Here is a 141,027-nt window from a genome sequence, read left to right on the forward strand (position 1 = left end):
GCACAAGGGCGGGTCAGAAATTGTATTTATGGCCAGACTGGAGACAGAAAAGCAGGCGAAGGTTAGAGTGATATTTCTAGTTTTTATGGCTGGCTTTGGGGAAAAGGAGTTACAGTTTCCATGACTCATTTTGGGAAAGAGAAATTCTAGTTTCTCTATCATGCTTGGGATGGGGAGGGACAAGAAGACAGGAGGTGAGACTTCAGTTCTGAGGCTGCTTCTGAAGAGGCCTTCCAATGGTCATTTAGTTCCAAGCACTCAGCATGCCAAAGAGCCATACTTTGGGTTATCATTTTCTGAGCCCCAACCGACTAACAAAAACCTCCTTCCTTGAGTTAACAGGTAGGGTTAAGGTTGCCAGCTACAGCAAGTTACTGGATGCTCAGTTATAATAAATATTCCTTATGGTAAATTATTCATAGTTTACCTGAAGTTCAAGTTTAACTGTTCTGTAATTTATCTGGCAACACTAGCTAGGTAAAGCAAGGGATTCGAAGATCTGCCTCCAAAGGTTCTGTCCTCCATGGAACACCTGAAGGGAGCTTCTGGGTCTTTCCATCCTTGGAAGGGCAAGGTGGAAACTCTCCAGGCAGTGCTGCAAGTAGCCAGGTGTTGACTTGGGCAAGAAGAAAGGGGGGAGCACAGGCCTCTGCTAGAGCCTTGGTTCCCACCTGGAGATCAGCAGACCTCGAAAAGAGCTGCAACGTCTGAAGCTTGGCTTCTGAAAAGGCTTCACGTCCGGGTCTCTTGCTAGAGGGCAGAAAGGCCGTCTGCCCGATTCCAAGATGGCGCCGATAGCGGCTGCCAGACGACAAGATGGCGGCGCGCGCGCTCCCGACTCTCCTCCCCCACCCGCCTTCGTGCCGGGAGCGCGACTCGCGTCGCCGTGCGCCGGTTGCTTTCCACCTGGGGTGGTGGTCCCGGCCGCCGGCCGCCGGCCGCCCGGCGCCATGCGGTTCTTGTGCTGGTGGCAGGTACTGCTGTGGGTTCTGGGGCTTCCCGCCCGCGGCCTGGAGGGTGAGTGCGGGCCGGGCTGGGCCGGGGCCGGGGTCGGCGGCGTGGGAGCTGGCGGGGCGGGGAGGGGATCCGCCGGGCAGGCGACGCTCTGCACCGCGGGAAGGCCGGCGACACGCGCCTTGCCTCTTCTGCGTCTCCGGCGCCCAGCGGTCGGCGCAGGGGCGGCGGGGGCGGGGTGGGGTGTGAATGTGGGGGGGAGGGGGCGGAGTGGGGGAGGGGGCGCCGTTCGCGACCCCGCCGCGCTCGGGCCCGGGTCCGCCAGTCTTCTTGTGCTGAGCACTTTATTACTAATCGTCATCGTATTGTGGCCTTGTTAGAAGCCAGGAACTGTGACCAGTGCTTGACATCTTTATCTCATTTGCCCCCTGCCCACCAACCCTGTGAGACAGGTGCCATTGCCATCTCCATTTCACAGATGAAGATACCGAGGCTCAGAGAGGACAAGCAGTCTGCCCAAGGGTGCTCTTGTAGTAAATGGCAGAGCCTGGCTCTCTGGCTCCAAGGCCCCCGCTGGAGGTCACCCCACTGGTCCTCTGAAGGAGGAGAGTCTTGCTCAGGTACAGGGCAGACCAGAGAACACCAGGAGACTCCTGAGACCACGCTTGCAGGAACCCCTGTAAGAGAGGAAGGGAGCCGCAGTGGGGAGCAGAGGCCTCACCCCACTGCTCCTTCATTCTGCTCCTCACAGCCCTGTTAAGGTCCAGACCCTGTGGCTCTAGTCATTGAGACCTTAACAGAAATAGACAGGTCTTTCCTTTCCCTGGGATGTCTGGAAAGAATCAGTCTGTTGTTGAGTGTGGAGAAGGCTGAGGAATAGCAACACAATTACCATTAATGAAAGCACTCACTGTGAGCACCATCTTATTTATTTATTTTTGCGGTAGTGGGGTTTGAATAAAGGGCTTCACACTTGCTAGGCAGGCCCTGTGCCACTTGAGCCACACCACTCTGCCAGCCCCATTTTTGTGTGTGTGTTGGATATTTTTGAGATAAGGTTTCACTGTTCCCCTGGGCTGGCCTGGAACCTATATCCTCCTGATCTCTGCCTGTTGAGTAGCTAGGATTACAGGTGTGAGTGACTGGCAGCTGGGCGATTTTTTTTTTTTTTTTCCCTAAGGGACTGGAGTTTGGACTCAGCTTCATGCCTGCAAAGCAGGAGCTCTATCATTTGAGTCACACCTCTAGTTATTTTGGTTTGGCTATTTTGGAGATGGGGGTCTTGTGAACTATTTGCCTGGGCTCGTCTCTAACCAAGATCCTCAGGAGCTCAGCCTCCCAAGTAGCTAGGATTACAGGTGTGAGCCCGTGGCGCCCGGCTTCTTCTTGTTTAATTTTTAATTGCTATGCAGTAGATGTTGTTATTGTGTCTGTTTTATGAATGAGAACTAAGGTTATATAGCCAGAGGATGAGAAGCTGGGGTACTCACAACAAAACATTTGCATTCTCACTACTCATTTTTTTTTTTTTCCTTCTGCACTGGAGTTTGAACTCAGGGCCTACACCTTAAGCCACTCCCCCAGCCCTTTTTTTGTGATGGGTTTTTCAGGATAGGGTCTCAAGAACTGTTTGCCCAGGCTGGCTTCAAATTGTGATCCTCCTGATCTCTGTCTCCTGAGTAGCTAGGATTACAGGTGTGAGCCACTGCGCCCGACTCTCACTACTCTTAACCACCAGCCTCAGACGTGAGGAAGGCAAGTGTGGAACAGCACCTGGCTCTCCTGCCTTCTGCTCCTTTGGGTTGGAATGAAGGGAGAGCGAGGTCAGGGTACTGATGCTGTCAGCTTCCTCCCTCCTCAGGGGTTATCACTGGGCCGTGTCCCAAGACCACTTGTAGAAAGCTGCCCTGTGCTCAGCATTCCGACTCAAGCTTCTGTGACTGCTTCTGTCTCTGAGCAGAGCCCTAAAGTCTGTGAGTGGTAACTGGCTGTCCCTCTGCTGTTCTGGCCTGGGAGTTTCTTACCATTTCTCTATTAAGTGTGTTGTTTCCTAGCAGAACCCTGGCTGACTCAGGGGACTGACTTATTGTTGCAGTCAGTGTGAGCCCCCTTACAGTCAGGGTAGCACCACCCATGGGGTGGGACATTGGTCATCATGGCTAGGCAGTGAATAAGGGGAGGACAGAACCTTCACCAGCTGGTTGCTTTCCAGAGTGGCTGAAAATCCAAGGCCTTTTTTCTGCAGTGTGTGCTCCTGGCAGACTAGTAACTGCAGGTGGCAGTGCTGCCCAGGTGCCTGGAAAGGGCAGTGACTGGCCTCAAGGCCCCACACCAGTCTTCACTGGGCAGTCAGCTAGCAGGTTCTTACAGAGCATATGGGAGACACTGTTGGGCATCGGGGGTGTAGTGACGAGCCAGACAAGACAACAGGCCTGACTCCTCTCTGGTGGGGGACGGCAGGCATTCAGAGATTTCAAATAACTCAGTAAATCTCAAGAGTGAGAAGTATTTCAGGTGGGGCCCCAGGGCATTGTTGGGTGCATCTGGAGACTGCCTACCCTGCTCTGAGGCCTGGGGACAGCCATTGAAAGGGGATTTGCCCCTTAACTTTCTTGCTGTGAGGAGCGGGGTCTGGAGGAGGATAGGGTGCTGAACAGAGTGACCAGTTAGGTGGCTGCAGCAGGTACATAGGTGGCTGTCCTGGGCTGAGCAGTGTTAGTGGAGATGGGAGAAATGGATGAATTCTGAACGTGTTTAGCAGAGGAATTAACAGAACTCAGTTATGATGTCACTTCATTTCCCTGAATTATAAATGCCCACTGTCACCACTGCAGCCATTTTGTACTACTTAGCATATGGTAGGGACCATATGTAAGTTTCTTTACTTTTTTTTTTGATAGTACTGGGGTTTGAACTCAGGGCCTCATGCTTGCTAGATAGGCGCTGTACCACTTAAGCCACTCTGCCTCACTTAATCTTCATGGAAGCCCTGTGGTTTTTCTGCATTTCAGTGGTTTTTCTCCATTTGTTAGATAAGCACAGTGAGTATAGCCTTTGGACAGTATGGGTTGCTGCCCCTCCAACCCCTGGCTATTTTATTCCTTCCCCATTTGGCTTCATTGCCACAGAGGACTGCAGAAACCTGCAGCTGGGAGAGAGCCTTTTGAGAGAATCTGAGTGGGGAGAAGGCGCTGACCTTGGCTCATGTTCTTGGCAGAGTAGGCACAGTGCCCCATTCTTACTTCCCAGGCAACTTCCTTGCAGCCAGTGACTGGGTAATTTTCAATTTATGCATGGCTCACACTGTAATCAGCTTGTTAGCTTAAGAAGCAATCTCACTGGTTGGCTCACGTCTGTACTCCTAGCTATTGAGGAGGCAGAGATCAGGAGGATGGAGTTTCGAGGCCAGCCTAGGCAAATCGTTCACGAGACCCTATCTTGAAAAAGTCTATCACAAAAAAAAGGCTGGTGGAGTGGCTTAAGGTGTAGGCCCTAAGTACAAAGCCCGGTGTAAAAAAAAAAAAACAAAAGCAATCTCTTAGCCGAGTGTGCACGTGGCTCACTAGGTAATCCTAGCTATTTGGGAGGCAGAGATAGACAAGACCTTATCTCAACAATATCCAACACAAAAAGGGCTGGTGGAGTGGCTCAAATGGTGGAGCGCCTGGCTAGCAAATGTGAGATCCTGAGTTCAAACCCCAGTACCACCAAAAAAATAACAAAAAGCAGTCTCTTGGACTGGGGCATGGCTCAGGTGATAGATAGCATACTTTTCTAGGAAGCACAAGGCCCTGAGTTCAAAGTTCAATCCCCAGTACTGCCAAAAAAGAAAAAAGAGAAACAAAGAAGCAACCTCTTAGAAAGCACATTACCATGGGAGGAGAATGTTCAGTGGTTCTCACATAGTGTGCCATTTTTATTTCAGTGTGAAATAATTTCTTTTCTTCATAACACCTAAATGAAAATATTGGTACCTGAAGGGATAAGAGTGATTTTGTTCCTAGTGGGGCACCAGTGGCTCATACCTGTAATCCTAGCTACTTGGGAAGCTGAGGTCTGGAGGATCAGGGTTTGAGGCCAGGCTGGGCAAATAGTTTACAAGACCCCCATCTCAACCAATAGCTGGGTGCAATGGTGCTTACTTGTCATTCTAAGTTACGAGGAGGCTGAGATCAGGAGGAACTCAGTTCTAGGCCAGCCTGGGCAAAGAAGTTCCTAAGACCTCATTTTAACCAAAAAAAAAAGCCAGGTGTGGTTGTACACATCTGTCATCCCACCTGTGGGAGGAAGTATAAGATAGGAGGTTCTTGGTCCAGGCTTGCCTGGGCAAAATGGGAGACCCTATTTCCAAAATAACCAGAGCAAAAAGAGCTGGAGGAGTGGCTCAAGTGGTAGAGTGCCTGCTTAGCAAGTATGAGTTCAAACTCCAGTGCCACCAAAATAATTAAAAAAAAAAAAGTGATTGTTCCTAATCTGTACTGTGTACTTAAGTATCTTGAGGGAGGGCATTCCTGAATTTAAATACCAGTTCTGTGTCTCACTGAGACTACCTTTGCCTGTTCTGCAGGGAGCGTCTGAGGGTGATCAAAGAGAACCAGATTCTAAATTGTGCCCTGATTTTTTTCTCTTGACATTCTTCCAGTGCTTTTGTAAAGTTTTCTTTTTTGGTGGGGTACTGGGGATTGAACCTAGGGCTTCTACATGCTAGCAAGTGTATTACCACTGAGCCACACCTAAGCCCTACTATTCCTCATTTACTTGTGGGACCTAGAATGTTGGTTAGGCTACTAACCTAACCCTGGAACTGGGGTCTTTAGGTGTAGGGTTGGTCCCCAAGCCTGGAGCCTTTCTTTCTTCTCTGGACTCAGCCTTGCTGGCTTCTTTTCCTGCTCTGTCTTACAGATGTCACAATCAACATGTTTGTCTTTTCAATTTGATTATCCCTTTGATGTGATCGTCACCCCCAGGCTATCACAGAAAGACCACCAGTGTAATCCTGCCCACCTCAGAGTGCCTAAGCTGCTTGTTCAGGCACCCGTCCTCTTTTGTGTGCTGTAGTCATGGAAGAGCCTGACTCACCTTGCTCCACAAGCCTTCAACTGCTCTATCTAACCTACATTGTCACCTGTGCCTCCTTACCTGGCTTTCCAGCCACTTTCACACATCCCCAAATTGTCCCCATCTCTCAGAAGCCAAAATAGAAACCTCCCTTAGCCTTTTGTGTGCCTGTAGCAACCACCCTGTCTACCTTGTCTCCTTTGTAGCAGGACTTCTGGGAAGAAAGGTATGTGTTTATCTATGTTCCCATTCCTGTTCCTCTCTTATTTCTTTATGTGGATCTCCTCTTCTTCTTAAAGAGCTCCCTTAAGGTTTTAGTTGTGTGGGTCTAGTGTGATAGATTTTTTCAGCTTTTGTATGTTCCATCTTTGTTTTCATTTTCAGTCAGAGCATGACAGTCAATACAGAGTGTTTGTCCACCCATCAGTCCATCTTTGTTTTTGAAGGATAATTTTTTGCTGGGTATAGAATTCTAGCTTTATAGTTAAAATTTTTTTTGTTTTGTTCAAGACTTTAAACATGCTGGTCTTGCTTGCATTGTTTCCAACAAGGAATCTACTGTTGCCTTTGTCTTTGTTCCTCTCTACATAATGTCTTTTATCTCTGCCTGCTTTTAAGATTTTCTTTTTGTCACTGTTTTTGAGCACTTTGATTATGATATGTCTTGGTGTAGTCAATTCAGCTTGGAGTTTGTTGAGTTTCCTGGATCTATGGATTTATAGTTCTTACCAAGTTTGGAAAGCTTTTGGCTTTAAACATTTTTCACTCACACTCTGGTGACAATGCTGTTAGCATGCAGAGCTTGTCACAGAGCTGCTTCCCTAGCCACATGGTGAACTTTCCAGTGGGCAGCTAGCCTCATTTGTTCCCCTGGTCAGTGCCTGACTGAGATGGGCAGCTGGTGTTGGTTGATGAGTGTTGGGGGCAGGACTCGTGCTGTGGAAGACTGGTGATTGAGACTGTCTGGAACTGTTCCTTATCTGAGCATTTTGCCCAAGACTCACATTGTGGCTCTAGAGTGGGAAGAGTCCCTTCTTCCTCCTCCTGGTGCTCATTTCTTAGTACTCCTCAGGGCAGCAGCCCAGGGGTAGCAGGTAAGGGACAGAGTCCAGCTGTTAAAGGCCACTGCAGGAAGGAGCTGCTCTGCTCCTCCAGCAGGTTCTCGGGCATAGTGACCTAGCGTTCCCCAAGGAATTATTGGGGGGGGGGGAGCTTGAGGCCCATTCTGGAGTGGATTTTTTTTTTTTTTTTTTTTTTTTTTTTTAGTGGTATTGGGGTTTGAACTCAGAGCCTACACCTTGAGCCACTCCACCAGCCCTTTTTTTGGTGAAGGGCTTTTTTTTTTTTTTTTTTTATTATGTGCATACAAGGCTTGGGTCATTTCTCCCCCCTGCCCCACCCCCTCCCTTACCACCCACTCTGTCCCCTCCCTCTCCCCCCCACCCCTCAATACCCAGCAGAAACTATTTTGCCCTTATTTCTAATTTTCTTGTAGAGAGAGTATAAGCAATAATAGGAAGGAACAAGGGTTTTTGCTGGTTGAGATAAGGATAGCTATACAGGGAGTTGACTCACATTAATTTCCTGTGCGTGTGTGTTACCTTCTAGGTTAATTCTTTTTGATCTAACCTTTTCTCTAGTACCTGTTCCCCTTTTCCTATTGGCCTCAGTTGCTTTTAAGGTATCTGCTTTAGTTTCTCTGCGTTAAGGGCAACAAATGCTAGCTAGTTTTTTAGGTGTCTAACTTATCCTCACCCCTCCCTTGTGTGCTAAAGCTTTTATCATGTGCTCAAAGTCCAATCCCCTTGTTGTGTTTGCCCTTGATCTAATGTCCACATATGAGGGAGAACATATGATTTTTGGTCTTTTGGGCCAGGCTAACCTCACTCAGAATGATGTTCTCCAATTCCATCCATTTAGGGGGAAGGGTTTTTTTCAAGATAGAGTCTTACAAACTAATAGCCTGGGCTGGCTTTGAACTACTATCCTCCTGATCTCTGCCTTCTGAGTAGCTAGGATTACAGGCCTGAGCCACCAGCACCTGGCTCTGGAGTGGCTTTGTTCCTTAGACCTGGCTTTGTGGTTTGTGGCTGTGTGCCATGGCACTACACTGAGCTCTGTGCCTCAGCTTGGTCATCTGTGAAGAGGGTGTGGTGACCTAGTCTCTCAGCTGTCATGATGTGTGTGAATGCTTTGCCTGGTAGAGGCTTGCAGAAAACCACTAGGATTTTCTTGGTATTCTCGTAGAGAGATGCTGTGTTAAAGAGCTGATTTGTATTTTCTAACCAGATGTCTGCTCTGGAATGGCTTTGGTTATTATCCACATGGCCAGCAGCACATTCTGGGTGAAGCTGAGTATTTGTCCATTTATTAGGCGTCCATTAGTCCAGTCCCCTTGTGACAGTCTTCTGAACCTGAGAATGGTGGGTGGCTCTCTGGTAGATTTGCTCCAAAGGGGCAAATCGCATTTTTGAGGAGAACCATAAGTTTTTGGGTTCATTTATTTTCACAACATGTATGACAACATGCCGGCTGTTTCAGTTGCAGAGGAAGGTGGCCATGTGTGGGAACAGCAGCCTGCTGGACCGCTGCAGTCGGCGGCTGTGGAGAGGGCTGCAGATTCTGACACCCATAGTGACCCCATGCTGGTGTTGTCTGTGATTCCTGGGGATGGGGAGGCCGAGGACAAGCAGAGTGCAGAGACAGGCACCTGTGGAGCAGGGGACCAGGAAGACTCCAGGTGCAGTGTCCGAGAGCGCCTTTTCTCCTTGGGCCCTGACCGAGAGGAGGACTACTACACTGAGCCCGAGGTGGCTGAGCCCGCTGCTGAGGACTCCAACAGCACTGAGAGCCTCAAGTCCCCCAAGGTGAACTGTGAGGAGAGGAATGTGACTGGGCTGGAAAATTTCACTCTGAAAATCTTAAACATATCCCAGGTGAGAAAATAGTGGTTGGTACTGTTCTCCCTTGTAGTGTATTCATGTTAGGATTTAATACTCTATTTTATACTCTTATCAAATGGAGGGTCACCATCTGTATCATATTCTAAGCTGAGGATAGCATTGAAAGTTGACTTGCTCTCTGTGGTGTTTATAGGAAAAGAGGAAATGTAACTACTGTCCATTATGCTTTTTAGAAGCCAGATATAGTAGCATATGCCTATAATCCCAGCACTCAGGAAGCAGAGGCAGGAGGATCTTGAGTTCCAGCTGGGCCTGGACTATATAGTGAGTTCCAGACCAGCCAGGGATATGCAGCCAGCAGGTGTCTTAAAAAAAAAAATTATGCTTTTTAAGTGGCCCAAAGCTAGTCATCCTTGGGATGATCTGACTACCAAGTCTCATAAAATTCCTAGTGGGCAGACAGATGCTTAGTGTCAGAATCATAATGTTTTTCTTCTAGGCCTGGGGTGTGGCTCAGTGGTAGAACACTTGCCTAGCATGCACAAGGCCCTGGGTTCAATCCCCAGCACTGAAATAAATAAAGAGAACTTTTCTTCTTTCAAGTGAAGGATTTACTAAAGAGGTAACATGAAAATGTCTGCGATATAGCCGGGCACAGTGGTATGCCTGTGCTCCCAACTGTTAGGTGAGGATTCTACCAATTGAGCTACATCCCCAGCTACTTGGGAGGTTGAGGCATGAGGATAATTTGAGCTTATAAATTCCAGACCAGTCTAGGTAAGATGGCGAATCCCTCATCTCAAGGAAAAAAAAAACCAAAAAACCCCCAAAACATAGAATGACTACAATTTTTATTTATTTAACATTATTTATACTAGTAAGTGCCTCTGGAAAATATGTTGTATTGATGAAAAGTTTCTCTTTCCTCTAAAGAAAGTGAATCTGGTGTTTGTTCTGGAGTGAGAACTGAGACCATTGTCTCAACCCAGCCATGCTTTTCCAGATATCTAGATAAATGATGATCCCACAGGAAATTCTGGAATAGTGACTGACAATTTCCACAGAATGGTTAAGAAGCCAGAAGAGCAGAATGAAGTCCTACTTATGCAAGGAAAGTAAATCCTGGGTTTGAGAACTGGAATTGCCCATTGTCAAGGAGAGCAGAGGCCATACAGTGCATGAAGGCTGGATCAGCCCAGCCTCACTCCCTCCTGGGTGTCTGTAGACACTGTGCCTTAGCCCTGGAGGGTTTTTACTGTGTCACACACATGACCAGGACAGTCTGAGTTACAGTTTAAATGTCTAGTGGCAAGGATGGTACACCCTAGAATTGACCATGTACGTTGATCCAGCTGCTTGGTGAGATACAGTTTGAGAATCATAGTACTCAATCATTTGAGATAGTTTGATGTGTTAGCTTTGTTACTGTAATAAAATATCTGATGTAATCAACTTAAAAGGAAGGCTTGTTTGGGCTTAGTGTTTTGGAAGTTTCAGTCCATGATCATCAGTTGGCCTATTGTATTTGGGTCTGTGGTAAGGCAGCACAGGATGGTGAGAGAATGTGGTGGAGGAAGCCCTCACCTCATGAGGACTGGAAAGCCAAAAGGAGCGAAGAGGTCAAGGTTCCCCAGTCCCCTTCAAAGGCATTCCCCAGTGATCTAAGGTCTCCCATTAGACCTCAACTCCTAAAGGCTCCCCCACTTCCTAGTAACACCAACAGTCTAAACCATAGCATTTGAGATGCACAGTTCAGAAGTGTGGGCGGTAGCCTGTGAGTAATTAGTGTTTGCATCGATGAATTATGCAGACTATTAAAATAGCTCTTCAGTAATACTAAGAAAGCTGGGAGATAAGTTTATGCCTTCGTTTGGGAGTACTTTTCTGCTGATTCATGGGTTCATATGGTTCAAAATCCACAGTCTCTGCTCTGCTGCAGCTCCTCTCCCTGGAGGCAGCAGGGCTTCCTGTTTCTTGGGTTTCCTTCCAGAAACAAGGATGTGTATATTTACTGCTGACTTCAACACTTGTTTCATTCACCACAGGACCTTATGGATTTTCTAAACCCAAATGGCAGTGACTGCACCCTGGTCCTGTTCTATACCCCATGGTGCCGGTTTTCGGCCAGTTTGGCGCCTCATTTTAATTCTCTGCCCCGGGCATTTCCAGCTCTTCACTTCTTGGCACTGGATGCCTCTCAGCACAGCAGGTATCTCCCCTGGTGGGGTTGCCACTCGTTCTTCTGGCTGATGATTGTAGTCTTGTATAGTTCAGTTAGAAGCAGGGGAGTGGGGCATGGGTGAGAGAATATTGCAGATCTTCAGACTTCTGAGGGGCTTGGGTGTTACTTTCCTGAAGCCCCTAATAAAATAGGCCTGTTCTCTTTGTGATAGATTTAAAAGTGGCTGGTGATGGCATCTGATGGCAGGGGAGGGGACTTTGGAGGATCCTGGCCAGACTGAATCAGCACAACTAGTGTCACAGCACTATCCTTTTGTGGCTTTAATATGCATCTTGGGTCCCCATCTCTGGCAGCTTCTTAGCACCCCTGTTCTGTACATATATGGGAATTTGTTTTTTTCTTCCTTGTTTTTTCTTTCCTTTCCTTTTCCTTTTTTAAACTTTCCTTATATTTATTCTTGCATTTGTGTGCCATAGTAGATATTCAATAAATTGAGTTAATTTAGTCCCTGACATTTACCCTTGTTTTATATTTTTTATATTGTTTACTGGGCTTTTGCCTTTTCTCTTTTTTTGGGGGGTGGGGCTCTCATGTTGTCCAGGCTGGCTTTGAAATTCCAGGCTCAAGTGATCTTCCTGTTTCAGCATCCTGAGTAGCTAGGACTACTCGGTTTGTGCCACCATGCCTAGCTTATCTTTCTAAAATGTCCAATAAAATAAGTTACAGAGAACTGCTAGGTGCTAGTGGCTCACACCTATAATCCTAGTTACTCAAGGAGGCAGAGATCAGAAGGATCACGGTTCAAAGCCAGCCCCGGGCAAATAGTTCCCCAGACCCTATCTTGAAAAAAACCCATCACAAAAAGGGCTGGTGGAGTGACTCAAGGTGGAGGCCCTGAGTTCAAGCCCCAGTACTGTAAAACAAAAGTAAAGTAAGTTACAGAAAACTTTCTTTAGATGTCCTGTATGCTATGATTGTACCTGGGTAATAAACTAGTGTTCCCACTTCTTCTAAATCAGATGCTCCTTAGCAGGTTACCAGAGATTGTGTGGGAGTGGGAGTCAGTGTAGAATGTTGGCGGTCAGATAGAATGTAAGACGGGCGAGTTGGTGGTAAGATTAAGTTGAATAACTTTATTTGCACTCCACTGATTTTTCTCCAAGTGGGAATGTAACTTCCAGTGCTTACTTGAAACTGCTTATGTTAAGAAGACAGAATTTGCCCCACAAATTAATAATTCTTACATGGGCTTCAGGAAAATATCTAAGTGGCTTGGACTAAGGGAACAGACTGAATGGAGAGGACAGTTCGGGTTAATGTCCAGCTCTGACCGTTCCTCCCTTCAACCCCCTCCAGCCTCACTCAGTTCTCTGGGTTACAGACCTGGCACTGCCCCCTCCACTCCCTCCCATGGGCTTTCTGCATCTGGTTTGCCTTTTCTTTCCTTTACCCCACCATTAAGTGCCTGGCATGGTGCTTTAATTTTGGAGACCAGGGCACTTGTCCTTGTGATAGAGGCTGGGATTTTGTCGGCCTCATATGTTAATATCTAAGTCATGGCATGTTTACAAAAGAAAAAAATCCCGATTATCTCCACGGGAGAAACTGAGGCTCAGGGAGGTTCAATAATCTGTTCAACGGTCACAACTGGCTCAGTGGCCAAACTAAGGCTAGAAGTGGGACTGGGGTATACTACATCACGGTGACACAATCTCATAGATCAGATTACTCCCAAGACCTCCTGCCCTATTGCAAGCTTCCTGGTGTGGGTTTAGTCAGGTGCTGCCTCACCACAAGTTACCAGGCCAACTGCTCACTGTAAGTTCATCTGTTTTGAGGATGGGCATTCCAAAGTTTGACATTTCTCTGTCAAGAAAATAAGACACAGTGTCTTTCATCCATGACTTAGAATTTTCTGGTCATAGGACAGTTGGGAACATAAACAGTGGGGTAATTGGGTCATAGGTTGATCCATATGGCAATAGCATCAACTTAGATTGCCGAACAGGAATGCCCTCAGCCCTGACCCACAAGGAGGTCAGGAATAACTAAAAGCCAAAAGCTGAATATCAGAAACCTCCTTAGGTCACACGAAACCAGGCTTTTCTTATTTATTTCCATCCATTCTGATAGATTTGGGTTTTCTAACGGATTTTTCTCTTACAGCCTTTCTACCAGATTTGGCACTGTAGCTGTCCCTAATATTTTGTTATTTCAAGGAGCTAAACCAATGGCTAGATTTAATCATACAGACCGAACACTGGAAACGCTGAAAATATTCATTTTTAATCAGACGGGTATGTATAGAGAAATAATGTGCTGAGGAAGAAGATACTTCTTGCTGGGTTGTGCTTTTGTGGGTTCTGTTCTGCTGTATCCTTCAGGTTGGACTGTGAGCTGTAAGACTTCTCTAATGACCTGTGAGGATCCTGTTAAACTTCTCCCTATCTGAGCAAGTTTAACATGAGCAGGCAATTTTAATGATTATATTTAAAAAAATACAGATTTATTAAAAACAATTCACATACCATACACCTCACCCATAGATACCTTTTTACACACATGTTCACTTAAGTTTAATATTTGTGCATAAGTGTGCATAAATCATTAGTGATAAACTTTCAGAAAGTGAGTGCCCCAGTGAGTGGTGATCAGAACAAGCAAAACCATGATCCTGTCTCACTTCCGAAGAGGTGACCAGCCTTACCTTTTAAGACCATAGACCAGCATTACACTTGCTAGGCAGACACTCCCAGCACTTGAGCCACTCAGCCAGCCCTGCATTACTGCTTTGAACTTTGTGTTGACTGAGGCATGTGGCGTATATTCTTTTGTTGGGCTCATTTCACCCGTCTGTTGTGCTATAAGAAGCACTGCATTGTTGGATATGGTGGTTTTGCTCATTTTTCTTGGGTAGTGTTCCATTTATTAGTCCATTTGAAGATGCTATTTTAATTCCTCAATATTTGCCAAAATTTAGGGCCTTTTAAAAATTATATTTTGAATTAGTATACATTAATAAAATGTGGAGGTTTCATTGTGGAAATTCAATACATGTGTACAGTGTCCTTTGAACAAGTTCCCCCCTTCATCCCCCCTTTTTTATACAGTGTTTGGTGGGTTTCATTATGCTGTCTTCAAACATATACAAATAGTGTATTTCAGTTCCCCTCCCCCTTTCCAGTGATTCCCCCAGACTGTCCTTTCACATTCATGTCCCATTATCATCATCATCATCATCATCGCTTTAGTTCTAGGTTCCACAGATGAATGAGGACATGTGATATTTGGCTTTGAGCTTGGCTTATTTCATTCAGCATGATGATCTCCAGTTCCATCTATTTTTCAGCAAGTGACAATTCCATTTTTCTTTCTGGCAAACACACAGACACACACACACTTACCATATTTTCTTTGTTCATGAGTTTTTTTTCATCACTTCAGCTGGTTTCATAGTTTAGCTATAGTGAACAGAGCTGCAGTAAACATGGGTGTGCAGGTTTGAGCACGTAAATTTGAATTTTCTTCACTGAAATACTTCGCTCATCAGAAACCTTATTGCCTTAACTATGAGCAGCTCACTTCTTAAAGTGCACTTATGGGAAATAAGTGCAAATTAGAACACACCTCCAGAATGTAATCACTTTTCTCTTGATACAAAGAGAAAGCGCCAAGTTAGCTCTGAGGAGTAAAAGTGGCTACCATGTGGAGATCGGGCATCCTGAGGCTTGTCCTCGACTGGCATGGGAGGGGACATCCTTGTCTTTAGTGCTCTAGGAGAACCTAGAACATGGAAGAAATCTCAGAGTCCCAGCATCTTTGGTGACCACCTACTCCAGTGGTGACTAGTTGTTCTAACAATTGTTTCAGTAGCTTATTTCAGAGCACTTTGACTTTAGCATTACTGAACCTGTGAAAACATTCTGTAGCCTCCTGAGAGTAACATTACTACTTTCTTGTTGAACTTTGGTCTGAAGAAGAACAAAAGGCAGCTCTCACAAGGCTCTGCCTGAGAAAGCTGTGATGAGTCTGCAGAAATTCTGGAGTTTTAGCTTTGAACAGCTGAATGGATTCCTGATCCTTTGATGTGGTGGGGAGAAAGGCAAGTTACAAATTACACTGACAAGCAGGTGAAATCCATCCCAGATACACTACAGTGGTGCTTATTTCAGGATTGCATGCCATTTTGCATACCCTACATCAGACTTCAGAAAAATGTGAGGTGGACACATTTTCTCTCTAATTTGAAACAATTGATTTCTCTTTCAGGTATAGAAGCCAAGAAAAATGTGGTGGTAACGCAAGCTGACCAAATAGGCCCTCTTCCCAGCACTTTGATAAAGACTGTGGACTGGCTGCTTGTGTTTTCCTTGTTCTTTTTAGTTAGTTTTACTCTGTATGCTACCATTCGAACTGAGAGTATCCGGTGGCTAATTCCAGGACGAGAGCAGGAACACGCAGAATAGTGTGAAAGATGTGGGCCTTCAGCCTTCCTTTAAAACCAGTGCTGTTAGTTTCTAAATCTTCCCTACAGAAGTGTTGACTGCATCTGGAATCAGATTAAAAGATCCTGCATTTGTTCAATCACTGAATGAGTTAAAAAAAATTAAACTGGTGTTTCACTAGAATTGCAATAAGCAAATGCAAAGATATTAAAATTTACTGTTCATGTTTTTACCACTTGAACACAATCTGATACTCTAATCCAGTTGGAAATGTGAAGATACATTGTGGTAGAGTAGAGAGGAAAATGCCACTGTGGATACTCTAGAGAAGGCAGAAATGGAACTTCAGATTATCGTTTTATAAAATTCTTGGTTCCTTAAGAATGTCTAAGAAGATTGGTTTTCTACTTGCAACTTCTCTTCCAGGGTGGATAAGCAGGAGAGCATTATGAGAAGGGCTACAATGGCTAAGTGTGACCCTGTAATAAACAACGGATGGAAAATAAACATGTCTAATACCCTGGTGTTTGTGAGCTCTGCTTTCACAGAGGAACGTGAAGTGTTTTTCAGGGCTGGCTCAAGTGGTGGAGACCCTGCCTAGCAAGCACAGGACCCTGAGTTCAAACCCCAGTACCACCAAAAAGAAAAAAAAATGTGATTTCAGTTGTTTCTAGGTGAGGCAGATGTTAGGATAAAGTGAATGTTTATAATTAAAGTGCATTTATTATCAGTTCTATGCTAAAGCATAAACTTTAGTCATAGTTACTTAACCAGCATGCATTAATTCAACCTAAAACTACTCATCCCAGCCTAGGTTCAGTGAGGTTCAAAGGAAGCATATAAAACACTTCTTAGCTGTAAGTTGACTCTAGTTCAGGATACATTTAGTGAAGACAACATGGACCTTAAATTCAGATATAAGACAGTTGATGAGCTAATGATAAATTACTTTTATACCACTTGTTTCTAGTGTTTAATTAAATGTGTATTTCATAAGATACCCTAAATTCTACAGAAACAGAACCTGAGAGTCCCCTGAGTGTTACATTGAGTGAGAGTTTACAACTTAAAGTTTAGGGTCATGCTGTGTACAGCCATGGCTGGTCACCCACTGCAGGAGGGGACTGTGGCTCAGAATGGTACAGTTATGAGGTCCATTTTATAAATGAGCAAACTGAGGCGTAGGGAGTTTAAGTAACTTGCCTGGGTTGCACATAGTAAGTTGATGAGGTTGGGATTTGAACCTTCACACTTACGTATACCTTTAATTACAAATCTAAGAACAAACCCTTAGCAATTTGGCCTCTGATGCCAGATACTGTTGCATTTATCCATACCATAATCCAATGAGACTGATACTATGAAATGTCCTCATTTCGGAGTAAACTGAGGCCTCAAACAAGGTCATGGAGAGTTCAGTGGGTAGATCAAGCTTCAAACCTCAGCATTCTCACTTCAGGACCTCTGTGTGGAAGGGTCCCCTGCCTGCTTTGGGCCCCGGCTGAGGTGGCTGTCTAAAGCATTTCCCTTCCGTATGTTCCAGTCATAAAGTTGCAACTTAGTACCTTGATCCTTGATTTTACTTTTTTTGAGCCAGGGTTTCCCTATATAGTCTAGACTAGCCTTGATCTCGCCATCCTGTCCCAGGCTCCCCGTGCTACGGGATTGTAGGCATGTGCTATACACCTTGCTTTTCGTTTTCTTTTATTGGGGGGGGGAGTACTGGGGTTTGAACTCAGGGCCTACACCTTGAGCCACTCCACCGGCCTTTTTCTGTGATGGGGTTTTTCTAGGTAGGGTTTTGTGAACTATTTGCCAGGGCTGGTTTTGAACCGATTGTCCTAATATTTGCCTCCTGAGTAGGTAGGATTATAGGCATGAGCCACCAGTGCCTGGCATCTTTTTATTTTTTTTGATTAACATTTCACTGTTGCTAATAGTTTTCCTAACCTTAGCTACATAATAGGCCTCCTTTGGCTGTTTCTGTAAGGACTAGAGATGCCAGTTTCATACAGTGGTGTTAAGGAAGGAAAATGATGAAGGGTCACTGATTTGTGGACTCACACCAGTTCATTTTCCAGTTCCCAACTTTGTTTTTCTTTTTCTTGGAGGCAAAGTTTCCCTATGTAGCCCAAGCTTATCTCAAATCTTCCTTGCCTTTGCCTCCCAAGTGCTGGGATTACACATGTGCACCAACACACTTGGCCAGTTTTCACTTTAATGAGTAAATTTAAAGAGTATTTCTCATTATTATAAACACCTAATGTAAAAATTAGAAATACAGCCTTTAATTCCATCCCTTGTGTAGTCTATAGTCAGTCTGTGGCACTGGGCAAACAAAACCAGTGTCTTACATAAATGGCTGAGATCAGTGACAACTGATCAGTGCCCTCATCAGTAGTATTTGCCTGAGGTTAGCTTTTCACATGGCTGCATTTTGTTTTTCCTTATGGTACTGGAGTTTAAACTCTGGGCTTTGTGCTTGCTAGGCAGGGGTCTAACCACTTACTTGAGCCACTCCTCCAGTCCAGATAATTACATCTTTTGAAGTGTGTAAAAAGGAAGAAAGTAGGAAGCTATTTTATTTTTTCTAAATTCATAGAACTGATTGCTGGGCTGGACGGAGGCTGGGAGCGCCCTGAGGTCAGCCCCCCAGTATTGCAAAACAACCCCCCCTCCCCAAATGACTTCTAAGAATTGCTAAATGGGTCTCAGTCTATTACACGTAATAAACATACACACATATACATATATAAAATATCCTTTACAAAGCTTCCTATTAAAAAAAAGGAAAACGATACAAATTATACTGTTTCACAGTGACTTTTATGGTTTGTCAATTACATCTCAAAAAGTAGAAAGGTAGCAGGACTTGGTGGCGCAAGCCTGTGCTCCCAGCACTCTGGGAGGCTGAGGCAGTAGGATCCCGAGTTCCAGGCCAGCCAGGGCTACTTACACAGCTAGAAAGAAAAATTAAAAAAAAAAGCCCAAAGAGAAATTAACACACGTATTGGGCATGGAAAGGAAGGCATATCTCCCAGTACATCAGACAGCTGGTGCCCCCTGTCCTCACCTGTCCCGGGGCCTGCTGCAATCCTTGCTGGCTTTTGGGACCGCAGGGAGGACACAGGTACGCCTGGGCCGAGCCCAGGTTTCGCCCTAGGCTGCCGGGCCCCGCGGTGGGCGCCGAGTCAACGCCCCTTGCCCTGGAGGGAGCGGGGGCCGCGCGCTCCCGGGTTGCGCGCCCCCGGGTTGGCGGCCATTGCGGCCCGGGGCTTGCGGGGGCGCGCGCGCGCGCCGGGGCGGGGCCATGGCGGCGGCGCTCTGGGCGCGCGGCGCGGCGCTGTGGTGGCTGGCGGCGCTGCGGGGACGGAGCCGCATCTGGGCGGCCATGGTGAGTGCGCAGCGCTCGAGGGGGACGGTTCGGCCCGGGCGCGTCGGGCCTTTGGGCTGGACCCGGGCCGCCGCGTTCGCGGACCCGCACCTGCCCGGCGCATGGTCGGGGACCAGCGTGTCCTCAGCGATGCCATGCCCCGTCTCCTTGGGGGTCAAAATTTCGCCTTAGCTACCGGCTTGCTAACCGGAAGCAAAGTCTTTTTTTTAACATGAAAATGAGTGCGGAACTGGGCGGCTGGTCACCGGTGTGCCGAGTCGCAAGCTCGTGCACTGGGGGGGGCGCGCCGGGCCGTGTCCTCGGCCGCGCGCTCGGCGGCGTCGCGGGCGCTCGCTTACCTGCTTTCCTGCTGCGGAGTTCTTGGGGAGAATTAGTAGTAAATTGCCTACTTTTGGGCGACACATCGATTTTTCTCTCGGCTTCCAAAGGGCACTCGGTTTTCCTGCTTTAGTAATGATTGGAGTACACGGAGGGAAGAGTTTTTGGGACGCAGCGCCACCTAGTGGAAAAGTGTCGCATTCCACTGACCGGTCCATTTCTACAAAGGTGCTTGTAAGCGCCCGTTTGAAATGCTTTTCCTTTTTTTTTTTTTTTTTTTTTTTTTTTGTGAGACTGGGGTTTGAACTAAAGGCTTCGGGCTTGCAAAGCAGGTGCTCTACCACTTGAGCCACACCTCCAGTCTGTTTTGCTCTGGTTAGTGTAGAGAAGGGTCCTCTGAACTATTTCCCTAGACTAGCCTTGAACAGGGCTCATCCCTGTCTCAGCCTCCCAAGTAGCTAGGTTTATGGGCGTGAGCCACTGGCACCCTGCCGCCTGAGGCACACCTCCAGTCCTGAAGTTGTTTTCTTTCTTTCTTTCTTTTTTTAATGATACTTGGGTTTAACTCAGGCCTTCATGCTTGCTAGGCAGGCACTCTACCACTTGAGCCACTCTGCCAGCCCAGAAATTTCTTTAATGGGAGAAATTTACAATAGCTCTGTGATGGAAGACAGTAAGCACTCTGCTTGGTGGCCACAAAGGTGAGAACACTTGAGCGATTACTGCCACCTAGGCATGTCTCTAGGCCCATTTTTGTCCAACGTCACTGGCGACCAAATAAAATTAATGGTGAATAGAAGAAATGAATAAACAGACTTGGTTTGAGTGGCTGCGTTCACATTCAAGATCTTAAGTCTTCCAAAAAACCTGGGCACGTAGATACTGTAAAATCTCGTATAGACAGACACAGGGACAGGAATTCAGAGGCCAAGTTCAGCATCCCATAGCAAAAAGGAACAAAGCTAGTCCTTGAGTCAAGTTTATGAACTCCAAATCTGGTGCTCACTGCTCCCCCCCCCCCCCCCCCCCGTGAGAAACAGTACAGGCCACCACAAAGGCTTCTGCTGAGGGTGTGTCCTCAAGGGGCCATGGGTATGATGGAGATGGAGTGGCTCCATTTCAGTCCCGGACATGAGCCCTGTTTGTGGGCAGACACCGTGATGGGCCCTTCATGCTCTTTTTTTTTTTTTTTTAAACAGTACGGGGGTTTGAACTCAGGGCCTCATGCTTGCTAGGCAGGTGCTCTACCACTTGAGCCACTCCACCAGTCTTTTTTTTTTTTTTTTTTTGAATTAGGTTTTTTCCAGGTAGTGTCTGGAACTATTTGCCTGGGTTGGCTTGGAACCATGATCCTCCTGATCTCTGCCTCCTGAGTATCTGGAATTACAGGTGTGAGCAGGGTGCCCTGCAAGCTCTTGATCTCAGGGATGGGGATGGCTGAGCACCAGGGGAAGCGAGCTCAGAGTACCTTCCACAGCCTCCAGGTGACCAAGCACAACCCACATCATATTTAGTGCTTTTCTTTGTAGCTGCTCATAGTGGATAAAGACACTTCTGTTACTTTTCCAAAATTCTCTGGATTGACTTAAAGTACTTACAAGCATTTAAATATGTATAAATATATAGAAAGTGTTTAATAAACACTTTAGATTATTTGCTATAGTAATCCTTTGTGTGAAAAATTTCATAACTGCCATTGTAAGACTAACTAATAACCTCTTTTGGTTCTTTACAGTAAATAACACACCTGTAAATGTTTTTGTTTAGCCAGGCACAGTGGCTCAGTTCTGTAATCCCAGCTACTTGGATGTCTGAGGAGGGAGATCTTGGTTCAAGGCCAGCCCTGGCAAATAGTTTCCAAGACCCCCATCTCAAAAATAACCAGAGCAAAATGGCCGGGAGATGTGACTCAAGTGGTAGAGCCCCTGCCTTGCAAGCATGAAGCCCTGAGTTCAAATTCCAGTACCACAAAAATGTCTAATTTCCCCCTTTTGTTAGTTGTGGGAAAGGGCGGCTGAAGTAGCAAGGAAGAAAACTAGAAAATTAGTTCATTAGCATCCTTTTTTTCCTCTTTGTAGAATAAGTTGTCTACAACTTTTACTCTCTTAATTGTATTAATGCAGTGACAAAAGAGTATAGGATTCCAGAGTGGGAGGGACTTAAGAGTTTTATGCCACGGAATCTGGTTATCTAGCTTGCCCTGGACACTTGTTCAGTCTTTTTTTTTTTTGTAGTAATATTGGACCCAGGGCTTGTGGTTACTACACAAGTGCTGCACCGCCTGAGCCAGCCCTTTCTGCTTTATGTTATTTTCCATATACAGTCTCTTGCTTTTGCCCAGGATTGGCCCAATGTCCTCTTACCTATGCTTCCTCTGTAGCTGAGATTACAGGTTCATGCCACCAACTCTGGATCCTTTAGTTCAGTCTCCCTGGTGACAGCCTCTGACATAATCTCACCTGAGTCTACAGCAGCCCTGCACGAGGTAAGGCAGGAGGAACTGCTTGGTCCTTACATTCCTTGGTCCTAGGATTGAGAACCTAGGTTTTATGACTTTTAGTAGAGTGTCCATCTCTGGTTATGGTATTTAACTTTTTTAGTTAAAAAGCAAAAGACTTAGTTAACCAAAAGGACCTGAGTTTGTGACTGTCATCCTCGGGAGCAGGAACAAGATGGAGAGTGCACACAGGTGCTTTGACTGCATGGGACTCTGGCCACACTGGGTAGGGAGAAAAGGACTAGTTGTAATGGCAAGGGCTTTACCTGTGGCAAGGGTCTATGGGTGCCCAGAAGGGACAACCCAGATTCCCAACTTCTTCCCCTCCGGGGGTTGATTTTCATTAGATGTGAAAGGAAATAGTAATCCCAAATAGTTAAAACCCACAGGAGTAAGTAAGCAGCGAAGGCTACAGAGGTGATGGAAACCAGTCAAACAGCAGTAGACCAGGAGTTCTGAGCTTTGAGTTCAAATTCTGGTTCCACAACAGACTCAGAGCATTTCTACCTCAGTTGCCCACGTCCTGAAATTCTGCAAAGTGTCTAAGAAAGCCAGTGGTAACACTGGTCAATCTCAGTTGTATCTTAATAAACCAGAGTTGCTGAATCGTGAAGGATGGAGAGATAGCACTCTGCCAAGACAGCTTGCTTTGCACAGAGCTAGCCTTGCTTTTTTCTGTCTTTTGAGAACGAAGGAATGGAAGATGGTTGGTATGTGTTGCCCTTGAGACTTTCCTATCTCTCATCCTAAGGTAAAGAGCTACATGTTTGTTTAAAGAGTTTGAGTAAAGCTCTCCATTTTCAGATGTAAAATATGTTCTCTTCATAGTCCACAGGTGTCAAACCACAAGGGTTGACAGCAGAGGAGAGGAACCAGGTTCTTCTTGACCTGAAAGCAGCAGGATGGTTGGAATTAAGTGAGAGAGATGCCATCTACAAAGAGTTTTCCTTCGAAAATTTTAATCAGGTAATTATAAATTCTTGCTAGTCTCAAGGTCTGTTTTGGGGATTTGAACTCAGAACCTACACCTTGAGCCATTCCACCAGCCCTCTTTTTGTGATGGGTTTTTTCAAGATAGGATCTCATCAACTATTTGCCTGGGCTGACTTTGAACCGTAATCCTCCTGATCTCTGCCTCCTGTGTAGTTTAAGATTAAAGGTGTGAGCCACAAGCACCCAGTTGTAACTCTTTCTGATACTAGTGGATGTCTGGTCCCATGTGGACCCCGATTCCACACCCTCCCTTAAGAACCCAGTGGAAGGGCTGGTGGAATAGTTCAAGTGGTCAAGCACCTGCCTAGCAAGCATAAGGCCCTGAGTTCAAATCCCAGTACTGCAAAAAAAAAAAAACAAAAAAAAAACTGAAGTTATAGAATCCTAAATCCTGGTTGATCATTACCACTGTCCACCTGGAACCACTATGGCTTTGATTTGGTGTTAGTTAAGGTATTTAGTTGGAATATTAAATAACACTAAAAGAGGGTGTGAGCTTTCTTTTTTTTTTTTCCCGGTACTGGAGTTTGAACTCAGGACCTCATTCTTGCTAGGCAGGTGCTCTGAGCCACAAGGTGTGAGGTTTTTTTATACTTACTAGAAGGGGCATGAATGAAACCAGTTGAGAAACATACACCTGCTTGACTGATTTTCTTTACTTTACTGGGCAGTTAGTAAGTTCTTTGTCTTTCTATAGTTGTATTTCTGCCTCTAAATCAACTCTCGTCCCTGATTTCTTTCCTTTCTCCCAAGTCCAGTAGCCAGCCCTTAAAGCTTTTCTTAAACCCTGACCTCCACCTTGGAGACAGCCATACCCCATTACTGTTCCCTTTGGGCCCCACCCTGCATAGAGAGTCATCTCCCATGACCTGCTTTGAATGAATCCTCCATTGCATTTACGTAAGGTAAATGCCTTTGGCTTTTTCATGTTTGTTCAGTTTGTTTGGTAATCCTTTGGACAGATTTATTGTTTTTATTTATGTTAGGTGTCAGCATTTAGAAATCAGAGCCCGTGTTTGCTTAAATAGCTCTGTATTGTGCCTCACGCAGTTCTGGGTACAAACAGGCGTTTGATAAGTGCAGACATTGATTGCAGTGTTTGCTGATTTCTACCAGGGTGTGTGAGGACCAGGTTTCCACCAAAGAAACCCTCAGCATGTTTTCCTAGTAAATGCTGTTGGCTCCACTGAGCTGCCTGCCCTGTTCTCTTCCCCATCCATCTGGCTGCCAGCCATCTGCAGTGAGTCCCCGACTCCGGGGGAACCTGGACCAAGCAGACTCCCTGTCCCTGTTGCCCCCCGTGCTCCACAGCTCTTGTCAGGGGCTTAGCACTCTGCGGCTGGTGGCAGGGAATCCCCTTGGTACAGTAAGCTTGCACATAGCTCTAGGTAGCATTTTCCAAGCTTATTAAAATTCTTACATGTGTACGGCTTGACTTCTTTAAGCCTGGGCTAATTTATTGGGCTTGCACATGTGGCTTAAAGTACTTGAGTGGTGTTGCCTCAGGCCCTGCCCGTACATCAGTCCTCCAGCACCACGCTAACCCTGTGCTCAGGGCCACTTTCAGAAGTGGGAGGAAGGGGAGCTGTGCAGGGTGTCCTTGGTTACTGTACCACTCATTATTCACGGGCACAGTTCATTATCTAGGCTGCCCCTCTCCCCTCTTCACCCAGCTTTAGGAAAAAGAGGTGGCTGACAAGAAAATGAGCTGGTGACAGGGAATGGATTCAGAGAGCCAGTGCCAGGATGATATCCTGGAATTAGCTTTCCAGCAGGTTTCTACAGTGGTACTGCCCACTCCAGGTGAACAAGTTGGAGCAAGAGAGCCCACAAACTATAGAGAACTGCTGGGTGTCTCAGGACGACAGGGCTGAGAAGACTCGTGATTCAGATTCGGGCTTGTGCTAATGATTTTGGAATTTTTTTTTTGGCAGTACTGGGGTTTGAACTCAGGGCCTCACACTTGCTAGATAGGTGCTCTACCACTTGAGCCACTCTGCCAGCCCTGTATTTCTGTTGGGTATTGCATTTTGTGTTTGGGTATTTTTTGAGATAGGGTCTCTCGAACTGTCTCAAGGATCTGGCCTTGAACAGAGATCCTCCTGATCTCTGCCTCCTGAGTAGTTGAGATTACAGGTGTGAGCCACCAGTGCCCACTTGATTTTGGAAAGTTTTGAAAGAATCAGAGCTTCGCTTTGGTTTGGATGTTGTCAGGCGATGGGCATTTTCATAAATTTTGCCTGTAGGGAGAATAGACTAAAGCAGGGCCAAAGCTGAAATTGGTTGTTTTATCTTGTTTTTTGGCAGTACTGGGTTTGAACTTAGGGTCTCATGCTTGCTAGGCAGGTGCTGTACCACTTGAGCCACTCCACCAACCCTCTGAAATTGGAAACTAAGCAGTAGTTACTCATTAGCTGGGAAATGGGGATGTTTGCTGTTTTGTGGCTTGGACAATATTCATGTTTTGTTTGCATTCAGATATCATTGCAGAGTGGTCTGTTTTTGTTCTTACCTATCTTGGTCACATGGCTCTGTTGGTTGTCAATGTTATGTTCAAGAAGAGAACACCAGGCCAGGTGTGGTGGCTCACGCCTGTAATCCCATCTACTTGGGAGGCAGCAATCAGGAGGATCATGGTTTGAGGCCAGCCCAGGCAAATAGTTTGCAAGACCTTATCTTGAAAATACTCAACACAAAAAAGGGGCTGGCAGAATGGTTCAGGTGGTAGAGCACCTGCGTCACAAGTGTGAAGTCCTGAGTTCAAGCTCCAGTCCTGAAAAAAAAAAAAAGAAAGAGAACATCAGCCAGGAATAGTGATGCCTACTTATAATCCCAGCACTTGGGAGACTGAGATGGGAGAATTGAGAGTTTGAGGCCAGCCTGGGCTACATAGTGAGTTTGAGGCCAGCCTAGGCTAGATAGTAAGACCCTGTCTCAAAAGCCAAACCAAAACAGATAAAAACAAAAAGAAGAGAGCATCAAGCCTTAGTTACTAGTCCTAGGCGAGCCCCTGCATCAGGGGCTGCTTTTATCCTGCTCAGAACTCAAGTGTAGCATCAAGACAGAAAAGGCACTTTTTTTTTAAGTTGTTGCAGCAACACAACATTAAAGTAGGATGGTGTAAATTACCCCATCACAATTACTTGTAGTTTTTTCTGTGTCTTCTAGACTTTCCTCCCAAAGGTCAAATTTATTCATAGTGTCACAGTAGTATGCACAGTCAAATTTTTAAATAAATTAGTTTGAGTTTTATCATACAGATAATTATCATTAATTCTCCAGATAGTTATTAAGCATGTTTTTTTGTGCTAAGCACTATTCTGAGCTCATGGAGCTCCCATTCCAGTGGAGAAAACAGACAATATCTTCGTTTGCTATAAGCAAATGAGTAGATAATGTAATTTCAGTTAATGAGGAGTGCCGTGTGGATATTGGAGTGAGTGAAGATCGAACCGTCAGGGCTTGTGCATGGTAGGCCAGTGCTGTGCCTCTGAGCCACATTGCCACACCTCCAGCCCACAAGGAGCAGGCAGTATTTAAGATGGGAGGTCTCTCTGGGGAGGGGATGTCTGAGGCCTGAGTGATGTGAAGGAGCGCAGCGTGTAAGGATCCAAGGGAAGAGCTTCCAGATGGAGCGAACAATGAGTGCAGAGTTCTAAAGCATAGTGACCTTGGCGTCATGGAGCAAGAGCCTGAAAGCCAGGGTTCTGAGTGGATGGACGAAGAGGGGAGAAGAAAGGCCTGGAGCTTAGTTGGTGTGATGAGGAGTTTGGATTTTATTCTGGGAAGGAAAGCTGTTGGAGGATTTCAAGCAGAGAAATGTCATTGCTTGGCTTACGTTCAGAAAAAGCCAAGCTGGCTGTGCTACTGAGGCTAGGCAGTCCGAAGGCAAAAGTAGGAGTAGGCACACTGTGTAGGTCACTGCGGTAGTCTAGGCAAAGACGATGGGGACTATAGAGGTCGCAGTGGAGGTGGAGAGAAATGTGGGATTCCCCATGCAGTTAGAAGACAGAATGATCAAGACTTGCTGATGGAGCTTGAGGTGTAACTCAGTCCTAGATCACTTTTCTAGGCTCTTGGTTTGATCCCTAGCAACACACACTCATACACATGCATGCATGCAAATACTGGCTGGTAGATTGGATGTTGGGGAGGGGGACCCCAAGATTTTGGTTTAAGGCATAGAGTGAAGGATGGTGCCATCATTGCCACTTGCTGAGCTGTGAAGAAGGCATAGGAAAGAGGCGTAGGGAATTAATAATCCTGTATTGGAAATCCTGGTTTGAGATACTTAGTATTCATCCAAGAGGAGAAATTGGGCTAGCAGGCAGATGTGTGAAGTCAGAGCTCAGGCTGGAGATACTAGTTTGAGAATTGTCAGAGGGAGCTGGGTGTGAGGGCGTATATTGGTAATCCCAGCACTATGGAGGCCAAAGTTAGAGGATCATGATTTTGAGGCCACCCTGGGCTATCTAGTAAGACCCACTTCAAAAAAAGTTATCAGAGGGGATAACTGTAAGAGTAGAGTCCTGGATAGCAAGACAGGACTGAAATGGCAGCAGGGATGTGGGATGGTGTCCCCATTGGAAAAAGAGAGAAGGAAGAATGTATGCAAGCAGATGTAGGTAGCCTGGTACATCGTCCAGGGAAGAATTCTCTTCTGATTTCGTCTCTTTTTCTAGTGAAGCCATCAACAGAGCAATCGAAGGTAGGAGGGGTGCATTGGAGATCTGGGGAGACAGGAGGAATAGTCATTTTGCAGACTAAGGTGGTGAAGTAACTAGGGAGATGTGGCCAGTTGCCTGGATGTTGAGTGTCACTACAAATTATGGGCAAACTTTTTTGGTGGTACTGAGTATCAGCTTGGGGCCTTGTGCTGGTTAGGCAGGTGCTCTACCATTTGGGCCACGCCCCCAGGTCTAGATTAAAGTGAAGGTTTTGTATGTTTTCTCCAGCCATCTTCACTGCTGTGGTGAGGCTTGGAGTAGGTTCAGAATTGGGCTGAACAGGAGTTTAACTTTTGCCAGCTAAGTGCCATGGAGAAATGGAGGGCAGAGGCAATGAAGAGGTGTATAAGAGAGATTAGACATTGGCCTCTGGGGTCTATGCTGGTGAGGAAGGGCAGCGGGAGGGGAGATGGATAGTGACTAGTGGGGAGTGCTGGAGATTAAACTCATGGCCTCATACATGCTAGGCAAGTGTTCTACCACTGAGCTATGCACCCAGTCCTCAACTTTTAAAATCCACATGCCATAGTCCCAACCTAGAAATTGTTCTTCCAGATACAGTCTTACACAAATGCAAATTGGGTATGCGAGGCTGACCATCCAAGCTCCATGGGCCTGTGAGTTTTTACTGGGAGCCAGCGTTGCAGGTGCATGTCCTTACTGTGGTGAGGTCACATCTCCTTGCTACAGCCCCTGCCCTCAGCAGGAGTTAGTGGGATCCACCATGCACCATGTGCTCTCTACAGTTGTCCTGAGGGAGTCACCCTCACTAAGAAGCCACCCACACTGAGTGTTAGCATGTTTAAAAAAAAATGTTTACTGGGTAAAAAAATACACATACATTCTGTGTTTGCTTATTGGTCAACAGATTATTAATATCTTTCAGTGTTTTTTTTTTGTGGCACTGAGGTTTGAACTCAGGGCCTCACACTTGCTGGGCAGTTGCTCTACCAATTGAGCCACTCTGCCAGCCCTTTTTGTGTTGGATATTTTCAAGATAGGGCCTTACGAATTATTTGCCCAGGCTGGTTTTGAACTGCAGTCCTCCTGATCTCTGTCTCCTGAGTAGCTAGGATTACAGGCTTGAGCTACTGGCTCCCAGCTTCAGGTTTTTTTTTGTTTTTGTTTTTTTGTTTTTTGGGTGAGGGTCTGGAACTTGCTGTGTATCTCATGTTGGCTTTGAACTCACAATCCTCCAGTCTCAGCTTCCTGAGTGCTGGGATTGTAGGTGTGTGCCACCATGCGCAGCCAGTTCTTTACATAGACTTTTCATTTTGCTTACAATAAATTTTTTTTTTGCAGTACTGGAACTTGAACTCAGGGCCTCACACTTGCTAGGCAGTCACTGTACTGCTTAAGGCACACCTCCACCCCTACACTAAGATCTTTAGTAGGATTATACTTGGTTGGATGTTACAAATTTTAAGTGGTTTGTTTATTAGTGTATGTGAAAGACATCATTAGCTCACGTTAGACTTTATTTCTTTCACTGTGGAAAATAAGCTCTACATTTTAGGAACATTTTTAGGGACCGTGGATGAAAAACCTGTTTCTCAGAGTTTTGGGCTCTTAGGTTTTATTAAGTAGCCAGCAAAATGTGTTTGATTATCTTTTCTCTCAGAGGGTTTATTCCAAGGTGTGGTTAGTTCCACACAGCCTGTGTTCATTTTATAGCTCATGTAGGTTATGATTCTTGACAATTATAAACACAAAAATTCCCCAGGGGTTCTCCCAGCATAGACAGATGAAGTAGTGATAGGTGTCAGTTGCTGTTGACCTCTACCCTTGGCAGTGGTGCACAGGCTCTGCAGTGCACAGTGGGCTGGTAGGCAGTGCTGTGGTGTGACACGTGGTGACACTTTGAGCAGACAGCATGCCAATCCTGGGACTCGAGGGAGGGAGCTTCCAGTGCTCAGAGTGCTTGGACTCACACAGGGTGGGGTTGGCTTTGTAAAGAAGTTTTGCTTTTCTGTTCATGTAGACATGAGGAGGGAGAGGTCTGTGACATAAACTTACTCTTGAGTGTTTGGCAACTGCAGGGCGTCTGTCTTGAAAGAACAAAATGTCAGTTAGAAATGTAGGTGTGTGCTCCATAACAAAAAAAAATGTGTTATATATTGTCATGTACGGGGATGATAGGATGCTTATGAAATCAGGAAATTTCAAGCTTTAAATGTGGGTGCAGAAGGTGAGGCTTTGGGACCCAGGAAACAGCTACTCCAGATGCCAGCATGTGGGGCCCTTTAGGTCAGGGGCCCAGATTGGCAGGTGCCACACACCACCCTGGGCAGCCTGTCCCTCCATTCCCTCACTCTTGGATACTTGGGGCCACCCTTGTTTCTGCCTGTATGCAAGCTCAGTATTGAAATAGGTAAGCAGCAATGGCCCGGCACTAGGTACTTGGCTTGGTACCTTTGGGTGAATGAAGGATTCTGGGTGGAGGGCCCAAGCTTTGAGGAGCAGCTGCGTCCCCTGCGTTCCAGGAGGAGCTCCTGTGCCTGTCCCTGCTTTCTTAGGGGCCTGGTGGGTAGGGCACTCGGTTATCTGAGATTGAATCATATGAACTGGCTAGTACTCAACTTTCACCTTCCAAAGGTACACTTTTTCTTGGTTCAATCAAATAGCCTGTCAAAATGAAGTACCTTTTGTAAGGCAAGGTCCAAGCTTTTATTTGTTTTCTAGCTTGTTCATAGCATTCACATTTGTAACTGCTGCCATCCAAAGGTTGCTGGAGCTGGAGAGAGAGTGAGGAGTGGTGGGCGTGGTGGCTGTGGTGGCAGACTTCTGTGCAGTAGCACCATGTGTGACTATGGGATTTGTAAAATGTTTTTCTTCCTGTGCCCAGAGAGCTCCTATTGGAGAGGGTGATAGTTACTGTTGCTCACTTACTTTATAAAAATGTTTTATTACGGAATTGGGTGATAGACTTGTGAACATTTTGAAATACTTAGTGAAGTTAGAGGCTTGATGATACTAGAAGAAAGATCACTGTCAATGAAAGTCTCAACAATCCCTGCAAGGTTTTAGTGGAGGTCTCAGTTGCTGTCTTATGAATGAATTAGTTCGGGTTCTTTTGTTCTTTGTTGTACACAAAAGAACTGAGTCAGCAGTGCATCTGAGCGATCTTGAGAGACATTCCCCCTGTTGAGAGTAGGGAAGCCCTCGGAGGCCTCCAGGGCAGGGACAGGTTAGAAAGCAGCATTTTGTTTTAAAGAGTAGGTTCATGTTTGTGTGTTTTGAGACTTGGCAAAGTGGAAGCTACACACTGTAGCTTGTAGAACTGGAGGAAGGGTCCGTCGGTTTCCTTGGAATGGAGAGCAGAGCCAGTCATACTTTAGCAAGCCTTACCTAAACCTGGGAAGGTAATAAAGGTATCTCTGTGTTATTCATGTTGGTATCTGCTTTGGAGGGAATGCCTTGAGTTCCTGGGAGTCCTGGGCAGGACCATGTTGATATTGTCAGTTGGTGGCTAAAATACCTTTGTTGATGTCCTACAGGTTAGGGAAATTAGAGCCTAGATGTGATCATGTAGTCTTGCTTCTGCTGTTTGTGTCATACAGTAGGTTTAGACCTGATGTGTATTTGTAAAAGTACATACAATTGACGAGAACAAATGTAAAACAGGTGTCAACGATGCAAATGTGACTCCACGATGCAGTGTGAAAACGCTGTGGTCATGACACCATCCTTTAATAAAAATGGACTTTTAACTGCATCAGTTTTTCTTAGTCATGCAGTAAATCTTCTGTTTATTGTACTTACCCTGAGTATTTTGTAAAAGTCAAACAGCCAAGAAATATAATTTCCTCAACAATCTTTGTCTTGCCCTTTTACAGATGGCGTAAAATCAGGTGTGTTAAAAAAAAAAAAAAGCAGTTTGAACTGACGTGAAAGGTACTTCAGATTTATGCTCTGCAGATGATATTGGTATGATTAATGCATTCATTGCTTTCTTTATTGCTTTTCACAGATAATGTACATGATGCATGGAAAATGTTGTGTTTAAAATTTTTGCCAGGTTTAGCCTGTGACTATCAACAGATGTTATCGTATAAGTACCATAATTATTATAAAATAAAAAATTTGTTGTGAAATGCATTGACATAAATTTCATTTATGTAAATTGCTTTCATTAGTATAAAACCTTAGTGTAGCTGTTAGAGTTTGTGAAGCACTTTAGATGAGATTAACTTGGTATAAAGTGGTCACAAATGGGTTGCTTTAAATTTCACTGACAAGAAAATAGTGCTCCAGTGAGGAAACAACTGAGACATTTGTTTTTATCCAGCATTGCTCGTTCTGTTTAAATAGGTGAATATGAATCAGTAACTATGCACTGCTGGTTCAATAACTGCAGAAAATAATTGGAAGGAGACCTTAAGTAGTAACTTAAAAGCATTTTGGTCTTGCTCAGTTCCATTGTGTTTCTGTTTTTCTTCGGTGTGCTTGCCCATTGTTTCAGTATGGCCATGATCAAGGTCTGCATTGCAAGTTTTGACTCTAGAGTCTTGGTGCATTAGAACTGTGACATAGAAACTTGCATTCAGATGTCTCAGAATGTGGGATGCTGGTGGAGCAGCCGTATCAGCTGGTCACATCTCAGCACCGCTCAGCACCCTACTGCACCTGATCCTGGTGGCTGGGTAACAGTCAGTTGCTGACTGTCCTCTGGAGGTATTTGGTCTAACAGTGTGGACAGGTGGGGAGGTTCTTCTTCCCTGGCTGTGAGCTCTCTGTGTTCTTTTCCTTTTCCTATGTCTTTTGAAAGACAACAGAGCAGCAACAGCCTCTCCCCTGTGCTGCAGCGAATTTTCCATCATATTGCCCTTCTGATGCAGGCTAGAAGGAGGCGTGTTAATTCATTCCCAGAATCTTACAGGACAATGTTGAGCCAGACTAAGATTGTGGGATTGCTTGTGGTCACACTGGATTATGTCACAGTAGGTGTCACACTCATGTTGCTGGTTGCAATAGCAACATTTTTAGATCTTTCTGTGAAAAGGAAGGGTTTTGTCATTTTTATTTTTTAGGAGATATCTTGTTTTCCAAGGACGACCTGTTAGATGGCTTTCCTTCCTCAAATGGGTGTCACCATACTTCCCTGAGAAAGGGAGTACTCACCAGATGACACAAACAAAGCTGTACTTGTTTGGGAGTAACCTAGGTATCACTGTTGAGCAATCAGAAGTCATTTAATCATGTCATTAAAATCAATCCTATCAAAACAGCAAATGCTACTAATGAGTCAGTTTACTCACGTGCTCTGAGCCAGCAGGGCAGGATTGTGCTCCTCTGCTATGTCATTTATCAAACTGACTTAAGTGCCCTGCTCTTGCCATTGCAGATCTGGCTGCGGACATGCACCAGGTGTCTGCAGCAGTCCCAGGCAGGCAAGAGTGGCATGGTCTGGCTGTTGGCTCAGTGGGAATAGCAGGCAATCAGCGAGTGACTGGCACTGTCCAGCCCAAGGTGCAGAAGGAAGATGTAACGGGAGTGCGTGCCTCCATCTCTGCCCACAAGAACTCCCAGTTTTGATGGGGACATGGCACATCTGAACTTTACAAGGTGGTTAATTCTTTCAAAATGCCCCATTAATGAGAACTAAACTGTGAAGTACTAGTAAGCTGAAGGAGATGTGCTCCGGGATAGTTGCTTGGGATTTTAGTTGGTTCCTGAAGGTCTCATAGGTGTTTGTGAGGGAAGAAGCCGTGACAGGGTTAGTAGGTGGCACAGGTCTGGGATTGGAAGGGAAAGGACATATTTTTTTGTGTGTGTTGGTGGGTGGTATTGGGGTGGTAGTGGTGGTCATGGAGGAGCAGGAGGAGGGCACATCTTGTTATAGTGTGTTGCAGGGAAATGAAGGTCCTCCAGTTGAACAGGAGGACTGCTGTGGGCACTCGCCCCTGGGTTTAGCATTGCCTCAAGTTTAGGGTACCTGAACGCAAACTCTGTCTTTCTTCCCTCAGCAGCAGTACCAGCACCTTTATCTAAGCAGCCAGGTCTGAAACTGAAAAGTCATCATGTTGACCAGTCACTAAAACTGCCCAGTTGTCTTCCGGGGTCTTTTATGCGGCTGTGCTGATGGTCCGAGCACCTCTGCCTTCTCCCTACAGCTCTGGTAGGGGCTTCCTGAGCGTCTGTTGACTGCAGGGCCTCCCTGCACCCACTGGCCTGCCTGCCACCTTCTTGTGACCAACATTGGTCTCTGCTCAGAAGATCTCAGTGTCTTCCTGTTGTGTCTCCCAGGACACATTTCACCTTCTCACATCCACCCTAGCCCTGCCTCTTGTCAGTCCTCTGCAAGCAGCCGACGTTAGAACTGTAAGGTACCTGAGAGGTGCCCATTCATCCCCTCACCGTGGAGGTGAGGGGCACACAAAATTCGCGGCCATGCTGGAACTGAACTGTGACTCCTTGCGTCTCAGTTACATTCTTGTCTACCTTTATCCAACCTGTTCTTCTCCCTCCCTCCCCACTGTACCTATTCTCTCCCATCTGGTCACATCCCACCCACTTTTGGAGTGTTTTCACACACCCAACACTATAAAGCATTATGAAGCAGTTATTTTAGGTGGGGCACTGCACTACACTCTGGGTACACCGGTTCACACCCCAGACAGCGCTCCCATCTTCATAAGGGTTCAGTATAGTGGGGGAGGGAGAGCATAAACAAAGGAAAAAATGAGCATGTAATTATAAGTTATGGTGAGTGCCATGAAGGAAAACCCTAATAGCTCATGCCTAATGAACACATAAGCACTTTACATGCATGCATTCATTTAATCCTCATAAAACTTCATGCAATAAATGTACGTTCTTTATTTTACAAATGAGGAACCTGAGGCTCAGACTAAGTGACTTGGCCAAGGTCCCATAGCTAGTAAGTGTGGAGTTAGAATCTGACTCCAGGCCGCCCGTGTCATGAGCCAGCGTAGTGCTGTCTGCCTCTGCCACAGGAAGCAGCTGTGAGAGGGATTGATGGGAGACCAACTTCCACTTGAGCCCAGTCAAGGGAGCCTCAGTGAGGAGGCGGTAGCTGGTGTGCTTTTTGAAAGACCAGTCAGCAGATACAGAGGATGGAATGGAAGGTACAACAGCCATGCTGGAGACACAAGGAAGGAGGCTACTGCATTCATCCGGGTGAGATGTCATTGCTGGGGAAGACACAGCACGAGATCGTGAACGTGCAGTGACAGAGGAGAAGCAGAATAGTACAGAGGTTGGAACTGTATGTATGAGTTCACATGAAGAAACCAGTGGTAGTACACTTAACTAGCATAGAAAATGCAGACATAAAGAGAACAGCCAAGTTTTTCTGATGAGAAGGAATGGTGGGCAGTAAGGACAAAGAGCAGAGGGTGTTAGGAATGACTCCTGGATTCTGGCCTGGAGGAAGTAGGTACTTGGAAATGACTTTTTTTTTCCCCATCTGGTAAAGTACAGGGAGGAACAGAATTGGCATACAGGGATCAAGATTTCTGGTTTGGACACTGTTAAAGTGAGTTGCTGTGAGACATCGAAGTGTCAGCCTCATGAAGGTGGTTTTGTGTCTGAGTTAGGAACTTACTGATGAGATCTGGTATGAGATCAAGGTATGAGATGAGATCACTCTGGATGAAATTGTAGTCGTCGTGTTGACCAGTCACTAAAACTGCCCAGTTGTCATCCAGGGTGTGAAGATGGACTCAGTCCATTTACAGGTTGGATAGAAGAGAAGCTAGCAGATGACTCAGAGGAAGACTTGTTAAGAGAAATAGGAAGAAAATCAGGTCAGTGTCATATCACAGAATCCGAAAGAAGATGATAATTTCAAACTAGGGATCAGTTCTGCTGAGATGCCCATTGGCCCTAGCAGCATGGAGGTCATCAGTGACCACAGCAAGGATGGCTTGTGGCGGTGGGGGTGTGGGCCAGCCTCGGTAGGAAGTGGCACTCATGGCTTATACAGAACCTTGGAGCCTCAGACATAGTCCATTGTCTGTTCCTTCTGGAGTTCAGTGCTTGAATTAGCTTACTTGCCTTTGTGCTGTTCTTTTAGGCTTGTTTTGATACTAAACCTGTGAATTAGAGCCTTGATACTGAACTATGACTGCCAGAGCTGGAAAGGAGGAATTACCAAGACCCAGGGGTGAGCCAGTGGCAGAATGAGGATGAGAGCACATACAGTTTAGATTACGCAGCTCCAAGGGGAACTGTCACTGGAGTCTGTCCAGTTAAGGTAACACCTCGAGGACAGGGACTCGGGTTGTGCTCATGTGTGTCTCCCACAGAACCCAGCCCTGCGTTTCATTACATAGGTGCATTTGAATGTGTGAGGTCCCTTGATTTGGTTCACTGTAGGTCAGTGTCCTTAGCTTTAGGGAAATCTAGCCTTTTTCTGTCCTGTAGGTTATTACTGAAAAGTCCTTCTCCCCAGGGACTTCCTTTCCTGTCTCCTTTCTCCTAGTCATAGATGGTTCCTGTGGCTGACCAGCTTATCTGGCCACTAAGTGGCTGTGCCTGATGGTCTGTTGTACCACACAGCACTTCCCACAACAGCTTTGGTGGTTCATTCAGTTTTGAAGCAGCCGACAGGCCACTTAACAGCATCTGTAGTCAGTTGCCTCCAGTAATGACAGCCTCGTGGTCACTCAGTACATTGGCACCACAGTCTCAGCCTCCTCCAACCATGGTCTGTTGTGACTTATTGGCATCCCTTTTGGCGGGTTCTTCAAGACTCTACAAGCAGCACTCTGGGAGCCTGCCTCAGGCCTGTTAATTGCTATCCATCGGGCATTCATTTCTGTTTCCAGACTATTCTTTTAATCTCAGACCCTTTCTTTTTTCTGTCACCACTGGTTCAGCACTGTGGGCTGCACCTTTCCTTTTTTTCCTTTTTTTTTTTTTTTGGTATTCTGTAGAGAAAAATTGAAATATATTGTATATTATACATTTTATAAATATATTGGACTGTAATCCCAGCTACTGGTTGGGGGAGGCAAGGGGATCACAGATTTAAAGCCTGATTGGGCAACTTAGACCCTGGCTCAAAATAAAGTTGAAAAAGGTCTGAGGGGGTACTGGGGATATAGCTCAGTGGTAAAGTACTTGCCTAGCATGTGAAAGGCCCTGGGTTCGATTCCCAGCACAGCCAAAAAAAAAGAAAGGTGGGCTGACGTAGTTTGGTGGTCCTGAGTTCATCCCTCAGTACTGCCAAAAAATCATATATATATGTACACACACATTTACAAGTCATATATATAATATAAACAGTAACTTGTAAAAATGATGCTTAAAGCCCATTCTGCATACAGATGGCTTTTTTTTTGAGATGGGGGTCTTACTACGTTGCCCAGACTGGTCTCAAAACTCCTGGGCTCAAGTGATCCTTCTGCCTCAGTTTTCCAAGTAGCTGGGACCACAGGTGTGTACCACTGGGCCTGGCATAGGTGACTCTTAATGTTGCATCATTTACCTGACATATAGCCAACTTAGTTTTCTTTGTGACAGTTTGGAGAGTCACAAAGTATTTTATGGACTAGTGAGCATTTGAGGTCTACTAAGTGTTAGTAGCCTGTTGTTAGTAGCTGGCGACTAGTCACTCAGTATATTGGCACCACAGCCTTGTAAAGTTAGGTGTTAGTGTCCCTGTTTTGCTATGGTGAAAAGTCAGAGAAGTTAAGGAATGTGTTCAGACTTACAGAGGAAGTGGGATGTGGGGCTATAATTCCAGGTCCAGACAGTCTATCCTAAGGTGATGGCTCTTCTCTTCATACAAGTCTGAACTTTGGAGAATTGTAGAATCACTCAGAATGTCTACCTTCTCTTCTCCCCTCCTTTCCCTCCCCTCCCCTCTTCTCCCCTCCTTTCCCCTCGCCTTCCTTCCCTTCCCCAACCCTCCCTTCTTTCCTCTCAAGCAGAAAGTCTCATTGTGTAGCCCAGGCTAGGCTGGCTTAGAACTTGCTATGTAACCAAGACTGGCCTTGAACTCTCAATCCTCCTGGCTTTGCTGAGCTTACAGACATGCATCACTGTGTATGACTTTTATTATGTATATGTGTGTGTGTGTGTGTGTGTGTGTGTGTGTGTTTCCATTGGATGAAAAGGTCATGTTTAATTTAGCCAATGTTTTTATACAGTAACCATCTTCACAGTGGAGGTTTTATGAGCCTCCTTTTCCAAATGCTCCATATTAATGCTGTCAGTTGAACACAAATATGAGGGAGCCATACCAAGTTCTTCTTGCTAATGGTGCTCAGGGTCTTGATGCCCACTGAGATCAGGCATAGATCTGATTACTTGTTGAAAAAGTAAATCATGCTATGTGCACTGGCACACCCCTGTAATCCCAGCATGTGTGAGGCTGGGGCAGGAGGATCTTGAGTTCAAGGGTAATCTGGGCTATATAATGAGACCCTGCTTCCCAAAAAAAAAAAAAAAACTAGATCCAGATCATCACCTAGATAGAATTGACCTGTTAAAGCTGAAAAAAAAAAAAAAAAAAAAAATCAAGGCCTTCAAGTTACTTGAGAAGCCCAGAAGGAAAATGTTATGTTAGGGGCTTTGTAGCTACCATTCCCACAGCTTAGTGCCAGGGTGTAGGGAACATTTTCATAGGGAGGGTCTCTTTTGGAGATTTTTTTTCAGATAAAGAAGGCTTGTTTAATTCAGGAAGAGTTATTTTGTAGGAAATTAAATCTTTGTAAATCCTCTGTCACATTTCCACACATGCCAGTCCTCTGCTAAGTGATGGCTTTCGAACAGGTCAGAAAGGTTTCCTAAAAAAGTAAATAGTTCTATGTTTTATACATGTTTATCTTTTTTGTTTTTGAATTGGACAGGTAAGAGGCTTTTGTTTTCCTTTTGTCTTTGTCTCTGGGTGATATTACTGGTTCTCAAACTCAGTATGGTAATTACTTGTGGACATTGTTTTCTTGGGTGTGACAGTGACTCCACAGATCTTTAGAGACAGGACCAGTGCTGTTGGCCAGGTGCAGGAAACGCTGTAGCATCTCGGCTTAGTGTGCTCAGCAGCGTCTAATCAGGTCGTGTGCTGGGGAACATGTAAGAATTTTCTTTTCAAGTCTTAGTGCGTCATTTTTTCCGCCATTGATCAAGTATTATGCTTGTAGCCAGTGCACTCCTAACTGTCTTACATTCCTAATCTTTTTGGCTCTTGGACTGAAATATCTCTACGCCTCTTAAATATTGAAAGCATAATATCCTTTAACCTAAACAGCAGAGCTAAAATGAATTTTATGTGAAATATTTAGTTGTGGACCACATCTTCAGCTTTTTATATGCCACAGTGGCCTTGTTTTTTTTTTCCCTCTTCCATTGTCTGATAGTGAGGTCATTTTCAGTCCTCTGAGAAATTCTATTCCCAGCCAGATGCGGCTCATATATTAAAAGTAGCACCTGTGGCTAACATCGCAGCAGCTTACCATAAATTTACATGGTAACCAGGATTATATCTGTCAAGACTGTTAAAAAACATCTAGATTTAATTTGATTTCCAGTATTGTAGAAGCTCTCCAACATTTTGCTTCATAACTATATTTTAAAAGTTAAAAATCACTCCACTGTTAAGTTTTATTGCACTCCCAGTGCCCATTAAGTTGATTTGTTCAACGGAGGTCAGAGTCAAGCAACGTGGCTACGTTATGATCGGAAATCAACCCATTTGTGACAAATTTAGTCCTTTCGTGTGAATCTTCTCAACGTCTCTGCGCTGATTGGATTCAGGTGTAGCTTATGTCAGTAGCATTTAACCTCAAAAGAATGAGCAGTGTGATTGGGTCGCTGTAAATTACGAAGCATTTGCCCTTGCTTGTTTGAGTGCGACTGTTGACTCTGCTGCCCAGCCTGACCGCTCCACTGCATCTGCCTGAACATGAGGATGGCGGTTCAAAAGATGTCCCAGAAATGGGGGTACCTGCCCTCATCCCTTTCCTTCGTCCGTGAGACCTTTCCTAAACTCTATTCCTCATTATCCTTTGAGTCCCTCTCCCACGTGTTCTGATTTGCACACCTGCAGTTATAAAGTTATTTTGGGGCGTCGTTATATCGTGTTGCTCACCAGTTTCCCAGCACGCATGGATACAATAGCGATTCACCATAAATCAGAGTAATTTACAAGTTACAGCGAACCCGCTCCTACCAATGCGAATTGAATGATGGATTTCTTCAGTGTCCTCCTATTGCACATGGTTCCTGAAAAAGAAACTGGGAATATGTTTCTTTGTATTTGGAAAACTAATTCCTAGTTCAGAACTGAATTGAAGATGAAATTCAACCTTTTGGACATTCCGTAGTTGAAAACATGTAAGCAAATATAAACCTATTAGGAAATAAGCAAAAGTCTGTTTTCTTGGCTAGGAACTGTAATTGCCTTGGCTGTGGTCTTGCTCCTGAATGTGGCAGTGGTAACATGTGGACAGTTAGGTCAGGCCAGGGTGCAGCTTTTCAGCCAGGCGTCTGCAGCCCTGAGTACATGTGCCACTTCAAATGGCAGTCAGTGCTGGGCGCTGGTGGCTCACACCTGTAATCCTAGCTACTCAGGAGGCAGAGGTCAGGAAGATAGGGGTTCGAAGCCAGCCTGAGCAAATAGTTCACAGACCCTATCTTGAAAATACCCAACCCAAAATAGGGCTGGTAGAGTGGCTCAAGTGGTAGAGCGCCTGCCTAGCAAGCATGAGGCCCTGAGTTCAAACCCAGTACTGCTAAAAAGAAAAAAGAATGCAATCTGTGTGGAATTACTTTCTGTTCTGTTGATCATATTTCTAGAAGGAAATTTGTAAGCTTTTTTGAGCCTGAGTCTTACCAAGGAAGTAGAACAATAGTCAAGAATTACTGTGCTGAAAAGATGGTGATGGAAGGAGTGACTAGGAGTAAGGCTAAAGTAATAATTTCATGTGTGATTAGGTAGAATTTGTCACTTAACAGAAAATATCACTAATGATCAATTTGAAACATTATAAAACACTTTTTCGGGAGTGATTATGACATCTTTTTTTGTGTGTCCCTAGAATACACTGATTTCCTGGTATAGCTTAGGTGACCTGCTTAAAGAAGAAGGGTAGAGAAGAGGGGTGAAAACAAAATAGTGTTGCATAACCCTTCTTCATTGCTTTCCCCTTGGGGTCCTTTAGTTACAGCTTGTCAGGTTGGCCTTTGGGCCCTGTCTCTGCTCTGTAAGCTCCTTGAGGGGCAGCTGCTGTGACCTAGGGCCTTGAGCCCAGGGTGCTGGGTTCAGAGCAGCACATTGGTAACCTGGGTACCACAGATTTTTAGAGTAGACTGTTGGAAAGATTCTGGAATTTCCAAATGTATTAAAAATTTCAGATCTTGTAGAGAAAGCAGAAACATTAAGAATTGGTGGCTTGTCCTGCTGACCAGGATTCTTTTCTCCTGTTGTCTGTTGCAGTTGGAAGCACATGTAAGGTGTCAGGTGATGTCTGAAGGGGCACAGGAATCATGAGGTTGTTGGAGAGGAGGCTCCCTTGTCATGCAGCCGTCCTCCACAGCCTGTGGCTTAGTCCAAAAGGGCCCATGAGATGTATCTGTACAGTGACCAAAGACACAGCCTCATAAGGTTGATTTTGAGAGCAGAAAGAAAACCTAGCAAGAAAGAATACTTGCTGATTTTTAAAGAGAAGCAGTATTTCCCCACAACTCAGAAATGAATGAAATCCTAACTTAATCATTGAAGCACCAGTGACAGCTTTTGTCACTCATTAATGTCATAGTACCATAAATGGTTTAGATACAGGAGAAATGGATATAATTTAAAGCCAAGTAGACCGATTTTACAGCACTAAGTAGTACAAAATACTTTTGCATGCATTCACTTACAAGGCAATAATAATATAGCTTGATTCTTTCATAAGTAACATTCCATGATGGAAAATGAAAATGGTGGTATTAACTGCACTTTTGTTTAGAATTTTGTTTTAAGCCATGCAAAATTCTGTTACATAATTGCTTTTTTGGATTCTTGTGTATGAGTAAAGTATATATATTTTTTTAATGAAATCCTTATTTGGGAAAATTTGACTGTTATGGTTGCTGTTGGATGAACAAATATATACCCATCTTAGAGAAGAAATTCTTCATTTGGTCCACAAACAATTGATTTCTTAGATACATGCAAGTGCTTCTTTCACTAAATTATGAAAAATGAGTTTTATTTGAGAAATAGGTCACTTTGTTATATGTTGTAAATCGAATATTGTAATATTCCAGGACTGTAATTAGGATGGATTCTACTGGCAAAGTTTGGGAAGAGGCACAGAAGGAAGTTGAAATACGTTGCCTATTTACCAATTAACCATTACCTGCCAAGAGCACATCAGACGCGCACAGCGGACGTCCGCTAATCCCGCGGTCAGCCGTTCCGGCTCTAATGCACGCTGCTTTACACGTTGGCCGTTTTGAAGTCCCAGGCCAGGCTGACCTTTCACATGTGCTCCGTTCAAGTAGGACTCTCCACTCACTGCTTCCTGTCAGACTGGATTATGGTGACACAACCCAGGGCTCACTTGGGCTGCAATTAAGTTTTTGATCAGAATTATTTCGTTCACAAACAATCACATTTGTTAAAATGTTACATCTGCCCCGAGAACCACTGGCAGCCTCTCAGTTTATCAGTGCAATGAGAGTGTAATTCTTCATTTGTTTTTCATAAAATGGCAAGCCATCTCATGTGTGTTATTTAATTTTTTCTCTCTCTTGCTGGTTTCTGCCTTTCATTTCATTTGGTTTGGAAGGGAACTGTGTCCTGAAATTAGTCTGAAACTGCTCGAAGACTTTGGGAATTTGAATGGAATTGCTTTTGGTGCAGAACAAAATTATCCAGTTAGGAGCCAAGACTCAAATATTATCCCCCAAATAGTGGCAATTTCTTCTCACAACAGGAAACATTTTAGCCCTTGGAGTGTGGGTCGAGGACTGCATGCCCGGTCTGCTATTTCCTTGTCTCCAGGCCACGTTGTCCCGCCCTGTGGTGTTTATCATCGTTGTTCCCATCTCCAGGGCCACCGCTCCTGTGGCAGGCTCAGTGCCAGAACCAGGCCAGCTGTGGCTCCCTGAGCTCCTCTCGCACAGTTCTTAGGTACACTTTCAAAAGTCATTTTCCCACCAAGAAATGGCAGCAGAGACGTGATAAGGTGCTTTTCCCAATGGCTGACCATTGTCTGTCTATAAGATGACGGGGACCTCAGTGGATCAGCTAGGTTGCACAGCTGACTTCTCTATCTGATGCCCCTTTGTGGCCCAGGCATCTTGGAGAGGTCTTCCTGCTCAACAGTCGTGTGTTGGGTGTTGGTTGGGTACTTGGGGGGTCCGAGGTTAGAGTTTGTGTGAGTTCTGTGCAGAGCAGAGGCTGAGGTAGGCCTCGAGGGGGAGGAAGGGAGTCGGAGGCTGTGAAGTTCCCAAGCGCCTCAAGTGTTGTCTTGGAGGCTTAGAAATTTTAATTACCTAAAAAATATATATGTATATATTTAGAATACCATTAAAGGAATTTATTACTAGGTTTTACACTCTTTCATTAAAACCTAACCATTTCCCATTTGTTTTGGCATAACCAAACCCATTTATTACCAACTCATAAAATTCCAAGTGGCAAAAGAAAGACGTACACCAAAAACTATTTATTTAGCTATAATTTTTTAAGCTTTTTTAATACAGTATGGCCTAGGCTTAAATGGAATATGCACTGGCTACATTGCTGTAATCCTCATTTTCTTTATTGTTGTATTTGTGAGCATATTTCTCTTAAATCCATTACTATATTGCTTTTTATTTTCTTTTCAAAAATATATTTGGGGGGGCTGGGGATTTAGCTCAGTGGTTAGGCCCTTGGTTCAGTCCCTAGCACTGGAAAAAAAAAAGTCCTATTTGGAATATACATGACTGTATTTACTATTTAAAGGAAATACATTTAAAGAAATACTGGATATTCTTAAACTGTTTTTTGGCAGTGCTGGGGTTTAAATTCAGGACCTTGTACTTGCTAGGCAAGTACTCTGCCAGAGAAGCCATGCCTATAAGTCCTTTTTTTTGCTTTAGTTATTTTTCATGCTTTTTGCCTGGGCTAGCCTTGGACTGTACTCCTCTTACTCCTACCTCCCATGTAGCTGGGATTACAGAAATGAGCCACATGCCCAGCTTATTTGTTGAGATGGGGTCTCATTAGCTGTTTGCCTGGGCTGGCTTCAAACCACAATCCTCCCAATCTCTGCCTCTCAAGTAGCTGGGATTACAGATATGAGCCACTGTGCTTGGCTTGGTATTAAATTTTGAGAGAAAACTCCAACCTTCAATCTTTTTTTTTTCTTTTTTTTTTAAGGTACTGGGATTTGAACTCAGGGCCTTCACCTTGAGCCACTCTACCAGTTCTGTTTTTGTGATGGGTTTTTTTCAAGATAGGGTCTTAAGAACTATTTGCCTGGGCTGGCTTCGAGGTGTGATCCTCCTGATCTCTGCCTCCTGAGTAGCTAGGATTACAGGTGTGAGCCACTGACACCTGGCCAACCTGCAATCTTAGGTATGCAACAGGCACATCTAAGTTTCTTTTCCCTGTCATTCAGTCCTGCCAGGTCAAAGTAGTAACTTTATTAAAAACATATCAATATAGCCATTTCTTAGGTTCAGATTTTGTTGATTTGTTAATTTATTTTGAGATTACGAAGTTTCAAGAAGTTTGTGTTTATAAACTATCACACTGGTGTGAGTGTGTGTGGGGCATCCACTGGGTGGACAAAGGAGGAGCCTTTGTCATCTTTGGAGGGTACTTTAGGGACATCTGAGTCTGTCAGGAGAAAGAATAGTGCGGAGTGCCCCCATCTGGAAAAACCCAGCGGCCACTAGGCTCCTGTGCAGCCACCAGCATGTGTGCAGTCTCCAGACCTAAAACAGTAAACGCCTGAGGCCAGTGCCACCCTCAGCCTGCACGAACTGCAGCTTCACACAAAATCACAGAAAGCTCAAAAGCCCTTTCTGGGAAGATAAAGCAGATGCCTGTGAGTTGGAGTCTGTCTCACAGTATTTGGGGACACTTGACTACTTTCAAGTTCTACTGGAGCATGTGAAAACACTCCTGCAGTCCCAAACAGGTCCTTTACACCAGACAGAGGGCTCTAGGCTCCCTCCCCTCCTAAACAGTGTGATTGCCCGCTAGGGAGACCGACCCCTGTCTGTCTCAAGAAGAAGCCTTTCTCCCCTTGATTCTCTTCAAATCACAGGAAACAGCACTTTCTCCTGTGTGGGTCTCACAATGGGAGAAACCCCACCTGTATGGGTCTACCTCCTTCCACCCATCCTGGGGAAGCGGAAGCTGAGCTGGAGAAGTGGCCATTGAGGGTGAGAGATGCCAGTCTGCCCCTTCTGTGTCTGCACTTCTGATACCACACGACTGTTTGGGTGCATTGCTGTTATGATCTGCAGGCCCAGAGCGTAAGTTAGAGTCGAGCAGCCTTTGGGAAGTAAAATGAATTTGAATTCTGCAGTGGTCAGCCATGCTTTTCTGACTAGGCCTTGGGAATTCTGGGCAGTAAGGTGACTTTGTCTCCTCCTGCTCCCCACCGCTGGGCTCCCAAGTCGGGGTGCTCTGCACTGTGCTTCTCTTTCAGAACTGCCCCTCACCTGCTGCCATGTCCACTGCATATTTTATTCCAAACTGGATTTGCAGCTAGTTACAGTTCCCAAGGCTTCCACAAGAATACAAGGTGGGAATGTCTCCCAAGTTTGCACTGGGTGCCCAAGAGGCTAATGGAGGCTTTGAGTTCATTGTGAAGGTCTTCAGATGTCATAAGATTGCAGACTTCAGATGTAGCTCATTTCAGAACAGCACTCTGGTCTCTGAGCACCCTGGGCAGAAACACAGAAAACTCTTTGGCACCCTAACCCCTTGGCCTCTGCACAGCCCCTCCGTGAGCGGCCCTCCTGTAGTCAGAAGCAGGAGCTGAGCAGGTAAGTTGGTGGTGTGTCCACAGCCACACACGTGACCACAGCATTTTGAGCACAAGAACTCGGTCCCCTCAGAAGTCTGCTCTCCACAGGACACACTGCCTGCACCTTGGAGGGTGTGATGGCGGTGTCCCTGCCAGATCAAGTTGGTGGGTAGATCATTGGTTCCAAGAGTTTTAATTGTCATTGTTTTGCACAGATGACAAGCCGGAAGTGGGGTGCTCCACTGAAGAAGGCTTTATCGGACCTTCTGGTGGTTTCACTGGGCATTGAAGGAAAAGGATCTAAAAAGACTTCTTATTTATTCCATTAACCCCCAATTACGCAATTACACTTCTAACTTTGTCCCTGGAACTCTCCAGTGTGTATTGATGGAGAGTTCAAACAGCCCTTCTGTTCAGAAGGCCTGACTTACAAGATGTCTTTGGTATAGCTTGTCTCTCTTCCTCTTGATTGAACCATTTACATGAAATCATGTCTAAAACACAGCTACCCACTCTGTGTCACTGCGCAGCTCCTAAAAGTAAAGAAAGCCATGGAGCCACATGGAAAATGAGTAGAATGTTTTGTTACAAAGTGGTTTGGTTCGGGATACACAGTTAAATGAATGTTGTAACAGTAAGCACAGAGAAAAAAAGAAAAACTAGATACATAAAACTTTTTTCCAAACCTTCTATAATACTTCACTTTTCTCTTGTAACTAAACTTTTTTAAAAAAAATTACTGGAAACTTATTGCTATAATTTACTTTTAGATAAAAGAAAACATAGAAAAAAGGTCTGATCTGTCATTAGGGATTTGTACCTAAACACACACATGCACACACACAGAGGCTTTGGAGTTGGACATACAGAGCAGTGTGTGACACTTTGTATGCAATGTGTGACTCTTCTTATACAGTGTGTATAGTCAAGCCAGGTGCTGGTGGCTCACACCTGTAATCCTAGCTACTCAGGAAGCAGAGATCAGAAGGATCATGGTTTGAGGCCAGCCTGGGCAAATAGTCTTCAGATCCTATCTTGAAAATACTCAAAACAGGGCTGAGTCGTAGAGCACATACCTAGCAAGTGAGAGGCCCTGAGTTCAAACCCTGGTACGGTCCCCGCCCCCCCCAATAAATAAAAAAGGTAAAAATAAATCTCACTGTATTTATTCCTCCTCTTCTTTAACACCTGAATGGTGAGAATCAGTGGACAGAGTGCTAGCCTTGAGGTATACCAGGGTCTGGGCTGTCATGTCCAGAGAGGAGCTTCTTAATGAGAGCTTTCCATGCAAATGATGAAACGCAAAAGTTGGTGATGGTTAATGTCAGATAACCAAAGCAACAGGTGACATGCTGTGTGCACACTAGTGAGGGTATTACCTACTTTGATGTTTTTCTACCAGCCATTACTGTGTGAGGGCACTGTGCCATGTGATCAATACACAAGGTCCGTGTCCTCCCATCTTGGCTGGGAAATGACCCAGCCAAGTCACATCGATTGCTCAAGGGCTGGATGTAGCGGTCAAGTTTTGGATTCTAGGTCTGATACTATTTCCATTATATTACACTGCCTCTGATTCACTGCATGTGTTTGTAAAATGTTCTGTTCCTCTACAAGTTAGATATTTAACTAAATGAACCACTTTATCTGTTCCCTGTTGCTGAATGCTCAGAGTTCTTCCACTGTTTGTTATTACTGTCATTTCTGTAACAGGCATCCTTGTGTCTCCTCTCGTACAGGTGCAGGAGTTTCTTTAGGGCATAAATCTAGACATGGAATTGCCAGGATAACTCTGGTGTACAGGTTAATAAAAATGAAGATTTGGGATCATCAGGGCTTGGCACCAGTTACGTCATAGCTCAGGGGTAGGCTCTGTGTCATTAGAGACCTTCTGCCCAAGTGTGAGGCTAGACTAACTCACGGTGACTCAGTCCCTTGTCACTTCAGACCAATGTGAGCTGATTTTGAAGTGCTTCTGAACACCTGGGCAGGTGTATGTAAGATGTAAATATCATGAAAGTAACTTAGCAAGTAGGACCTCAGTCAAGGTCATCAGTGCTGTGGGGCAAAAAAAGAGCCACTTTTAACAAAAAAGTCACAGTTGATATCATTAACTTGGAATGTCACCAGTACTGCAGATTTGTAAAATTACCTTAAATTTTCACAAATGCACATGATGTCAAATCCAGACCCAAGTTATTGAATGCCTATTGCCTGAAAAAGGGCATTTCAAAGTTGTATTTTCCCTTTAACTTCCCAAATGGGGGCTCTCGTGTGACAGAAGTATCACCATTGCATCTCCATTCCTGTACAGATGCCTGGGATAGGTGGAGAAATGGCCCTCGTCAGTTGTCTGGGTTCTGTGCACTTGGGGACCAGTTGAATTGGGCCAGGTGTTGCAGAGTGGACCACAGCAGAGCTGGGGTTGAGAAGCCAATGCTTGGCATCGACGGCCCTGGCTCGTCCACTGCGTTTCAGTAACCCATTGTGCTCTGTGGAGGAGTCCTATTTTCCACTGGTTTTTTTTGGGCAAAGATAATTATGTATATTTGCCTGGATAAGCAAATTGATAAAGTTGTAATAAAGTGTATCAGACCATTTCTTTGGCAGGACCGACCAGAACAGCTTGGGAAGCAGAGCCGTCTCCAATGGAGCATGAAAAGCTTTGAAAATTCCCAGTAACAGCAGAAAGCAGCATTTGAAACCACCCTTAAACAATTGTTTGTTTTCCTCTTCCCCAACCAAGTTTATAAAAATTTGGTCAGACAGGCGTTTTGTTTTGATTTAAAATATTTTCAGTGAATCGTTATCTGCCGAATGCACATATGTTCCTGCATTTTTTATTTTGAGATTGAAACCCTAAACCCTTCCCTCAGGTTTCCCTAAAACCCTCACTGCCCCTCATAAGGTCTCACATATGTGTATGTGTGTGTGGGGGGGTGGTGAAGGGATTCAAGTCTTGGAGAAATATGAAATCTGCTTGTGTGATTGTACACCAGAAACGAACAGGGCCAGTGCCACGCCGGGCTCTTCGTCCTCCCACCAAACTCTTCACCCCAAAAGATGATGGTTAGTCTGAATATCTCGGTCTGTTTAAGAAGCATTTATCAAAATTTGCCTCATAATAAGCCTCATCATTTGTAAGAATTACCTTTTCAGTGACATAAAAAACAAAAACAACCAAAAGACTGTGGTTTCTGATGCTGCACCTGGTCCAGATTGTACTAGCTGAAGCCATATTTGCTTCACTGTAAACGATTGGGAGGGTGGAATTCTTGGATTGTTTTCTGTCTTGTAAGCCCTTGACATTGTACTGGTACCTGTGTGCTCACAGACCCCCTGCCATGGGAAAGGCCAGCTCAGCCTCCCACCGAAATGCACGTTGGCTGCATTTCTTCTGCGTGTTCCTAGAATGAGGAAATGATATGACAATAAACAGAAATGCCCTTGCTGAAGAGAGAAGGGAAGCTGGTGTTTATCTGGTCAGGTGGTTTAGATTAGCTGTGATGCAGCTCTGTATTATGTTACTTTAAATCATTGTGTCCCAACAGGACATAAATTATGAAGATTGTTACAGTATGTTTCATCCTATGTAAGATCAACAAATTGGAATAATTTTTTTATAGGAAAATCACAGTGCTTTTGGCAAGACTATTGAAGCCTTTAATTTGACTTGAGTATTTCTAGAATATTATTGCCTAATATATAAAGTATGATTTGCATACGGTATGAAATAATAAACTTTTAGGAACAAAAGGGAAGGCTGGTTCTCTAGCAAATGGCAGCACACTCCCACGCCATCATCTGTGTTTTACTCGGGTCTCAGAGCCAGTTGCATTGCGACCCTTCCCTGTGTTGGGCCTGTGAAGGAGCTGGAGTGGTGCTGGGCCGCTGGCCTCACCTGCCCCGAGCAGGGGCTGTGGTGGGGTGACCCAGCGGGAGCCTGTGGCTCAGAGGACAGGGCAAACATGCTTGTTTTTGTGCATTCAGGAAGAGGCTTCTCCTTTCAAGATATTAGGAATATCTTGAATATAAAACAAACCAAACCAAGACTTAAAACACAAAACAAAACAAAAAACCCAAACCTACTAGATCAACAGCTGAAGTTGAGGTAATTTCTTTAGGAACTGACTTAAGCCTTTTTTTCTCTTAAACATTTCCTTTCTTCTTTGCTGTTTTCCGAGTTAGTAGTGTGATATGTGAATTTTTGATGAAAACTTAACATTTTTCAGTTGTATTCAAGATGCAGCTAAGTTGATGTGGCCACATAAAACAAATTTTCTAGATGAAAAAATGTCACAGAATTAGAATTTTTCAGGATGTGCTGACACTATCCTCCAGACTTATGAGACTTTGATAACCAGAAATAGAGCTAAGCTTACTTCATCTCCATGTGGTCTTGAGCCCTGAGATTTTTTCTTTAATTATTTAGTGAATACTGTTTGAAACACAAGAGCAAGTCCCTTCTTTCAATCTATAAAGGTAAGAATTTAACTCCCCCTAAGACTCATCATAACAGGTTGTGATAAATTCTGAATGTATTTGTGGTTTGCTTCAGCTCAGTGTCTGAAGACAGGTTCAGGGACCTTTCCAAGTTCACAACCCACGTGTGCACTTTGAAACAAATAAACACAGACAACTTACAAGATGGTGTCTTTCCGGGGCTGCTGCTTGCTTGGCATGGCTTTCTGAAACATGGGTCTGGTAGGCTTTTTTCTTCCAATGACGCACTGCTGCTGCCTGTCACTGGAGGTCCTCTATGGAGTTATCAGGATGTCCAGTCAGGCTCCAATATTTGGGTGATGATTTTTCTTGCAGAAAATGTTGGCAAATGTTGCAGAAACTGATTTAAAAATCTTAAAAGGGGATTGATTCTCAGTTTAACTGAAAGAAAGGGTGAATATGGGTTCATTGATATTTTGTACATCTCTATGCCATCAGACATTTTGTGCAGTGAAATGAGATGACTGTTGTTTAGTGGGCAGATAAATATAATAGGTAAATATCTAATATTATATTAAATATAGTAGGTAAATACCTTGTAGAAATGCATTTACTGTGCCTTCCAGCCAAATTAAATGTGATTTTGCTTTAAAGTAGTTTTGAGCATCCCCTCACCCTGCAGATGGTGGGAAGAGGTGACCCATCTGCACTGAGACCTTGTTCCCTTCCTCCACCCTCTTGGTTATTGTCATAGGATCATGACGTTCAGTTTAACGTGTGCTGATGTAAACAGAAGCTTTCTCGACCTTTCTCTCTCTGTAAGAGGATTATCTGCAGGTTCTTTTGAGGATGATAGCAGGGCAGTACAGTTTTACTGTCAGATAGAAGCTACAGAGTGTCAGTGGTAGTTGTGGCTCTCGAAATAAGCCAGTTGATCATAAAGAAGAAAGCTTGGGAACAGGCTGCCATTTTGCATTTTATTTCATTTTTAAAATGCATTTGGACAGATGCTCTGTGTATGCTAGTGGTTTGGATGTATGGAATTGAAGACTAGGGATATTTTCCTATAGAAAGTCGAATTTTTATCCACTTTATAATGATAAAAATGCCAAAGTGCTTAAATTCTCATTCTTAAAGGGGCTGTAAAAGAAAACAGACAAAACCTTTGCTAGTGTCTGCAGTCCCTCTCACCTCACGAGACCCCGAGTGCTAATGGATCGGATTATCAGAAGATTAGGGCAGAAAGCCTCCAGCAGGACTTTGTGGCGGCTGGTTGGTGATAATGAGCGGCCCGGTGAATGGCGGCATCCAGAGATGGCATTTGAAATTCCTTGCAGAAATGAGTGGTGTCTTTTCAGGCAAAGCTCATCATGGCCAGAATGTGTGTTGACACACATCAGCTGTGTGAAATCTGTCTAGTTAGAGGACTTTCCTTAAAAATGGATCAGACATGATGAGCACTTAGGTAAAACTGTGTGTAGAGGTGTGTGTGTTGGTTAAACTGTGCTGTCTGGAGAAGAGTGGGTAGGATAGACCCCTACCACAGGGGAGCTCTCCTGGCCTGGACTTCAGAAGGAATTTCCTGCCATGGCAAATCCTGATTCTGCAATGGAAAGCTGTTTTACACCTTGCTTTTCCATTTAATATTACATATTAAAGATGCTATCATGTTGTTAGCCAAAGAGCTGCCTTCCTTTTCCCATTGGCTGTTTAGGATATTATGGTAATTATCAAAAATGGTAACTTAAGAATTAAAAAACAAACCTCTAAAATGTGATGGCTTGTGAACACAGCTTTTGAAGGAAATGCTTAGAAGGGAGCGTGCTGTCTCACAGGTGGTGTATGTAACACCACTGGCAGAGCGATACTGATTCAACCCAGGCATTGGGAGTAGACTGCTCCCTCAGTGGTGGGTAGACCTTGTCTCCGGAGCTGGAAAAGCCGGCTCAAGTTCAGAAATGGGTGTTCTTGGCCTGAGTTACTGAAAATGTTGAACTCAATGTTGCGGATCAAGTTGAGGGCAGATAGACTAACGGCCTAAGATAGGTGGGGTTGTGTCTGCCCTAGACACATGCAGTGGACTGCAAGGGAATGGCTCTCAGGCAAGGCCTTGACTCTTCTTTCCTCAGGAAGACACAGTCACCTGCTTGGTCAAGGAGCTCCCCAAGAGACTGCTAGTTCCACAAAGAATCGTCCCGTGCTAACACCCACTTAAAGAAACAGTTCTGAAAAGGCTAATTTCTTTGGTTTTCTGCTTGGTTCAGAAAGGCGTTCGTCCTTTCCTGGTCACAGACATTTTTAATCACTAGCATCAGCCGAGTGCTCTGCAGAGTCCCAGGCATACCGTGAAAGAGTTGCATGAATTATCCCTTTCTTGTTTCAAAGGTTAAGCAACTTTTTCTGATGCCATGTAGCTAGTGACTATTAGGGCTAGGAATTGAACTCAGGTCTCTGACCCTAAACTCTGCAGTTGATCACTGGTCTCAAAATACAGCTCCTGGTTGGAGGGAAAAAAAAAAAAAAGCCTGGTGAAATACATCTTTGGTTGGGCCTGCTCCTCACGATTCTAGCTGAGAATGTTCTTGTGTTGCCTGCAAATTCAGATGTGCTGTTTCCTTTGTAGTGGCTAGAACACTGAACAGGGTTTTCCACGTGAAAGTCACGGTGAGACATGCAAATCATGTTTCCGGGCAAAGAAAGCCTTTTCTCCATGCACTACTTGATGTGTATGTGATGGATAAGTCACCAACACCAAGGGAAGGTCCTGTCCTGTGACATGTGCGTGCTTGGCAATGATCTTGCCTTGTATTTTGCTTAATAATTTTCATTATTTTTAATTAAAGTTGAAGAAGTGCAGACTCTAGCTGAAATTAAGGTAGGTTGTGTTGCCGGAATCTGGTAATTACTTTAATTGATCACAAGATAGTTTCCTTGATCACCAATTAGAGTAAATTGCCGATCATGTTTCAAGACGTGAAGAAATGCTCAAACTGATTAATGTAATAGTGTTTTCATTTCTAATCAGACATAAATATCATTTCCTTCCATAGCAATTGTGTTTTATAAAAGAAGGGTTATAGGCCTACAAACATGAAGGTGCTTCATAAACAATGGAGCTCTAATTCATTGAATTAGCAAAGGAAGTATTTAGGGGCTTAATGGAGACGGGCACTGGAGCTGGTGCTCATTTTCGTAGTGGGAGCGAGACTTTTTTTTTTTAGTACATAATTAAAATGCTCTATAATCAACATATAAAAGGCAGCTGATTTGAAGAATATATATCAAAGAGAATGGCTCTGAGTAATGAGAGATTCATATTGTAAAGTGAACTAGAAGTTAACCGTTAGAACTCTACTAAGTCGGACATGTTACTTGGACTTGAAGCTGCATTTTAAGTTAAGGGTGCTGTTAAACATCTCACAGATTGATACAGGACTTTTGTTTTGGTTTTGTGCATCTGATAGTCTTTCATAGTTCCACGGAATGGAATGGAATGGAACAAAAGGAACTTGAAGAAAAATTACAGTTCCCAAAGAAGACTTGATTCGGGGTTCACGGAAAAAAATCTTTAATTGCCGATGGTTTGGAGAGATTTCGAAATGACAAACTTTGTTGGCCAATTTGCTGTGATTGTAATGCTTACATTCCTTAAGATGGCGGAGTGACTTAAAAAGTCATACCTCATCATGCGTTCACCGGCTTGTTCATAAAATGTTTGTAATTTGCAAGAGAGGAAAGACTGAAGCTATTATCAGCCATTATGCTATTTGTTGGCCATATGTTTGTTTGAAATGGCCGTAGCTCAACAGAACGTGGCTCACAGACAAACTATGCTGTAAATTGGCACCAAAACCCCACCTCAACAGGTAGGCATATGTTAAGAAGTTAACGTGAGCCAAAATATTTTAATATGAACCATATTACATACACTGCAGGATCCAGCTCTCTTTATGACGGGAACTTCATTTGCATGACTTGTGCGTTTTTTTCTCCCAAAGTAACTTTAAAAAGTTGATCAAGTATATACATGGTACAGGTCCAAAAGGTACCAAAGAAGATAATAAGTCTCTTCTTGTTCTTGATTTTATTTTATTCATATGTGCATACAATGTTTGGGTCATTTCTCCTCCCTTCCCCCCGCCCCCTGTCTCCCCCCCACCCCCTCAATACCCGGCAGAAACTATTTTGCCCTTATCTCTAATTTTGTTGAAGAGAGAGTATAAGCTATAATAGGAAGGAACAAGGGTTTTTGCTGGTTGAGATAAGGATAGCTATACAGGGCATTGACTCACATTACTTTCCTGTGCGTGTGTGTTACCTTCTAGGCTAATTCTTTTTGATCTCACCTTTTCTCTAGTTCCTGGTCCCCTTTTCCTATTGGCCTCAGTTGCTTTTAAGGTATCTGCTTTAGTTTCTCTGCGTTAAGGGCAACAAATGCTAGCTAATTTTTTAGGTGTCTTACCTATCCTCACCCCTCCCTTGTGTGCTCTCGCTTTTATCATGTGCTCAAAGTCCAATCCCCTTGTTGTGTTTGCCCTTGATCTAATGTCCACATATGAGGGAGAACATAAGATTTTTGGTCTTTTGGGCCAGGCTAACCTCACTCAGAATGATGTTCTCCAATTCCATCCATTTACCTGCGAATGATAACATTTCGTTCTTCATGACTGCATAAAATTCCATTGTGTATAAATACCACATTTTCTTAATCCATTCGTCGGTGGTGGGGCATCTTGGCTGTTTCCATTACTTGGCTATTGTGAATAGTCAAGTGAATAAACATGGGTATGCACGTGCCTCTGGAGTAACCTTTGTCATATTGTTTTGGGTATATCCCCAAGAGTGGTATTGCTGGATCATATGGTAGATCAATGTTTAGCTTTTTAAGTATATGCCAGAGATATTAATGCATGTATAGCACACAGTTTTTCTTTCCTTCCACATACAATTCATAGTGGACTATAGTCATGAATTTTTTCCATTTAGTAATGGGTCCTTGACGTACTTACATGTCAGAGGATAGTTTCCTCATTCTGCTTTATGGCTGCATAGTATTCCAGTGTGTAAGTGTATCACAATCAACTTAGTTCCCTAAATGAACATCTGACTGTTCTAAGCAGCAGTGCTGTAATATTACAAAAAGTGACTGTTCTTCAAATTTACCTGTGAGAGTGTCTGCAAGACAAACTCCTAGAGATGGAACTGTTTGGTCAGAAGGGATGTACTTTTTTTTCTAAGGGTGGGGACATTTTTAACTTGGATAGACAGTGTTCCATTGACTTCCATGTTGATCATGTCAGTTTATGTTCAGTGTATGAACCTGCCTCTTCTTTCATGTCTTCACCAGAAGAATATAAGTAAACTTTTTGATCTTTGCCAAACTCATATGTTTAACTTAGTTTTAATTCATGCTTCTCTTATAAATGAGATTTGAGCAGTATTTGTTGTTGTCATTGCTTGTTTTTTTGGTAGTACAGGGATTTGAATTCAGGGCCAGGTGAGCCCTCTACAGTTTAAACCTTGCCCCAGACCTTTGAGCAGGTTTTTTTTGTGTGTGTGTGTTGCAGAACTATTCATATTTCTCGTCACACAGTTAGTTTGTATTACTGAACAGGAGCTCATTTATGCTGAGGAGATATGTACTGCAAATACAGTTTATTTTTCCGACTTGTTTATTGGTCTCTGTTACAATACAGAGAAGCTTTTCACTTGTTTGTTGTGATAGGGTCTCACCATGTAACCCAGGCTGGACTTGAACTCGAGATCCTCCTGCCTCAGCCTCCTGAGTGCTTAGATTTCAGGCATGTATAACCATGGCAGCAGACACATGTTTAATGTAGCAAGAGGTCACTGGATGTTAGTGGTGGTTTAAAGTTTTCTGTATATAGAATTTATACATTTGTTTTCAGTTTTCTCTGCAGCATTTTGGCATTTTAAATGAACTCTTTTTTTCCAATGCATTTTCTAATTAGTTGCTTGTATAAGAATGCTGTTGAGAGACAAGGAATCGAAATGTCCAGCCCTGTGTTTGCTGTATTTTCTGATCATCTCAATCTCCAGTATGGATGTACTGTGTAGATGTTAAGTTGCCCTTCTTTGTAACTTTCACTGTTTTGACCTAAGTTAGACCATACATTATCATTTCTGTAAGTGTATATATTTTTGCACTTTCCTATGTGCTTATTTTCAGTGGCTGAGCTTTGCTTTGTGATCCAGTGTCATATACTTTTCATTTAATTGCTTGGATTTAGGCTGTTTACGTTTATTGATTGGACAAGTTTGTTCATTCTTAAAAACATGATAAAACCAAGTCAGGTGCTAGTGGCTCACGCCAGAAATCCTAGCTACTTGGGAGGCTAAGATCCGGAGGATTGAGGTTTGAAGCCAGCCTGGGCAAATAATAGTTCCTAAGACCCCCATCTCCAAAATAACCACAGCAAAATGGACTGGAGGGGTGGCTCAAGCCAGAGAGTGTCTGCTTTGCCAGTATGAAGTCCTGAATTCAAACCCCAGTTCCACCCAAAACAAAACAAAGCAAAAAAAGCTGTGATAAAACCAACATTCTTTTCTCCTTTATTTTAAATCATGATATGGATCATATTAGCCCTCTACTACTTCTTTTTTTTTTTCTTTTGGTGGTGATGGGGTTTGAACTCAGAGCCTCTTGGCTTGCTCCACCACTTGAACCTCTCCACCAGTGTGAGCTCTCTAGCTCATATATTTTATTTTTTTTAAAATGTGATCTGGGTGATGTAACCCAGGCTAGACATTAAGCTGACTGTGTTGCTGAGGCTGGCCTCAAACTTACGGCTGTCCTGTGTCTGCCTCCTGAATGCTGGAATACAGGTGTGTGCCAGCATACCCAGCTCTAGTGTTTATATTTTACACGCTCTTAAATGTACTTATGCTTTGAACTCAGCTTTCAGAGATTTTCTTTCACCCACTTCCTCATGTCCTTCCCTTTTGCTTTTAGCCCTTGACTAGTTGACACCATTTACATTTTATCCTGCAGTTTTAATCACCACAGTCATGCCAACTGTATCCTGTAGCTAAGTGAATTTACTCTCAATGCCACACCTTTGGCTATCTCTCAGTTACAGTCACCCTTGAACAGTTTCTTTGGGAGGGTGGATTGATAGTGTCCTTTGAGTTGCTGCATTTCTGGCAGGCTGTGGCATTGATTTTTGAGCAGCAGTTTAGCTGGGTATAAAATTCTTCCTCTTCACTTCCCTTCTCTGAAGTCTTTGCCCCGATTGCACCTCTGACTTCTCTTGTTGAATTTTGGTATGTGGAAGTTTGAAGTCAGCAACTTCTTTTTACCCTTATACACAAATTCATCTTTCTGACTAGAGGCCAAGAGGGTTCTTTTTCATCTTCCAAGTTCACTAATTCTACTAAGCTGTGTACACATGGCTGGGTTTTTATAATCTATAGATTTAAATCTTTTATTCCTGGAAATTTTTCTTGAACTGTATCTCCAGGTTTTTTTTTTTCTGTCACACTTTTTTTCTACTAAGTGACAGTTAACTCGATGTTAGAGCTCCTCTATTTCTTGAATGTCTTTATTATTTTCCAGTTCTCTTAAGTTCTTATGAGTCTCTGTTTCATTTTGCCCATTTTCTTGGTCTTGTCCTCAAGTTTTACTGGCTTGTTAGTGGTGCCTATTCTACCTTGAGCTCTTTCTAACTTCCTTTGATAGAATGATTTTAGAAGGTCCGCATTTTTTGTAACTATAAAAAAGAAGTCTTTGAAAGAAGGGACAGATGCCTTTCATCATCTCCCAAGTCAACTGTTTGGTTGTATTTTTTCTTCTTTGTATTCCAGATAATCAGGATTCCCTTTGAAGTTTTGCTTTTTTCCTCTCTTAACCACTCATCTAAATTCCTTGTGGTAGTAGTTCGTATAATTTGCACGTGTATTGTTATGGACATTTAAAATGTGTAGATTTAAAAGTGAGTATTCTGGAGCTTTGGTTCTGTTATACAGAGGATGATTATGGAATTGTGTCTTTGCCCCCAGAGCAGATCGAGTATTATTTTTCCCTATGGAAGAATTATGAGTAAATCCTGTGTGGTTTATCAGGCTTTGTGATATTTTCTTAAATGTGAGTATTATGTGACAGTTGAAGGAAAGTATGCAAAGAAATTTGGGCAGTTTTGGGATGTGGGCTTTTCCTTTTTTCCAGTGGTACTAAGATTTGGTAGGTCTTTTCTCTGCTCAGTATGTTCCGTAGGTTCTGGGTATTTCCCATTAAGTCTCATATTCTTGGTAGAAGAGACTGTCACTGTGTTGATAGCATGCTGCTGGCTAAAGAGTCAAGGAACACTTGTGACTGTCTCCATCATCCTTGATGGATTTGGCTCTTGGAGATGGTAAAAGGGTTTGGACGCCTCACTTTGGATGTTTTAGGATAAAATGGTTCCAAGAAATTGTGGTCACAGGGTGGAAGGACTTGGGCAGTGACCAACTATGTGCATGTGGACCCTTGCCTGAATCTGTTTCCCTAGACAGCATGTGACAAGGGTGCTGCTTCATGGGGTGTTGCCTGGTTATTTGGTTTCTCTATAGAGTCTCTGTGACAAGTGGAGAAGGGAGACAGCAACGGAATCTAAGAGTCTCAGGCCTTCTTCTGTGCCAAGTGTTGTTTTAATTCCTTTATACCCCTTGTCTCACCTTGTGCTAGAGTAATTACATGAGTTTATAAGAAAACCAAGGTTTGGAGTTAAGTTGCATGACAGTTAAATGGTAGAGTTAGAATTTGAATCCAGGACTCCCTGACCCAAAAGCCAGGCCCTTAACGACTGTATTACTTTCTGTCATGGACAATGATTGGTCTGTCACACATTCTAGTGCTAAACAGGAACCAGGCACTGAGGTGGAGAAGAAATTCTCCTTGTGTAGTATTTAATATAGGTCAACTTTGTGTTCTAATAATTAGACTGTCTTATCACACCTGCATCCTCCATGTAATTTGGAGAATCAGGTACTGAACGAGAAGGGCCAGGAGAGGGAATTGCTTTTCCATGGAGAATTCCATCTGTGGTTCACTGGTTTTGCTTGAACTTCACCCTTTTCCCAACAGGGAAGAATTTCAGGCTTGAATGTCAAAATGGAAATCTTCATCCCAAAATAAAATTGGCTCTGAGATAGGAGTCAGGACAAATGACACAGAATTGTTTAAAGTGGCATTGCTTATATTTCTTACTGCTGACTAGGAAATGTGCTCTTAATGTCATTTGGCCATCCAAAAAACAGCACAACTAACATCATATTGGTCTTTCTGGATGGGGTGATGAAGTTAAACATTTATTTCTGTGGGTGTAATAGGAACTGCCCTGGGATTTCCTCTGTAACTTTGTAATTAATGTGTCATTACCTTAGCCTTACTAAGTGTTTCTGCCTTTTAGACCCAATGGAGACAGATTTCTTCTTTTGTTTGTAATTACCCTCGTAAAAATTGGAAAGCAAGCAAAAAAAAAACCAACCAAACAAACAAAAAACCCCAAACCTGTTTCCTTCTCAGAACAAGTTTTTCTTCTGCTTTCTACTTTCTGTGTGGCATGAAGACAGGGCCCCAGAGGCCCACATGTTGTCCTCAGCTGGGTAGCTAGCAGTCCTTAGCTTGTGTCTGGGCTTGTCTTCTGCCCTGAGGCAGGCGACAGTCACCTCAAAACAGCACAGTGGGCAGTAGCCAGTGAGCCCTGAGCAGGCAGGGCAGACTTTTCCTTCATGCTAGCTGGCGTGAAAAGGCCTTCATTCCCTGCCATCTTGCCTGGAGGTAGGGTGAAGTGGCACATTTCTGCCAGTGCTGTTGTTCGTGTCACACTCAGAAGACCTTTTTCTGTAGTTTGCTCGAGGCCTTAGCGACCCAGTCACCGAAACAAAAGGAAAAGAGCAGCTAGCAAAGAGGCTCCTGAGGTCTGGGGCCAAATAGTGAGACCCAGGGCACCGGGTTGAAGGGAAATTGCTCCTGTGCTATTTTGGAGTCTTGTCCTGAGGACAATTAAACAGTCCAGACAGGTCACTGGGTGAGACCAATTTCCTGGTTTGTTTATTTGAGGCTGATTGTTTTCACCGGAGCAGCAGGGCAGTGCGCTGCACCCAGGCCGCAGCGGCAGGCCTTTGGTTTTTGATTTCTCCAGACCTCCGTCCCTCAGGACCCTTGTCCCTCAGGACCCTTGCTTGGCTTTCTCTGGGTGATTGCTCCGGAGCCCCGTCAGCACACAGCGGAGGACAGTGTCCTGACTACTCCCGACTTTGTCTTGCACAGGCTTTTGGTTTCATGTCTCGAGTTGCTCTCCAAGCTGAGAAGATGAACCATCACCCAGAATGGGCCAATGTGTACAACAAGGTAACTGCGTCGGGGTCACGCTAGTTATGGGACTGAAGAAACTTTCTTCTGCCTCTCTCTCCTGTCTCATGCAGCCGAATGTCATCGTGCTCAAGGAAGGATTTATTCTTTGACTCTCAGAGAATGCCTGTGTGTTGTTGAAGATCAGTAACAAATTTTAGGTCTGCTCATAGGAACAGTGAACAAGCTCTTCATTTTCATGCTTGTCTTTTAAAACTAATAGAAAAAGGTGGGCCAAACTAGGTTCCTAAATTAAACTTGGATATCAGCCTAACAGGTAAACTTTTAAATTGAAAGTAATTTAGTAAAAAAAAACATTAAAAGCAAATATATAGGATGGCATTATTTGTCTCATTGAAATACATTTTCTCGTGCATTGTACTTTACATAATAAGTGTTTATTAAATTCTGGCTCCTCAGACAAAGACAGACTAAAAATTTTGAATGGGCACAGGGAGAAGAATCACGTCTTCATGAAACTGTCCTGGCGTTTATCGTCACACCATGTGGAATGTCTTACCGTCCAGGTTTCTTTGAGGGTTTATTTTCTCTTTGAAAGCCCACTTAAAAAAAAGAATTTTACCATTCTTGTGATTTTTTTTGGGGGGGGGTTAGTAATTCAAAAGCACCCTAGTACTGAGATAAACTTTTCTAATTGCCTCTCTTTGCCCTTAATTTTTTTCCTGCTTTTTAATGTTTTTGTTAAGCAGCAACATTCTATGCCCACCCTTCCCTAATTTGGAAATGTGTCTTCCCAACATCACTGCTCAGGTACTGCATTTGATAGCTTGGTTTTCCTCAGTGGACTGAAAACAGTTGGTGTAAGTCAAGTAATGGGAATTTAACTGGAGCCTCAGTCTCTCCTTTCTTCCCCAAGACACAAGGCTTGAGAGTCTGGCAGCCAAAGCCTCATGGGATGAGAATCCTTTACATCATGGGTGGCTGCTGGCCCGGCCTGATGCACACTGTGCCCCTGGAGTTCACTGGGTTTTGGAAATGTTCTGTTTATTCATAACGTAGTATTTCCCAAATAATTTAATCCCCCCTCCCAATTCTCAGATTCACTGCTGAATTATAGATTGATATCTGAATCACCCAAAGAGAATTCCATGAATTGTTGCTCATGGTTTTAAACCTGCTTTTCTCTTTCTCAGGTCCAGATAACGCTCACCTCACATGACTGTGGCGGCTTGACCAAAAGAGATGTGAGACTGGCCAAGTTTATTGAAAAAGCAGCTGCTTCTGTGTGATTTCTTCCAAAATGCATATACAATTTGACACGTCTTAGCTGCAGTGTGTTTCGAAGGCAACTTACATGAGCAGATGCGGTTGTAAACTAATTCACCTTTACACATTTTGTACAATCATTGCTTAAATACAAGATGATTTAAACTCCAGCCTGAGGCATTTTTCATTACATCTGTTCATATACAGAAGATAAAACCACTCAGCTAATTATATTAACATTATTTTAAAAGAGAAATGGTATTCTCAAAGACCAGAAATCAGGATAGGGGACTATTTACACATTTTATAACCCAGAAATTCAAAATCACTTTACAGGTGCATGTGAGAGAATAGTTATGAGGTTAAAAAAAAGGAATTAAGCCCTGTGCAGATAGTGGGTTTATATAATAATTCTTATGAAGCTAAATTGGTTTACATTTTACCTGCTGTTACTACTTAAGTTGTTAATCATATTACAAAAGTCACAAAAATTGGGAGAGCTGTCTTGCGTTTTTACTATTCATACAGGTTGTTGAAGGACAGGACAACTGTCTTGTCCATGGCTTGTAGCAAGATATGGCCATACAAGTACTCAGAGTCACAGTGACCTCTCACCTGTTATCTGACTTACTGAGTCACGGAGGAAGTGAGGGGTTTTTTCATCATTTGCAGGTTTTGACCGTTGAGCTAGGGTCTGCAACCTCAGAATTTAACTAGAATCATCTTTGGAAGACACCTCACTTGAGGGGCCAGAAGAGTGATTCTGTTACAAGCAGCAAACCTTGCCCTCCTTATCCCACTCTGGCCCCATATGGGAACACAGGGCCTTGCTGGTTCTGTGGGCCAGGCAGAGGTGGCTTTGGTCAGTGTGCTTTGTGGGTGTGGAGAGAATGAGGAGGGGGAGGAGAGCCACCCAGGCTTATGGCCACTGGGGGAATCTCGAGCCCTAACACTGTAACTTCTGTTTCTTAGACTGTTTCAAAGGAAAAGGCAAAACTGTGCATTTTTATAATTTTTTCCCTATATTATAGGTTGGGATCTTTTATACATTTTATTACAAAGATTTGTAGCTCAGTACTTCAGCTTTTTACATGAAATTTTTAATGAAAAAAGTTAAACATTCTCATAAGTAGTGTGAATAGTGCATTGAACCCTTACGCACTGATTACCCAGAGGTAATGGTTGCCAAGATTTTGCCCATTTCCTTCATATCCTGTCTCCATTTTCTTTGCGGAACTGTTTAAAAGCAAATCCCAGATAGCATGTCATTTCACCTCTGTACCCTTCAGTAAGCATTTCTAGGGAAATACGGTTATTGTGTTCTATCAGCTGTAATGCTATTATCATATCTAACAAAATAAACCATAGTACCCAGGTAAAATCAAATGACTTTGAAGGTCAAGCATGTCTCTGGCCAGCGTTTTGTTCTAGTCAGAAGCCACGTGAAGCCCACCCATTGTAGCTGGTTGTCCTGTCTCTTTACTCTCTCTAGACCTAGAGCGGGCACTCCTCTCTCTCCCTTTCCCCATGTAATTGATGTATAAAAACAGTTGTCCTGCCTTCTGGATTTGTTTGCTTCCTTGTGTTGCCCTTCAGCCCGTTCCACTGCACCATGAATGATGGACTCCTTTTCCCCTACTCTGAGTGTAAGTCTGAGAATCTAGATTTGACAGTTATGTACACCACATACAGAATAGTGGAGAAAGCAGGATATTGCTGTCATTACAGCGGTGAAGACCTGGGAACACAGTTACTAATTAGTATCTACATGACGGTTTGACATGAGGTCCATGTTGAGGGTGTTGTGTGTGCTGGAACTCATAAACTTACTATGGAGAATCAAAGAGCCTGTATCAGGAGTCAGAGGAAATAGTTAGGGTGGTAAATTCCCACAGATGGAATCCCCAGACTTGCTTCAAGTAACTGACTTTGCAACTTGAAAGAGACATTGTCAGAGTTGGAGGCCCCCAAGTTCTAGTCTGTTCCAAATTTTTGCGTGATGACAGTGGTTTCTCTGATGTGGTAAGCTTTGGTTTCCCTCCATTTTCTTTCTAAATGATCATTGGAGTAGAGAGGAATTAAACAGACATGACCTTGACCCCTTATATGACCTCTACAGATAACAAACCAGGATTAGCACACTTGACAGTGTCTTTTTCTAAAATTAATGAAAGTTCTAGAAATAATGGTTACCTTCTAACTTGATTTGATTTAGGAAATCTTTGGATAAATAGAATAAGCATGGTTCTTGATAATTTTGCTAAAGGCAAAAAAGCAGCAGCCTGTATATGTTTGAGGATGAGCCTGATCTCCGCCAGTGTATTCAGCAGTTGCACTACAGTGTTAGCGTGGCACAGCCTTCACGCTTCTAATCCAGCATTCAAAAAACACACTAGCTGGACTCTTAGTTTTGTAAGACTTCCTGTGAAACATCACAAACTGTTAGAGCATTTGGCTGGGATTTGTGACCTTTGGGACCATAAAGGCATGACTCTGGTTACAAGACGAGTCACCAAGCTGATTGCTGACTTTATATATATATATTATATTTCCTTTATTGTTGCTGTGTGGGGTACATTGTGGCATTTACAAAGGTTCTTACAATATATCAACTACATCAAACTTGAATCACCCCCTGTTCTGCTCCCCTTTATCCACCCCCATCCATGCAATGGTTACAACAGGCATCATTACTGCACTTACATACACGTGTACACATATTTTGCACACTGTATTCACCCTCCTACCCCCTTTCCCCACCACCTCCCCCTCCCACTGGTGCCACCCTCCACCCTGGGCAGGACCTGTTCCTCCTTCCTGTACTCTGATTTTTCAAAGAGAAAAGAGAAAAAACAAAAACATGACATTTTTGCTAGTTTGAGATAAAGGTAGCTATGCAGGGCATTTCCTCGTGGTATTTCCATGCATATATGTGTTGTACTCCCAGTTGGCTCATCTCCTGTAATTATCTACATTCTACCTTAGTCCCTTTCTCATGGTGGTTTCAGCCTCTAAGATTTCTGTAGAGTATCTGATCGCTGATTTTGTCCAGCTACATGCAGCTGAAGTACTGCTGCCCGGGCCAGGCCAGTGTGAGCTTCCAGGGCAGAAGAGGTGGCGTTGAGCTTCTCACACCAGGATGCTCCCTGCCCACTTCTCCGAGTGAGGACCTGGACAATCAGAGGAGGCCCTGGATAAGCTTGTCATCTCTGATTTCCTGGAGCTTTCTACTCACGCAGCTGGCCGGTCTTCATCAGTGACTTGGGAAACCACATTCAGCTGTGGTGGGGTGAGCTGATATGGGACAGACACTGACTACTGGGCTGTTCTCTGCTGCTTTCAGCTTGCTGTCTTTCCTCACCCCATGAAGCATTGCTAAAGAATTCTTTACATTTGTACTGTCCTCTCTGTTCTTCCCAGTGTGCGCCTTTGGAGTTCCTGAGATGAGATCCCACTATGTGCAGGTATTCCAGTACAGGGACCTGTGAGCCATTGGTCACATACATAGCACACACTTCGGGTGCCACAGGGGATGAGACATATTGACATCTTTGGGCAGGTGGAGATGGAGAGGGACAGCTGACTCAGCTGTGTCAGCAGCTGCCACAGGAGACTAATGTGGAGGCTGGCTAGGCGCTCTCCCCCCAGTCCCAGGCATTAGGGGACATGTGACCAAGGAAAGCAAGAGGGAAGTTAGAGGTTGCTGATTCCCAAGTGGGGGGGATGGCTAATGTTTGAATATCCAGAACATTAATGATATTCATTAATGATATTTTTTCTTTCTGAACAAGCACTCCACCACTTGAGTCAAGTCCCCGGCCCTTTTGTTTTTAGTTTTTTTTTTTTAATTTAATTTTTGTAGTACTGGGCCTTACATTTACTAGGCAGGTGCTCTACCTCTTGAGCCATTCCACCAGCCCTATTTTCTGTTGGGTATTTTTGAGCTAGGGTCTCGCAAACTATTTACTTGGACTAGCTTTGAATGGTGATCGTCCTGATTAGCTAGGATTACAGGCATGAGCCACTGGCACCAGTACCATAAATTGTACAAAAGGGTTTCATTGTGATATTTACAAGATGCATATAATGTACTTTGATAATTTACCCCATCTGTATTACTCATTCTTAGTCACCCTCCGTCCTCCTCTCTCCTTTTTAACAGGTTTTGGTGGGGCTCACTGTGCTATTTTCACATATTTGTGTATGTGTGTGTAATATTCACCCCTCCATCACCCTCTTCTTTCCTTCCCCCCACTGGTTCCCTCGTCAAACAGCCCCCCTTTTACAATCAAGCCATGTTGCTAGTTTTCGATGCTGAGATTCTGCAGATGGGCAGAATCGTGATGTTCGTCTTTCTGAGCTTGGCTTATCTTGCTTAGCATGAGGATCTGCAGTTCCAGCCATTTTCCTGTAAACCTCATTTCACTCTTCTTAATGACTGAATAATACTCCATTGTATATATGTGCCACATTTTGTTTTTTTAAATTCATTGGTTTTTTAAAAATTAGCATATATTCATTGTACATATATTCATAGTGACAATTTCAAATAGACTTACATTGTTCATTGGTTAGATCACCCCCACCAGCTCTTCTCAATCTTCCCTCCTCAACCCAACCACATTTTCTTTATCCAGTCATATACTTGGTTATCCAGCATCTCAAACATCTATATTTTGTGCTAAGAGCGTTGAGAGTCTTCTCTTCTAGCTATTTTGAGTTATATGATACAATATTGTTAACTACACCCACTGTGTAATAAAACACCAGAGCTTACTCTTCTGTCTTACTGGGAATAAATGGTATTTCCAGTTCAGTGTACTGATTGCCTTTAAGAATATTTCCATTCTTAGAATACTAGGAACTGCTGGGGATGTGGCTCAGTGGTAGAGTGATTGCATAGCATGCACAATACCCTGGGTTCAGTCTCCAGCCCTGCAAAAATGGTGGACTGGAGAGTGGCTCAAGTGATAGGTCACCTGCCTAGCAAGCCTGATGCCCTGAGTTCAAACCCCAGTACCAGCAAAACAAAATAAAAACACCTTACTTTCTCGTGGCCCAAGAACTTAGTTTCCAGGAAATTCACCAGTTTAGCCACTATACATTTAATAAAATACACGGCCAGGTCTCTCTGTTGGTTTGCCTTGAAAGCTGATAGGAGCAGGATATAGTAATCCTGACAGTTGAACAGAGCAAAAATCTCTATAACTCTTGTACCTAAACAGCCCTAGCCCCTGGACTCGTCCCTCACACTCTGGTGAGATGGTTCATCTGTACACAACATTCTCCAATCAACACAGGGCCTATTCTCCCTTCCCTGGTACTCCTGCTTCTTTTGCCCCTACCCCAAACTTATCCCCATCTTTTTTTTCCAGATGGTTCTGGTGTTAGCCCTGGATGTGTTAGAACCCCAGAGAACTTTATTTTTTTTTTCCCCTCTTAACTTGACCCTTAACTCTTCCTAACACCTTATCAAGGGACTTTGTCTACCAGAAGAGGCACTTCGTGAAGAAGGGGGAAATTTGGCCCACCTCTAATGCCTTCCTCATGCTGGGTGTTGTGACCTCCTGCTTCTCTGAGGCACCCATCCTCTCCTTGGGAAGAGGGATCCAAGGACAGGCCCACCACCAGTCTCCTCATTCTTGTAGACTGCTGACTACTGAATGGTCAAGAGTGACCTCACAAAGCAGGGATTCCGTTTGTGGACCCTTCTCTGCTGCCTTGTGGAATCCAAGACTCCAAGGAAATCCCTATACAGAGATTTTTGGTTGCATGATAAAAGCGAGGAGTAAAAATTGAACATTTGGAAAATGTCTTTCTATGAGAGGGGACTTTCGAGAGTTGCTTCCAGTTCACTGTTTGATAGTGCGTCAGAAGCTTTCTACTCAAGATTCAAGAACTTTAAGTAAATACTCTTATCTCCATTAAGAAATGTGCTAAGGGTAGTGTGTTCTCCCAGCCTCTCCACAGACACCAGTCTACTTCTCAGACGCAGGAGCACGTCCGGGACAGTCCAGTTTCTCTGGTTGGTGAGGTTGGCACATTGTTACTGACCTGCAGACTGAATGATGAGTTTGAGTCAGTGTGGTCTTTTCCTACTCCTTATTAGATAATCAGAAGGCATTTATTATTTGTGAATTTTTTTACTATAGCCCCCTTCTAAAAGCAGATAATAAAAATTACACATCTTGGGCTGGAGGCATGGCTCCAGTGGCAGAGCACCCTGAGTTCAGTCCCTAGTGCTGCCCTCCCCCCAAAAAAGATACATCTTTTTAAAAAATCATAAAGGTACACACATTCTGGGGTTTTTGTTTTTTTGTGTTTGTCTTTGTTGCCCTGACTGATCTTGAACTCGTAGGCTCAAGCAGTCCTCCTGCCTCAGTCCGTCACGCCTGGTTACATTCTCTCTCTATTTTTTTACCTTTATGACAATGTTCATTTTTTACCTATAATGGGGAGAAAGTAATAGTCTTTGTGAACATTTACAAAGTGCAGATAAATGTAAATACATAAGAACAACTTGTAAACTCACCATCCATGGCAGATACTCTCAACAATCTGGCATATTTCCCGCTGAGTTTTTTCTACCCAGTTTTGCAAGGGTGAGATTTTTTTTTTTGTGTGTGGTACTGGGAGTTGAATTTAGGGTCTCTACCTAGCCCTTCCATGTCCCCAAGCTCGTTTTGCTTTTTTGATTATTTTTTAGATAAAGTCTTGTACTTTTGCCTAGGCTGGCCTCACACTGTGATCTTATCTCTGCCTCCTGAATAGCTGGGATTATAAATATGCGCCACCATGCCTAGCTTGTTGTTTGAGATAGGATCTTGCTAACTTTTTGCCTGGGCTGGCCTTGAACTGTGATCCTCCTATCTCTCTCTGCCTTATTAGTAGCTGAGATTGCAGGCATGTGCCACCAGGAGATAATTTTGAGTTGACAACTTTATATCTTCTTTTTCTATTTTGCTCTCTGCCAGATCATAAACGTTTTTCTAAACCATGAAAAAAATGTATAGACGTATTTTAGTGTTGGTATTTCTTGAGATGAATGTGCTATAATTTACTGAGCCAGCATTTTTTATTAAATTTTAAATTGTTTTCAAGTGCTCACTACTGTCAAATAATACTGGGATGAACATCTTTAGTCACAGTCACTGTCTGCCTGGGGATAGAGGTGTGACCAGGAGTGAGGACGTGAACATCACTGGACTTCCCTGGTGGTCACAGTGGGGAAGGCTGTCACACGCCACTCTTGCCAGGATTAGTATGATCATGTTTAAGCCCTGGGGGAAAGATTTCGACCTTTTTCTTTTTCTTTCATGAATTGACTATGTGCCCATTTTCTCTCTGGTGTTCAGTTTTTTAAATCATTGATCTGTAAGCATTTATAAGGGTGATTATTTCATTATTATCAGAATTTCCTACCTGACTGAGGATGTTTGGTTGTGTCACACAGTGTCCCCATGCTTACTGTATTGCCTGGCAGTAGTCAATAAAAATTAATTGAATGAATAAACAAAGATGATTCTTTCTTTGGCATAAGGGTGACCGTTCTTTTTCGGGGTTCAGGGAGAGGGAACTGAGTACCCAGGGGACATGTGTGCATGTGTCAGTGGTCATTCATTCCCTGGCCATTGTCATTGAAATTTCTGTTCACAGGAGGGCAGAGCAGACCCTCCTCCTTACAGAAAGTTGGGCGTAGTGGGGGCTGAGCTCTTTGGAATGATAACCGCAGCTCTGCTCTGCATGGCCTTTGGACAGGAGGAAAGATGAAGAGTGCCAGGTGTTTGTGAGGAGAGTGGTTAACAGTAGGATCTTCAAGTTGATCATGATAGGCACCATCTCACTCAACGCTGTGTTCATGGTCCTGTGGACTGACTATGACATACGATACCGCCTGTTCAGAGTCTTCGAGGTAAGCAGAAAAAGTGGGCCCATTTCTAAAGTCTGTTTTGTTTCTGAAAATGTTTACGATTTGGAAAGCAAAATGCTTTCCGGTAATGCTTCAAATAAAATATTCGAAGAAATTTTCCATAAGAAAACATCTAAGGACCTTTAAAATATAATTTAAAATCTGGGGGGAGGGAGGGGAGAGGAGAGGGAAGAGGAGAAGGTAGGGGAGAGGGAAGGGGAGGGGAGGGAAGAGAGGAGAGGGAAGAGGAGAAGGGAGGGGAGAAGAGAAGGTGGAGAGGAGGACAGAAGAGGATGGGAAAAGGGGAGAGGAGGAGAGGACAGTGGAGAAGGTAGAGAAGAGGGGAGGGGAGAGGAGAAGATAAAAGGGAGGGGAAGAGTAGGGGAGGGGAGGGAAGGGGAGAGAGAAGGAGAGGGGAGGGGAGAGAGGAGAATGTAGGGAAGGGGAGGGGAGGGGAATAGAGAAACATATTTAAGATACTTAACGGAAAATGTGAATCAAGAATTTGAGATCAACAAAACTGACTTTGAAGTTTTATAAAGGGCACCAAAATGTCACCTTTTACTAAAGAATAAGCTGCAGCGGATGAAATGCCTGAGAAGCATCACAGTTGGTGCTTCTGGGAGGAGCAGCTACACGGGAAAGAACATGGCCTGCAATGAGCAGATCCTCTGACAGTGAGGATATGGATGCTAAAAGATGAGGGACGGGAGGAAGCTGGTCCAAAAAGTGTTCAGCCATTTTTAGTAATTGGCTTGGTGGTGATGCTGTGGGTAGTGCTGCTCTGAGACTTGGTGTAATCCAAGATCAAGCTCATGGGAGAGTTGGGGGTTTGCGGTGCTCAGATGGAACCCAGGGCCTCCTGCATAGGAGGCAAGCACTCTATCAGCGAGCTGAGCTACCCCAACCCAGGTAGTTTATTTTTATTTTCTCCTGTGTTGTTTTTTTTTTTTTTTTTTAAAGACAAGGGCTCACTATATAGCCCAGGTTGGCCTCAAACTTGCTATCCTCTTGCCTCAGCCTCCTGAGTGCTGGGATTACAGGTGTGCACCACCATCCTGTGTTCTTGAGAACAAATATGTTCATAGGAGAAAGAAGATACAACTGTATTGATATATAGACATAATTAAATAAAAGCTGTTCTACACTTGGATTGGAAATGTCAGCATAAACTACTGAGGTATTTTATTCACTGAGTGTCAAAAGGATGTGCAGGACACAATTTGAAAAGGCTTCTGCTGACTAAAATGGAATGATTCAAGGCTCATGGAGGACAATAATTACCATGATTGAAAATCATCAAAGATTGAGGTTGTGATGATACCAAAAGTCTAACTGACCACTTCTGGAGGATGATAAGGATCTAATCCTCCCTCTTAAAACCTACTAAATTTCGGGAAGGAATGAGGCTTTACTGACTTTTTAAGATGAACTACAATCCTGAGAGGTCCTACTCTGTGGCTACTCACTATTACAGTTCATATCTTTTTTTGTTGGTTTTGTTTTTTGAGATGGGGTCTTGCCATGTAGCCCAGGCTTTACTTAAACTCACCGTCCTCCTACCTCAGCCTCCCAAATGCTGTAATTACAGGTGTGTGCTACCATATCTGTCTTGGTGCATATCTTTATAAAGCATCCTAGTTAATAAAAGAAAAATAAATAATAGAACATCACTAGTGTTCAATCCCCAGTGAAGTAATGAGCATCAATGACTGCTACCATCATAAAAAGAGAGACAATCAGCCATTTTGCACCTGCTATGAAAGAATAACTTCTAGAATCTTGCCACAGATAAACCTGAACTTGGCTAAGACTTTGCCACCCGCTGCCTGTTTGCAGGAAATGCAGAGGAGAACATGCTGACCATCCAATGAGGGTGCAGCTAACAAATCCAAACTGGGATATTCTATAGGCCACACTTCGTAGATTTGTGTGTGTGTGTGTGTGTGTGTGGTATTGGGGATTGAACCCAGGTTCTTGCACATGGTAGGCAAGTGTGCTACCACTTGAGCTATGCCCCCCAATCCTACTACTTGGATTCTTTTATAGATAGATTGTAAGGAAAGAAAAAAAATGGAGGATTTAAAAAAGACCAGATTTTAAAAATTAAAAAAATGGGAAGACTAAACTATTAGTTCTAGGGATACATACATGGGTTTTTATTGTGAAGAAATGCTTGAGAGATTACTATAAAAATTTGAATCATGTTTAACTCAGGGGGAGAGAGTTGTGATTGGGTGGAATCCAAGCAGGGACTTCTGGGATAGCTGGGAATGTTCTACTTTTTAAAATTTTTGACAGTGCTGGGATTTGAACTCTGTTTCATACTTATTAGGCAGGCATTCTACCACTTGAGCCACTCCATCAGTCCTTTTTTGTGAAGGGTTTTTTGAGATAGGGTTTCATGAACTATTTGCTTGGGCTGGCTTTGAACCGTGATCCTCCTGATCTCAGCCTCCTGAGTAGCTTGGATTACAGGCGTGGGCACCAGCACCCAAACAAGTTTTACTTCTTGGCTTAGGTGGTAGTGATAGGGATGTCTGCCTTGTAGTAATCTTCTTAGGCTTAAAGATTAAAAAGTTTAATCTTTATGGTAAAAAATACATTTCCTCTTCATGTTGGAAAAGTCTGTCATCAAAATGATGTGGCACTAGAGGCAGCAGAGGTGATGGAATGGCCAAATTCATTCTCAAAACATGCAGGGTCCACATAGCGCTGTGTCTGTGAGCGTGTTGGTGTGGTGGAGAGTTCCAGAGTCAGATCATGAACTGCAGAACGTCATGGTAGATGAAAGGCTTTATAGGGTCAAGGAGAGATGAGGAACCTAAATCCTTGGGTTACCCTCCCCAGACCACAAGGCTCACCAAGCATGTGTCCTCTAGGGACCCTGGTTTGAAAGCTTGGGGGAAGTTCTGTGCTGTGGGGTCATTCAGAATGGGGTTCAAGCCCCAGCTCTCTTTTTACTAACTGAGAATTTGGGAAGGTTACATAAGCTTTCTGTAGTTGAGCTGCAACATTTGTGAAATGACATTATTAGTGCCAGGCATTTAAGGAAATCTCTAGCCAGTCATAAGTAGGCCAGTAAGCTAACTGAGCAGAGGCTTTGGAGCTCACATGACAGAGAATATAGGCTTTACAGAATGAGTTCAGGAACATCACTAAAAAAGAAGAAGAAGAAGAAAAATGCAATAACCGTAGCAATGACAGCAAGCTGGGGAGAGGGAGGAATCTAATTTCCAGTTAAACCTCATATTACTTCAAATGTCCAACTTTCAACAACAGCAACAAAATTCCTAAGATACGAAGGAAATAAGATGATACAAGCTAAAAAGTTGATCTCAAAGAAGAGAGTAGAATAGCATTGCTAGAGGCTGGGAAGGATAGGGGCAGAAAGATGGAGGTAGGTTAGAAAACAGGTACCAAAATGCAGTTATATAGGAGGAATAGGGTCTAGTGTTCCATAGCACAGCAGGGTGACTCTGATTTACAAAAATCTAGTCCATATTTTATGAAGAGCTGGAAGAGAGGAGTTTGAAGGGTCCAAGCACAATAAAATGGTGAGAGGGGGGCGAGGGTGTAGCTTGTCTGGCATGTACAAAGCCCTGAGGTTCAACCCACAGCCCCCACCCTCAAATCAATTAAAGATAAATGAAACTTAAAATAAAAATTTTTAAAAATTATGACATGAAAATGCTAATTATTTTGATTTGATCCTTATCCAATGTATACACATGTGAATTGTCACACTGTAGTACATCAATATGTACAATTATTATGTATCAATTTGAAAGAAAAAATAAAATTATGGCTAAAAACCAGTGCATGGAGCCAGGTGCAGTGGCTCTTGCCTGTAATCCCATCTACTCAGGAGGTAGAGATTAGAAGGATCATGGTCCCAGGTCAGGCAGGGCAAAAAGTTAACAGGATTCTATATGAAAACTAAGAAGATCAAAAAAGAGCTGGGGGTGTGACTGTAGAGCATCTGCCCAGCAAGTGTGAGGCTCTGAGTTCAAACTCCTGTACCATCAAGAAAAATAGCAATCAGTAGAAGCCTTACTTGAAGAAGGAGGCCCATTTATTGGATTTACATGCAAAGATTGTATTTTGTGGTGCTGGGCACAGAACCCAGGCCCTGTGCATCTAGGCAAGCACTCCACCACTAAGGTACATCCCCATTCCTTTAGACAAAGACTTTAAAGCAGCTATTATAAATATGTTCAAAAAACTAAATAAAATCACATCAAAAAAATGAAAGGAGGGCTGGAGGCATGGCTCAAGCAGTAGAGTACCTGCCTCGCAAGCATGGGGTTCTGAATTCAAACCCCAGTACTGCCAACAACAATAACAACAAATAATGAAAGGAAAGTATGAGGCCAGTGTTTCACCAAATGAAGACAGAAATGGTTACAAGCAGCCAAATAGAAATGATGCAGTCAAAAAGTACAAAAATTGAAATGAAAAATTTACTGGAGGAACTTGATAGCAGATTTGAACTAGAAGAAAGAGTCAGTGAAAAGGAAGATAGGTCAATTGAAACTCTGTCATCTAAGGAGCCGACAATAAAAAGGATTAAGAAAAATGAAGCGATCCTAAGAGACCTGTGGAACACTGTTAAGCAAATCATTATACAAGTAATAGTTGTCGCAGAGGAAGAAGAGAGAGAGAATGAGGCAGAAAGAGTATTTGAAGCCATAATGGTCAAAACTCCCCAAATTTTATCAGAGACATAAGTATATACATCCAAGAATCTCAGTGAACTCCAAAAAGGAAAACACAAGAAGATCCACATAGATAACATTGTAATCAAACTGTCGACAGCTGAAAAACAGAGACCCTTGAAGAGAGGAAAGTTGTCTCATACAAGGGAGTCTGATTCCTCCTCAGAAGCTATGGAGGTAAGAAAGTAGTGAAATGACACATTTAAAAATACTGGAAAAATACTGATAACCAGGAATTCTATATCTGGATAAACTATACTTCAAAAACGAAGGGAAGCCAGGCACCGGTGGCTCACACCTGTAATCATAGCTACTCAGGAGGCAGAGATCAGGAGGATCGCAGTTTGAGACCAGACTGGGCAAATAGTTCTAGACTGTATCTCAAAAATACCCATCACAAAAAAAGGGCTGGTAGAGTGGCTCAAATGGTAGAATGCCTGCCTAGCAAGTGTGAGGCTCTGAGTTCAAACACCAGTACCACCCTCCCCCCAAAAAGGGAAAAAAACAAGTAAAGGAAAAATTAATAGAAAATGAGAGAGCTTTTGCTAGTAGACCTATACTAATAGAAATGCTAAAGGTAGTCTTAGGTGGAAATGAAACAAGATAGTAACTTGAAGCTATAGAAAGAAATAGAGAACACTAGTAACAAGGGAACTACATAGGAAAATACAAGGGTCAAATTTTTTTTTTTGCAGTATTGAAGTTTGAACTCAGGGCCTACACTTTGAGCCACTCCACCAGCAACCCCTCCCCCTTTTTTTTTTGCAATGGCTTTTTTTCCAGATAGGGTCTCTTGGAACTATTTGCCTAGGCTGGCTTCGAACCGTGATCCTCCTGATCTCCAGCTCCTGAGTTGCTAGGATTACAGATGTGAGCCACAGGCCGCCTGGTAAAGGTTGATTTTTTTTTTTGCAGTAGTGGGATTTGAACTCAGAACCTTGTACTTGCTAGGCAGACACTACACCAATACCATTTGAGCTAAACCTTCAGCCCTACATTTTTCATTTGTAACTTTTTCCTATATGATTTACAACACTAATGCATAAAACAATAATTATGGTTAATGGATAATAATTACAGTTAAAGATGTAGTTTATGACAACAAAAACATAAAAGTCGGGGATGACTGGGGCTACATAACAAAACCCCATTTCAAAAAAAAAGTGTGGGGAGAGGGATGAAGTTGTATAGGGGCTGGGTTGTTATATATTAGTGAAACTAAGGTTGTATTAACTAAAAAATATATTATTAAAGGTTTAAGAGATTATAACCACAAGGGTAACAACTAAGAAATAACCAAAAACCACAGAAAAGGAAAGGAGAAAGGAATCAAAGCGGTGCTCTAAAAAGAGCACTTAAACACACAAAGGCAGTGATGGGGAAACTGAGGGATAAAAATATAGGACATATGGAAAATACAACAAAATGGCAGAATTATGTCCTTTATCAGCAATTAGATATAAATGGATTGAACTCTCCAATTGAAAAGGCAAAAGATTGACAGAATGAACTTTTTTATATCTAATTATATGCTACTTTCAAGAGACTCATTTTATTTTATTTTATTTATTTATTTTTTTTTTTTCATTTTTCTTTTATTATTCATATGTGCATACAAGGCTTGGTTCATTTCTCCCCCCTGCCCCCACCCCCTCCCTTACCACCCACTCCACCCCCTCCCGCTCCCCCCCTCAATACCCAGCAGAAACTATTTTGCCCTTATCTCTAATTTTGTTGTAGAGAGAGTGTAAGCAATAATAGGAAGGAACAAGGGGTTTTGCTGGTTGAGATAAGGATAGCTATACAGGGCATTGACTCACATTGATTTCCTGTGTGTGGGTGTTACCTTCTAGGTTAATTCTTTTTGATCTAACCTTTTCTCTAGTTCCTGGTCCCCTTTTCCTATTGGCCTCAGTTGCTTTAGGGTATCTGCTTTAGTTTCTCAAGAGACTCATTTTAGAGCCAAACATACAAATAGGATGAAAGTGAAATGAATGGGTGGAAGAAGTTTCCATACAAACAGAATCCAAGAGAGAGCTGGGTGGCCAGACTAATATCACACAAAACAGGCAGGAAAGAGAAAACTGTTTTAAGAGACAAGAAGGACATTGTACACTGACAAAAGGGTCAATTCATTACGAAGATAGAACAATTTTTCTCTAGTACATTTGGCACATTCTCCAGGATGGACCATAAGACAAGCCATAAAATAAATCTCAAACAATATTGAACTCATTAAAAGTATCCTCTCTGACAACAAGGAAATGAAACTAGAAGTCAGTAACAGAAGGGAAATTGCAAAGTGTCCAAATATGTGTAAATTAACACAATTTTAACAAGGGGTCAAAGAAGAAAGCACAGGGGAAATTAGAAGGTACTTTGAATGAAAAGAGAAATACTATAACAAAACTTACAGAATGCACTAAAAATGGTGCTCAGAGAGAAATAATACCTATAAATGTGTTCATGAGAAAAGAAGAAAGATCTCAAATCATTAACCTAACTTTATATCTTAAGGAACTAGAAAAAGAAGAGCAGAGAACTAGCAGAAAGAAGGAAAAAAAGATGAGAGCACACTAAAAAAAATGGCAAAAGTCAACTTGATGCTGTGAAAAGATTGGCAAACCTTCAGCTAGGTTGAGAAAAAGAAGATTCAAATTACTGTCAGAGATGAAAGCTGAGGCATGCTACCAACCTGACAGAAACGAGAAGAATTACAAGAGGATATGATAAACAATCGCATGTCAACAAATTAGGTAATCCAGATGAAATGGACAAGCCAAAAACCACCAAACTGATTTAAGGAGAAATAGGAAATAGGCCAATCCATATAGTCCTAGAACACAAGATTGAATCAGCAATCAAACACCAAGAAAAACCCAGGACCAGCTGGCTTTACTGGTGAATTCTACCGAAGATTTAAAAAAGAATTCATGCTGCACTCTACCAAAAGAGTAGAAGAGGAGGGAACATTTCTGAGCTCATCCCATGAGGCTAGAATTACCCTGATCCCAAAGCTAAGAAAGTCATCACAACAAAAGAAAACTAAAGACACTTAGGAGCATTGATGCAAAAATCCCCACTGAGGGATAGGGATGTAGCTAATGGTAGAATGCTTGCCTTGCATGCAGAAGGCCTTGGGTTTAATCCTTAGCACCTCAAAAAGAAAAAAAAAATCCTCACTGATGATTTAATGAATAAAATGGATCCAGCAGCATACTTGAAAGGATTATACACTACGATCAAGCAGGATTTGTCCCAAGAATGCAAAGGTAACTTAAACTTTAAAAAAAAATGAGTGCTGGGCATAGAGCACATAGTTTTAGGGATCTGGGTTTGGTCCCTAGCACACTACACAACACACACGCACACACACGCATGCACACAGTCAGTCAATCAATGTAGTAGACCAATGAAATGAAGGAAAAAAATCCACTGGATCATTCTCAGTTGATGCCAAAAAAGCACTTGATGCCAAAAAACCAAGTTAGACCTGGAAAGGAAATTCCTTAGCTAAATAAAGGTCATTTATACAGCAACTCACAGCTAACATCATAGTCAATAGTAAAAGACTGAACGTTTTCCCCTAAGATCAGGAATAAGACAATGAATTGAGGTTCTAGACAGAGTAATTAGGCAAGAAAAAAAAAGGAAAAAAGGTATCCAAGTTGGAAGGGAAAAAGTAAAATTATCTCGATTTCTAGATTAGTTGATCTAATGCATAGGTAATTGTAAAGAATTCCATATGTGCACACACACACAAATGAACACACAATTATTAGCGTTATTAAACAGGTTCAGCAAAGTTGCAAGAGACAAGGTTCACAAAAATTGGTTGTAGGGGCTGGGGGCATGGCTCAAGTGGTGGAGCACCTGCCAGCAATTTGCAGACCCCCCCCAAAAGGTTGTACTTCTAAACACTACTAATTAACAATCTGAAAAAAATTAAAATTCTATTTACAGTAGCATCTAAAAGAATAAAATACCTAAGAATAAGTCTAACTGAGTAGATGGGAGAATTAAAAAACATTGTTGAAAGAAATCTAAAAAGAGCTGAATAAATAAGTAGAAAGACATCTGTGTGTGTTCATGGATTAGGAGACTTGCTCTTGTTAAAATGGTAATACTCTCCAAAGTGACCTACAGATCCAATGCAATCTCTATCAAAATTCCAACAGCCTTCCCCACCCCAGAAATGGAAAAGCTCAGATTCTTATGGATGGACAAGGGACCTCAAAGAGTCAAAAAATAATGAAAATGTAGAACAAAGCTGGAGGACTTGGCTTTTTTTTGACATCACAGCCTACAATACTACAGTAATCAAAACAGGGCAGTGCTGGTAGAGAGAGACATGTAGAACGATAGACTAGAACTGCAAATCTAGAAAAAAGCCCAAACGCAATCAACTGAGTTATAGACAAAAGTGCCAAGACCAGTAGATGCAGAAAGAATGGTCTCCCATCATAGTTATGACAACCTAACACATGCACAAGAATGAAGCTGGACCCCTACCTTATACCATATATACAAATGAACTAAAAATGAATCTACCATCTGACTACAGGAGATAAACTCTCAGAAGGAAACACATGGCTTAATCTTTATGACCTTGAACTTGGTAAAGGATAGTTGATACAACGCTAACAGCACAGGTGAAAAAAAACACAGATAAATTAGACCATCAAAATTAAAAACTTTTATTCATCCAAGAGCATCATCAAAACAATGAAAAGGCAGTCCACAGAATTAACGAAAGTATTTGCAAATCATATATCTGGTCAGGGATTAATATCAAGAATATATAAAGAACTTCCACAACTTAACAACAGCAACAATAATAAAATAAGCCAGATCAAAATGAACAAAAGAAGCCAAGTGCTAGTGGCCTATGCCTGTAATCCTAGGTACTTGGGAGGCTATTTGGAGGATCATGGTTCAAGGCCAGCCTGGGACAAACAGTTCTCAAGACCCCATCTCCAAAATAACCAGAGCAAAATGGACCAGAGGTGTGGCTCAAATGATAGAGTGCTTGCTTTGCAAGCATGAAGCCCTGAGTTCAAATTCCAGTCCCACCAAAAAAAAAAAAAAAAAAAAAAGCTGGGTGTGGTACGTATGCCTGTCATCCTAGCTACCTGGGAGGCATAAATAGAAAGATCACTGTTCAGGATAGCCAGGCATAAACACAAGACCCTATTAGAAAAATAAAGCAAAAGGGGATTAGGACTGTGGCTCAAGTTAGAGTACCTGCCTAGCAAGTGTAAAGTGGTACTCCAGTAGCACCAAAAACAAACACAAACAAAAACACTCCAAAATGCAATGCTATTCAATGTCATACCCACTAGGATAGCTATTATAAAACAAAACAAAAATAAACCCCAGAAAATTATAAGTGTTCATGAAAACAGAGAGAAATCAGAACCTTGTGTGTTGGTTGTGACTACATAAAATGGCACAATCTCCGTGGAAAAGTGTGGCAGTTCCTCCGAAAGTTAAACATAGAGTAATGCTGGTGAGCCTAGGTGAAATAACCCAGACTGCAAAAGACAAACACTGGCTCCATGTGCATGAGGCACCTGGAGTGGACAATTATAGACAGAAAGTAGAATAGTTTACCAGAGGCTGGGGGAAAGGAGACTGGTAAGGTTATTGGGTACAAAGTTTCTGCTTGGGATGATGAAATGGTTCTGAAAGTGGCAGTGACGGCTGCACAGTTTGTGAATATGCTCAACATCACTGAATGGTGTGGCTTGAAGTGTTTAAAATGGTACATTTTATCCATCTATGTAACTACAATAAAAACGAAAGTAGTAGCTACCCCAAACTAAGAAAGCAAAACTCACCCAATTCGATACTTTAAAACGGGAATTTTTACGGTTTGTGAATTAGTCCTCACTTAAAAAATGACTGAAGGGTTCGCTGGATACGGTGGTTGCCTATAATCCCAGCACTGGTCAGGCTGAGGCTGGAGAATCCCAGCTACATAGGAAGGGTTATGACTCAGGCCAGCCCAGGCATAAAGTGAGACGCTACCTCAAAAACAAACAATGCCAAAAGGACTGCAGGAGTGGTTCGAGGGTAGCCTGCCTGCTGAGCACAAGGCCCTGAGTTCAATCCCCCAGTACTGCTCAGAAAAGAAAAGAAAGGTATGAAAGAAAAGAAAAATCTTGGGAAAAGAGCAAACAGAATAAAATGACCCTCAAAATAGCAGAAGGAGGAAAATAGGAAAAATAAGAGCAGAAAATAATGAAATAGAAGAGAGAGTCAATAGAAAGTACCAAGAAAACATCAACAGAGCCAAAAGTTAGCTCTTAGAAAATAGTTATAAAAATAAAGAATTTTCATCATCAGATAATCAAAATAAATAGATCTGGTTCAGGTTAGGAATTAAAAGGGCAGGTACAGGTAATGGTAGATACCGAGTGCAAAGCCCCGAGTTCAAACCCAGTCCTGACACACACACAAAAGAGATGCCAAGTTAATTAAGATAAGAAAAGCCTTAGATACCTCAAAGGTACCTGTTGTTAACAACAAAGGCGTCGGAGGTGTAGGTGAGTGACAAGAATTTGAAGAAGATTGGTTCATAATGTACAGCAAAGAGCAGACTATTCTTCAGAAACAGATGACTTCAATTAGCCGATTTTAGGTTTACGTGAGTAGCTTAGTAGGTTAACTGTAGTAGCTGTAAGGTGCTTGCGTAGTTGCGTATACTCCTAAGGTGCATACAGTACACCCTCGCTATCCGCGGGTCTCTGCCTCTGAGGAGACTCCGCTGAGGAAAACCACACGCATGCTCAGGAGCCAGAGTTCTGTGTGGTGCTGCAGGCGCTGAGTTCATTTTTTTCATAGCACCATCCACCTTCGTCTGAAGACATCTTCCCCCTTTATGACTTAAATTAGGCATTTCCCCTTTTTGACTTGGGAGGATTCAGCATGACTTTGACCTTGCTTTTTGGGCACCATCTGCTTTTTGGGGAGCAGATTTTCACAACATTAAGGGCAGGGAAACACAACAATTTGAATCCAAACTAGCTGCTTGTGGCTCACGCCTATAATCCCAGCTGCTCAGGAAGCAGAGATCACGAGGATTGAAGTTCCAAGCCAGCCCTGGGGAAATAGTTTGTGAGACCCTATCTCGAAAAAAATAACCATCACCAAAAAGGGCTGGTGGAATGACTCAAGCAGTAAGAGCATCTGCCTAGCAAGCGTGAGGCCCTGAGTTCAAATCCATCAAAGGAGAAAAACAATTGAACACAACTGACAATAACACAGGAGTGACTGGGAGCTTCCTGCACTGGCTGATTTAGAAATTTCTGTTTTTGAAATTTCCTATTTATTTTGACCACACTTGGTTAAACCCACGTGTAATAAATCCACTGATAAGTGGGCTTACCGTATATTCAGTCTGGCCAGGAAACTGTTGTGCCCTTCTCTTGGGAACCCTTGTAGTCAGGTGGCCTGACAGGTTAAACCCCGACTGGGGCCTCTCCTGCCATTCTATCGTTGGTCGGTCATTCCTGAGTACCTGGGTCAAATCTAGCCCAGATTTAAGGCCAACAATAGGGAAGACATAACTAGCAAAACCCCTTGTTCCTTCCTATTACTGCTTATACTCTCTCTTCAACAAAATTAGAGATAAGGGCAAAATAGTTTCTGCTGGGTATTGAGGGAGGGGGAGAGGGAGGGGGCGGAGTGGGTGGTAAGGGAGGGGGTGGGGGCAGGGGGGAGAAATGACCCAAGCCTTGTATGCACATATGAATAATAAAAAAATAGGGACGACACGGAAGGGGAAGGAACTCAGAAGACGCTCTGAGAGTCCCCTGTGTGTGGGGACTCTGCCTGGGTTTCTCGAGCACACGGGGGACTTAGAAGCAGCCTTTCCCCACACCTGGCTGGGTGGCCCAGGCAGGGAGAGGGCCAGGAGAGGGTCACGCCACATCCGGGGTGACCACTCCAACCCTCGCCACCCCTCAGATCTCAGAGATCATCTTTGTGTCCATCTGCACCTCCGAGTTCTTCATGAAGGTCTATGTGGACCCCCTGGAGTACTGGAAGGATGGCTACAACGTTCTGGATGTGGTCATCGTCATCATCATCTTCATCCCCTATATCCTCTGCAAGATCAAGGGCAGACACTACCGCTACCTCAACATGGCCGATGGTCTACAGTCCCTGCGTATCCTCAAGCTCATCACCTACAGCCGAGGCATCAGGGTGAGTGCCTGGGGGTGGCACGGTGTTGCGAGGGCAGGCTGTGGGGCCCACCTGCCTACTGCCCCCTTAAGAAATAATGACTTGACTGCCATCTTCCTGTTACTGAGTCCTACTGTGTGACAGGTATTCTCTCAATGAATCTTAAAGCAGTGGTAAGGAAGGTGTTATTAGCTCTGCTTTATAAATCGAGGCCCCAGGTGACTCAGTTCAGTGTCAGGCTGAGGTTTGAAAGTGTGTCTGGCTGCAGAGCCCATCCTTTCCAGTGCTGCAATGACTGACTTTCTGATGGTACAGAGGCTTTGAACTACAAGCCTGGGGCTTTTCGGTGGCTTTGATCACAGGCTGCCTCCCCTCTTTTCCCAGTAGCTGAAAGTCTGCTACTTTTCTTCTTCTTCTTCTTCTTCTTCTTCTTTTTTTCAATTTCCATTAATTTTAATTTTTTTGGCAGTACTGGGGTTGAACTCAAGGATTCGTAATAGATAGGTAATCTGCTCCTTGAGTGATGCTGCCAGCCCTTTTTGTGCTCTGGGTATTTTAGAGAGAGGGTCTCGCTTTTTGCTCTGGGTGACCTGGACCACGAACCTCACTTCCCACTGTCATTGGGATGCCAGGTGTGTTCCACCACGCCCAGGCTTTTTTTTGAGATGAAGTCTTGTAAATCTTATCTCAGCCTCCCACATAGATTAGCCTGATAGGCATGGACCATGATGCCCAGCTATTTGGTTGAGATGGGGGTCTCATGAACTCCCTGCCCAGGCTGGCTTTGACCTCAGATCTTCCTGATCTCAGCCTCCCAAGTAGCTAGGATTACAGGTGTGAGCCACCAGCACCCAGCTTTAATTCCCATTTATTTTTGGCTTAGTGTGGGCAGAGGGGTGGGCAAATGACATCTTTGCAACTTGAAAAAAAGGATCAAGGTCAACACAGAATAGAAACCAGACGTGACACAACCAAGGCTAGAAGGAAAAGGTAATAGCAAAAGAGAAGTGATGTTTCCAAAAAGATGGTGGGTGTTTTGCTATGTGTCCTCTGGGAAGATAGTCAAAGAGTTAGGTCCCTGCTCTTCTCCATGGGAAACCTCTTCACTTTAAGGCTGCTCTGGAAGCACTGCCCCCGCTAAGTCTTCCTGGGTTGCTTCCTGGGTCATAGAATTGACTAGCCTTTCCTTGGCCTAGAAGGTTCCAGAACAAACCTCAAACCTGACTACGTGTCCTCAGCCAGGTCTGCAGGCATGCGTCCTAGACGCTGTGTGTTTGCCCTGGCAACTGCTCTCCAGGAAGGGGCTGGTCTGGGCCTATTTGTCCAGTCAGGGTGTGTCGCATATCCTGCTAAGATTGCCCCTAGCCGGGTCCCAAATGTGAGAGAGCTCCTCTGCCACAGAGTCCCAGCTCCTCGCTTCCTGGCTCTCCTGTAGTCCATGCCTGTGTGTGTCCAGCCCAGCCTCTACTCCTTTTCCTGGCCAAGCTGCTGGGAAAACGTGAATGCATCCCATCTCCATGTCCTTGCTTCTCACTGTGCCCGGTTTCTTCCCCTCCCTCCACAGTATCTCACCTCTCCAAGGTTGCCAGTAACCTCCTTCTTACCTCCTTGGCATCCTTGTCACTGTTTCTTCCTCCAGCCTGACTTCTCAGCAGGCACGTTTTTTCTTGGCCTGGTCCATAGCTGCTGTTGTCTCAAGATGGCATGCTGCATCCTCATTTCTGTCCCCTCTGCATGGGCTTGCTGGACTCTCTGTGACCTTCAGACCCAGCCACCTCCTGGACATCTCGCATGTTCCTCAAAAACATGTCTGAATTGCAAGCCCTCAATTGCAAGCCCACCCTCACCCCCACATCCCCACACCCCAGCTTCCCCTCCAGTTTTTCATTTTCTTGCTAGGAGAGTTCCCACCTTCATTGAGCTGTTTGACTCTTCTCTCTCCTTTTGCATGGCCTCCTAAATAGTTATTGACTGGGCCACACTTTTTTTTTTCCCTGCTATACTGCCAACCTTTGCCCTGATTCTGCTTTGTGTGTGTGTGCGTGTGTATGTGGTGCTGGTGTTTCAATCCAAGGCCTTGAATTTGCTAAGCAGGTGCTCTACCACTTGAACCACATCCTCAGCCCTTTTTGTTTTTATTATTTTTTTGGATAGGGTCTTGTGTTTTTTGCCCAAGGCCCAGCCTAGACTGCAATCCTTCTATTCATTCCTCCCTAGTAGCTGGAATGACAGGTGTGCACCATCACACCCAGCTTATTGATTGAAATTGGGTCTTGCTAACTTTTTGCCCAGGCTGGCTTCAAACCTCAGTCCTACTGAATCCTGCCTCCTTGGCAGCTGGGATTACAGGTATGAACCACCACATGCAGCTCAGTTGAGGAAATCTTTTAAAGGTACATCACATCATGATGTCCTTTGGTTCAAACCCCTTGTCCATAGGCTAGGGACAGACTCCGCAGGGTGTCCTGGAAGGAGGTAGGGAGTGAGTGTTTGAGGTGCTGGCCAGTGGGGCTGGTGTTAGGTACTGACAAGAGTAAGGCGAGTAGACAGAAAAGTAGACTGGAGGTCCCTGGGCTCAGTGTCACGTAGTGGGCGCCTAGAGTAAGGGACTGGTCAGACGGGAAGTGTAGCCGGTTTCTTCCAGGCGTTGGTCATCAAGGGAGCAAGAGCATGGAGTAGTTGAAGGGTCACTAGAGATAAAGAAGACCGGGAATAGAGAGGCCAGCAGATGGTGTGTCGTCCATAAAGACACTGAAGTTCCCCAGGCTGACAGCAGGATGGCGGGGAAGGAGGCAGTGATCTCAAGACATGACGGGAAGGGGCAGCTGGAATCTTGGTCCTGCCCAGAAGCAGGGACCTTGCCCACTGAGGCAGGGGCTCCAAGGTCAAGGCAGAGGGAAGCCTCCGAATCTCTGGTCACTTCTCTGTTTCTGTATTAGGAACCTCCCTGGAGAGGGCGACTGGCAAGAGGATTAGAGGGTGAAACCAGGAGAGAGGGTATCAGGGAATGTGGGTGCAGACATCTGTGGGGGGGCAAGTGATGAGGAGTGATAGGCTGGGGGCTGGGGGAAGGAAGCTCAGGACCGTGCAGGGAAGAAGGAAGCAGAAAGGACTGGTGTTGGGAGAGGCTGCGTCTTGGAAGGAAGGTGTGGTGACTCCACTTGGCACTTCATGAGTCTGGGGACACTGCTGCCTGCCGAGTGTACCAGTCATGGCTGTGTTGTGGCAGCCTGGTCAGAAATCACAGGCTAGAAGGTGCCTGGGGCTGATGGCTTGGGAAGTAGCCCATCTTTCCAGCCCAGGGAAGCTCCCCTGCTGGCAAAGGGCTGTATTCCAAAACAGGCCGGGCTTCTTGGTGACTTCAGCTCTTGCTCAGCCTTTAGTCTTTGTAGACATGCAGAGATCTGCTGGCATGGAGACACAAATGTGCACCCCAGGTTTGGCTTCAGGGATTTTCTGCCATTAAGCAGAGCCTGGTATCCCAAAGTGGTTCCCCTGGATTCACCAGCTACCCTGACTATGGCTTCCCAGTAGCCATAGAATGTCATGGATCCCTGGATCCCCAGGGGTCCAGAAGTAACCCTAGTGACCCTTTGTGCACTGGCCTGGCCTGCTGGCCAGGGGGCACTAGAGCTGTTGAAGGTGAGAACTTGCACCTCTGTGCTAATTTATATTAATTGAAGCCTGAAGGAGCCCCTGACAGAGTAGAACTCTCAGTGTCTAGAATTGGCCCTCTGGTGCATTCTTGGCTCCTGACCCCTGAATGTCATGAAAAGGACACTCTGCCTTCCACCTAATGGCAGTAAACCGCCTCCATGAGAAAACAGTTCCTTCCTTGGTTTTGCACACAGAGTTCTGTCAGCAGGCACCCGAGGGTCCCACTGCTCCTGCTCACTGGCTTGTCAGCCTGACAGCAACCTTCAGATGCTGGGCTCCTTCCTGCTTCTTCCTTCCGGGCTCCATTATTTCCCATACCTACAAGGGACTGTGCAGGAGGGCAGCACACTGGGCCTGGCTACTTGTCCTGCTTCGAGGTCTTTTCCACGCCCAGAGTGTCCCAGAGCCAAGAAGACAGCTGTGGTTGACCCAGAGCCCAGGAGAGCTGAGCCAGGTGTTGGAAAGTGTATCTGCAAAAAAAAGTGGGAATTCAAAAGCAGACAACTACTCAGGGCCAGGCCATAGCACTCAGAAGCCTAGGACTTCCACAGAGGAGTTCCTGGCCTCTAGGGAAACTGGCTTTCTAGATCTTTCTAAATTGTACATGATGGAACCTGGCTGAATTGTACTTGAAGAATGTCACTACAAACAGCTATCAAGGGTCCTGCCTGGAGAGCATGACTTCTCTTCCTTCCACTGCTGTTCTAAGGATGTGTGGTTGTGGCCTCAGGTGATACCAGTCCATGGGGTGACCCGGAGATAGGGGACCAGGCCTGGCTCTCCCCAACCCTCTACATGTACCTCAGATTCTATCATTATCATGTCCCCTTCCTGCCTGCACAGACCTTATCTGCAGACAACATACCATTACAGTGTTTCTCATGAGAACTTATTACTTTAGTCTTACTAGTTCTTCCGTAGCTATGGCCAAAATACCTGAGAGAACAACTTAAGGGAAAGAATTGTTTATTTTGACTCATGGTTTCTGTCCATAGTCCTAGCCTCTGTTGATTCTGGGCCAGTGGTGGGGCAGAACATCATGGTGGCAGGAGTGTGGCAGACAGGAAGTAGAGAGAGGGGATACAGGAAGGGGGCGGGGCAAGATATAGCCACTGAGGACATGCCCCACTGTGACCTACTTCCTCCAATTAGGTCCCAGCTCCTACGTTTCACTACCTCACAATAATTCTGCCATACTTTGAATCCATCAATGGATCAATACATTGATTAGGTCAGAACCCTCAGGATCCAATCATTTTTCAAAAGCCCATCAACTGGTAACCAAACCCTTAATACATGAGCCTGAGAGGGACATTTCATATTCAAACCATACACCTTGGCAAAGAAGTGCTGTCTCTGCCTAGCAGGGAGAGAGGCAATTGGAATTAACCTGAAAATAGTGAGGAGGGTAGACATGGGCTTGTGTTCACCCCTGCAGGAAGCTACCAAACCAGCCTGACTGCAGGGCAGCCTAAAGCTCTTGGGTTGCCTTTCTGCCTCCCATAGTACCGCCAGATTATGTAGACTTCCCTGTCCTGTGTCCGGCTCTAGGTAGATGCTTTCCTAGTGCTAAGCCAGTGAAGGGTCTCTGTGCTCAGGACGTCTAGTGGTTGTAGGTGGTGGCAAGGAGAATTGTTCACAGCTCCTACCACTGTGTTGCTGTGCAGCCTGGTCATGATGGCTTGCTCCTCTGAGCCTCTGACTCCTCACCTGCAAAAATGATAAGACCTACCCACCATGAAGTTATGTCTGTGAAAACATTCTAGATAGGTGACCACATATGGTGTACCTGGCTGGGCATGGTGGCTCAAGCCTCTAATCTGCTACTTGGGAGGTGGAGATTGGGAGATTTGCCAGGCCAGCCTAGAGAAAAAGTTTGTGAGACCCCATCTCAACCAATGGCTGGACATGGTGGCAGCATCTGTCATTCCAGCTACACAGGGAAGTACAAATAGGAGGACTGTTGTCCAGGCTGGCCTGGGCATAAAGTGAGACCCTATCTCCAAAATAACCAATGCAAAATGGTCTGGCAGAATTTCTCAAGTGGTGGAGTGCCTGACTAGCAAGTGTGAAGTCCTGAGTTCAATCCCCAGAACTCCAAAAAAAAAAAGAGAGTGAGACTCTGGGCCTGGAGAATGAACAGTGAGAAACCATACACTGTGTTCCCAGGATTGGCAATGTAGGAGGAGATAAGATTATTGCCCATTTCACAGGGGGAAAGCCGAGGTCACAAGATGGGAACCATATTCCTCTCAGCTGTCTCCATTCTGACACTCAGGGTTGTTCCCCTACTTCTCTTGGGCTTGGGGCAAAGACTATTCAGGGCTGGCCCTTAGCAGAGAAGCAGGAACAAGCCATCCTGGGATGGCCACAGTCATACTGGTTAAGTGGTATTGATGGGGAGGCTACCCTAGAGCTGAGATGGTGTGCACGATCTGCTTGTAGGTGGCCGTGAGATGACTGATGCAGCCTTCAGTCTGGGTACAGTTCTGAATCACTTCATTCATTCCTTCAGCCAACACTTATCTAGCATCTTCCATGTGCCAGGCATGGCATCTGGTGGTGAGGACAGCTGTGAACTGGGCAGAGTTTCACTCCGTTCTCTGAACTGGCTCAGTCAGGTGCCCTTGCCTAGCTGCGGTGTCCCTGCCTTACAGACACTCATCACTGCTGTGGGGCAGACAGTCTACACCGTGGCCTCTGTGCTGATCCTGCTCTTCCTCCTCATGTTCATCTTCTCTATCTTGGGCTTCTGCCTGTTTGGAATTTCAGAGAAGGGTGACTTGGAAAACTGGGGAAACCTCGCTATGGCTTTCTTCACCCTCTTCAGCTTGGCCACGGTACTGTGTTTGGGAACAATGGTGAGGGCAGGGGCCTCAGGAAAGACCTGCCCAGGTGAGTATGTGGACATTCTGGACTGCAGGTGGGGCCTTCCCATGTTTAGGTGCTTAATTGGGTTTGGGTAAGCCAGAGGCTGGCATCCCAGGACTAGTCAGAGGCCAGTGCCCTGGATAGGGACCCACCTCTGTCTCTAATCTTAGGACTTTTTAGATCGTTCCCATATGTCGCACAGAGTCATAAAACTTGTCAGAGTTCTCCAATGATACTTAATTTGGATTAAGTTTAAGTTATAAATAAAACCCACATCACATAGCCTTTTTGAAAATAGGCTGCCACAAATCCACCCAGAATAAGCACGAGGGGCCCAAGTCTAGAAGTGTAGACTCTGTGAAGTCTGTAAAGAGTGATTTTTTCCCCCCAGAGGTGGACCTAGCAAGAGGCAGTGTTTTTTGGGAGGAAATGGGAGGCCTAGAGAGAACAGACCCCGGGGGGTATGCTGGCCTCCACCCAGCAGTGCCTGCACCTGTAGGCCACCCTGTAGAGACTACAGTGGACTGGGATGTGGAGAGTGAGGCAGTCCTTCCTGAGTGGGGCCGGGGCACCCCACAATAGTTGAGGTGGAAGCCTACTTCCTCTGGACCTTGGCAGTCAGAACACCACGCTTTGCCTGGCCAGGTGGATGGCTGGACGAACCTGCAGAAACAGTTGGACAGCCATTACTTTATTGCGAGCCGGGCTTTCACCATCACCTTCATCATGCTCGCCTCCTTCATCTTCCTCAACATGTTTGTGGGGGTGATGATCATGCATACTGAGGTGAGGCTGCGCTTGCAGGGTCATGTGTGGGGTTGGGTCAGGTCAGATATGACAGGTGCAGGTATGGGCGAGGCCTCCTGTGTCTCCCTCCTGAAGTGCAGTGGAGGTGGTTGATGGGCTCCTCCCATACTCACCACCTCTCCTCCCTGAGGTCTTGCCTTTGCTTTGCCCCATGGTGGTGGCCAGCAGGGAGTGGAGCTTGGGAAGCCACTGCAGCTACAGTTGGCATCTCAAGTTGGGCACTGGCCCTGTGTGGGAGGACCTTTCTGCTGAGGCCTGGCAGCAGGGCAAGCTAGGTAAGGAGAGAGACTGGAAGGGAGAGCATACATTGAGACCTGCCCAACTTCCATCCTCTGACTCGCTAGGCTTCTATCAAAAAGTTTAAACGACAGCTGCTGTTGGAGAGACAGGTGACACTTATGGAGGAGAAGCAGGTGATTCTAAAGCGACAGCAAGAGAAGGTCAGCCAGCTGATGGAGACACAGGTACATGGCACCCACAGTCAAGGTGACAGGTAGAGGGACGGTTAGGGATGAAAGAATGTCCAGGAAGAGGGGCCTTGGGGTCCTGTGTAGAGGGAAGGTGTCCTCAGGCATGTGTAGTCTTAGGTCAAGCAGATACTTTCCCCTTGTATCTTCTCTTTTCTTTCTCTATTTTTGTGTTTCTCTGGATTGCATGGGGTGTTGAGTGTGTGCTTATAGTGACCCCTCCTTTGTAGGTGGAACCCCTTTTTTGGGGCCTTTTGGGGTGGGAGGTCTATGTGGAGCTCCAGGCAGCACGTCCCAGGTCACTGGCTGGATGAAGATGAAGAGGCTTTGTCAGAGTGTTACTCAACCTCTTTCCCACACTTCTAAAACCAGAGCAAGAATGAGCACAGCAGCCTGGAGGTTTTGGGCCAAGCGTGATATAGTTTCATGAGCTGGGTGCTGCTTGTCTTTTGTGCGTAAGAGCTCTTGGTCCAGCTTTGGCTGCCCTGCCAGGTCCCTTCGTCTGCTGGCACATTTCTCCTTAATCTCTCCTCTGAGGTGGAGGCACTTGTTTGTCTAGACTGTGCCCAAGGTTTGTCCAAGGCTGGAAGAGGCCATGTTCAGCTACGTTCGGGCTCTCACTGGCTCCTTGATATACCCCTGACCTCATGTTAGAGATGGTGGCTATTAACTTACCTCATCCATGAGGGTCCAGGCTCAGAAGGGTCAGGATAAACTTGTGACAAGGCTCAAGGCTTCTCCTGGGGCCAGAGACAGGCCTCTGCCTGGGGCCATTTGTGGAGGGTCTCCAGATTTCTGTGTACCTTGGCTGTCACATTTTTGTCACTGTTCTTGAATTTGCTTCCCCTTCTAGAAAGATTCTAGCAGGAGTTTCAGCGAGTTGGTGGAGAATTTCAAGAAGACCCTGAGGCACACTGACCCTATGGTCTTGGATGAATTTGGCACTAGTCTCGCCTTCGTTGACGTCTATTTGTCCACTCTGGACAATCAGGACACTACTATTCACAAGTCAGTCCCAACCCAGCCTTTCCTGGTCCCCAGGGCTTTGGCAAGGTTGGGGTGTGTGGAGGGCCCTGGAGGGCTTGGTGATGGAGGTGGAGAGTGGGTGGGTGGACCAGGGTCCTTGCTGAGAATGCAGGTTTCCATATACACACAGGGGCGGGACTGCTGGGTGGATGGGTCTGTGGCTGAGGGAATCTGCAACCCTTGCCACTCCCCACCCGTCCTTGACTTGTGTTCATATATCAGCTCCTTCAACTCTGCAGAAAACTCCTTTCCAGCCTTCTTTCAGGGGACAGAAAAGTGCACTGGATGGCAAATCAGGCGTTGGGACTTCTCACCTGGTTTGCCACTATCTTCCTGTGTAACTTTGGACAAGTCCCTCAGGCTGACTAAATGACAACAATGTGTGTGAAGCTCTGAGCTTGTCCTGGCCTGGGGCTTATGCTCTGTGTGAGCTGGCTGAGGTTATGATAGGCCATTATTGAGCAGGAAGGATGAGAAGCTCAGCAGAAGGTCTATGGGCACTAGGGAGCCACAGTGGGATCTTGAGCAAGAACAGACATAGCCTGGATTTTCAGTGAAAGTCTCATGGAGGGCTTCAGAGCCTGTAGAAACTAAAAAGGAGGGAGCCAGGGAATGCCCACTTTTAGCCCAAATAGGAACCACACTGTTCCTATTTCAGAGTCCAGTAGTTTATCTCCAACCTGACACATGAAGTGAAATAACTTATACTAGGGGCCCCCAGCAAAGTGGCAAACTTTGGAGTCCAACCCACCTGATCTGGCTCTGAGGTTCTTGCTCTTTTCTGACCCTACACCTGCCAGTTGTGGTGAATGTGCAGGTGTGTGTGGCAGGTGGGGCCAGGGTGGCATGGCGCCCACCTCATCCTCAGATCCCCTCTTCTCTCGCTCTACCTTCCAGGCTTCAAGAGCTGTACTATGAGATTGTGAATGTGCTAGCCCTGATGCTTGAAGACTTGCCCCAGCAGAAGACGTCCCAGACCTCAGAATTGGGCGATTAGAAGTAGCTGGGTGTGTGTGGGGTGCCCAGGTGTTAAGGATCAAACAACTATGGCAGCGCCATTAAACACAGGCTTTCAGAGCTGGTCTCTCTAGACTCACAATGATGTGGTGTTTCCCTGCCTGTGGAAGTTGGGAGTGCCCATGAAGTCTGAATCCCTAGAAGCTGCAATACTGCAGTCCTGGGGAGAGAGAAGAGAGAGGCTCTGACTCTCCCTGGCTAGAGGCCACATCCAGGGGCCATAGTGACTCTAGTTTCCCTGGACCCAGCAGCAAGGAAGCCACGGGGCTCCTGGAGAAGCTACCTGAGGACTGCAGACCAAGAAGGGCACCTCATCAAAGGGTGTGGTCCTGCTGATGGAGAAACCTCTCGGGGCTGATTTATGTATGGGTACCTACACCTGGCAGAGCTGTAGCTCTCTGGGAACCCACTGCTATGGAGACCCCTCTTTGGATGTCTACTCTGATTTCCTATAGCCTCATGCCAAGGAGAGCAGCCATGGCTGGCAGAATGTGGTGATGTGGGCATGGAGCTCGGCCTGGGGGCACTGCCTATCAGCAGTGTGGGACCATGTCTGTCAGGGTCCAGAGTAGCAGCAGTAGGCATTTTGGACTTCTTCCCTTTTGTGGTTAGTTAGGACTCTTCAGGGTAGCATTTTCTGCATCATTCCTGACCAAATGTCTACCAGATTGCCAAGGTCCTAGCACCACTCTGGCCCAGCCATGATTGAGCCATCTGAAGGTCCTGGTAGGTCAAGGAGGCTGGCACCCCTTCCTCCAAACTGGCCAGTACAGTGCCTGGCAGTGCACGTTCTGCTTCCATCCTGGGGAGTGTGCCTGAGGCTTGTCACCTCAGACAGAGGGGAAGGTAGGTTCTGAGTACAGCTTGGGTGGAGGGCTGGCACCCACATCTTGGTACAGAAAGACTCCCAATACACATTGGGGAGTCAGATCAGCAGAAAATATGGGGTAGAGTGAGAGTGGATGGGCAAAAGGAACCTATGGCCAAGCCCATGGTCTGGGTGACAGTATCTAGAGGTCAGGAGACAAGGGTAGGGAGGAAAAAACCTTTCTTCATGGTTTCATTCACTATTTGTTTACTGGGCTGTACTGGATGCTTGGGGTCCAGCCTTGGCCTTCTAGGTGTCCACAGTCATGTAGGGGAGACAGCAGTCCAGCCAGTTTCCTTGAGGAGGTGACAATAATGGTCTGAATGTAGAGAGTACCTGTCTTCTGAGATACGCAAATCATTTTTACTTGCAAAGGCTCACTGAGAATGAAGAAGAGAAGGCAAAGGAGGATTGATTGCTCCTAAGGGTGAGACGCATCACTATGCTGTGGGGAGACCTGTGAGGACAGGGATGCCACCTAGCCACTTACTGACTTGAGAGGACTTTGTGCCAAAACCTGGGAGGGGGCCTGCAGTAGGTAGGGTGTCCATGTCCTTGCGGTGGGGGAGAATCCCAGGGAGTCAGTCCCTGTCAGGTTGATTCTATACAGGCCAGGAGTCACGTGGGGCGCTCTGGTGAGAGCAGCCCGGATAGAAGGGCAGGAAGCCCACAGCCAATGGCTCCAGTGGCTCCAGTTCAGAACTGGGGCAAAGCACATAGTGTCACCTGCTCACACTGGGTGTGTCATTGTCCCTCAAGGAACATTAAACTATATTCGCCTGCTCCCTTCAGGAACCCTGGGAATTGCCAGAGGCATTTGGGAATGAACAAAGAATTTTAAAATTTGCCTCAAGGGTCAAGATAGCAAGTGCCAAGGTTTTAGAGTCAGGAGACCTGGGTTTCTTTTCTTTTTTTTTTGCAATACTGGGGTTTGAACTCAAGGCCAACACCTTGAGCCACTCCACTGGCCCCCTTTTTTTTTTTTTGTGAAGGGTTTTTTGAGATAGGGTCTTGTGAACTATTTGCCCAGGCTGGCTTTGAACCATGGTCCTCCTGATCTCTGCCTCCTGAGTAGCTCAGATTACAGGTGTGAGCCACTGGCACCCAACGGATCTGGGTTTCTTAATGTATGGTCTTGGGCAAGGTATCTGGTCTGTGGAAGCCTCAAATAGTCCCTCTGAAAAGTGGGGTGATAAAACTGAGCAGCTACAGGATCCAATAGAATACAGATAGTGTGAGAAAAGATGTTATCAACTCATGACTGGCCATCAGTCCTCTACCTGTGCTGGGGGACAGCTGTAGTGGGCTGCGCTGGTTGGGAGGCCGAGAAGGCCAACTGCAAGGTGGCAGGGAGGAACAAATGGAGCTGAGGGCAGAGCAAAGGACAAGGACTTGCAGAGGGAATATGACTGGGTCTCCAGATGGAGCTGGTTCAGGATGGACAGATGGAAGTGGAGGTGGAGACCTGGGTACCAGGCCCAGCATGGCAGCCCCAGGCATGGGCCACTGGGGTGCAGAGTGCAATAGCAGGCACCTTTAAAGGCACAAGAGGAAGGCTTTCAGGGACAGAGAACTAGCAGGGGGTGTTGTGCACAGGGCTGGCCCAGCACTGCTGGCAGAACAAACTGATGGATACTTGGCACAGAGTCCCAAAGCAGCATTTCTGTTTGGCTCTGTTGGCCTGCAGAGCAAACACTGGTAGATTGGAATTCCCACTTGGGCTGTCACCAACTCAAACAGGCTTGACCAAGACCTTCTATTGATTGGCCTGGCTGTGCAAAGCAGGACCCTCCTCCCCACCCATACCCTGGGAACCAGCAGGGCTATCCCTAGTAGCAAGCTCATCTCCAGCCTGCCAGCTTGGTGGTTTGGGGTCTACAGTGGAATGCAGGGGACTTGGGCCTGAGTCTTCTGCTCATGCCAGGGGCCTCCCCCAGCTCTCCTGGGAAAGATCTGGAATCCAAGGCTGGAGGTTTTTGAAGGGTGGCTTTTTTTTTTTTTTTTAATTTATTGCTTGTTGATTCTGCCAACAGGGAGCAGTCCTTGTAGTATGGAGGTCCAGGTAGTGAGAATATAAGTTCTGTATGTACAAACAGCTCCTAGGGACACTGAGAATTGTGTACCTTGATATCTTCAAGTGCAGGTGAGACAGGACACCCCTAAAACCAAACTGCCCATTCAATATGGCAGGCTTTGCACTCAGTCCACCTGTTTTAAACTCTGTCCTGGGCCCCAAAGTATTCTGATCCAGTGTCCTGCAGTCATAGTGTCTGTTTCTCTCTCTCTCTCTCTGGTTATGAATTCCTAGGCAGGCTTCTCAAGAAAGGAGAGACTCTTTCTGAGAGAAAGAGAGCTATTCCTCACAGAGAACTTTCTTTGAGTCTGGTCAGCCCTTTCCACTGGTGCTGTTCTTCCCCAAGTTCTGTCTTGGGTTTTATTTGGGGCTTTGTGTGATGCTGCCCCGGGAGAAAGGTGCAGTGCAGAACTGGAGTTGGAAGGAAAGTACAGTTTCCTTGCTTTCTTCGCCAGCTGGGTCTCCTGGGCTTCCTTCCTGGTGGAGGATCAGGGTAACAGGCAGAGCAGAAAGGCCCAGCAGAAGCAAGGTGGGGGAAGGGAGGGAAGAGGAGGTAAAAGCTGAGGGCTGGGAGCCCAGGACTTCTGGATAGTGGCTCTGACACAGATGGCATGAGAGACCTGGAGAGGGGACACTAGGGGTCTTAAATGCCCTTATGGGCTAAGAATTGGAATCCCTAGTAGAGGCAAGTAATGACCGAAATTATTTTTAAATTACTTTTAGTTGCTGTACTATATCTTTTAAAAATGAAATCCTGTGAATGACAGATTGGACCATGTGGAGTCTGGATTTTATTTAGATTATATAAAAGATCCTCTAGGGGCAGAGGATGCAGCGAGACCCTGGGTTCCAGACCTAACACTGCAAAAAGAAAAAGAAGTCCCCTGTATGATAGAGACTGCTCAGTTTAAACTGGGAAATGTCAAGAGGGCTTTCTTTACAAACCATGGACTGAACCCCAGTGGGGACCAGAGGCCTTTAGGTGAAGTATTCCAGAGGGTGGTGGCACCAAAGTGTGGCTGGCTTTTTGCAAAATGAAACTGATGTCTCAAAAGGAGAGGCTACTGGGCCAGAGGAGGAGCCCAAGCAGTGTTCAGGCACCCTCCAAAGAAACAGCCCGTTCTCTTTATTGGTTGTGGAAATAGCGCCTTCTGTTTTGCCAGCACTCCCGTTTCCAGCTACCTGTACAATTTCAACTAGTAACAACACTTAGTCAGGTATTTTCATTATTCTCATTAAACAGGTGGCAAAACTAAGGTTCAAAGAGGTGATGTAATCTATCCAAGGTTGAACAACAAAGGTGGAAGAACCAGGATTCCCAACCAAGTGCAGCTGGCTCTTTAATTGCTCTGCTATAATGCCGTGCAACCATCTCCTGCGGAATCCTTATTCCTGGTTTATAGGTGGGCAAGCTGGTACTCAGAGAGGCTCACGTGCCAAGATCAGCACCAAAGGGCACAGTCAGTATTTGAATGCAGGCCACACACATACCCTTCTACTCTGCTGGCTCCTAGCAGCCCTTTTTCTTTCTTATTAAAACTATTGCTTGAACTTTAAAAATCAAGCCATGATTCCCTCCTGAGCAGGGCCTGTCTGTGGGAGGGGAGGGGGCTCAGCCAGGTCGTGGCTGACCAGTTCCTCCACACCTTCTCCATGCCTGCGTGGGGAAGCTCTGAAGTCTCTCAGGCCCTGGGAGCCTGAAAGATGGAGAGGACGGCAGGAAGCAATCAGTGTGTGCAGAAACGGTGGTGACTGGGCGCCTAATCAGGAAATTACAGCCTGGGCAGAGAGAGAGGGTTTGGCGTAGACGTTGCCTTTCCCTGGGCTTCAGTACGGCGGGCCCACAAGGAGGCTTGGCTGCAGATACGAGGGCAGGGCAGGCTGAGCCAGCTTGAGAGTGCCAGGCAGGCCAGGCAGGACCACCAGCCTCTTTTAGGGTGGCTGATAGCTCATGGGGAGCACCTGGAACCTTGGGAGGCTCTTGGCTGGAGGAGGTGACTTTTTACTGGTCTTTTGAATGAACAAGCAGAAAAGGAGGAAGAGAATTGTCAGGTGGAAAAAGCCAGCTGCAGAACTAGATGACACTATCTGTGCGTAAAAAGGAGAAAAAGGGAGAAACAAATAAAACCACATATACAAGGAGGATTTTTCCCCCTTCAAGGTGACAGAGATGATAGACAAACCTAGTGCTGGCCTCTGGGGAATGAGCACCCTCATCCACATTTGGCAATGTAGGTGGGTGTGGCCTTAGCCTAAGGAGATGTGGATTAGATTTTATATATGTGTTTCCAGGGTCTGGCAGTTCTTGAAATTATCCTAAGGGGCCCAATAACAAATAAACACACAGAGGCACCTGGATAAGGATGCTGACTGTGGCTGGTTTAAGATAAGAGAAAATAAAGAATTATCGACATGTACAGTGGTAAGAAAATGGGTTGAATTATAATGAATCCATACCTGTAGCCACTGGAGGTAATGGTTCCTTGATAAGAAGAGATGGTCTTGTATTTTATTGGGTTAAAAAAATGACTTCTAGAACATGTGACATGACATCCTTCATGTAATAGCATATATGACCTACCTGTTCATGGAGAGGCTGTGCTGAAGGCTGACTGGGTGATCTTGACTTTTGTCCTCACATTGTTCTGAACTTTTTGAGTTTTTAAGAATGAATCTGTATTTTATACATATCCTATAGTTCAGGAAGAACTACAGTTTTCACCTTGAAAATGTCGTTGAACAATGTGTGTGTACACACAGCTGCCAGTGTGTTGTGTTGTGTACCTGTGGTGGGTGAATGGGTGTTCCAGGCAGAAGGAATCACTGCACAAAGGAAAGAGGGCAGGAGCTGGCACAGGGTTTCAGGAGGGCTGAGAAATTGGTGAGGCTGCAGCTTGCAGTGTGGGGGACCTTGTTGGGGGATGCAGATTGCAGCAGGATCCAAGGACCCTGAGTGGTCAGCTGGGCAGGCTGTATTTTAGGGGATAGGGAGGACTATAAACCGGGCTGTGACCTGGCCAGGTTTCATTCCTTGGCTAACATCCCCCACCCACCTGGCATTTACGGCTTCCCTATTCTGTCCCCTCTCTTTTCCAAGACTTCCTTTTGCTGGTCTCAGGCTTACCTCTACTCCTGCACACCCCTCCCCCTCCTGCCTGCCCTTCAAATGCTCAGTACCAGGCCCCCTCCAACAATAAGCCTTCTTACTGCTGCAGGTGTGGCTCAAGTGGTAGAGCGCCTGCTTAGCAAGCTCAAGGCCCTGAGTTCAAACCCCAGTACTGCAAAAAAAAAAAAAAAAAGAAAAAAATTCCTACATTGCTCCCATTAGCTTTGATTTCTCCTTCCTCAATTCTCATCCTTGATCTTCCCTGCTTTGCCTTAATTCCTCTACCCATTGACATTTCTTTTCCCGTCATCAGCTGGGGATGGCTGTGGATGGAGAGGTCAGACTCTGACAGCTGGATGCCAGTGATGAGCTGGCCCCAGATATGCTAGCTTTTGCATCCTGATGGAGGGTGGAGAATGCTGTAGGAAGCAGATCCAGTGCTTATTTTGAGACTAGTGTGTCACAGGCACAGTGCCAGACATCCCTGTTCACATTTATCCCCATATTACAGATGTGGAAACTGAGGCTCAGACAGGTTATGTGATAGTGACTAAGCAAGCGGTGGTGCTGTGAGTTGAACCCAGGCTCTGCCTGGCTCCAAGGCTTGCACTCTTAACTTCTGTAATCTTCCTGTCTCTGGTCCTCAAACCTAGGAGGCTGGTTGGGTGAGCCAAGGTGGGCCTTCCTTGCCCTGCTGCCAGGGCCCAGGGGAAAGGTAGGAGTTTGAAGGAAGCCCCAGACTCAGCCAACTTCAGAAAGAAGGGTGAGTCCATCTCACCCAAGTGGGAGCTCCTGACTGCACGGAAAGGCTGGGGCCAAGCAGGTTCTTGTTTTGGCCTTAGAAGCGCCACGCCCCCTCCCCTCCAGGAAACAGAAAGATGCTTCCCTGGGGCAAGAGGTACTGTGGGGGGATCTGGAGGGGAGAGGGGTGAGATACACTGACCAAGAAAGAACGTCCTTATATAGAGATTCTCCAGAAATAAGAGGTCAGGAAGATGCTAAAGAATTTTGAACATCCTTGAAAGTCACTTACACTGGCCATACCCAGGGTCTCTTCAAACCTTGACAGCAACCCCCTAGAGACGGGAAACTAGGACTCTGTGAGAGATCAGCTCTGGGGGCAGAGCCCATGCCAAGGACTGGAATCTGGATCTCTTGATTCCCAGAGGGGAGCTCCTTTGGTCTAGCCCCTCACCAGCCCTGGATCAGTGGGTACCCCTGGCATGAGGGCTGGGAGGAGTGTGTGGGCCTGTGGGGCTGGGCAGTCTGCATCAGCCTATCTGGGCTCCTGAACCGCGGGAGAGTGGGGAAGCTTTGGTAGCAGTGACACCTTACCAAAGTAGATGGGTGTTCGTGGTGGATTGCATGTGGTCGTGCTCACACCAGCCTCAGAGACCTAAGGGGAATGCCATTTTGGGGAATGGAGGAGGGACCCCTGGCCACACTGTGTTGTATAAAATATCCTTTATTAAATTGGGTGTGTGTGCTTCTCTGTGAGCATGTGTGTGCATGAAAAGACTGGAGTCTGGGTGGGATGAGCGTTCATCCAGTGTGCCCTGGAAAGTTCCCAGCTAGGCCACAGGCGGGAACAGTGTGGGGGAAATCCTGCTGGGCCTGCCACAGCCTGGCAGGCAGAGAAGTGGCCAGCCGCGCTGTGGCTGTGATGTCTCGGAGAGTTTGCCAAGCACTTTCCATGAAGCCACCGGGACGCTAAACCCTTGGTTCAATTAAATGGGTTAATAAGCTTTGTCTGATTTTGATGACTAATAATAATATAATGTGATAATGACGATAATGCTGCTATTAGCTGTGATTATCACGCGTGCCGCACTGTCCCAGGCACGGAGGGGAGGTGCGGCACACATCCCCTGTGCTCGGCCCCATTTTCCACTCATAAAACCCCATTCTTCAAAGCTGTTCCAGTCCAACTCCCTGTATCCATTTTCAGGACAAATTACCAACACTTAAAAAAAATTGGTCCATTTTGCGTGAAAGCCAAGACCAAATTACTGTTACTTGCCCCTTTATGTTTGAAATGTAAAAAAAGGGTAGGAGTAGGGAACAGAGGGGGGACACAGGACGGATAGAGGAGGAGAGGTGGGAGAGGGGGATAAAGGGGAGCAGTATATGAAGGAAGAGGGAAAAAAAAGCAAGCCTTCTTGTTTCAGTAAAAATGTATTTCTGGAACCATGGTTCAGTTTACTCAGGCAGAAAAATGAGGAATGGTGTGCTTATTAAACAGGCTAAGTAAGCATGACTGTTTTTAGTAGTGTAGTAAAACCTTGGTAATTTGGACTTCTTTAATAAAGATTCCATGATCATGGGGGCTGGGAGGCACGCCGTGTGTGTGTGTGTGTGTGTGTGTGTGTGTGTGTGTGTGTGTGAAGGCAGGTAGGAGTAGATAAGTTGCTGGGTCTGGGGGTGGTGGGGGCGCTCTGAGGGACAAAGAGGAGATGGATGAACTCCTCAAGAGAGCTCTTTGCAAAGGCTGAGCTCTCTTGGATCAGCCATCAGAATAATACAAATTATTATTCTCTTTGAATTTTTTTTTTATAGGACTGGGTTTTGAACTTAGGGCCTCATGCCTGCAAAGCAGGCACTCTACCACTTGAGCCGCACCTCCAGTCCATTTGGCTCTGGTTATTTTGGAGATGGGGGAGAGTCTTGCGAACTATTTGCCCAGGCTGGCTTTGAACCAAGATCCTCCCAATCTCAGTCTCCTGAGTAGCTGGGATTACAGGTGTGAACCACCAGCGCCTGGCTTCTATGAGCATTCTTATTGGCATCTATTAATTTGACATCTGCTTAAAAAATAATGTATTTGAAAACAAAAATTTCATTTCTGTAAAAATCTATGTAGACTTACTTGACACCTGTCACAACTGTTCTCCCCCAAGTGAGGCTGAATCCCAAGGGAGTTGATGCATCTCATTAGGTGATACCAGATACCCTGGGCTGAGGACAGGGACACTGTGGGCAGAGGGCCACTCCCTAGCTTGCTGATCACAGGTTTTTGTATTTTGAAAATAAAACTGTTTTATTTCATTATTGTAAAAGTAATACATGCTTAGTACAAAAAAAAAAAAAAAACAAAACTTGAAAAGGACAAATGAAAAAAAAATCCTCATTTCTCCTCTTCCAAAGGTAGCTGGAATTAACACTTTGTACCCGATCAGAAATTTCTCTTTGCACACGTAAGAATAAAAATTCGTCAAGATGATGCTTACTGAAAAGGAACAAATTGTTCCTAAGCCAGAAGAGGAGGTTACACAGAGGAAAAAGACACTCTGGGAGAAACTGAAACTGAAGAAACAAAAATTTATGGTGTGAGCATAAATTTTGCATAAATAAATGTAAATTAAAGTAAAAGAATCAAAATGGAACAGTGCCTATAGACTGCTTTGTCACTCACCTTGGTTACTTTTCTCATGTTTACTTTTTTGACAGTGAAACTCATTTAAAAATGCAATGGCAGGGACTGAAGGTGGGCTCAAGTGGTAGAGCAGCTGCCCAGCAAATGGTAGGCCCTGAGTTCAAACGCTGGCCCTGCCAAATAATAATAATAATAATAATAATAATAATAATAATGACGATATGTATAAAATAAAATGCAGTAGAACATCTATTATTTAATTATATGTCAAATTTGCAGAGAAAAGTCACCCATCCTGGATTCTCTCTCCTGGTTCACAATCGACACAGTTAATGCTTTTCACTGCTCAGTTTCACAGAAGGATGGAGGATTGGGTGAGGGCCTTGTGGAGGTCGGCTGTTACTGGAACCCCAAGGGGCTTTCCATCTAGAGTTGGCTATTGGGAAAGGGTTGCCACCAGGCAGTAGACCAGCTCTGGTTATGGACTTGGCCCTAGAAATCCTGAGTAAGGCATCTTAACACCTCTCTGAATAAGGCAGGGGCATAAACAGATATGCTTTTAAAAACCATTGTGGTAAATATACATAACATTTACCACTTGAACCTTTTCAATGGGGACAGTTCAGTGCCATTCAGTACACTCACAGGCAGCCATCACCACCATCCACTTCTAAAAACTTTTCATCTTTCCCAACTAAAGCTCTGTACCTATGAAACAATAACTGCCTATTCCTTCTCCCTCAGCCCTTAGCTGTCACCATCCTCCTTTCCGTCTCTATGAACTTGCCTATTCTGGATACCTTATATAAGTGGAATCACAATTTTTATCCTTTCGTGCCTGGATAATTTTACTTACCATGTGTCAGAATTTTGTTCCTTTTTAAGGCTGAATGATATTCCACGGTATGTGTGCACACATTTTGTTTATCCACTAACCTGTTGGGCATTTGGGTTGCTTCTACCTTTTGGCTACTGTGATAAACATGTTTTAGCTGCCACTGCAAGCATGGAAGTATGAACACCTCTGTTCTTTTTTTTACTGGTGTACCTGGGGTTTGAACTCAGGACCTCATGCTTGTTAGGCAGGTGCAGTACCACTTGAGCTACTGCACCAGCCCATGAATATCTCCTTGAATCCCTGCTTTCATCTGAATATAGACTCAGAAGTGGACCTGTTGTATCATGTGCTAATTCTACATTTAATCTTTTGGGGAATCATCACACTGTTACTGTTTTGTGTTACCCCAGCAATGCACATGGATTCCAGCGTCCCTACGTTCTTATCAACCCTTGCTACATTCTGGGTTTTTGATTCTGGTCGTCCTCATGGGTATGAAGTGATATGTCAGGATGGTTTGGATTTGTACTTCTCTGATGGTAGTAATGGTCAGCATCTTTTTGTGTGTGCTTATCAGACTTTTGCAATATCTTCTTTTGAAGAAATAGTTATTCAAGTCCTTTGCCTATTTTTTTAATAATTTTTTTTGGTGATGCTGGAGTTTGAACTCAAGACTTCGAGCTTGCTAGGCAGGCGCTCTACCCCTTCCATCACACCTCTAGTCCTCGTTGCCTATTGTTAATGGGTTGTTTTTTATTGTTCAAACACAAGTGAAAGCAGTCCTTGCCTGTGCCGGGGGAGGGGTGGGGGAGTGAGTGAGTGAGTGGAGAAAGAAAGAGAGATAGGAGGGAAAGCATGGGGGAAGGGAAGGCAGCCCTTTAATTTTTTTTATTCGCAGATATTCATTTATTGAACACTTACCTTGTGCAGACACTTCTCCAGTGTTGCCGTCTGCTCAGTGACTGAGGTCCCAGTGCTGGCTGGCTCTCTAACTGCTGTGGCCCTGCCCAGTTGCGGGTGACAGCCTCTAGGAGGCAGTGTTGGGAGGAAAGCCCACGGGCTCTGTCCTCCTTGGGCTAGGATTGGCATCCTAAAGCCGCATACGTGCCTCTGGACAGGTTATGTGACCTCTCTGAGACTCACTGTCCTCATAGGGAAATAAACCATGTAAAGTGCACAGGAGAGGACAGGGCCACGGGTCCCAGCCACCCAGAGCAGCTTTTGACCTCCATGAATTCTGCCTGCCTTCTGCCTCCACCTTGCTCCAAATGCAGTTTCCTGCACCTTGACCTGCTCTTCTGCAGCCTCTCCAACTGACTGACTGCAGAGGCCCCTTCAGACACTTGACACTTGACACCTGATCTGGGCAGCACCAGCCAGTCAGGAGGCCTAGGGACCTGCGGCATTTCAGAAGTGTGGAGAATGGGGCTCCCACAGTGAGCCCCACAGTGAGGAGAATGATGCAGGACCAGCAGGCATTGAGAGGAACACTGGGGTAGGGGGCACTTCCTGGGAGGCAGAGACTGCAAACACCATCTAGGAAAGGAGAGAAAGCTGCAGTGTGGACTGAGGGGGAGTTTGGGTGTCAGGGCAGATATTCCAGGGATCCTGTTCTCCAGGACTTCCTCTGCCCTCTGCTGCCCATGCTCTCTGCTGCTCTGACATACACCCGAGCGCAAGAGGGCAAATCAGGAGGACCAGAACCTTTTCTTCTGGAGCACAGCTGAGCCTAGCCTCTTGAAGTAGTCAATTTTTTTCTTTTGAGTAATAGGGTAAATTTGATCAAAGTACATTATATGCAAGTATGTAAATATCACAGTGAAAACCCTTTGTACAATTAATTTATGCTAACAAAGAGTTTTTAAGATGGTCTCACTCTGTAGCCCAGGCTGGCCTGGAACTCATGATCCTCCTGCCTCAGCCTCCTTAGTGCTGGGATTACAGCCGTGCACAACCATGTCCAGATCGTGAGTTAAAATTTTTTTTATTGCCTTTCCCAGCCGAGTACATATGTGATTCCCATCAGGGTAGTGTGCAGCACAGTGGGTAAGGAGCACAGGCCTTGATCAGAGGACCCAATCTCAAGTACTGATTCTACCCCTCATTAACTGGGCCGTCCTCAGTTAGTGATGAGGATGAGGGTGACAAGTCCCTTCCTCGTGAGGATGCGGTAATGCTTACATGGGGCCGGTTGTTAGCAATGGAAAACGTGATATACAAGCAGAAAGAAGTGTCCAGACATCTTCACCCCAGGGTGCCGGGAGCCCCTAGAGAAGAATCTGGGGGTGTGTGCGCCCCCTCTGCTCCCTTGCCTCACCTACGTCCAAGTACTCACCAGAGGATGATGCTCTCCCTGGAGGCCCAGTAGATGGCAGGAATTGGGCCTAGTTCCTCTGTATCTCCCAGGGCCTGGCCCAGGATGGGGGGAAGACTGGACCCTGGGAAATAGGTGGGTCCAGATCTAGGACAGTGCCTGGAGTGGGGTAGGAGGTGGGGTGTGGTCTGCCAGACTGTCAATCACGACTCTCAGGACGCCTAGTTGAGGCTGGTGAGAGGAAAAGAAGCCCCAAATGACAGTTTTAGAAATAACCCTGCTGAGAAACTTCGACAGAGAAGCCCTTTTAATGCAGAAAGGGGGGACTAGGGCCTTTCACTGTAGAACATTCAATTTTAACAATAATAACTGATGTTATCTATAATAATCACTTATTGAGTGCTTTGCATATGCCAGCACCACCTAAAGTCTTAGAGCATTATCTTTAAACAGCATGTGTGTGTGTGTGTGAGAAGTATTGTTATTTCCTTTTATGGAAGAGGCAAAGAGAGGTTCGAGATGTTAAGTAAGTCTCTTGCCCAAGGCAACTCAGATATGGAGCCAGAACTCAAGCTCTTGCTCTCAAAGACAACAGCAAATGTTCCAGGATGCCAAGGCTCAGTAACTGGCCCAGAAAATGTGGACGCTGAGGGGCATCAAACCACCCTAACTTAATTTTCCAGACTGGTGACTGGGGCCCCTGCTCTCTCACCTGGGGAATGGGGTGGCAGCAGGCTCAGGCATGCCCAACGCAAAGGTGACATGGAGCCACTCCCAGGGGCAGGCCCCCCTGGCAATTCCCCTTCCAAAGATCTTCCAGCTCTGTCTCCCCCGTTGCCTCCAGACAACTTTGGTAGCCAGGCTCAGAGACACTGTGGTCCAGAGGGAGGCCTGCAAGCCTGACTGAGGGAGGTGACTTGCTTCCTTTTCTCAATGACCAGACACTCCAGGGGTTGTGCACTGTGGCTAATTTCACTTTCCTTTTTTCCTTTGGCGCCTCCAGTGCCTATAAGTCAACTTCCTTCATTCCCATCCCTGATTTCTGGTTTTTCTAAACTGAAGCTATCTTTTGGGACTCAGTTTGCCAGGACCAGGGAAGAACAAATCTGCTCAACTGTTTCTTGGAGGTTAGCTCTGTGTTGCCAGCAGAAATTAGGATCTCCTGCTGGGTGCCATGGCTCAAGTTGTAATCCCAGCTATTCCAGAGGCAGAGATCTATCTGGAGGATCACTACTCGAGGCCAGCCCAGGCAAAAAGTTAATGAGACTCCAATCTCAACCAATAAGCTGAGCCTTGTGTGGTAGCATACACCCATCATCCAAGCTACTTGGGAAGCATAAATAGAATCACAGTCCAGGTCAGCCTGGGCAAACATGCAAGACCCGATTTGAAAAATAACTAAAACAAAAAGGGATGGGGATGTGTGGCCCAAGTGGTAGAGCACCTGCCCAGTAAGCATGAGACCCTAAGTTCAAACTCCAAAACTGAAAAAGAAAGAAAGAAAGCAAATAGTATCTCTTCTCTGTTCAAGGTCAGAAACCACCCATGGTGGGTGACATGGGGCAGCCCAGTACAGAGGGAAGAGTGGGCACTGACTGGGTTTGAATGGCCCCAGTACTTCCTGCTGTGTGACCTCTGGTAAGTGACCTGATGTCTCTAAGCTTAGATTTTATCAGAGAAAGGGGATAATGAAAACCCCTCCTTCCAGGATTTTGTGGTAGGCAAACAGGCTCATCAATGAGGTGTGTATATTTAGCACAGAGCCCTGGGCCCTGTGCAAGTTCAGTAAATGTGAGCGCTTGTACTGAAGACAAGGACGGAGCCACTTCTCCACAGCCTTGCCTGACCACGGTGTTGAAGGCTGGATTCCCTTTTTTTTTTTTTCTTGCTCACAGCTCTGTTGCTTCTTCAGTCTGGTTTATAGTTATAGTACACACGTGCTTGTTTACTTGTCCAGGAGAGCAGGAACCTTGTCATTTCCACTGCCCTAACCCCACCAAGTGCAAGAGCACAGTCACCCTTGAATGAATGAATGAATGAATGACAGTCCTCTCCTCACTGTCCCTCAGGCAGAGGCAGCCATTTTTCAGAGGACATGGCTTTCAGATCCTTATCTTCCCCAGCCTCCTCCAAACTCTAGCAGCTGGGAGAGGCTGCTGTGCTGTTTGCCCAGCAACAGAGTAGCTGTGAGAACAGCTGGCTGGGGAGGAGATGGGCATAACATTCACCTGGATGACCATAGCCTATGATGGATGGAGGGAGACTACTTTTTGCCCTCCACCATCTGCAGCTGTCTGGCCAGTGACCCCAAAGCCGCACTGCATCTCCATCAGAGCCCTGCATGGCCTCCTCTCACCTGTGGCTGGGGCTGTCTTTCTCCAGAGTTTATCTCTCTGCTTCCCACTTTATTCCAACCCTACCTCCTTCTGGGTCTCCCCTGCCTTCTGCCCTCAACTGAGACCAGGGCCCCCAGGCCTTGGCAGATGTGTGGGGCTGGGGGAGGCACTCCAAGTCCAGATGTGATTATGTTTATGTTTCCAGAGAGTGAGGGTCGGGAGCTCTGGACTGAAGCTGTTTGGGGGAGGGGTGTTCAGGCTGCAGCCCCCTGCCCCAGCCTTCCCTCCCCCACCTTTCTCCTCAGGCCTGTGTATCTGGCCCTGCCTTGCAGAGGCCCAATCTCCAAGTCCCACAGCATCCGGCTGGGCCATACTCTGCGGAGGACTTTTTTATCCGAAGGTGAGAAGGCCTTGGCTCAATGTGACCTTTGCTCAGACTCATGAAGTCCCGGTTCCATGCATGAAACAGGGTAACACTCCTGACCTCAGGTCAGTGTTGACCTGGGTTGAGAATGTATGAACAGGGTTCTCCAGCTCTTAGCTCACGACTAAGCCTGTGGCTGCGCCCATCCTAGCTAAGGCTTGCCTGGGTCCAGCTCCAGGGCAGTGCCAATCCCCATTACAAGGTGATTCTGAAGCAGAACATCAACCCCTCCTACCTTCTCCAACCGCTGCAGCTGCAAACATTTTGTTTTGCCATTAGAAGTGACTTACTTAAGGGAAGCAGAATTTTACAGGCAGTTTACAGGCTGGTCTTGTTCAGTAGTTTCCAAAAGCCCAGGGAAGGGCAAGGCGGCCAGCAACCCCCATAAGTTGGGATGGAAGGGAAGTGAGAAGTGAGTTCTGGGTGATGGACACTTTCTCTGGCCCAGCCGCACCCAGTGAGCCCCTGGGTGGGATCTAGGCGCAATGCGATACCAGGAAGGCAAGACAGAGTGGCCAGGACTAGACTCTGGCACACCCAGCCCTCCCAGAATACCAAGCTAGGTTCCTAAGGTGGGGAGGGGAGTGATGGGTCCACAGGAGAAAAGGCAACCCCAGTACTTAAAAGGCTCTCAGGCCCCCAACCCCACCCCAACGTTCTGAGCGGGCAAGGGCTCATAACACCCTGGGTAACTGCAGAAGCGAAAAGCTTGCAGTTTGGCGCCGGGGAGTGAGGGGAGCTCGGCTAGGGCGGCGGGTGCTGTGCCGAGGAGGTGATCAGCCTGTGCTCGGGGGCAGGCGCCAGGAGAGAGCTCAGAACGCCAGGCTGAGGTCAGGAATGGGGTGGGTGGACCCTAGTGGGGCTGCCTCGGTTCTTCCCCGCTATTCTCGGGACCTGCGGTAGCGCAATTCCCTTTCAGCCTACCTCCCTCTTCAGCCAAATGAAGCAGTCAGGGCTCAGCAGTGCTTAGCACGCTCGGACTATGGTTTTAATAGACGTACATGGACAAGTCGATATAGACAGATTTATAATTGTACACAGTCAGTCCGACATACACGGGGACGCTGTAAACAGGGGCGCGGGCCGGAGAGCGGGTGTGCAAAGTGGGCGCGGGGCCCTGGGGCCGCGCCCCGCGCTCTCCCGGCTCGGCTCTACTCTTGCACGGCGGCGGGCGGCGAGGAGGGGGCGGTTCGCCAGGACAGGGGGCCACCTCCTGGACTGGGATCGGGAGCGGAGCGGAGGGCTTAGGGCCTGCGGCTAAGCTTGGGATCGGGGTGGTCACAGATGAACCCTCCCCTTTCTCCTGCCAAGTCCGCATGGCCAGCTGCGACTCTGTGGCCTTAACAAACGGCTCTCTCCAGAGCGCGGGACCGGCGAGGGCTCTTGGGGTGCGCTGGGGGTCGGCACGAATCCACGGCTGGTGCCCGGTCCCGGGCAAAGCGCCGACGTCATCCCTAGCCAAACCTCTGCTCCAGCTCGGATCCGACTCGAGCTAGGGCGTGCTTGACCGGGCCCAGCTCGGAGACGGCGTCTGGGTTCGTAGCGGGCCGGGGACCCCGGTCCCGTCTAGGCTCCGCACATCCAGTTCTCAGGCGCGGCCGCTCAGGCGGGGACTCGGGCCACGACAAGGGGCGTCCTCTCCCGGCCGCCGAGCCTCAGCGCTCGCTTCCCGTGCCAGGTCCCCTCCGCGGAGTGGGCTGCGGGGACCCGTGGGAACGAACGCACCCCACCCCACGCATCCCGAGGGAAATTGCAACTCATCCTTTTTTTTTTTTCCGCGGCACTCTTCTCCGACGTCTTTTTTGCTTTCTTTTGGCTTTTTTTGTTTGTTTGTTTGTTTGTTTGTTGGGGGGGAATATTTTTTGGGGGGGGAGGGCAGAGAGGGGTCCGGAGAAGCAAACACAAAAACCAACTGGAGGTGGGGAGCGGGGAGGAGGGGGCTGCGCAGGCGCGAGGTCCGCGGGCCTGCGTGCGTGCGTGCGTCCTCCGCGCCCGCCCCCGCGCCGTGCCGGCCGCCGGGCCCGCGTGGCCCCGCAGGGCGGTCAGCTGTTGTACTGGCACGCGTTGAGGCCCGAGGCCGGGCCCTGCAGGCCGCCGTAGCCGAACGACGAGTGCTGCTTAGACTTGAGCCGCAGGCTGGCTAGGCTCGAGTTGCACGTGTCCCGGTAGACGCTGTAGGGCGAGGCGGGCGTGCCGTACGGGCAGGCGCCTGGTGACATGGCCGAGTTAAGCGAGGAGCCGGTGAGGTTGTTGATGTTGTTAAGGCCCGAGTTGGGCATGCCGGGCACGGCGCCCGGGCCCATGCTGGACGGCATGGTCATGGAGGAGATGGAGCTGGGGGCCGAGAACATGGACTGCGAGGACAGCGGGCTCATGGAGTTGAAGAAGGTGAAGCTCTTGGTGGACAGCGGCGCGGGCGCCAGGCTCTTGGCGGCCCAGTTGTTGTAGGAGTAGCCGGCGGCGTACACGTCCTCGTAGGGCGGCACCAGGCCGCTGAACTGTGGCACATAGCCGCCCTTGCACAGGTCCAGCTGCTGGTTACGCTCGCGCTTCCGCCACTTGGCTCGCCGGTTCTTGAACCAGACCTGGGGACGCGGGTGGAGAAGGGTCAGGGTTGTCGTGCGCGGGAACTCCGCTCGCCCCCACCCCCGCTGCCCTCTTCCTTCCCCGAACGTCGTTTCTTTCCTCCGATAGACCGACAGCTCCGCCCCGGCCTTTGTCCTAATGGTTCCTCTCCTGTCCCCAAGAAATACTCCCCTCCTCCATCTTTATCCTTTTCCTCAAATTAAACCTATTTCTTCCAATATGGATTCTCTTTTGGCTTTAACAAATACTCGTTTTCCTTCTTCCTTCTCTCTCAAATGGGTCCCAATCTACTTTCTAAATATGCCATCCTTTCATCTCAAACACAAAAGATACTTTTCTTTCCTGAAAATGACTCTTCGTTTTCAGTTTTTCGATCTGTTTTCACTGTTCCTAGTCTGTTTTCATGTTTATTGGCAATAGGTGATAATTTTATTTCTGCCCCAATGTTAATTTTTGTTTGCTCCATCCCACTATCTGAATCCTTTTCTTCTCCTTCAGTCTGTTTTTCCTTATCCCTTATTTTAATTCTTTTGCCAAATATTTAGTTTATCCCCTTTCCAAATATCTGACTTTCACTGTTTCTCTTAAATAGTTCTTTTTCTAAATACTTGATCCATTCGCTTTTCCCTTAAATACTTAATTTCTTTCCTGCTGCCTAAATATATGCAAGTATGTTTCTCTACAAATATTTAATTTCCTTCAGCTTATTGGTTTCACTCTAACTTCCACCTCCATTCTCTCTCAAAAAATTTGGTAAGAATGTCCCCTTTCCCAACTGTCAGATTTCCCCCCCAGGCTTGCCTATCTACCCCCACCGCCCCTAGGGCCCCATTGCCCAGAGACCCTTCCCCAGCCCAGGGATTGAGTCTCCCCAGCTCTGTACATCTCACCTTTCCCCAGACCCCAGCACTGACTCTGCCTGATTCCATCGGCTCCTCCACCCCACCATAAACCTGGGCAGAATTAGTGGGCTCAGGATTACTGAGTGCTGTGTCTTTACCATTCCTCCCACCGGGCACAGGCCAACCTGACCGGGCAGGGCTGAAGGCTGGGGTTTTGGTGGGGCTAGGTGGAACTTTGGTCTGGCTTGGGAAATGTCTTGATTAAATATGTGCCCACTCAGGCAAGACATGACTGTCTTCCTGCTCTGTCAGGAAAGGCTTGCCTTTACTGGGAACCAAGTGGTGAGCTAGGGAAGAACACAGTGTGGTCTTAGGTCTGAGACTTTACATGCCAAAACCGAATGAAGGGACACTGGCCAACCAGAGCCCCCCAACCGCACCTGACCCCAGACCTACAGCAGGAAAGGCATTAGGCAGAAGGTCCAGCCAAGTGTGGGACTGACTGGCCAGGGCCAGGGAAAGTGGAGAATATTCTAAGATTTTACAGAAGCTAAGTTTGGAATGAGATCACTGCTCCAAGGAGTTTTGAGACCCCAAACCAAGGCACTTTTCAGGCCTCTGAGGCAGCTAGGCAGGACCTGCCTTTCTCTTTCATTTTCCCAGTTCCTGAGGTTCCCAGGCACAGGGAGTCCTCTGCCCAGTCCTTGTTCCTGGGTATCCAGGAACCTCCAGGACTCAGAGTCCTGTTTGGTCTGGGACAGGGTCTTTGGGCGGGAGCTGCAGTAGCCCCCCCAGAGTCAGGTAAGAAGGGTTGGGAAGTGGCAGCAGCAAGGAGCACCAGAGGCCTAGGGGCCTAGCATTCGCTGGATGGCCGGGGCCTACCTTGGGGACTTGGTGAAGGAAGGGAGCAGTTCTGAGTGGGGGAGAGTGAAGTGTGGGTGCAGGTCTAAGCTTCCGAGGGCTGAGGCAGAGGCGGCCAGCCGGCGGCCCTCTGCGCAGGTCCCCTTTGACGCGCGCCCCGCGCTCACCCGCACGCGCGGCTCAGTGAGGTTGGTCCACACTGCGATCTCTTCCCTCATGCTCATGTCGGGGTAGCGGTTCCTCTGGAACGTGGCCTCCAGCTCTTGCAACTGCTGGCTTGTGAAGTGCGTGCGTTGCCGGCGCTGCTTCTTTTTCTTGGCTGGGTCCTCTGCGCCTCCGCAGCCCGCGCCGCCCGCTCCACTGTCCTCGGGCCCCTTGGGCTCTCCGCCGCGTTCCTTGTCTGCAGCAGGCAGGAACGGACGCGAGTCACCTCGGGTTTAGGCTCTGTCACACGGGGTCCCGGCTCCACCGAAGCGCCCGTCGTCAGCGCTGGCGGCCTTCCCTCCCGCCAGGGACCCTGTATTTTCCCCGTTGGAAAGAGCCCGCCGGGTGCTGGTCGTCAGCAGGCACCTCTGGTCTGGCGTGCCTGGGGAAGAGCCTAGGAGCCCGAGACGTGGGACTGGGTTCCTGGGTAGGTAGGGCCTGCTACCGCAGCTCGCTCTGGCTCGGCCCTGCTGCCGCCGCTGCCACCAGCAAACGTGTGCTGGTTTTGCGGGCTCTGGGGGCTTTAAGTTTTGGGAGGGGGTGTCTGTGCTTTCCTGAACTAGGAGCAGATCTTTCCAGAGTGAAGCTAGCTAGTCTGTGGGGTAAGAGCCAGATGGCGGTCTGAAACTCCTCTACCTTTTTCTCTCCAGGGCTGTGCCCCACGTCGCCGGGTTCTCGGCCTTACTTACAGGCCTCCGGTTCCAAGGCCTAGAAACTCTCCTCAGCTGCAACTTAGACTCTAAGCGAACCTCGGGCCTTTCTTTTTAAAGTTATACAGAGCACATCGAGTCATAGAATCATTGAAACATAAAGAAAAAAATTAAAAACAAAACACAGAAGCCCAAAACAGTCAACAGCTCTCTGCCTAAAGACAGAAAAGGTCACAAATCCTCAGAAAACAGGCAGGTAGAAACACAGAGCGAATGTAAATCGAGAATCCAGAAACCTCCGTGCAAACACACCCCTAAGTACATACAAAGCCATACGCGTGTAAACTCCTGGCAGACATTTATTTCTCCCGGACCTTTTTTTTTTTTAATACACGTATCGCCGTAGAAAAAAATCTGAACCCCTTCCCAATAGAAGAAATAGTTTTTAAATCCCAGAGAAACACATTATAGTTAGATAATTTAAATTCCCAAAATAACACTGCTTTAAATGGATTGAGAAAAACCTCGGAGAAATGCGCCATTTTGGACTGACTTTTAAAAATTTCTCACAAAAATGTTGCATGCTAACTATTTTTAAATTTCAGAGAAATACACCTAGTGAGTTAATTCTTTCAAAATAAATATAGGCAAAATTAATTCATTCTCATAGATTTGGTTTTAAAAACCATCTATATTTCTCTGGGTTTTTAAAAAAACAACCAAACACCATGCTTAAAACTTTTGAAAACAAAAGTACAATCAAGGGTTGATTGTTTTTTAATCAAGCAAACAGAACCGCTCAGCGAAAGTGACTTAGGGATGGAAAACAGAAACAAATAGAGATTAAAAACGCGTAGAGAAACAATTGAAAGCCAAAGGGACACCCATGGCCAGGACAGCAGGGCGCCCGGAGCTCGGCGGCAACTCCTAGTTGGGACCGCGAGCGCGCAAGCCTCTCGGAGACCCGGGCGGCCGGGACTGGTAGGTTGGGGATTCGCCGCCCACCCACTGGCCCAGCTCGAAGATCGCGGGGGAAAAAACCTCGAACTCGTGGACAAAAAAGGCAGCGCTGAGGCAGACGTCCTCGAGCCAAGAGCCGGCCTGGTTGAACCGCTGGGTGGCTCCGCGCTCCGGCCGCGCACGTGGACCAAGATCCCTTGGTTGATCGGGGTTCGGAGGCGCTGCCGGACGTCGGGTCGCACCTCCTGGCCCCCTCGACCTCACTCAGCGTCTTCCTCTTCCTTGATGTTGACCTCCCTCCTCTAGTTTGTTCTGTGCGCCCGCTACTTCTCTTCCGTCTCTTCCTCTAAATCTGCGATCCCCCTCCCCCGCCTGACAAGGTGTCTGCCCCCTTCGTCTCTCTGGGCACCTTCTCTTGCGGGTCACCCCCGTTCCCTTCTCAAGCTACTTCTCTTGCGTCTGAGGGCTCCTGAGCGCCCAGTTGCGCAAACTCAACCTTTCCTCCCCGTTCTACTTGCTCCTGATCGAGAGGGTCTGTGAGCCCAACTCTGGTCGGACGCTTGTGTATCTGACCTACTTCTGGCATGTGGGGACCGCGCAGAAGTGGCTTCGCGTGTGTGTAAATTTCCGCGTTCACCGTAAGGTCGAGACAGGAGGGAAAAGAAAGCTCCTGACGCTCCTGGGGCGGAGAGGGAACCTGGCTGCGCGGCGCGGGCGCCAGGCCCTGCTCCCTGCTCCCTGCGCCCCGGTAGGCTCCGTGCGCGCCGCACCGGGAGCCGCGCTTACCTGGCAGCTCGGTGTCAGACGACTCGCTAGCTGAGTTCTCGAGCGGCTCGCGGGGGTCGGCGGCGCGGGCCAGGTGGAAAGCTGGCCCCATGTCATGCGGCGGCGGAGGCGGTGGTCGAAGCCCCTCCGGCAGCCTCTCCAGGCTCATGCCCCCCTTGAAGGCGTCCATGGAGGCCCGCGCTCCAGGGGCCGGGGCTGGACGCGCCCGGCCGCCCTGGCTGCGACCTGTGGGGACAAGAGCGCGGCGCCTAAGCGGCTGCCCCCCAGGGCTGCCCGCGCCCGCAGCGACGCCACTCCCGCTCCATGGACCGCCCGGGGCTGCGGGGCCGAGCGGGCGGCGGCGGGTTTTCCAGACCCGGCGCCTGGCTCGGCGCTCAGCACTGAGCTCCCGCCGCTCGGGCCTCAGCCGCCCGCCCGGCCCCGGCTCCGGCTCCGGCTCCCGATCCGGGGCCGGTTTCTAAGGCTCGGGACGGCGCCGGCAGAGTCTGTCTTAAAGCGACAGTGCGCACCACCAGGTTCCAGCAGTCCCTGCGCCAGGGGTGGTGGGTGGGGTGGGCCTGGGTGGGAGGGGGCTGGGAAGTGAGGGAGCCAGCTAGAGAGCGGGCGAGGGAGCGCGGGCGGAATCCAGCCCCAAGCCGCCCGCGCCGCCGCGCCCTCTCTGCCGCCCTCCCTCCCTCCCTGCCTCGCCCGCGCCCTCCCCCTCTGCAGCCACCTTCCCGCCGCCTCCCCGCCCCCCGCGGCCTCGCCTCTGCCTCCTTCCCCGGTGACACACCGAGTTCTCCCTCGGCCGCACAAAAGAAACGCATCTGGCCTGCGACTTAAGTCCCACGCGGCTCGTGCCCACCTCAGGCCCCAAATGACTTGTTTCGCCCAGAGTCAACTCCTGTCTGGGCCGCCCCGAAGTCCCCAGCTGCTGGCGAGAACAGCCCAGGATGAGTGAATGTTCACAGAGCAGGATCGCGCAGAACGGGCGCATAGGAGCCAGCGCCAGGGCGGGGGCAGAGCCTGGGGCCCGTTCCGGCAGCTCCCAGCGGTGTCCTCGCTGAGGGGCCGCAGGCCCCTCCTTCCCGGCCTCTTCTCCCGGGAACTCGGCCCAGCTGAGTGACAGCAGCCTGCGCTCTAATGGGCCCCCGGATGCTGCCTCCTAATTAGCTTGGACCTCTCCCCTAAGGCTGCTTCTCAGGCCTCCCTCTCTGCACCGCAGTCAATTTTCCGGGATTGGGATAGAAATGATGGCTTCTAATCAGACGAAACGTTACTGTTGGCTCTAGGCCGCTGGTGAATGCGGCTGGAGACCCCAAGAGCCCGGCCAGGCCCTGCTGCCTTTTCTACCTCTCCCCTTGTTTTGCACCTTCAACGGCCAGGCCCTAGCCTTGGCAGCCATGGGATTGGCCTTGGCAGCCTCTGTCCTCCTTCAGGGTACCTTTGCTCCAGCCCAGGGCCTGAGCTCTGGCTGCCCAGATGACTGCCTTCTCAGAAACCTGAATGGGCACCCCGGGAAGCCCTTGGTCTTCTAGAGTGTTTCTCACATAGTGGTAGCTAAGCTTGGACTTAAAGGGGCCCTCACTGGGCACAGGCAAAGATATTACCCTCCCAGCTCCCAAGAGTGGTCCCCTCCTTAAGTCCTCCTCCTTCAATGAAGTTTGTCGAAGGATTTTGCTCAGCAATTGTTAACTGGCCCGGAGACCTCAGCGTCTTAAGCAAACAGGCCATGGCAGGGGCAGTAGGGCGAGTCCCTGACCTGCTACTCTGGCCACTGGCAGGCCCTAGGCTGCCTCTGCCCCTTACCTGCTGATCTCCACCAGACCCAGCAACCTAGGGATGGGTGCTAGGAGGGACGGTGGCCTCAGAGGAGAAGCACTTCCTCATCTCCTCCTGGGGTCTTTGCTTGAATTGGCCTTCAGAAGAAGGACTCTGATTTGGGCCCATTTCCTGCCCTGTCCCATCAAAGGGAAGCAGCCAGGCTCTCTGTTGGGTTCCTTGGTGAGAATGTGAGGGCAAGGGCAGAAATGCAGAGTGGAACCAGGCCTGCCTCCCACTCCCTTTGCCCAAGGCCCCCAGCTCTGGGCTATGGAGAGAAGGCACAGCTCTTTGGGGCTTGGCCCACTCTAGGTACACTAGGTTGGGTATCTGTAACTGCAAAAGACAGTAAGAGGCTAAGGCAGGTGGTTGAATTAGGAGGCCCAATGAGATACACCACTTCCATGCAGATATGTTGTGTGCCCTCATGGACACACACATACGTACTACTTGGCATGAAGGCCACATGGTAGGGAACAGGAAATGTGTTCTAAGTCCACCAAAGTCAGGCCAAGGTGGGAAGAAGCCCAGTGCACCTCTGGACAGGGACACAGAAATGAGTGGTCTGCCTATGGGGACTATTTTGAACTCAACTCCAGCTATTTGGTCTGAGGGGCATGCATCCCTCACTATCGATACATTTAATGCAGTTATTAAGCACCTGCTGTGTGCCCCTTGGGCCCAAGCTTCTGGCAGTGCTCCAGGTAGGTACACCAGTTACTTTATTTGGAAATCTGCTGGATGGAAAGGCCTTCCGACCCTTTCAGGTGACCCTTTCAGTATCCCCACTGGCCCAGAGCCCCAAGCAGGGGCTGAGGCTACTGGGAACTGCCACAGAGTCTGTTGTTCAGCAGTTCTGAGTGATCAAGGGGTGAAGAAGGGACTGACAGAAAGGGGGCTGTGGCCTAATCCTTCGTTGTCTGGAGAAGGGGCCAGAACAAGCTATCTGCTCTTCCTAGTCTGACTATGTAGGGGCTTCTGGACACTCACAGACACATATCACACACACACACACACACACACACACACACACACACACACACAGGAGAGGAGGCAGCAGTTTTTCTGGAGCAGAGACTCCGTATATCCCCACCCCCTTTCCTGGGTGACCTTGGGCATGGCTTGACCTGCACTGAGCCTCGGTTCTCATGTCCACCTTGAGCCTCTGACTGCTGGTCCAGGCCCCAGCTCACTTGATGATGGGACATGGGGAAAGGAGGGAAGGGGGCTTATTGAAGCTGGGACCATGTGCCCTATCCCCATCCCTCTCCAGCCACACCGAGCCAGGACTGATTCTGATTTTCAAGAAATTTGGGGATTAGGGTCCTGGCAGAGCTGAGCAGAGGGGCCTGGGCCGTTGTGTGGGTTGAAGTAGTCACCACAGGGACCCTTTCTGAAGCTGAGCTGACTGAAAACAGATTCTGGACCCAAGAATGGTTATTAATTTAATTCAGGAATGGTGGGTGGAGGACCCTCATGGGGAGGGCATCCTTCCACCCACCCATGGGGATACCCTGCCCTAATCCACACGCCTAGAATCAAGGGATTTTAGGAAAAAGGAAGGAATGTGCCATGGCCTGCCCCCAGGGCCATCCATGACTCTCTGGGACATTCCAGTCCTAAGCCTCTTAGGCCGTGGAGAAGTTCAAACTAGAAAACCCAGTTTTGGAAGTGCAGCCGGGACCACCTACCTCCTTCTGCCTGATCTGCCCCCCTCCCCAATAAAAGCTCTTGTTTTTTTTTTTTTTTTGAATAGAAGCAATTACAGAGTAAGGGGAACACAGCGCTCAGGTAGAGGTTAGAACAATCTTGTTGGATTCTTTAGGCTTCTTAGGACCCCAGTCTGAAGCTGCCTGCTAGTTTGGGTTCCCTAGTCTGTCCTGGTGAGGAGCTGGGATGCATTCTGTCAGGACGGCCTGTAGCTAGTCAGTGGTGGTGCAATGGAACTTGGAACTCTCCGTGGCTATTAGTGCCCATGCTTCTCCAAGGCCTATAACCCACCCAACCACGCACCAAGTGATCTGGTTCCTGAGAATGGCTGAGCTGAGGGGACAAAAGGGCTGGGAAAATGTCAGTGGCTAGCCACACAACCAGGGAGTAGAAGGCCCGCTTTTGCTGTCCCACAGCCTTCTCTTCCCAGCAGCTGCTTTCAGGGGAGAAGGGCTCTTGGAGTTCAGAGGTTAACAAATGCTGGCCTCAGCATCCCAGAGTCTAAACAGCCTGGTCCCCTGCTCCAGTCTCCCTCTTTTCCTTCCCTGGCAGAGATGGGGAGGCCCAATGCAGCTCCTGGAAAGGGCAGGGGCAAAGCAAGTCCTCCTGGAGATGTGTCTTTATGCTGGTGGCTTTTGCCCTTACCCTACACCTGGCAGTTACCCTAGACCTTCTTCCTCCTCCAAGTGGACAGCAACCTCGGTTTTCCTCCCTCTGGCCCTGGTCCCTGGGATACCAAGAGAATACCCAAACTTTAGTTCTCAGAAAAGTGGGCTTAAATATTTTTCAGATTCTGAAAAGTCCTAAGTTGGAAAATCTTGGGACTTGGGTTCCAGCTCGAGGTCCCCAATACAGTAATCCCGGTCAGGGGCCCTGGTTTTGCTACAGCTGAATCTTCCCCAAGTTAAGAGGCTGGTCAATTTCAGAATTCCGAGACCCGGTTCTAGAGAAGCGGCTGTGCCCGTAAAGATCCTGCGTCAACAACCAAACCTGGGAGACAGCCACGGGAACGGTCTTTATTGGACTTTGCAAAGAGAATTTGGGTTTTTTTCTCAGGGGAAGGAAAAGCCCGAGCTGTGCCAGCGAGAGCAGGCCACCGTCGGCTGGGGGGACCTCCGAGGGCATGGGGCGGGACATCAGGGTTGGGGCGAAGACAGGCCGGGGCTCTTGCTGGTGTCTGCCACTTTTCAGCGGCATTGCTGACCCAACGAAAGAACAAACGAATGAAGCGGTTTCGTTTAGGAAAAATACCCTCTTGACGCGAAGCTACGGACCGAAGTCCCGGGCTGTTCAGAGGGGCCAGTATTTCCACTCTTGGTGGGGCCCCCATCCCTGAGTGCCGTAGGGAGTGGCGGACGGCCCCCTCGCCTGCCCGTTTCTCCTAGAGGCGCCCAGCGTCCCGGCCGCAACAAGAGGCTGCGAAGGGCTTCCAGGGCTGCGCCTTTGTGGGGCCTGAGCCCGTGTCCCTGAGGCTGTTGCCCTTTTGGGGTGCCTGGAGCCGAGGAGCAGGGCGGGCCCACAGGTTACTTGAGGTAGCAGCCAGTAACTGCATGCTCTGGGTACGGGAACAGGCTCATCGCGCTGCCTCGATGGCGCCTTTGCGCGTGCTGCGCTCTATCCGGCGCCGCTGGCTGGACCCAGTGCCACCGCGGGGAACAGCGCAAAGCTTGGCCACCACCTCCCTGCGTCCCTTTACCGCGGAGAACCCGCGCCCCCAGCCCAGAATTTCTTACCCCACCCGGGAAGCACTGCGTCTGTGACTCGGCGGCTCCGGGCTCGCCCGCCGCGGACTCTGGCTCAGATTTCGGTTCCGACTGAGCCCCTGATCCACCTCTGGCTGTGGCTCTGCGTACTGTTTGGGTTCCCGCTGGTTCGTTACATCCCAGTACGCAAGGTTGGGGCTGCCTCGGCTCGACCCGCTCCTCCTGCCGCCGCCGCCCGTCGCCCGCGGGGAAGGCGGGGACACCGGCCGGGGAGGCGGGAAGGGGGGGGAGGGGAAGCGAGGCACTCGCCTGGACCGACGAGGAGGGGGCGGCACGGAGTCCCACGGGCTTGGGGTCTCAGCCTCCCTCTGGGTGCAGGCTGAGGTCCGCACAACTGGCGGCCGCGACCCAAGACCCGGGAGGGCCTGGGACTGCTGGCGCGGGGAGGGGCCCAGCCGCAGGCAAACGAAGCCGCTGCGGGGTCAACCTGGCCCAGCACGCTTTTTCTCCCGGGCCTCAGTTTCCCACCTGGCACATGAGGGACCGGGCCTGACTTCCGTTTAGTGGGGGATCTGGCTGCAGTCTCCCCGGGTCCTGCCAGGTGAAGGTCAAGCCAGGGTTTTGCGATCCCCCGTTTCTGCTCAGCCCGCGGGTAGAAGCTGGTCTTGCGTGTTGGCAGAGAGTCCGCTGAGCACAACTTGGCAGCCAAGAAGATTGGGACAGACCCCAGGTTTCTCTGCGTAGGGTTGGGATGCGCTAAGAAAGGAACCGGCGTACCTGCCCGGCTCGGCTTGGGGGATTCCTTTCTTCCTTCTCCTCAAGCGCAGGTTTGCTGAGGAACCAAGAGACCAACCCCGCGACAACAGACCCTTCTGTAGCCCCCTGTCCAGCCCCTGAGCCCGAACACCCTCCAGTGGTCATCCTGCTCTCGGCTGGCAAACAGGCAGGCCTTTATCCATGTGGCCCCGTAGGCCGGCTTCTGGCTGGCGGCCATTGGGAGATGCGCAGGACTAAGGGAACTGAGAGCCTGTCTGTCGCACACCGCAGCGCATCGGGGTCTCGCCGCTGCTCCAGGACCACATAACCCTGCGTGTGAAGCCTAGCAGGAGAAACCAATTGGCTAAACCTGCTCCTGGCGCCCAGAATGAGCCCAGCCTGCCGCTGTTGGGGCTGTGGGCTGCAATGGCGAATAGGGCTAGGGCCTGTCACTCCTGGGACCAGACCGGCCAAGCCTGCCCGCTGACAGCCACGGGCTCCAGGGCCGCCGCTTCCTCGCAAGGTGCTGGGAGATGGCAGCTCGGCGGACTGGCATTAATGTTTCACGAGGTGCCGTCACCCATGGCGCCTCTCTGCCTGGTTCTCCCGACAGCTGCTGGGGGAGAGGCCGCGGCCACCCTCATCCGTGGTTCCAGGGCTGCCTGGCGGGTAACGCGGAGACTCAGGACCCCCGCCCCAACCTCCAAAACCGGAAACCGCCTGAGCCAGGCTCTCAGAGGCCTGGACATTTAGGCCCAAAGGCCCTTAGGGTGTGGCCCCAGTACCATGTCGGGGCTGGTGGGGAAGGGGTACTCTGCAACCTCCCGTCTACCCTCAATAGCGTAGACCCTCTTTGATGGGTATAAGGAGCTCCCATGCACAGTGCACAAAGGGTGGAAAGGGTTAAGAGGAGTCCTGGTCTCCGGTGCTCACAGACCTGGACCTGGGGACTCTGACTTGGAGCCTGCGCTCTGGGGCCTCTAGCCCCTGCCCACCCTTTCTTTACACCCCTTGTGGTTGTTTCACGTGTGAAAATGGTCTGTTGGCAAGAGTCCACCTCCAGAGCATCCTAACTCAGAGCTTCTGACCTTATTTCCAGCAGCTCACTCAGCTAGCTTTGTCTTCACCTCGCCCAAAGTGCCCAGGCATTTTTAGCCGTAAGTGCATTGGACCTTTACATGGAAGCCTTGTTGGGGAGGCACTCACTCTAGCATCTGCAGGAGGAAATTGCACACTAGAGATTTTCTCGGTTTTGTTTCTAGCGGGTGACTGGGCAGTGTGTGAGATTCTCTGCATGCCCTTGATCCCAGGCAGTGCCTGTGGTGCCAAAAAAATGCTGCCTCTGGCATCCCACAACCAGAGTTAGACTCGTTTGTACTTTTTAAAAAACTAGATGTGTGGCTTTGGCAAATCATGGAATTTTTCTCTGCCTCAGCCTCCCCACCTGTGAAATGGGAGAAATATTTCTTAGGATTTCTCCCATTTCCTGAGAGTGGATGAGACATTGAAGGTGAGGGGCTTTGCTCTGAGTCCTGTGAGCAGCCCACTAAATATTAATGGTGGTATTCCCCCAGGTTGATTTGCTATCATGTCATGCTGGGTAGGCCAGGCAAGAACAAACTGACTTCCTTTTCTGGTTCCATTCCCTGCTTAGCCACCAGGAATTTTCTGCCCAGGAAAGCTGAGTAGGCTGGTGGACTGTGTATGACCAGGGCCTGGAATCCCAGAAGTTCTTAGTGAACTGGGGTAGACTAAAACACACCCTTCCTGATCTTATTTTCTCCTCTTCCAAAAAGAATGTTTCACATTTCCCCCTTAGGTTTTACCATCTTGGGGCGCATCTATTTCCACTGTGAAGGTGAAAGGATCAGGAATCAGTGAGTGAGGATGGCCCTGGATCTGCTGGGGACAGTAGTAACAGTGGAGTTTCCCAGGGCACTCCAGCTTTGGTCTTTCAGGTGCAGGATGGGAAGAGGTCAGCAGAATTGGCTGACACGTTTACTTGTCTCCTTTCCAACTGGCATGCTTCCTCCAATAGAAATTTTTTCCCTACTACAAAATTCAGAAATGAATTTGTCACATGGGTTCACACAAAGCATAATGGGCAAATATCCTCAGCTACAGTTATGTAGAATGCCATAATAATTCTTCAAGCAGTATTTTTTATCTCAAAACCTAGTAAAAGTTGGAAAAACATCCTTTTCTTCACAACTTTTTTCAATAGTATTGAAATTAATATTTGTGTAATAATTGATTAAAAATCATTGCTCATGAGCTGGGGGGGGGTTGTAGTCCAAGTAATAGAGCTCTTCAATCCCCAGTATTGCAAAACAAAACAAAACACCAAAAACCTGTTGTTCCTAGCAGTTGTAAGCTCCCTGAGAGCAGGGTTGAGCCTCTCTTGCATAAAGACCCTCCCTAGGGTAGGCAAGGGAATTTGGTTATGCTAATTTTCTTACATGCCTACTCCTGAACCAATCCCTTTGTGGGGAAGAGTGGCTCAGGGCTGTAGTTGGCCAAGGTCACAGGCTCCACCCCAGAAGGGTGGGGGCAGGGCTCCCACTATGGGAAGGAATGGTCACTACCTCTCCCAAGAATCCTGGGACAAATTCTCTAAGCTGGTGGCAGGGAAGGAGAGGCTTTCCAAAGAAGCCTCTCTGTGGAGGTTTCCCCAGAGAGATAGTGAGACATGGCTCTGTTGGGAGAGTTTGAATCTATCAGAATTGTTCCTGAACTTATCTGTGAGGAGAGGTGGAAGGTTACAGAAGGTCTCAAGGAGGGCTCAGAGTCCAGTGACTATCTTATAGGGACAGATCCACAGAGCCAGGGGGGTGGGGGAACCTATGTCTACTCCCTTTTTCATCTATAAGAAGGAAGGAGTTGGAGGCTCTAAAAGCAGAGAGAATCTCTGGGATCAGGTAAGACATTAAATGTCTTTGAGCATTCTTTTCTTGCACTCTGAGATTGATTCCCAGCAGCCAGAGCAAAAAGAGAGACCATTTGGGCATCTCAAGTTCTTTTTTTTTTCAAATCACAGTCCTGTGAGCATCTATATAGAATAGTGGAAGGAGCCCTGGCCTGGGACTCTCCTGCGATGGCCTCTCTCAGGTCAGTGAAAGTTTTAGGAGAACCTATTTTGTGCCTGTGACTGCAGAGATGCAGATGGACAGCTCCTGCTCATTTGGGTTGAGCCAAGGAGGCAGACAAACCAGTAACCAACCATTTGTGGAATACAGTTCTGGAGAGAGACTCTGCAGACTGGTATTGAAGGGCCTTCAGTGACATTCTAATGAGTTGCATGGGACAGATTTTCTACCTCCCAGGTCACCCTTCCCTAGAAAATAGCATGTGCAAAGGCTCTGAGGTAAGAGAAACTGGCTCAGTTAACAATCTAAAGGAAAGGCAGCATAGCTACATAATAACCATCTGTTTGCTGGAGGACTGGTGAGAAGGCAGAGCATGGGGAAGAGGAAGCTGGAGAAAAGTAGGAAGCAGATGCCACAGGGCTTCCGAATCCTTGTTAGGAGGGTGGTATGTTATCCTGAAGGAAAAGAGGAACAGAGCAAGGGTTTAATATTTTACAAAGATTATTCTGGGGATGTACGTAGGTTAATGGTAGACTGTGTGCTTAGCTTGCACGAGGCCCTGAGTTTGATCCCTGGCCCCATAAGAAAAGGAAGAAAGGAAGGAAGGAAGAAAAGAAAGAAGGAAGGAAGGAAGGAAGGAAGGAAGGAAAAGAAAGAAAGAAAGACTACTTTGCCTCGAGAGTGGAGGATGGATTTGAGGAGGTGAGATGGGAAGACATTATTGCAATGTCATTCACTCAGCCACTCCATCCGCCCTTCTGATTTTCTATCAGTCCATCTGCCTGTCCACTGCAAGTGCAGGAGGCTACAGCTTAGCATGGGAAATATGAAGGGGAACAGTTGTGGCACCTGCCTTTCTGGGGCTGCCTCCTTGGAGGGCCTAGGTTTACCCAGGCGTAGGTTGTCAGCTCCTCTCATGCTCACACACTTTGTGGCCAGTGCCTCAGCTGCCTTCCAGGTGTCTGCTAGCTGTGTGGGGAGACAGGGTGCTTAGGGCCTGAAGGGGCACAGCCACTACTGCAGACAGGCAATCTGGGGAGCCAGTGAGGTGAACAGTCCTGTCGGAAGCTTTTAAAATAATTACCCCTGCCTGCACTGGCTGACTGGCTGACGGCAGCCTATTAGCCCTGAGTTGGAAATTCTGAATTGTTTCATGACAATTGAAAACACGACTGGAGACCAACTGGGAGGGAGCTGCCCATGAAATATTTATGTTTCCGCAGTGTTGTGGGGCTGCTTCCCCTTCAGCCTGAGAACCTGGATGCACAGGACTAGTGGCTTCCAGGTGACTGCTGTTGTTCCTAGGAGTCCTTGGGTTGATGCCCCTGGTGATGGGATGTGTTTCTGGGCAGAGTTGTGAAGTTGATTTTGGGACCTGCCCCTACTGTTGCCCTCACTCCCAGCTGTATACATCAGCACTGCAGTGTCCCTACCAGGAGGCCCAAGTGGAAGTAGCGCTTAGGGGCTGGAGATGCTTTCTGTGTCCATGAGGGCTCACCGTGAGTCAGTCAGGGTGCGAATTCTCGTTCTGCCCTCTTAGTGCTGTGAATTTCATTTTCTTAAGCTGTTCAGTGTGGGATGCTATGAGCTCTTGCCTTGCAGGGCTTTGAGGCACAGGGATGACCAGATGCAGGGGGCCTGGCCCTTAGCCACAGTCTCACACACTCATCAGGAGCAGCCCTTGGTTGGTCCTGGGGTCAGCTGGGGCTGGCTATGGGAGTCCCTACTGGATCCCCAGGGCTTTGTAGTCTCTTTTCCTCTGCAGAGTGCTTTGAAGTACTCTGTGTTTTCCCCCTTCTTTTCAAATACTAAATAAATATTCATGCTGAATGGGTATGCATTGACCTGGCAGGCAGCTCTGATGGGTGACATGCCCTATGGTCTTGGTGAGGGACCCAGATGCCCAGCCCAGGCCTCTGTTCGTAGGTGGGGCTCTGCCATAACTGGTGGGTAGCACCTGCCTGACCACCTGACCTCACAGCCTGCGTTTCTTGCTCCTTTTTACTTTAACCATAGTCATTTGTGATTCAAGTCAGCAGGCATCTACTGAGTACTTACAGGATGGATGCAGAGGGGCTGACTTTTTTTTTTTTTTCCTTTAGCATCAGCCATATGCTAGGTCTGTGCTGGGTTCTTTGAATCACAACCAGCTGTCAGCCCATTCTCCAGATGAGAAACTCAAGCTGGCTCTGTGACTGGCCCAAGATCCTAACCAATAGTAATTCTGCTCCCATGAATTAAGCACCCAGGTGTGGATCAGGTCTTTGTTAATGTCTCCTGTGCAGTAGCTCCTTTAGTTCTCAAAGCAAATGTGTAGAGCGGGAGTATTTATCTCTCTAAGTGTCAAGAAGTAAAAGCCTAGGAGGTAACAATTCAGTCTGGGCCTCTGGGCTCTGTCCCCCCTTTCTATCCTATCCCGTGCCTTGTGTTGACTTGGAGGTAGCCACAACAGCCTGCAAGAAAATGGGCTACAGTCGGTGTTCCCACTACTCACCTGGGAAAACTGAGGATATATACTTGCCCCCTCTGACTGTCTGCCCTCTGGGGCTCCTACCTGGCACCGGCTTCTCTATCTCTTCCTTGATACTATGAAATGAAGGTCTGGCCTCTCCCAGAGAACCTGCCTTTCTGGAAGCTGTCTGCCTGGCCAGCAGCTTCAATCAGGGTACACTGACCTGACCAGCTGGGTGAGACCATCCTGGGGAGCCCAGGCCACAGGATGGGGTCACCTCTTCCGTGGAGGTGGGGCTAGGGGTAGGCTAGCAGGGAGTGTTCCTGTCTTCCTTTCCTGCTTCTACTATTAGGATCTCATACCCAGTCTCCCTTCCTAAATCTTGAGTCCTCACAGGCTCCCCTTCTCTCTCTTCCAAAACAAGCACAAAGGCAGGCTGGGCGCAGTTCCTGGCCCGGGGAGGGGAATGCCATCCTGAAGGGCAGTGGTTGCATTTCAGGCAGGATGGAGGAGGCTGGACTTCTGGTGGATCTAGAGAATCCCACCTTGGTACACCTATAGGTGGGGTCTGGGCCACAGAGGGTCAGAACTCCTGCTAAGCCTTGGGGACAAAGCTTAACTGTGCACAGAGTCCAGATCTCTGCAGAGAACACAAACACAAGGTGGGGAACGAGTCTTGACACATGTTTGCCAAGTCCCAGGCTGACTTGGAAGTCAGGAGTGAGCTTGTTTGGCAGAACAAAAGGGGAGAACAGCCTCCAAGGGGCCATAAATAGTGAGGAAGGAGGAGTGGCTTGGGCCTGAAGGCTCTGTGGGACCTTGTCCCCAGGCTTGCCTCTGCTGAAGCATACCACTGTCCTCTCCCTTGTGCTTTGGGCCAGCTGTCCAGAACCTGGACCATGCTGGTGGCAACTTTGCTGGGTGCTGGGTTACCTGAGGAGGTATGGTTAGACTGGGAGGTCAGTGTGACCTGTACATCCCAAGATTCCTCTTCTAAGAACCAGGAAGTTTGGCTAAAGCCAACAGCAGCAAAGCATCCAAGAGGCAGAGCTGGTCTGGCATTAGGGCCTGGTAGCTTGTGACACTTGGATATATCCACGTTGGGAGGGAGACCAACATAGAAGAGGTGGATGGTGGCAAAGAAGACACTTTCCCCACTTAGGCTTCAGTTTTTTCAGTTGTAATATGGACTCCTCAGCCTTGGCCAGCACCTGATACCCCTAAAGAAAAGGTTACTCTGAACCTCAGGTGAGGTGAGGTATGATGGACCTGGGTATCAAAGAAGGCTTCCTAAATGAGGTACCCTCTGCACTGGTCTCAAGACACTGGCAAGCCTGCCTCAGAGCAGAAAAGGAGGATGCTCAGCACAGAGCACAGGGGAGGCAGCACATGGAGGTGGGGTTGTAGAGGGTTGGGGACTTTGCAGCTCAGTTTGGTTAAGTGCGGCAGAGCCCAGAGTGCTCATGGGGGTGTGATGGGAGTTAAGCTGATAGACCAGGACAAGAGATCCTATAGGCAATCGGGAACCATTGAGGGTAACTGACTGGGAAGTGGCAAGGGAGCAGGAGGCAGGTGTGGGCAAGGGCCAGTGGAACACTCCAGAGGTCCACTGGCTTCTCCTGAGCCTAGAAAGGTACCCTCCTGGCAGGGGGTGGGGAGGCCCAATCCCTGTCTTCACTGCCATCTGGCCTACTTAGCAGGGCTGGGCTTCTGCTTTTCTGAGTGGAGGCAGCCCAGAGAACAGGCAATGGATCTTTGGACCCCCACAATAGGGAGCCAGCCTGTACTGCCAGGGCCTCACTCTTTCTCCGTGCTTGCTCAGTGATACTGTACCCCTTGTGTCTAGTACTTTTCCAAGAGTCTGCTCCATGGGCTCTCAGGAAGGGGACAGATGGCCAGGAGGCCTAGTAGAGGAAGTCTTCATGCTCTCTCCCATTCTGGGACCTATCTCAGGCCCACCCAGAGTTATTGAGGAATTGTCCCAAGCTGCCCTGGCTAGAGGTGGGCTGAGGACCTCAGTGCCTAAGAGGGCAAGAACTTACTCAGAGTCATGTATAGTATTTTCTTTCATTCAATAATCTTGTGGGACCCCTTTCTGGCCAGGGGTCCATCTGGTCCTCTGTGTGGCAGTGGAAAAGTCCCCTTCAGCCATCCACACCCCAGCCTACAGCAGGGAAAGGGGCTGGGGGCAGGCAGCTGGACCACAAGTGTGTGTGAGAGCTGCTTCATGGAAGCTACTGCATCACCCTCCTGGAGGACAGAAATGCTGTGGCCTTTGTGGAGCTCCTTGCTGAGTTCTGTTCAGCTGTCTGGGTTCCCTGCTTCCTAGTCACATTCCTGTCTTGCCTTCTACTTCCTGATGGGCCCAGGATGGGGTCTGGTGGCAGGAGAGTGGAAGGAGGGAAGCAAATTTTCCATGACCCCCACCCACTTTGCTCAGGTGTGGACTATTTGACCAGCAGATCTGATGCTAAATTTCTTGAGTTTAGTCTCCCATCCCCATCCTGATTGAGTTTAAAAATTATTGTATATACTAAAGAAAAAGGCATCTTAAGGCCTTTTTGGAGAAGTGTGAATACATATGTAAACATGACCACATCATGAACGTGAACTTCAAAAAGTGGTGTTTTGGAGAAATTGCCTAGCCTCTTGACACTTGTACACTTCTTTTATTTTTTACTTTTTGGCAGTACTGGGGTTTGAACTCAGGGCCTCATGCTTGCCAGACAGGTGCTCTACCACTTGAGCCATGGCCTCAGCCATGTGCACACTTCTGACAGCTTTTGTGACAGTGTTAGTTGGAGTGGTTAAAAGCTGGAGGCAACTAATCCTGTGAATGGTTAAACTGGCACATCCATGCCATCACAGAACACTATGCTGCCATAGAAGGAATGACTATTGATTCCTTCTGGCTGAATATCAAGGCCATTACGTTGAATGAGAAAAGCCAATTTCAAAAGGTCACATATTGTGTGATCCTGTTTATATAAAATCCTCAAAATTACAGCACTTTTTCTTTAATGCTGGCGTTTGAACCCAGGGACTTGAGCATTCTAAACACACACTCCACCACTGATGTACACCCCCAAGAAAAATGACAAAAATTTAAATATGGGAAACAAAACAGTGGTTTCCAGGTGAGGGATGGTGGGGAGAAAAGGGGGGGGTGTAACTGTAAAGAGATTAAAGTGGACTGATTTAGTCCCTTGATTCCAGAGGGGATTTCACGAATTTAACGCGTGTGAGGAAATGACACAGAGCTATACATACATTTTATAACAAAGTCAATTTCCTGGTCTTGACGTTGTACTCACAGGATGTAACCACGGGGAAAACTGGTGAAGGATACACAGCCGACCTCTTTGCTCGCGGCCACTTCTGTGAAGCTCTATTATTGCAAAGCAAAACGTTTTAAAAACCAAAATAAGTAAAGGGCCAGTAGGGGTGTTCTGTTTAGGGGGCAGAGGACATGTCCTCACAGCACATCAGGAACTGTTGGAAGGACTCTTGGAAAGAGAGGACCGGGACCAGCCAGCAAAGGCAGAGATGAAGGGTGGTTGGTGCACGACAGCGATCGCGTTCTGGGTGGCGCTGGAGCCCCTCTGCCGCTGCCTGTTACCTGAGCTTTCAAGCCCACGGGTGGCGGAAGCACACCCGGAGCTGCTGGGCAGAACTGTGCGCAAGCAGTGGGAAGAAGGCGTGGAGGTTTTGCCTGCAAGGGCGGTCGGGGGTGGCGCACGCCGGACTTCAGCGCCGCCCGGGTTCTCCCTGCAGAGACGGCGCTGCGGTTACCCAGCAGTAATGCCGGCGATCAGGCCCACGGTGGCGCGTGGCCGAGGCGGCTGTGCGACCTAGGGGCTTGTGGAGTCTCCAGGGCACCTGGCTGGGGCCTCTTGGATGTCCTCGAGAAGAGTCAGTGATCTATCCACACGGGCACGTTGGGCAACCCGCACAGCTCACTCCCTACCTCTGTCCTCCTCCCCAGCTTCCCTTGTCGGTCCGAGATCCAAAATGATCTCCTCTAAAGCAATCTAAACTGATGACCCTGCCTTGTCCAATTCTTTTCCCAGGCTCTAGACTGAGGTCAGCCTCTTTAGCACCGGCTGGGCTGCCTAGCGTGCTTTCAAGGCTCTAATTGCATGCGGTTCCTACTCACCCTCAGCTGTTTACCTTCCTCCAACCAGCTCATGGACCCGGTAGGTACCAGACTGCACAGAATAACTTCTTCCTGTCCACTTTGGCAAACTCCTGTTTCTTTTCCAAGCGCTGCCCAGAGACCCCTCTTCTGAGGAGCCATCTCCAGCCTCCCTCCCCCAACATTATTGTATCCACTTTCTTGCTCTGTGGGTCCAATCCCCAGTTTTGCCCTGAACATATCCTGTATTTGTAGGCTCATTTATGACAGTACGCTGGGCTCTCTGGGTATCAGGACTGTGCCTTTCTCTAAATCTGAACTGCTCTCTCCCCCCCCAAGCACAGTGATTCATGTTAGGAGCCTAGTAAGTAAGGTGTGCCACACATGAAGGGCAAGGGGGTTAGAGCCACCATCTTCAAGTGAAGCTGGTTTGAAAGTTCACGCTCCCAGGGCTCAGGCAGACTGGAAGATGTGCTGTGAATCTGGCATCTTTGCCACTTTTGCAGTCACCCAGTGTGAAGTCTGCTTCTTTTGTGGTCCCATCTTGTAAAGTTAGGGACATTTTGCATGGGTTATTTTACAGATGAGAAAAACCAAGGCCCAGAGAGTTTACTGTGTCAGGCAGTAAGTAAGGAGAGGTTACCTGATATGAAGAGCTGCCCTGCTCCCTGCTCCTCACGTTTTTAACCACGACACAATTCTGGCCAGTTCAAGGGTGGGGATGGCAGAGCCCAAGCTCCAACTTGGGTTCTTCCCTAGGCTTACCAAAGATCACTAGACTATGCTGGGGGAACCCTGAGACACCTACCCAACACCACAGGCTTTTGGAAGAAGGGATCCAGAGGTTCTGATAAGGGTTGCTGACTGGTCTCAGGCCCAGGCCCAGATCCACTTTTGTTTTCATGTGACTTCAGCCCAGTCAGGGTTTCCAGGAGGGCCTGGATTTGCACATTTACTGCCATCCTCAGGAATGTGTTGTCTGTCCCAGATCTAGGTGCCTGGGGGACAGCCGCCTGGACTGGGAGGGACTCGGGTTATCTTGATCTCCAGATGAGGTGATATTTGCTGGCGGAGTTGCTGGGAAGACTTTTTGCCTTGGATCTTGCTCACTCTCTCCTTCCGGCCTCTGATAAAGAGTCCCAAACACAGGGCCGTAAAGTTGGTCATAAAAATGGAGAAGAAATGCTGGTGCAGCTGGTTTATCAAAGTGCATCGCGAACGCCCCGCCAGGGCTCCCTACTTCAAGTTTATTTCTCCTCCTCTGCTTTCTCTCAGAAGGTGTCTCGTAAACAGCTAAGAGGGTCATTTATAAATGTCTTCTGCCTCTCCCTCTCAGCACAGGCGCTGCTGCTTCGCTCTTTCACTTCCTCTAGGGACAGAGATGGTGAAGAGATGGCCCAGGCACTGAGAAGGGTGACCTTTGGCTTCCTTCTCCCAGATGCCAGCAGAGATGAGAGGTGGAAGCCGGAGGGGTCCCACATCCAAGATAGGAGTGAGGCTCCCAAAGGTGAGTGAAGGTAACCTCTTTGACCCTGATCCTGCCCACAGCCTCCTCCGACTCACATGGTATTGGTGTGGGGGGAGAGGTTTGAGAGAAATAGACTTTAGAGAGACTGCCTTCTGCAAGTCTCTTGTTATTCCAGTGATGCCCAGAGGTGGTGGAGTCACTTCTTGATGATCTCAAAATGACACAGCAGAAGCAGAAGAGGACCAGACCTTGGCCCTCTCAACTCCTTACTGTGTGGAAGAAGTGCAGCCGTAAAACTGTTAGGACAGTCAGCACCCCCTTCTGCTTGCAGAGCATGTTTCAGGAGGCAGAAGGCTGTGATGACCCCCGTTTTATCTGATCTTTGTATAGGCTCTAGGGACAAAGCAAGTGATTCCCATTTTACAGGTAAGAAGAACAGATGCTCATAGGTGCTGGATGCCTGGCATCACAGAGCTAGTCGGGGCTTCTGTTGATCATGACACAGCTGTGTTCCTCTCCGCCCCTCCCATTCTTCACAAAGTTTTCCTTGTTGAGTTTCATCTCATTCATTTTCTAAGAGGCTCATGGGACATAATCTAAACACAGTCCTCGACACTCTGGTCCTTCTGCTCTCTCTTCCCAACCTGTCAAGCCCAAAGCTTCATAATCATGAGATGAAGCAGAGTGAGGTACTTTCCCTGGCCTCTGCCCTACTTCCTGGGGGAAGGAGGGGGTGGTGTTTAGGTTCCTGCCAGGCAGGAGCCTGTGGCTGCTTTGGGGAAAGCCCCCAAATGGTGAGAGGTATTGGGAAGTGTAGACCATGGCTGAGAGGCCCCTAGATTTGGAAGGCAGGTGGACTGGGTGATTGGAGTGGATATAGGAAGGGCCCTGGCTAAGGGAGAGAGCCTTGCCTGAGTTCCTAGCTCCCTGGCTACAGCCCAGTGCTAGGCCTGCAGAAGGCACTCAGGAAATACAAATGGCACAAACTAGCCCAGCCTCCTGTGGCCACAGTAACTGTACTTGCCTCTACCACAGAGTGGCTTCCTCTTTGTTCTATCACCTTTTGTTAAAAGGTATCTAAGTATTAGATCATATTTGTTTGGAAAAGGCTCCTCCCATCGTGTAAAAGTGTTTCCTCTTTGCTTGTTCCTCCCCTCAGCAGGACTTGGAAATTTTTGTTCCCCTTTTTCTGGCAGCACTGGGGATTGAACTCAGGGCCTTGTGCTTGCTAGACAAGCTCTTTACCCCCCTGAACCACCCCTCCAGTCCTGAGATTTTTGTTCTTGATTTTGCTCTGGGTGGGAACTTGGTCGGCTTTTTTGCACTTCCTGGATTACCACTTCCCAAAGCTGATTTCCTTCATGTGGCCTGACTTGCTAGGTGAACAAAGAGGCTCATGAAAACAGGCTCTCTGTGTTTCAGGAGGACAGGCACTACCTTCCTTCAGGAGGAAAAAAGACTCTACATGATTAACTAACTTTGTGGGGTCCCAGAGAACTGCAGCAGAGCCAGGGATATCATTCTGGCCTCAGTGTTCCTTTTTGCCCCTTGTTTCTTGCTCTTCTCAGTCTAACTTGCTGAGTGTTTAGGGGATGGCAGGCTGCTGTGGTGGAGACCCTTGTGAGGCCATGTGGGGGAGGCCCTCGTGTCTGCCTGGTGCCTATAATATATTTGAATTATCTCTGCAGATGAGCCCTGATTTAGCAAACAGTCTAGAGTAAACCTCTGCTCGAAGACAAATACAATTGACACTGGGCTTGAGTGGTTCAAAGGTTATTGGCACAAAGCTGTCGGCTTTGTTTAGCGGAGGGGCTGTATTTATGATGGGCGACCCGGCAGTGCCATCCATAACGTGCCGGCAAGCGAGGCTGACGTCTGCCCAGAGACAGCCTATTTACACTGAGCTGCAAGTTTAGCTTCTCTGCTGGGAAATGCAAAAGCAATTCGATTTTGTGGCCAAGTTGCTTTATGGGATGCTGGCTTAGGTCTGGTGTCATAATTTGGGTCATCAGTTAACCTTGCTGGGGATGGATAGCACACTGGAGGGGATTGCTTCCTGGGTGTGTGCAGCAGAGTTAGTGGGGAGGAGGTGGGGGAAGAGAGGGGGAGGGGAAACACAGGTCCTTGAGGGATGTTTGCAGGACCTGATCAATGTGCTTTACTTTGACCCCAAGTTAAGGCCCACATGCCCTGGATTGGTAGCAGCTCTCTGGGTTCTGGGACTTGACTCGATGCTGTGACTAGTTCAGGGAAAAAGGAACTCAAGAGAAGCATGGGACTTCAGTGCTCAGCAGGGAGGTTTTATAAACACTAAATTTCCTCGGAGAGAAATTGTCCCAGGAGTGCACAAAACTGTGGCTAATAAGTGTCATGGCCAGAGCTGGCAGGGGAAGGTAGGGAGAGGAGCAGGATCTTGCAAGTACTTTTGTTCTGACCCATTTGTTCCACTGCTTGGAATCCATCCTGAGGAAGCCATCATAGATGTGGGCAAAGATTCACACACCTAGATGTTCACTGCACTATTATTTGTAATAGCACGAAGAGGAAGCAACTTAGATGTTCAACAATGGGGACTTTGTAATTACTTTATGGCATATTAATAAAATGGAATGTTGTACATCGATTCAAATTGATTCAAAGCTCTACTGAAGAATGTTTAAGATTTGTCAAAATGATTCCAAGTAGGGGATAGAACATTTTGTAAATTGTCTGTAAAGTAGCTGGTTGTGCAGGCCTATAATGGCAGCAGTCAGGAGGTGGATTGAGAGTTCAACGCCTCCTGGGTTCATAGCAAGTTCAAGGCAAGCCTGAGCTATATATAGAGACTCTTTCTTCAGAGGAACAAACAACAACAACAACAACAACAAGGGCTGGGGATGTAGCTCAGAAGTAGAGTGCTTGCCCTGAGTTCCATCCCAGCACCACACACACACACACACACACACACACACACGCAGAGAGAGAGAGAGAGAGAGAGAGAGAGAGAGAGAGAGAAAGAGAAACACACTAGAATGGAAGTGGATGCTAGCTCAGATGATGGGATCATTAGTTTTTAATTCTCTCACCCTCAGGAACAATTATTACGTTAATAAACAAAAATCCAAGTTCTCCAGGGCTTCAGTTTTCCTGGGCATAAGAGAGGATGCTAGTCTGCTCTTATTTTTGCCTGGGCTTGAGTTCTGGACTGGGAGGAATGACCCTTGTGGGCAACCTGCCCATGATCACCGTGTCCTGGGTCTAATGGGTCACCTAATTTTAGTGCCTAGCATGTGTGGTGCAGCTGCCTAAGGGTGGCCTCAGCTGCCTGGCTGACAGTTTAGGGTGGCGTTGGTAACATCGGCAGCATCTCTGCCAGGCTGATGAGGTCAGAGCACAGCTTGAATCCCAAGGGGATTCTCAAGTGTCCATGACACAGAACATCACAACCTGCATTGATCCCTGGCCTAGCCGAGGTGAGGGAGCAGCCTTGGGGAGCAAGGAAGAAAAAAGTGCTGCGGGCTAGAAGTGCTGAAATGTCAGTGTACTGGAACCCCAGAAACCAGCCTGCCATCAGGGTTTCCAGTTTATGGCTTGAACTTGACTCTCAGTCCGATCCCATCTGTCAGTTGGGGACTTGCCTGGATACATGAACATTTCCTCCGAAAGGTCTTGGCTGAAGGTCTTGTCTGATAGCAGGCATGTGTGTGCACTGTGTCCTTAACCAGAATAACTGGAGGTGTGGGGTCTCAAGGAGTGCAAACTTGAGAACACCTCTACTGGGGCGAGAATTCAAGGGCAAATGGAGAGCAGGGCTCAGGTCAGGAGGGATGGTTTGGTCACCATGGCTTCCTCCCTGATCACCTTTTTCAGCCTGTGCCACCTGATTTGTAAGTGAAGCCATCTTCCTAACACATTCTTTCTTATCACACCCCCTCTGACTTGGCTCTGCAGAGCCTGTGAATAAAAAGCACTCCCGAGTATGGCATTCTAGATCTTTCTCAACTTGGCCAAAAGCCACTTTCCTGCTCAGATACTCCCTGCTGTAGATAAACTTCATCCTGTCCTTTCTCTCTCTTTGAACACACCATAAATGCTCAGTTCCCTTAGACTAGGATGGTCCTCTTCAATTCTGCCTCATTTAGTCATTAGCTATTCATGGAACTCCTGTTATGGACTTGCCTGGTGAACTCCTATTCAACCCTCAAAACCTAGATGTCTTTTGGCCTCACATGCCTTTATCAGCATGACCTCCTAGGTACTCTGTCTCCACTGGTGATGGTGTCTTGCACCTCATGTTCTCACAGTGTTATGTCTGCTTTCCCCACTGGGCATTTGTAACTTTCCTCTGTGTTCCTGGCACAAGGCATAATTTTCTGTAAATAGCCGTTGGGTGTCGTCATGAAGAGAAGAGCCATCAGTGAGTGCCGACCAAGCAAGTGGGAGGATCCATCCCCTGCAGTTGTAAGGACATGGGATAATGATAGCATATAGTGTCAGCTTACACTTACCAAGCGCAGACTGTGTTCTAGTCCTTGTACTGAGTGCTTTCCATGTATTTATCCACTGAATCCTCTTCAGCCCAAGAGATCGGTCAGTTCCCCTTCCTCTTACAGATGGGGAAACTGAGGCACAGGAATGATACGTTCTTTGTTCAGGCTCACACAATCAGAAAGCAGATGAGCTGGTGTTTGAATCTATGCAGCCAGCTTTCCGGCCTATGCTCTGCAGTTTCTTTCCTGCCAAGCATGGTGAGGTTTGTACCATGGATACACGGTTGGTGGGGGTGGTGAGGGTAGAGGGCTCTTCTGGACCAATCCAAGTGATACACTGCCACTGTCTGCCACACTGGACGGGAGTATCTTCTTTGCATTTCCTCCAGTGTGATGCATTTATTTACCTGTGTTTATGAAGCACTGCTACTTGCCAGTCCCATGCTAGGCACCGAGTGTATGAAGTGGAGCAGGGTTGAGTTGACTGGCCTGGTTCTCATGTCCAGCCCAATAGGGCAGTCCTGGTCCAGATCCCAGCTGTGTCCGTTGCTGTTTGCATTTATCTTGGGTCCTGGGGTGGACTGGGGTGTTTCTGAGGACCTTATGCCTTCCCCACTTTCCTTCTGTCCAGGGCTCTGTTGCCTTGTGTATGGTCAGATTTTTGACTTGGTAACAATATTTTCCAACATTGAATCTTGGGAGAACATATTTGAATGCCACGGTGGAGCTTAAAGCTGGGGGCAGTGATTCTCGAATGCACTACAGGAGGATTGGGAGCATCGGGGAGAGATCTGTCCGGCTCCTGACACCCACCACGGAGCTTCTCTGGGGCTCAGTTTGCAGATTCCACTTCTCCACTTGGGCTGGAGGAGAGATGTCTTAGATGAAGGAATTAGGGGTGACCATGGTCTGAATGTTAGTTTGCTAAGGTTGGCACGACAAAGTACTACAAAGTAGGAAGGTCCCTTAAAGTCCAAAATCAGGTTGTTAGCAGGGTAAGCTCCTTTCTGGAGGCTCTGAGACATGACACAGTCATGTCTGTCTCCTAGCTTCTTGAGAGAGCTGGCAACCCTTGGTGGTTCCTTGGCTTGTGGAAGCATTGCACCAGTCTTTCTTCATCACCTTATGGCCTTTTCCACATTCTGTGTTCAGAGTTCCCTTTTCTCATAAGGACACCAGCCATATAGGATTAGGGGCTCACACTACTGCACTATGGTTTCTTTTCCTTTTCTTTTCTCTTTTCTTCTTTCCCTCTCCCTCCCCTTCCCTTTTTTCTCTTTCTTTCTTCTTCCTTCCTTTTCTTCTATTTCCTGTATGTATATGAAGCTCATCAACCATATTCCCTCACCTTCATCTCCTTCATTCCCCCTCCCCAACTTTACCTATTTCATAGTCCTGACATTCATTTTTAATTTCAAAGTCAATGTTCAAAGAGGTTTCTCAATGTATCCCAACTGTGAATATACTTACCTTTGGTCAGTTCAACTCCCTCTGGTACTCTCCCTTACCCTTTCCCTCCAACCCTCCTGTTACTCAACAGCTTTCAGTGCACATTGGTGGGTCCTCTACCTGCACAGATGTAATGAATTTCAGTATTGTTGACTCTATCATGATTTCATTTTAGTGAACTATATCTGCAATTTTCTCTCACATGGTGTCACATTCCGAGGTACTGGGGAGACAATTCGGCATGTTAAAGACTTGCTGAAGGGACTACTTGAGAGCCTCTTTGTGAAATTGCTGCACTTGTGGCACCTGTTGCCTCTTTCTCTCTTGAGGGACCCAGAAAAGCAGATGTTGGTCCTGAGCCTGCCCCAGCCTCAGCTGGAGGGGTTCCTGACGATGGCCTTGGGAGAGACAGTGAAGATGGCTGAGGGGCTAGGGCAGCAGGCTCTGGTCCCCTCTCCTTCTGCCTTTCTACTAGAAATGCAAATGGCACCTGGGGAGGAATCCTTTTAAGGGATGAAAGCAGTTTTTAAAAAGACATTAATCTCCTCACTCACTTCCTTTTGATGACTGGAGATGAGTGACAAGCTTCGTAATTGAAGATGGTGGAGCCGATAAATCGGCCAGTAGCCTGGGGAGGGTTGTCTTGGGCTGTGAATCACTGTGCGCTACACCGATTGGAGTGTCTGCCTGATGGTATCTCCAGGGGCCCTGGGAGCCTCTTGCTGGCGTAGGAAGACGTGTAAAAGCTTGAGTGAAGCTGGTTTCTGGATACTGGCTGCAGTGTCCTGGCCCAGGGATGCTCCCCAGGGAGGTGCTGCTGCAGCAGGTGGCAGAAATAAGTGCCTACTGTGTGTAGGCACCTGGTTAGGGGTCGGCTGGCATAGGTGTGTGAGAAATGTCTGTTGAATGGGAGCATGGAAGGCTCAGGGAAGGTACCCTGAATGCACAGCAGCTCTCCCCAGCATATTCCTCAGCCCACCCAGGAACTCTCAGCTCATGGAGATCCTCTGTCCAGTATGCTGCCAGGAGTGCAGGAATGTGGCTTTTCAGGGAAGACCTGCCCTTTCTTGTGTAAGCACACATGCCCCACACTTGGGCAAGTACCTCGGGAGGCACATAGTCTACCACTTGAGCCATGTCCCCAAGGGGCAAGTACTTTGGGATCTCCTATACTCAGCTGAACCTGTGTGCTCTGTGTGAGGATATGGATAGCAGCAAGCAGAGGAAGCCAAGGCAAGGCCTCCCGACTCTGGGAGCCCCCAGGGCCAGGCCTGGAGTGTAGCCAGCACCTGGGACAGGTCTAGTCCTGAGCTGGGGGACCTGAGGAGAGTGCAGGTGAACAAGAGCTCTCTTCACTCCACCCTTCCCAGAACCCTTCCAGTGTGGATGCTGAGGCACCCCAGAAAGTGTAGCTCTCAGATGGGGTGTATACTAAGGCAATATACACAGAGGGGCTGGGGGGGGAGTGATTTGGGGCTGCAATCCTGTGTGTGTGTGCATGTGTGTACATAGGTAGGTAGGTAAAGGGGGTGTTCATTCATTCATTCACTATTTATTCATTCAAAGTGCCAGTCATTATGTTTGTCTCTGGGTTCCAAGGTGGGAACAAAACTGACCTAGTCCCTGTCCTCATGGAGCACAGTCTGTGAAGCAGACAGACCTGGATCCAGGAATGGTGCTGGTGCTGCCAGGGAAGGCAGGGGAGAGGGAGGGTACTCTACTGTTGTCATTAGTTTGTGACTTTTCCTAATGCCAGGGTAGGCATACTTTTTGTTTACTTGTTATGTTGGAGCCAACTCTTGATCATTTGACAGCAGACCAGCTTGGGTGTTCCAGGTGCCTTTCCTGTCCTTCAGACTGCTGCCCAAGTCCTTGATGGCCCCCAAGTCTTTGGAGAGTATTTGGTGGAGGAGGGAGTGAAGATGACATAGAGTGTCCCCAACATAGGACAATGACTCTGAGCCCCTGGGCCAGTGATCCATTCCTGAGTGAGGACAGGGGACTGATCAGCTAGCAGCACATCACTCCCAGGTACCTTTTCTTCCCTCCCCCCGACTCCCACCCACCTCATGCCACAGGTTTCATTGGGCTCCATGGCTTCTTCTCCAGGGAGGTACTCAGGGATGGCAGTGACCTTCTCTGGGAGCCTTCATGCAGGGACTTGGGTGTATTGCCCTGTGACATTGCTATGGAGGTTCTTCCAGTACAGAGGACAGGCATTGGGGGCCACAGGTCCAAGTGGCCCTCCTAGCTGTGCTGCATCAAGCCATATGGCAGTTTTGAGGCAAAGGAAAAAATTAATAATACTGGTTCTGGCTATCATTTTGGTATTTTTAACATAATTGATTTTTGTACTAGTTCTGGTACTTTAAAAAAATAGTGCACGGAAATAGTGTTCATCTTGATTCCTGAGTTTTGGAGCTGCCCTTGCATTTCCTTGCTCACCTCGGGCCTGACTCTGCTTTTTGGGTCAGATTCAGAAGGTTCTCTCTCCATGTCTGAGAGCTTCCTCTAGTCCTTTCTCCGGAAGAGGAAGGCAAGAGTAAGCTGGGTGCACAGGACAGCAGGGCTAGTGACACAGTCATCCTCCATTTTCTGAGGATCTGCCACAGCACCTGCAGGCTTGAGTGTGGGCTGAGCTGAGGCGACCACAGTGGTCCTGCTTCTCCAGCCTGGCCCTGAGTGAGGCCTTCCACTCCTCTTGGGGGCAGAGGCCCTGCCTTGGAGCTGCCTGTGCTGAAGACACTGTCTTGGGGGAAGAGACCAAATGCCGTGAGCTCCTGGGGCTGAGGATAGGAAAGGAGGTCTTGGAGGCTGGGGTCCCCAGAAACCAGCCCCGGCAGCTGGGTGTATATTTGGGTCGCCAGGGAGCCCGTGTCATGCTGGCTGGCTGGCTGACTGCGAGCAGTGTTGGCAGGGCCTGGGCTCCTGGGCCTGATGCTCAGCACTCAGCAAATAATAAATAATAATAATATCTCCAGCATGTTTGGGGAGCCCAAGGGGGGAGGGAACATGAAAACATGTGTTTCATCTCACAGCGGGTGCCGGAAGCTGATGTCTGCTCAACGCCTCTCTTCAGGCAGGATCTGGGGGAGCAGCTGCAGCTTGGGACAAGCAGAGGGTAAGCAAGGGAGGGTAGGGGCTGCCCTGGAAGCAGGGAGCTCGGGGGAGTTGTCTGGAGGGGTCTCTGAACTGCTCTTTGTAATCTGCCTTGGCTGTCCCCAGATGTCCTTTGGGACATGGAGATGGTCAGGCTTGGGGTTCAGTCTTGGATCTGTCAAGTCAGACAAATCACTGAGTCCTGAGCTGCCTGTTTTTTCACTTGTAAAATGGGAGGTTGCAGCCATTGCTGGCCCTGCTGGGGATAAGGCTTAGCTGGGCCTGTCACTGGTCCTCAGGGTGAGGCCTGGGTTCAGGCTTCTGGGGAAGGACCCTGAGGAGGAGGGCATTATGGGTGGCTGGCACTAGCATGGTGTTTGGGAGGAATTCTGCAAACCTTTGCTCTGCCGCTAAGTGGTCCAGTGCAGCTGGCACCTGTTATGGTTTGTTGACCGACTGCAGGACCCAGGAGCTTTCGTGGAGCAGGGGATGGAGATTGAGTGCTTGGTGCCGAAGCCCTCTGGGGACTTGGTGGTGTGGGTGAAGACCCTTTGGCACCTGCAAATGGGGACTTAGCACCGACATCTTAGGTGG

General features: G+C 47.1%; 3 protein-coding genes and 1 long non-coding RNA gene across 16 annotated transcripts; 2 read left to right on the forward strand and 2 right to left on the reverse strand.

Annotated features, from left to right (window-relative positions):
- The first annotated feature begins 770 nt into the window (after positions 1-770).
- On the forward strand, positions 771-61,592 carry LOC109692352 (pterin-4-alpha-carbinolamine dehydratase 2). Of its 11 annotated transcripts, none has more exons than XM_074058805.1 (5): positions 771-1,017; positions 8,554-8,948; positions 10,961-11,124; positions 13,264-13,394; positions 15,367-16,065. In XM_074058805.1, exons 1-5 carry the CDS (start codon positions 786-788, stop codon positions 15,561-15,563), a joined length of 1,119 nt encoding a protein of 372 aa, XP_073914906.1. In that variant the 5' UTR covers positions 771-785; the 3' UTR covers positions 15,564-16,065. The 11 variants fall into 11 exon arrangements, with proteins under 11 accessions (XP_073914906.1, XP_073914907.1, XP_020028499.2 ...); XM_074058807.1 differs by lacking the exons at positions 771-1,017; positions 8,554-8,948; positions 10,961-11,124; positions 13,264-13,394; positions 15,367-16,065 and adding exons at positions 18,847-18,936; positions 21,635-21,739; positions 22,580-22,717; positions 60,115-60,195; positions 61,350-61,592; XM_074058808.1 differs by lacking the exons at positions 771-1,017; positions 8,554-8,948; positions 10,961-11,124; positions 13,264-13,394; positions 15,367-16,065 and adding exons at positions 20,299-20,738; positions 21,635-21,739; positions 22,580-22,717; positions 60,115-60,195; positions 61,350-61,592.
- LOC141418222 (uncharacterized) lies at positions 13,363-18,797 on the reverse strand. Its single transcript, XR_012442905.1, has 2 exons — positions 18,616-18,797; positions 13,363-18,502 (listed from the first exon to the last, which is right to left on the reverse strand). It is a non-coding gene; the product is annotated as an uncharacterized lncRNA (long non-coding RNA).
- A 153-nt stretch (positions 61,593-61,745) lies between the features above and the next one.
- Positions 61,746-92,064, forward strand: Catsper3 (cation channel sperm associated 3). Its single transcript, XM_020172900.2, has 8 exons — positions 61,746-67,327; positions 69,181-69,334; positions 82,021-82,260; positions 88,554-88,736; positions 89,413-89,553; positions 89,919-90,038; positions 90,895-91,049; positions 91,965-92,064. The coding sequence occupies exons 1-8, from the start codon at positions 67,233-67,235 to the stop codon at positions 92,062-92,064; spliced, it is 1,188 nt and encodes a 395-aa protein (XP_020028489.1). The 5' UTR covers positions 61,746-67,232.
- Positions 92,065-108,380: 16,316 nt separating this feature from the next.
- Positions 108,381-119,694, reverse strand: Pitx1 (paired like homeodomain 1). Of its 3 annotated transcripts, none has more exons than XM_074058815.1 (4): positions 119,550-119,694; positions 114,307-114,531; positions 111,874-112,106; positions 108,381-110,002 (listed from the first exon to the last, which is right to left on the reverse strand). In XM_074058815.1, the coding sequence occupies exons 2-4, from the start codon at positions 114,473-114,475 to the stop codon at positions 109,460-109,462; spliced, it is 945 nt and encodes a 314-aa protein (XP_073914916.1). In that variant the 5' UTR covers positions 114,476-114,531; positions 119,550-119,694; the 3' UTR covers positions 108,381-109,459. The 3 variants fall into 3 exon arrangements, with proteins under 3 accessions (XP_073914916.1, XP_020028487.1, XP_073914915.1); XM_020172898.2 differs by lacking the exon at positions 119,550-119,694 and adding an exon at positions 115,151-115,284; XM_074058814.1 differs by lacking the exon at positions 119,550-119,694 and having other exon boundaries at positions 114,307-114,850.
- Positions 119,695-141,027: the final 21,333 nt, after the last annotated feature.

This window comes from Castor canadensis, chromosome 16, assembly GCF_047511655.1.
Source record: "Castor canadensis chromosome 16, mCasCan1.hap1v2, whole genome shotgun sequence".
NCBI lineage: Eukaryota > Metazoa > Chordata > Mammalia > Rodentia > Castoridae > Castor > Castor canadensis.

What these genes read in the sequence shown, in the direction of transcription:
- Pitx1 (XM_074058815.1), bottom strand. Translation starts at nt 114,475, where the DNA reads ATGGACGCCTTCAAGGGGGGCATGAGCCTGGAGAGGCTGCCGGAGGGG. An exon ending in GTCTGACACCGAGCTGCCAG is followed by an intron (nt 112,107 to 114,306) that starts GTAAGCGCGGCT and finishes TGCCTGCTGCAG; the next exon opens with ACAAGGAACGCGGCGGAGAG. An exon ending in TCACTGAGCCGCGCGTGCGG is followed by an intron (nt 110,003 to 111,873) that starts GTGAGCGCGGGG and finishes CCGCGTCCCCAG; the next exon opens with GTCTGGTTCAAGAACCGGCG.
- LOC109692352 (XM_074058805.1), top strand. Translation starts at nt 786, where the DNA reads ATGGCGCCGATAGCGGCTGCCAGACGACAAGATGGCGGCGCGCGCGCT. An exon ending in TCCCGCCCGCGGCCTGGAGG is followed by an intron (nt 1,018 to 8,553) that starts GTGAGTGCGGGC and finishes CGGCTGTTTCAG; the next exon opens with TTGCAGAGGAAGGTGGCCAT. An exon ending in AAATCTTAAACATATCCCAG is followed by an intron (nt 8,949 to 10,960) that starts GTGAGAAAATAG and finishes CATTCACCACAG; the next exon opens with GACCTTATGGATTTTCTAAA.
- Catsper3 (XM_020172900.2), top strand. Translation starts at nt 67,233, where the DNA reads ATGTCTTTCTATGAGAGGGGACTTTCGAGAGTTGCTTCCAGTTCACTG. An exon ending in CCCTCTTCAGCTTGGCCACG is followed by an intron (nt 88,737 to 89,412) that starts GTACTGTGTTTG and finishes TTGCCTGGCCAG; the next exon opens with GTGGATGGCTGGACGAACCT. An exon ending in GCCAGCTGATGGAGACACAG is followed by an intron (nt 90,039 to 90,894) that starts GTACATGGCACC and finishes TTCCCCTTCTAG; the next exon opens with AAAGATTCTAGCAGGAGTTT.